Source organism: Podarcis melisellensis (genome assembly GCF_964234715.1).
Source record: "Podarcis melisellensis genome assembly, chromosome: 1".
Lineage (NCBI taxonomy): Eukaryota > Metazoa > Chordata > Lepidosauria > Squamata > Lacertidae > Podarcis > Podarcis melisellensis.
Genome location: NC_138528.1, coordinates 116,235,602 through 116,368,756, shown reverse-complemented (window position 1 = coordinate 116,368,756; position 133,155 = coordinate 116,235,602). Strand labels below are relative to the sequence as shown.

Genomic DNA, 133,155 nt, shown 5'->3' with positions numbered 1-133,155 from the left:
TTTGGCGGGGGAAGAGAGAGAGAGAAGGCAGTCTGAAATGAAAGCCCAGTACAATGGTACCTCGGGTTAAGTACTAAATTCATTCTGGAGGTCCTGAAACTGTTCTTAACCTGAAGCACCACGTTAGCTAATGGGGCCTCCTGCTGCTGCCGCGCCAGCGGAGCACGATTTCTGTTCTCATCCTGAAGCAAAGTTCTTAACCCGAGGTACTATTTCTGGGTTAGCGGAGTCTGTAACCTGAAGCGACTGTAACCTGAAGTGTATGTAACCCGAGGTACCACTGTACATCACCAATTACTATTTATTTATTTTACTTTCTAGTGGTTCTTAGAGCACACAAGAGCTTCACTCTGTCTGCCACTACAGAGCTTGAGTCAAATTCTACAGGCCCCCACCTGCTTATAAGGCACCGAGGGCCTGATCTGCACTGATGACATGATCGGTGTGGACTTAACAACCCAAAGCTGCAATTAAGTCAAACTCCGTTTTTTTCCTTTTCTTTTGTTTTTTTAGGCGACTGGTGTCATCTGGAAAATGAATCTTAAATTAAAATTAATTACAGATCAAAACTGGCAGTTTTTGCTTATCTCTAGAGGTTGCTATAAAATGCCACGTTTGTTACAGGCGATTTATATCAATCCATAAAGCCATGTACACGGTGCTTCATAAAAATAAATAAATGAGAGGATGGGTCCTTGCCTCCTAGACATTACAAGAAATAGAAAGAGAAGGGGACACATCAGAGGCAGGAAAGGGGTAGATGGGGGAAGATCATATAAATATCTTAGTTACATGTTCAGTTAGAGGATACACAAAAAGAATTCTGGGAGCTATAATTTCCCATTCACGCAGCTATAATCCCCAGCACCCTTAACAAACCGCAGTTCCCAGGATTATTAATAAAAATTTTATTATTTATCTCCCACCCATCTGGCTAGGTTTCCCCAGCCACTCTCGGCGGCTTACAGCATATATAAAACATAGTAAAATACTAAACATTAAAAACTCCCTAAACAGGGCTGCCTTCAGATGTCTTCTAACAGTCAGTTGTTTATCTCCTTGACATCTGATGGGTGTTCTACAGGGCAGGTGCCACCACCAAGAAGGCCCTCTGCCTGGTTCCCTGTAACCTCACTTCTCGCAGGGAGGGAACCGCCAGAAGGCCCTCGGAGCTGGACCTCAGGCTGAACAATGGGGGTGAAGACGCTCCTTCAAGTATACTGGGCTGAAGCCGTTTAAGGCTCTAAAGCTCAGCACCAACACTTTTTGAATTGTGCTTGGAGACGTACTGGGAGCCAGTGAAGATCCTTTAGAAGCGGTGTTATATGGTCTTTTGTGAAGGAAGTGCTTTAAACAAATGGTGCATACGCAGCCTCAGTTAAGGAAAGCAGGGAGATGCTTCCGGCAGCACCATGACGAGAGCAAAGATGGAGGCAGTAACGGGAGTGAAAATAATTTGTAAATATTAACCCTAGCACTGGGAGTCGGTGGGGGTGGCATTAGGGCTTTTCTTCAAGTAGAATGATGTCTTGGGCCAGCACTAGTTATGGAAATTCAGAAGTGTTGTCAGCGGTATCACAAAAAGTTGGGTTTTGCAGAGGGTTTAGAAGGAAACAAATATTATAGTGTGCACATTAACCACTTGTTCCCCTTAAATGAAATCTGTAAGGAATCCTGCTACAAATGGAATATGATATGAGAGACCATTTTTAATTAGCAGTAAAATCAAGCTTCCATATAGTGTATCTGGCATGCTTACACATTTACATGGGAGTAAATCTCACTGATCTGAATGTTTGGACAACTCCAAAATATATGAACTCTTCTCTATTTGCATATATGTTTTAGTGTATGCTATACTATAATACCACATGTTTTACAACTTCCCTAATTCATTCACTGTTGTATACCTAATACATTAAGCCACCTACATTTAGGGAACTGAAAAATATACAATATAATATATAGTAAACATATATGCAGCCAAATATAGTTGGCGTGTTTTGGAATTGTTCAGATATTATAAACTTGTAGTACTTGCCTTTCAATTTTGAAACATCTTGAAGATTTTATAGGTTTACCAGGAGAATGTCATGTTTGGATACCTGCATGAACTACATGAAGATACCGAAATAATTACCTCCCCTTTTAATATAGCCAGAATGATTTACACTCAAGTACAAAATACGGATGTTTATTCAAAATATTGAACATTACCTCAGTGGTCAAATCAAGCAATTATGTATACATGCATAATGGAAGACAAATAGATGTTTGGAAAGAGTGCTATTTTTTATGTTTTGGGAGTTATAAAGCGCACCATCAAAGCAGCTTCATTTGCTATGTCCCAGTTGCTATAATGATGTGATTTTAGACTGTAGACTCATCAGGAATGCAGACCTCTTGCCCTTTCTAATGTGTCGTGTGCACTGATACCACCAATGACCGCTTCTTTGTCCTACACGATGAGCAGCTAAACATTCATGCATGCAGCTAAAGACGAAAGTTATCATATTACATAACTCCACTTGTCCCCACACAGTTCATTAATGACAATTCAGCTGTGCACAATGAATGCAGATCAGCTTCTAAGCAGAAAATATGAATTCAAGCTACACCACGCACCCAGGCGTATTCCATGCAACTATAAACAGGGAGGATTACAGCATAGATTGTAACCGAGTTGCTACTGCCGATTTAATTTTACCACCGTAGTAAGAAAATGCTGTGTTTTTGTTTTGAAGCAAGCAGGACAGAGAATTTCCCTCTGGGAGCGTCAGTCCTAACTGAATAAACTGCCTCATTCTTATATAACCACCATTCATTAACTGCACTGCTTAACTGGCTGATGAAGTGCATCATCAAAGAAGAGTAATTTGTGATGTATCGCCAAGGAAGACGGAAAATTTGAGATTTATTGCCCACTTTGCAGGCTGTTTACACGCTTCTGTTTACTCTGCAACCCACTGCTGGTTTGTGAAGCAGCGTACACACAACTTGGCCACGATCCATGCCATTCCTTAATCCATCCTGTTCTTTGATGCATTTTATATGGGGGTACATTTTTACCCAGTGATTTTTAACATACAGGGATCTCCATACCAGATTCTTTTGTGAAGCACTGTACTGCAACCGGGGGGGGGGGGGCGAGTGTGCGACTGTGGCTGCAAACCTGTACCTGCTTCCATGGGAGTAAGGCTCATTGAACTCAAGGGGACTTACTTCTGAGTAGGCATGCACAGGATTTGTCCCCTGACTGCCTATAGGAACAGAGAACTCTTTCGTCTGACACCGGCATACAGCAGCTGTATACAACAACCATACTTTGCAAAGGCAGATGTGGAACATTACAAAGAAAAGTTCATCTTTTGCAAGTACTGCTCCTTAAAGTTGTTACATTTGACACTTGTATTCGCTAAGACATACGTGGAACACAAAAGCTTCTATTTCGACATTAAGTGCCGTATTTTTCGCTCTATAAGACGCACCAGACCATAAGGCGCACCTAGTTTTTGGAGGAGGAAAACAAGAAAAAAAAAATTCTGAATCTCAGAAGCCAGAACAGCAAGAGGGATCGCTGCGCAGTGAAAGCAGCAATCCCTCTTGCTGTTCTGGCTTCTGGGATAGCTGTGCAGCCTGCATTCGCTCCATAAGACGCACACACATTTCCCCTTACTTTTTAGGAGCGAAAACGTGAGTCTTATAGAGCAAAAAATACGGCATATAAGAACTGATCTATTTGTATTTCTTGTTCTAAAGGTTGGTCCTTAATTGCTTCTACTCAATTAGATAATGTGAAAAGAGTTGTGTTTATATGATGTATAAAGAATTTATATACAGTGGTACCTTGGGTTACAGATGCTTCAGGTTACAGACACTTCAGGTTACAGACTCCGCTAACCCAGAAATAGTACCTCAGGTTAAGAACTTTACCTCAGGATGAGAACAGGAATCGTGCGGCAGCAGCAGGAGGCCCCATTAGCTAAAGTGGTACCTCAGGTTAAGAACAGTTTCAGGTTAAGAACGGACCCTCAGAACAAATTAAGTTCTTAACCTGAGGTATCACTGTAGTTAAACATTTGCCATCATTACTCTAGCAACTTAGTCTCTGCAATGACACGTAATGTTAGGAAACAAGAAGCGAATAGCTGTCCACCCCAGGCCCTGGGTTCATGTGATAGGAAAGGCAGTAAAGGTAAAGGTAAAGGTAAAGGGACCCCTGACCATTAGGTCCAGTCGTGACCGACTCTGGGGTTGCGGTGCTCATCTCAATTTATTGGCCGAAAGAGCCAGCGTACAGCTTCCGGGTCATGTAGCCAGCATGACTAAGCCGCTTCTGGCGAACCAGAGCAGCACACGGAAATGCCGTTTACCTTTCCGCCACCTATTTATCTACTTGCACTTTGACGTGCTTTCGAACTGCTAGGTGGGAAGGAGCAGGGAATGGACAACGGGAGCTCACCCCGTCACGGGGATTCGAACCGCCAACCTTCTGATCGGCAAGTCCTAGGCTCTGTAGTTTAACCCACAGTGCCACCCGCGTCCCTAGGAAAGGCAGTAAATATAAATAAATAAAGGCAGGAAGGAAGTGTGTAGCTCCTCATGTGAAAAAATCTGTTTTCTTTCCAGGAATCTGTCAATCTTGATGCAGTATGGTTTGCACTATTGCAACATTGAAAGAAAAGGAAATAGAAAGACTTTGTGAATAGCTTCTTCCCTTTAGATATCACCCACCCAATGCACACACAAAAAGCAGCAACAGACATACTTCAGGCTTGTGAGATCTATTATATTGTTGTTGTTGTTATTACATGCACACATAATTTTATTTGTGTGCCACCTTTTCATAGTTCAAAGCATGCTCAAGGCAGCTTGCAACATGAAAAAACATTAACTACAACATAACAAAAGTTGTCATAAACAGTAAGTCATAAACATTAAAAATTACACAACCAAGTTGGACAATCTCCACAAAAACCACAAGAAGATCTAAACTAAAGATACAGAAAACCAACAGCAACAACGTCGCTGCCAACAGCACTCTGGCCCAAGAGTCTGTTCAGCAACCTCAGTTTTTATAGGCCAGATGAGATTCACAAATTGGTTTCAGGGGCAGCCCCATGTATGTGTTGCTGCACTAATCTAACCCAGAAGTTACAGGTAACAGAAATTAAGCTATCCCCTGTCCAGATAGGGGTGCAGCAGATGGGCCACCAGCCAAGGCTGATGGAAGGCCTCAAGTGACAAAAGTGGATTTAGAAGCACTGTGGTACTCGGTTTAAGAACAGTCCGGTTTAAGAATGGTTTGGTTTACAAACTCCGCAAGAACGAAATCCGAACGGTAGAAGGGCACCGCCTCATTAGGGAAAGCGCGCCTTGGTTTAAGAATGGTTTTGGTTTAAGAACGGACTTCTGGAATGGATTAAGTTCATAAACCAAGGTACCACTATACTCCCAAGCTACGTGTTATGTACTGAAGTTCTCACCCTGGGCCAGCAGGGAGATACTGTAGATAGTTTTTACTCAGGTCTACATATGCAAATAAGGGATTGAAAGTGACGTTCAGTGATTGGATAGTTACAGAAAGTTGTTACAGTTACATTGTACTGGAGCTCTATATAAGCAGGCTGGCTGAACCCTTCAGTTCAGTTCTGTTCTGGCCTGTGAATAAACAAGAGCTGTTTGAAGAATCGCTGTGTCATCTGATATGTTCAACCACAACTTAACACTACGTAACCACTGCTTCAGAGGGTGTGGAACCCCCTCAAAGATACATGTTAGTCCACCTTGGACTGATCAGCCACTATAAATCCCTACATCTGTTTGATGCCCCACAAGTACTTAAGTTGCTGGCAAGCTTCCTTCCCTGGTTTAGCTGCATGGAGAGCGATTGTGCAAGTGTCTCTGGCGCCAACTGGCTGGTGTCCATTACTTCATTAACTAGGTCCATGGCTCCACATCTTAATTACATGCTTCCTGAAAACATAAGTGTTATCTTCAGAACCCTGTGGAAATCAGGAAATCTTTCCAGAAATATTTTAAGAAACTATATACTCAAGGGCCGCAAAATGAGGTTGAGATTGAACAATTTTTGAAGAAAAACAGTCTTAAAAAACTCACACAAGAAAATAGATCACTCCTGAACAGTCAAATAACACGACAGGAAATTGAACTTGCCATTCAGAACATGAAGCTGGGCAAATCTCCAGGACCAGATGGTCTGACCTCCAAATATTATAAGACAATGAGTGACTATTTGATTCAACCTTTGATGGAGGTCAGCAATGAAATTCTGGAGGGAAAGAAGGCGCCGGAATCGTGGAAGGAAGCTTTTATCACGTTGATACCAAAATCAGAAACTGAAAAAACACAACTTAAGAACTACCGCCCCATCTCCCTTCTAAATGTGGATTACAAAATATTTGCTGATGTTTTAGCAGGCAGACTTAAAAGAGTTTTAAATGAAGTAATCCATAAAGACCAGGCCGGCTTTCTCCCAGGTAGACACATGTTTGCAAACACAAGGAACATTATTGATATTTTGGAACTTTTGCAAACAGATATAAACACTAAAGCAGTACTGATATTTATAGACGCGGAGAAGGCCTTTGACAACATCTCTTGGAAATTTATGAAGGGAAATCTAAAAGAAATGGGAGTGGGGCGGGGTTTTGAAAATGGGATTGATGCAATATATTCAGAACAAAAAGCTAAATTGATAGTTAACAACGTGGTAACAGAAGAATTTAAAATTGAAAAAGGAACACGACAAGGCTGCCCGATTTCCCCTCTGTTATTCATCTCAGTTCTGGAGGTGCTCCTGAATTTGATTAGAGGGGACCGGCTGGTGCAGGGGATCCAGGTCGGAGCGAAACAATATAAACTAAAAGCTTTTGCAGATGACCTAGTATTGACATTGCAGGAGCCAGAATCTAGTACGAAAAGAGTATTACAACTGATACATGATTTTGGTCAGGTGGCAGGATTTAAGTTAAATAAACAAAAAACGAAGGTGCTAGGGAAAAACATGACAGATACAGAGTCAGAACGGTTTCAGAGAGAAACAGAATTATCGCTAGTGAAAAGGGTAAAATACCTAGGGGTTAATATAACAGCCAAAAATCTGAGTCTATTTAAAGATAATTATGAAAAATGTTGGTCGGAAATTAAGAGAGACTTGGAAAGTTGGGCAAAGCTGAAGCTTTCTTTGTTAGGCCGAATTGCTGCAATTAAGATGAATGTGCTGCCAAAGATGTTGTTTTTGTTTCAAACATTGCAAATTGTGGACAAAACAGAGTGTTTCCGGAGGTGGCAGAGAGATATTTCCAAATTTGTCTGGCAGGGCAAAAAGCCCAGAATCAAGTTTAAGATATTAACAGATGCTAAGGAAAGAGGGGGCTTTGCCCTGCCAGACTTAAGGTTGTATTATGAAGCCGCAGCTTTCTGCTGGCTAAAGGATTGGCTACTTCTTGAGGACACTGATGTGCTAGATCTCGAAGGTTACAACAATGCTTTTGGTTGGCATGCATATTTGTGGTATGATAAAGTTAAGATCAATAAGGCCTTTAAGAACCATATTGTCAGAAAAGCAGTGTTTAATGTCTGGACTAAATATAAAGACTTACTGGAAAATAAAACACCAAGGTGGCTTTCACCTTTGGAAGCTAAGGCCCGAAAAGGAACCAATATGGAAGCCTACTGGCCAAAATATTGGGAACTGTTAGAAAAAGACGGAGATAATTGGAAATTGCAGAGTATGGAGAAAATGAAGGACAAAGTGCGAGACTGGTTACACTACGCTCAGATTAAGGAAACTTTTAAAAGTGACAAAAAGTTAGGATTCCAGGTGGAGAAATCGAAGTTGGAAACAGAACTGTTAGAACCTAAGACCAAGGTACTTTCAAGAATGTATAACTTGCTGTTGAAATGGAATACACAAGACGAAATGGTTAAGTCGGCTATGATAAAATGGGCACAGGATATTGGGCATAATATTATGTTTGAGGACTGGGAAAGGTTGTGGACCACTGGGCTGAACTTTACTGCATGTAATGCCTTGAAAGAAAATGTAATGAAAATGATATACAGATGGTACATGACCCCAGTTAAACTTGCTAAAATATACCATTCGTCAGATAACAAATGCTGGAAATGTAAGGAAAATGAAGGAACATTCTACCACCTCTGGTGGACTTGCCCTAAGGTGAAGGCCTTCTGGGAAATGATATATAATGAGTTGAAAAAGGTATTTAAGTATACCTTCACCAAGAAACCAGAGGCCTTTCTTCTGGGCATTGTCGACCAGAAGGTGCAAAAGAAAGATAGAACATTCTTTATGTATGCGACAACAGCAGCAAGGATACTACTCGCTAAGAATTGGAAAACTCAAGATCTACCCACACTGGAAGAATGGCAGATGCAACTGATGGACTATATGCAACTGGCGGAGATGACTGGCAGAATCCGAGACCTGGGAGAAGAAAGGATGGAAGAAGATTGGAAGAAATTTAAGATTTACTTACAAAAATATTATGAATTATTGGAATGTTAAAAAAGATGCTTAGTTATAAATAATTGGCCATCACTAAAATAGATTAGGAACTGATGACAAGAGAGATTAAGAAAAACAAATTTGCAGGAGAACAATTTTATTGTAATTAAACAAGCGGTTTTAAAATTTGGAAATAAGATGATAATTTGCTGGACAAAATTTATTAATGATGCAAATGGGAGTGGGAGGCGTGAGGAAGTTCAAAGAGTATATGAAATTTTGTTAAACAAAGTAATACTGTTTATTGTTATTGGATGTTTTTTCTTTTCTGTAAAAACCTTAATAAATATTTATAAAAAAAAAAAAATATCTGTGCTCTGGTAACTTCTGGGTTAGATTAGTGCAACACATACATGGGGCTGCCTCTGAAACCTCATTTCCCTCAATGGTTAACAAGAACCATTTTCATCTCACTTCATCCTGTCAAATTTATAAACAAGGCCGCCAGCACCTCTTTCCCAGGCTCGATTAAGATGTGGCAAATTTGCACAGGAAGGGTATTGATTTAAAAATGCAACTTTCCATCAGTGACAGAACTCCACTTTCCTCCTTTAGCAACATATTAAGATAGAGGGGTGTTTTAAAATAAAAGACACAGTGCTTGCCATTTCAATCTAAGGAATACTAGCGTTTTGCCCCTGCTTTTCACTGCACTGTAGGTTTCAAATGGCCCAAATTAGACCAGAATCTGTTCTAAAGCCTTTGGACCAATTCCTTTTCACAAGAGGCTGCCTTACATTTCATTGTTTCAAAGCAAAACAAATATTCACAGCATCCAATAGTCTTTCTCTAGGTAAGTCAACTAGCTGTTTGTTTTTTAGTCTTTAAAACATGCTGCAATGCTGTTCATCATGGCTGCCTTTTTTGTTTTGGAACTGCTCCTATTTCCCCTTAAAGCTAGCAGAGGTAGAATAAAAACCAAAGTTTTAAGAAGGGGCTCCTGCCAAAAACACCTATTGATTTCTGTCAAACTCTTATAAATTCAATGTTGCTTGTGCAACTTGCTTTCCTTCCTCTATGTGTGTGTGAGAGAAAGAGAGCACTCTAGTTTAAAAATAAACACAATTTCACACTTTGAAAGTGGTAGCATGGTGTCCTTTTCAATCTACTAATTTGTGTTCACACATTATTAACAAGTATGGCTTGTTTATCTGGATACAAAACTACCACTGGTTTATTTCTATATAAAGTCAAGCCTGGATTATACCCAGCCATGGCTTCAGTTCTTCAGTTTTGACTGACCCAAAGTCCCTTTGCTGATTAAAAGTTAAGCTACAGAAAGGAAAGGAAATAAATTACAAGGGAAACCTGTTTTTTTTCCAGTTGTTCTTCACTTTAGACCATCAACAAACCTGGCTGTAACCCCAGGAATCTTGCAGTGCTGCAAACTAGACCTCTGTACGATTACATAAGACAATGGTAGTTTTGTATAATAACTTGTATAGAATTGCAGAACAGAATCTTCAGTAGTCCAAGTCCTCTTGTGCACCCCCTACAACAACACTCCCTTTTATTTGAGCATCTGAATTTCCCCCCAAGATACAGCTGGAAAAAATGGGATGCTGACTGTATCCAAAATTCTCTGTTATCTTAGTTTTATCATTAAGACACAAGGAACTCAATGTTCAGATAGGATCCCCTCCCATCTTTAAAAATCCAGTGTTAATATTGATATTAATAGAAACATTTTACACAAAACATTCCGTTTCAAGGGTTAAAAGCATATGTTCATGCCAATCATTCTTTCTTGGCAAGAATGACAGCACTGAAAGATTTTGTGGATACGCAGAGTACAAATCGGTGTTTTAAGAAATATCTGTAGGTCCCTCCTAAAAGTCAAGAAGCGATATCTCACGTTTAAGTATTTTGAATTCACTGAGCACACTGAACTGGTGGAAGTCCATGTGTGTCCAGATATTAGCTTCAAGATCTATGAAGGAAGCCGTTTCCTTCAATCATGGCTGGAGTTAAACCCCATTTCCTCCAAAAAAAATGCCTGCTTCAGTGTGTTACACTAACCACATATTTACTTGGTACGCAGTCTACAATTCCCATCACGCCCGATCCTCTGGTGAGGAGCTGGATGTCCAAACAGCATCTTCAGGTTCCACATTCCTTCTTTAAACTATTAATACGACTGTAAACTTGCTTTCTCTGAATGTGTATAGAACATACAACATTGCCGTGTTCCTCAGTTCACGCTGTCAGTTTTCATGAAACGAGACAATACATAGCCGATCAAATGCGAGAAAACCACACAGGATGTATGTCTTCACTTATGATTCAGCGGTTAAGACGACAGCTACATAATACAACTAGCATTTTGGGTCTACTCCTCAAAAACACTCAAGACAATTTCTATTAGCTATGGACATTAAGCGGAACAGTACAGCAGAAAACTCCTGGCAGTAATAAAAACAGTTGAATATGAAGGAATATGAGTGTAATCCAGCACTCCAAGGCTGCACGCCTAACGTCACTTACCTGAGAGTAAACCCCACTGAATTCAACAGGATTTAACTTCTGAGTAGACGAGGATAGTGCTGCAAGATTTCAAACATGGGTGTCTAACGTTAAAAAATTAGCCTGAACCATGGACTCATTCAACTGGATCCAATCTTGCTCTTAGGGAAAGGAGCAGAGAGGTGATCTTTGCCAATTCCTCCTGCAGATCATTGTGCTCTTTCCACCCCCCTCCCCGCAAAAAAAAAGCTGTTATGGAGGACCAGGGTACCATCTGGGACAACACAAGAGGTAGTGCTGGGATCTGGAGATAGGATGAACTGGCAAAAATCCACCCTCTTCCTCAAGTGAGGAACTTCTCCAGGATCCTGCCATGAACTGAAGAAACCCTTCAGTTTGAGACGTGTGACATTTTCTAGGTCTCATATCTTTCATTCTCCGTTCGCCACTGTGGAATGGCTAGGGGCGAGTAAAAAGCTCAACATTATACAGCAGTCGGCAACTTTTCTGCAGGGCTATAAAATGCTGAATGCTTAGTACAGGCTGATGACTAATTTTCCAAGTGCAGCCAAATAATGAAAGCTCACCAAGACACAGTTACATAACCACGTAACACTTCCATGGCGTTTTTAAAAGCAGAGATAGAGGATATAGATGAGATCTCTCATAGCTCTGTCCAAGGGCACGTATGGGAATCGAGTAAATGATTCCCCACTTCCGCCTTTTCTTCTCCCCTTAGAGCAGAGACCTATTTTTTTGTTACTGTCAAAGTACCATGCGAATGGCGCTGCACAAACAGTAATTAACACACTACAACATTTTCTGTTTTTTATTAATTCCAAAGGATTGCATACCAGATACATTGTTCCATATGCATGTACAGTTCATACTATTATATCAATTCACCTTATGCTTCATATAGCTCACCAAACAAGTGTAAAAAAAATAAATGCTTTGATTAAAACAGGTGTTCCAAAAGCTCACAAACCAATTCCAGTTTGCTAAAAAAAAAAAACCCAACAACCTCAAACGTCCTTTCCTTTCTTTCAGGATGTTTAACCACATGTGTCAACCTTGCAAACGGCCCAGCTGCACTGGCTGCCAATTAGTTTCTGGGCTCAATTCAAAGGGCTGGTTTTCCCCATAGGAACCTATCCAGACCCTGAGTTCATCTTCTGAAGCTCCTCTTTGTGTGCCTTTGTGTCCAGAGGGTGGCAACATGAGAACGGGGCCTTCTCTGCAGTGGCTTCCCATTTGTCGAATGCTCTCCCTGGGAAGGATTGCCAGACGCCTTCATTATACACCTTTAAGGCACCAGGCAAAACGTTCGTCTTCAACCTGGCCTTCGGCTGATTAACTTCCTTTATCTGTTTAAATGTATTTGTGGGAAGGGGTGGGGTTAGGGTTTTGCTTTCTTCTTCTCCCCACAATAATGCTCTTACTTACCTCCTACCAACCTGTTGGCCAATCCAAAGGGCAGGAGAGCTGAGCTCAACTTTCTCTTTCCCGTAATTGTTTTGGTCTCCTCCACTTCCTCCTTCCCTTCTTTTAGTTTCATTTTCCCTTTGGTCTCTTTTTTCTCCACTTTTAGTCTTCAGCTTTCCCCACCCCACCTTCACTGTCAAAATCCTGACCCAAACCTTTGGCCCTCCAGCGTTCTTTTGAATCTCCTGGTCGGGACAGTAATTAAAAAGCAATTGCTTTCCACCAATGAACGGAACACAAAAGTAGCCGAAACAGTTTCATTCACAGAATCACAGAATTGTAGAGTTGGAAGGGACTACAAGGCTTAACTAGCCCCTGCAATGCAGAAATTCCTTCCCAATGTGTGTGCAAAAGGCAAGTCACAAACACACACACACTTCTGGGTTGTGTCCAATTCACATCAACATATGCGGAAATGGTAAATAAAGTATTTCTGCTCAAATGCGTTCCTGGTTTATCAGGACGTTTGAGGGGAAATGTCTTCTCAGGCTAAGAGTTGTGTTTACCTGCAGCATTTTCTTGCCTACTCTTGAGTCAGCTCCCCTTGTTTTTGGAACTTGCCTTGAATCCAGACCCTATGGATCTTCACCTTCTTCTTCCTGTTTACTTGCAGACGTCGATCGAGGAGGTTCTGCACTTCGGTTAAGCCCGACGAAGAGAAAATGCTGTGTATCTCATCTGTGTTTTGTAAAATAAATAGCCAAGTTACACTCATTCAAAACAGTGCAATAATCATAACAACAACAACAACAACAACAACAACAACAACAACAACAACAACAATAATAATAATAATAATAATAATAATAATAATAATAATAATAATAATAAAGATCTATGAGGACGCTGCTAACAAAGTCACAGATTACAGCAGGAGTAAAATTGCACCCTCAGGATCTCCTGGCACTGCAGGATTTTCTTACGTTCCATGTCTTGTGCTACAGTGGATCAACTTTTCGTTAATAATAATAACAATTTATTACTTATACCCCACCCATCTGGCTGAGTTTTCCCAGCCAATCTGGGCGGCTCCCAACAGAATAATAATAATAATAATAATAAAGTGATAAAACATCAAGCATTAAACGCTTCCCTAAACAGGGCTGCTTTCAGATGTCTTCTAAAAGTCAGATAGTTGTTTATTTCCTTGACATCCAGTGGGAGGGTGTTCCACAGGGCGGGCGCCACTACCGAGAAGGCCCTCGGCCTGGTTCCTTGTTTCGTTGTCATTTCACACACCCAGCAGCCAAAGGAAGAGCAGGGGACACTCTTCAGTCCTTGACAATTCTGGCATGGAAAACGCCAGGTCCACGCCAAATGTGCGTCTACAGGCCCAGAGTCATGTTGCAGCATTTGAGCGAGCACCTGCCAAAGTTCCTTTACTTTCAGAAGCTTGGGGTCTAGGTTTCCAGAGTATACAGAGGTCACAGGGAAGCAGGCAGAGGACCTTCTCGATAGTGGCGCCCACCCAGTGGAACGCCCTCCCATTAGATGTCAAGGAAATAAGCAACTATCTGATTTTTAGACGACATCTGAAGGCAAACCTGTTTAGGGAAGTTTTTAATGTTTGATGTTTTATCATGTTTTTAATATTCTGTTGGGAGCCAGAGTGGCTGGGGAAGCCCAGCCAGATGGGTGGGGTATAAGTAAAAAGTAATAATAAACACCATCATCCTTTATCCATTATCATCATCCTTCTTGAGCTTTCCAAGTTGCTGGAAACAACTAGGGCTGGGTGTGGCGATCACACAGGCTCCCTGGATGTTTCACTGTCTATTGATCCCTGTGTCACCATTTTATTTCTCGCTGCCACCACCCAGGCCCTACCTGGAACAATACTGAGTCCAGTCAGGGTTAAATTGGAACATAAACTTCTATTTATTTATTGCAGTTTAACAAGCGTGTGGTTTCATAAACGGTCTCAGTCAATAACAGTCATGGGGTGCCTATCCAGTTCTATAACTTCCGCTCCCTGCTCTCACTCACTAAACCACCTCTCAGATTTTTACTTGTCTTCCTAGCTCCTAACTTAGCTTATTTCACTACACTGACTCAACCCTCCCACAGACTCTATCCCAATTCACTCCCACTCCAACCAACCACCCAACTCCCAACAAACTCCCTCTTCGACCCTCCCAGAGCTAGTTTTATAGTCTCTCTGACTCCACCCCCAGGTTCTGATTGGGTAACCTGTTTAACTATTTCACCTCCAGCACTCTCATATGTTAACGTCACACTAGGTGATACCAACTTTTCAACATCGGGATGTATCACCAGCTAAACATCACAATATAGCGATACATCGTGATGTTGAAAAGGAGCATCATTCGGCACTGGGGGGGGCAAACCGCCTCAGAGGCAGCTTCCTCCTCCAGCAGTGGCTGGCAAAGGGAGGAATTAGGCAGCCAGAGAAGGTAAGGCAAGCTCCACCTGTGATATATCTCTGGGGGAAGGCGCCATCTTGCTCTGGCCCTCAAACTGGTCTAGGACGATGTATTGATCTATGGCCCAGGCGTAGAAATTACACTGTTCCCCTGGCTCTTTGTCCAGCATGCCTGCTGCTGATTCGAGTACTCCCTTGTTGCTGTGTTGTACCTTGCCTGAACCCTCTGTCGCCTGACCTCGTCTCTGGATCATGTTTCGGACCTGGACTGGTTATCTGTGCTTGACCTTGCACTGCACTGCACTGCACCTCCAAGCCTGCTCCCCTTAAGTAAGCGTTTCGCTAAGAGGCTTATATCTCCTGGGACTGCGACCCAAGCATCTGAGGGCACCCCCTGGAGGGCATCAGTGCCGTCACCTGCCTTATCTGCGGCAGCCACAGCTTCAACTGCGCACAAATGCCAGTGAAAGGGTTTGCAGGCAAATGTTTGCATTAGAGCATGGCCTTGTCAGGTATGCAAGCAACAAGGTAGTCAAAGATGTCTAGTTCCGCCTAGAAGAGCATGCCACTTCCTGGATTTGATCTCTCACAAAGCAGGAAGTGGTACCTACTCAGGCTACCTGGCAAGCTCCGAAATTCCTAATTCAAGAGGAGTAGGTTGAAGCAACCATTTCTATCCTCCCAGCTATATGATAGTTATTCAGTTTAAGTGAAGAGTAGACCTGGTTGGGCACAAAAATGGAAGCAAGAAGAATTACCGACGAAAGAAGAATGGCGGACAAAATTAATGGACTATGCAGAATTAGATAAATTAACAGGAAGGATTCAAAACCTGCAGGACCAGAGATTCTTAGAAGACTGGAGTAAATATATGAACTATTTGAAAAGCAACCGTAATGAACAGATTACGCTAGTAGGACTGCAAGAGGGTCTGTAAGGAGGATTATATGAAATATTGCAAGAAAGACTATGAGGAGAATTATTAGTTAATGATAATTAAGAGTAATAGAGAAATTAAGAAATGCAGAATAAGTGATAAAGAATGGGAAATCATCAGAGGTTGTTGATGGAAGTCTAAAATGTTGTATAAGATAAGAAGTTATGTTAAATGACTGTTGGAAATGATATGTTAAAAAATCAATAAAAATGTATACATATAAAAAAAGAGTAGACCTGGTTGATATTACAATTAACTGTCTGGAACCGGTATGAGATTCAAACCGTGATACCCGTTTCAGACATTTTGAGCTGGCGATATATATTTCTTTTTTTAATTTTTATTTATGATTTTCAGTTAGACATTTCAATAATTTTACAGTCATTTTAACATTTCAAAACTCTACTTCCCCTTTTCCTGTGGTTCCTTAAATTTATTTTTTATATTTTCCGTATACAGTCGTACCATGGAAGTCAAACGGAATCCATTCTGGAAGTCCATTTGACTTCCGAAACGTTTGGAAACCAAAGCATGGCTTCTGATTTGCTGCAGGTAGCTCCTGCAGCCAATCTGAAGCTGCGGAAGCCCGTCAGAAGCAAAAATAGTTTGTAAATCAGAACAGTCACTCCGGCATTTGGGAACCAAAACGTTTGAGAACTGAGCTGTTCCAAAACCAAGGTACGACTGTATACCAAATTAACTTAATCATTAATTCATCTACTTTAAATGTATACTCATATAAAACTGCAGGTTATTACAACAATCCTGCCAATGTTCTTTACTGTTTACAGATTGTCTGTAAATATTCAGTAGATCATTTCCATTTTTTAAATAAAAAGTTTGTTAATTTGATTTCTTTTTTTTTCTGGGGAGTTTCACCATTTCTGGTGAATTTCACCCAAAAGGAAGCTGGGATATATCATGGCTCAGTGGCTTTCACCAGCATAATAAAATAATAATAATAATAATAATAATAATAATAATAATAATAATAATAATGAATTTATACCCCACCCATCTGGCTAGGTTTCCCCAACCACTCTGGGTGGCTCCCAACAGAATATTTAAAGCACGAAAAAACATCAAACCTTAAAAACCTCCCTAAACAGTGCTGCCTTTAGATGTCTTCTAAAAGTCAGATAGTTGTTTATTTTCTTGACATCTGATGGGAAAGCATTTCACAGGGCAGGCGCCACTCCCGAGAAGGCCCTCTGCCTGGTTCCCTGTAACCTCACTTCTCGCAGTGAGGGGACCGCCAGAAGGCTCTCAGCGCTGGACCTCAGTGTCTGTGCTTAACATTGGGGGTGGAGATGCTCCTTCAGGGATACTGGGCCTTCAGGTGTACGCAAGTATACACAGCACACCTCACTCGTGTCTGCCTGCCTGCCCTGCCACTGGCAATTGGGAAGCCGTGACGTATCGCCAGCTCCTCAGCTGATATATCACGATCTTGAAAGCCAGATATCGCCCAGCCCTAGTTAAGAGTATGTCAGGGATGGAACATCCTCCCTCTTTCTTGCTGTTCTGAAAGCCAAGCAGCGGATGCTAACCCTACAAGGCGGGGGGAAGGAGACGCATTTCATGGCGCCACATGAATTTCATTACAGAATCTCATGCCCGGTGGTGTACGAAAACTCATCAGTCACACCAAAGTTGAAAGCCCTCTTTGCAGGCGCCCGTTCTCCTCTCCCCTCCCAAAGCTTTCACAGTTAATAGAAAATATTATGGGAAGCAAATGTGACTTTGGTCACATCTCATAATCCAGAAGAGAAAGACCTCTGTGGGACTGATTTAAAAGCACACACACGCCGAAACGCCAGCTAATTCAGAGTTAATTAAGCATGACAGACAGAGGCCTAGGACAGGACTCCACAGAAAGAAAAGGGATCTCGTGCCAAGTTGAAGCCTCTTCCCCTGTCTATGCAGACATCCGTGTGTGCCCCACAGTGTGCGCCCCACACTGTTGTAAGACACCCCCCAGCACAACCGGACAAACCACCACATGGAATTAAAATTCTGCTCTCAACAATGTGCTGCGCTGCAACTTCTACTCTCCTCCCAAACCATTATTTTGAATGCAATAGTTGTATCCTACTGGAAGAATCCCATTATTATATATAGTGTTTCTCTCAAAATGGTTCATGCAATAATACAACATTTTAAGTGCAAATTATCAACTGGCTTTCAGGATCACACCTGAGCTGTTGTGAGGAAAGCGTTTCCACAAACAGCCCACATTTGGCTGAGCTTTCTCCTCATGTTCAACCGAAATCCACCCACCTGTAATTGATTATTTTATTTTATTGAGCCTAATTTAACTGAGTCTGCATACACGCCATACATTTAAGCACATGGCTTCCACTAAAAAAAATTCTGGGACTTGTGATTGACACCCTCACAGAGCTAGGATTCCCAAAGGAGAGTTCCCAGGATTCTTTGGAATGATGTGTGTGCTTTAAATGTATGGCATGAACACAGCCCTGATCTCATTGGAGAATAAGGTTTTGCCCTTTGTCCTGAAGCAGCAAGCGTTCCTAAAGCAAAGTGGGGCTTGGAAGCAATCCATGAGGAGAGGTTATCCCTTTGAGGTAAACTGACACTGCTCAACCATGGTGCTGGCCCAAATACCTTTTGTGAAGAAATAAGCTCTGGTGCCGTCGCCTCTTACGTAGAAGTTCTCCGACAAGCAGCGGCCTAATAGGAGAAAAGGAAGGCTAGATTACTGTATCCCTACTGAGGACTCACAACAAGTAGACAAACAAAGCAACTGTCTCTTTGAGAAGCACCTTTTTTGAAACGAAGCTGAGAAGCGTCGTATCTTCCGTAGTCCCGAAAGAGAATCATTCCTCCAGGTTTCAATAATCTGGCCAGCCTGTTTACAACACCTTGGATCCTGTGAAAATAGAATAGCCAGCCACACACACACAAACACACATCAGGGTGTAATTCAAAAACACAAAACACTAGCTTGCCCCTAGTGCAAAAACACAAAACACTAGCTTGCCCCTTAATATATAGCTTTTCCTTCCAAAAGGTGCCTTTATATAATTTTATTTTGATATATCTACAAAACCTACTTCTGCTTATTTTATTCTAATTCCAATAACGTGACCCGCAAAGTTTTTGCTCTTTTTTGTTTGTTTGTCTTGTTTGCATGTTGTATACCCTCAACATTTCTTTGATGAAAATAAGGACATCTTATCCCATTGTAGTAGTAGTAATAATATTAATATTAATAATAATAATCTGCTAATAATAATAATAATAATACTCCGCCCATCTGACTGAGTTGCCCCAGCCACTCTGGGCAGCTTCCAACATATATAAAAACATAATAAGTCATTAAACATTTAAAAACTTCCCTATACAGGGCTGCCTTCAAATGTCTTCTAAAGATTGTATAGTTACTTATCTCCTGGGCTCGGCAGTTGCATAACCCCATACCCTCTTAACATTCCTCCAATGAAACCTAGGGACATCCTAAGGAAAAATGGGGCATTGCAGGATCAAATCAGTAACTTGTACGGCTTCTCTAAATCCAGGGCTGTCCCTGGAAAATAGGGACACTGAGGGTCTAATGATTTGGTTTTTGAAAACTCAATAAAAAAAAGCATTCATCTTGATTCGTTTGCACAAAGTTTGTGGGGAGATTACAGGACATTGTGTCCAGCAATTGTCACCCCATACTTCAGAATGCAATTTCCTGACACTTTCCTTATCACAGAAAGTTCAATGTGGGGTGAACTCAAAGAAAACCAAAGCATTTTGAATTCCACAACCTGAATTTGCCAGGGCGTGACTGAACCCCACCCATAAAATAATGACAGGCTGTAAGTGCCCTAAAAACTAATCAGGTGATAATTTAAATGCTGAGTGAAGGTTCGTACATGATAAGAACCCTCGTGGCCTTTTGTACGTTGCCCGCTAAAAAAAAATATTTGTCTCTTCCTCAACCCCACCCCAAACCAAGATCAGTATTTTTTATTAACAGGCGCTTGTTCAGGGAATTTCTTTAAATATTTAGGAAGATTAGAACAAACACTATCTTTTAGTGCTTTAACCTTTGGAATTAGGATAATACTATGATAAGGTGAGTGGCGAGAGAAAGAACAACAGTGATTTTAGGATACAAACTGCAGCTCGGACCTAATTTGGCATACTTATTCGGCAACCAGTTTCACTGATTTCAGTGGAACATCCATGTTTATTTAAAACACTTAAATACAGCCTTTTGCAGTATTAGAATTGAGGGATATTAATCACAGCAACCTTCGTCAGATTACCTGATGGTGGGGAAACAAAACAGGAAGATCTACACAGGCTAATGGTGGAAATATGCACAGAAAACCTGAAGCTTTGTGGCTTAAGAGTTAGCAAAAGGTACAGGGAAGAGATATTTCTTCCCTTTCCCCACCCGGGCTTGGCAAAGTATTCTTTTGCCTATGACTCATCACCCGCTTGCCTCCCGAACAAACAGGAAGAAATGAGGGAAATGCGATTTTCTCTGAAAGCAAATCAGAAAGCTCAGCTGTCTGGAGAACAAAGCTGGGAATATCTTTGGTGCATGAAGGTGGCCATTTGGATTTCGCCGGTTTCATTTCAATTTTTTTTTTCCAAAGGGAAAAGACGAAGTCATCTGTAATATTTTGGAAAGAGCCGCCATCTTTAATAGGCATTCATTTTGCCAAAGAAGCCTCTTCTGAGGGAGACAAGGAGCCTCATTAGCGAAGCGCTCTTTCGACCGGCTCTCGCTGTGAACGGGAGAGGATTGGGATTTTAAATGCCCAGTGTGCAAGTGAACCGGAGGACTCTTCAGTAATAAATTCACCCTCTCTCTAAAGATAGCCCTGAAAGCCACTCCAGATGAAGAGAGACATTTACTGCGTTTGGCTCTGTCCCCCACCTTTTCCAGCCCTCATTTACCTGTCAGGGTGAACGGAAGATAGCACAAAGATGAGGAGAATGACATCCAGGCTGTCATCTGGGAAAGGGTAGGGCAAGGCATCATCACACACGTCGTGAACAAAGGCAAAACACCGGGAGGAATCGATGAGTGGATGCGACTGTTAACAAGTCCCCCCCAATCCGAGAGAACAAACAGAGAGACTCTCAAACTACTTAGAATCTGTTTCTTGTAACACAGAAACGCTCCCCTCAAAATCCCCCCTCCTCAGCAATTCAGATTTCGGAAAAGGAAAAAAAAACAACCCACCCCATTTCTAAGGACCAGTTTATACAAAAACCAGATATAAAGCTCTCACCTAATTACCACACTGTTCCGTGTACTGTCATACCTAGGGTTACAGATGCTGCAGGTTGTGTTTTTTCGGGTTACGGACGTGCGGAAAACCGGAAGTACTGGAATGGGTTACTTCTGGGTTCCGGCGGTCGCGTATGTGCAGAAGCGCTAAATCGCAACCTGCGTGTGCGCATATGCGCTGCTGCGGGTTCGAACGTGCATCCCGTACGGATCACGTTTGCAACCCGAGCATCCACTATATAACACTCCCCCATGTATAAGACGTCCCCTATTTGGGGGGACTAAAAATTTAGAAAATGGGGGAAGATTGCCCTGAGCTTTTTTAATATCAGTCTCCTGCATGGCCGATGCTAACACTCGTGTTATAATCTCGTGGTATAATCTTAATATTTACAACCAGATGAAGGATTCATTTTAATTTTCAGAGCAGTTTTTACAGTTATATCAAAAATTACTGATTTGGTTATACTATTAGAAATACATAGACCATTAATTATGAAATTATTGTGCGGTTTAATAAGTTAACTGTTTATATTTGGACAACTTTTCCGCTGTACTTTATCGGAAAGAGTAAAATAATCCTTTCCTTAACAACAATTTAAACAATTTGTTCAACTAAAACAATTACATTATAGCATGCTTGTTAACTGATGTGGTTAAACATTTTTATTTTTATAAAAAACTTAGACTGAGTTTTAGCACACATGAAAAACTTAAAACAAACCCTTATTTCCTGACGAAGAGCCTTTGCATTATAATGTAACTTAAACAGAAAACTATCTTTAGAAAGATTTTTCCTCTAAAAGCAGTTTATTTTAAAAATCCAGTTTAAATTTTAAAAAAATCTGTTTTTTTAAATTTTCGTTATGTGAATGGCGCTGCCATACGCTCCAACGGGTACCAGCCCAAAACCCGGACGTGCATCTTCCGGGCCGCACTAGTCACAAAAATGGGATATCCCAGACAGTTGGCAAGTATGTGCCATGGACCCCCTTGGTGTGCGAACTACACATGGGGAACCACCTCTAGAGCAGGGGTCAGCAACCTTTTTCAGCCGTGGGCCGGTCCACCGTCCCTCAGACCATGTGGTGGGCCGGACTATTTTTTTTGGGGGGGGGAGTGAACGAATTCCTATGCCCCACAAATAACCCAGAGATGCATTTTAAATAGAAGCACACATTCTACTCATGTAAAAACACCAGGCAGGCCCCACAAATAACCCAGAGATGCATTTTAAATAAAAGGGCACATTTTACTCAAGATAAAAACATGCTGATTCCTGGACCACCCGCAAGCCGGATTGAGAAGGCGATTGGGCCGCATCCGGCCCCCGGGCCTTAGGTTGCCTGCCCCTGATCTAGAGGTTAGCACTGTTAGGATATTTCCGTTCCACCTTAAAAGGGAGCAGGCTATGTGAGTCAGAGTCTGCGTATTTCCTGTTCACAGGATGTTTGTTTGCTATTGCTTTCGTTTCTCTCTCTCGGTGCCTGAACACGCAAGCAGGCGGTCATGTTTTTTCTTTGTTCTGACCAACGCTGAATAAACTTTCTAAATAATGCTCTCCTGAGTGCAACTTTCACTGTGTGAATTCTGCTGATAGAGCGTGCATCAGCCCAGGAATGTGGCAATCTATTTCTGGAGCTCGTGTCGCTAATTGCTGATACTGTATCTACGGGAGGTTGATGGACGTCCGGAGTCCGGAGTCGGCATGGAGGTAGTGATGGCCTATGTCTCCCTGGCAGTATCCCAACAAGCACCACACCTGAGAAGACCCTGCTCCACACTACCACACCAGTCAGCAGAAGCAGATGGGGAAAGCCCTCTGATTTTGAATGATGCAAGTATGGAATAATATCTGGGAGGAAGCACACCTCTAGGTACCAAGCTCTCAAATCCTCTCTAGGGCATCATCTGGAAGCACCCACTAGCCAGGAAAGCGTATGAACCAGTTCCACATGCACTACTTCATTGGAAAAGGAACTATAATTCCAAGCTGTTGCAGTCTTTGAGCTCTATATCGGTACTGATGCCTATTTCACTGGCTGGCGAACCCAAGGATTGAAGGATGCTCTCGCAAACGAATTGCCACGTTTTAAATACCTTGATGAGCTCCACCGCTTCTGAAGCAAAATCGCAGCAATACAGAAAGACTCTGGGATGGTGGCTGGAGAAAGAAACAAGGGAAATATCAGCCCCCCTAATTGCTTTTGTGAAGCGATTTTCGCCGGGGATCCATCTGCAGGCATAATCAGATCACCTAAACCCAGTTCTTGGGAGATGTGGAAAGGGCAAAGGCAGAGGGAAGCGAACGGGAAAGTTGAGGGTGGAGGGGGTTAAACGTCTTGTTGGGCAATGAGCGAAACACTTACTTCTCCAGGACTCCATCCCTACTAGGCCATTGCTTTGTCTGTGGCGAAGCTGCATTTGGTAGCCGTTGCACAATATTATAAAAGGTAAAGGGACCCCTGACCATTAGGTCCAGTTGTGACCGACTCAAGGGTTGCGGCGCTCATCTCGCTTTATTGGCCGAGGGAGCCGGCGTACAGCTTCCGGGTCATGTGGCCAGCATGACTAAGCCGCTTCTGGTGAACCACAGCAGCGCACGGAAACGCTGTTTACCTTCCCGCCGGAGTGGTACCTATTTATCTACTTGCACTTTGAGGTGCTTTCGAACTGCTAGGTTGGCAGGAGCAGAGACCGAGGAATGGGAGCTCACCCCGTCGCGGGGATTCGAACCGCCGACCTTCTGATCGGCAAGTCCTAGGCTCTGTGGTTTAATCCACAGCGCCACCTGCGTCCCTGCGCAATATTATAGAACTGAGCAAAAAGGAAAGGGGTGTAGCTACAAGAGACCTTTCGATCCCACTTGCTAGTATCACAAGGGAATGTGGTCCTCCAACAGCAGTTCCAGCGCAAACTGTCTCTATTCAATTTCTGAATGAAAAACGCAGGCTGGCTCCGATACAGGGGTAGCTTCTTCCCCCGCCTCCATCCGCTACAGAGCCAGCTCCAAACTCCCTTGTGTATTTATGATTATCAGACACCAAGGACATAAGGCAGCATTCCCCAGTACAGTTGTACCTTGGATCTCAAACGCCTTGGCTCCTGAACAATCAAAACCCAGAAGTGAGTGGTCCAGTTTTCTAACGTTCTTTTGGAAGCCGAATGTCCAATGGGGCTTCCGCAGCTTCCGATTGGTTGCAGGAGCTTCCTGCAGCCAATCAGAAGCCGCGCTTTGGTTTCCAAACGTTCTGTAAGTCAAACATACAAGGTATGACTGTACCAAGAACAATTGCCAGTACAGTGCAGTGTTTCACTTTAGGAAGAGCTGAAATAAAGGGGGGAAAATTTGGATCTGCTTTGCTCTTAAGAACCAGCAGCAATGTCAATCACAACTTTTTAATTTTCACTGATTACTCTGAAGCGTAACTACAATGGAACAACCACAAATAGCTGGAAATACTGCTGACCAAGAGATTTTCCGCGCATGCAGATTTTACAAATTATGAACACATTACACTGGTTGTTTCTTGCCTGTGCCGGCATCTGATTCATTTGGAGTCTAATTCATGATACAGTGGTACCTCGGGTTAAGAACCTAATTCGTTCTGGAGGTCCGTTCTTAACCTGAAACTGTTCTTAACCTGAAGCACAACTTTAGCTAATGGGGCCTCCCGCTGCCGCTGTGCGATTTCTGTTCTCATCCTGAAGCAAAGTTCTTAACCAGAGGTACTGTTTCTGGGTTAGAGGAGTCTGTAACCTGAAGCGTCTGTAACCCGAGGTACCAATGTACAGCTTTGGACCTATGAAGGCCAACGAAACTTCGTACCCAATGGAACATCTCATGCTACCATCACCTACAGCAGGGACAAGTAACCTGTGGCCCTCCAGATGTTGTGGGAAGCCACGAGAGGTCCGGAGGGTGGCAACACGAGGACGGGCCTTTTCTGCAGTGGCTTCCCATTTGTGGAATGCTCTCCTCGAGGAGGCCCGCCTGATGCCTTCATTGCATATCTTTAAGTGCCAGGTGTAAACGTTTCTCTATAACCAGGCCTTGGAATGATTAAATATTATATGGCCTTTAAAACGTGGTTTGTTTGTTTTTTGGAGGGGGGTTTGTGACGTTAACATATGAGAGTGCTGGAGGTGAGATAGTTAAACAGGTTACCCAATCAGAACCCAGGGGGGTGGAGTCAGAGGGACTATAAAACCAGCTCTGGGAGGGGCGAAGGAGGAGTTTGTTGGGAGTTGGTTGGTTGGTTGGTTGGTTGGTTGGAGTGGGAATGAATTGGGATAGAGTCTGTGGGTAGGTCAAGTTAGTGTAGTGAAATAAGCTGAGTCAGGAACAGTTAGGAACTAGGAAGACAAGTAAATATCTGAGAGGTGGTTTAGTGAGCGAGACCAGGTAGCGGAAGTTATAGGTCTGGATAGGCACCCCTTGATTGTAATTGTAATTGAAACCACACACTTGTTAAACTGCAATAAATAAACAGAAGTTCATGTTCCAATTTAACCCTGACGGGACTCAGTATTTTACCAGGTAGGGCCTGGGTGGTGGCAGTGAGAAATAAAGTGGTGGCACAGGGATCAATAGACGGTGAAACGTCCGGGGACCCTGTGTGATCGCCACAGGGTTATTGGTTTTTTTTTTGTTTCTTACTATGTACTTTGTGCTCTCATATTGTATTTTTATGTTGTGAAGTGCGTTGTGATCCTCGGATGAAGGGCAGTATACAAATTTAATAAATTATAATAAATACTTTTGACCAAACTGTGGGAGGTAGTAGAGGACAGAGGTGCCTGGCATTCTCTGGTCCATGGGGTCACGAAGAGTCGGACACAACTAAACGACTGAACAACAACAATAAATACAACACCCATCAGAGCTGGCCAGCATGATCAAAGGTCAAGGATGATAGATAGGAGTTCTGGGGCAAAAAACTTCGGGAGGGCCAGAGGCTCCTCATTCTTGAACAATAGTGAAAATTCTTAGTGGGAGTTACGGCAAAGCAGCTGTTCCCTCCTCATTACTGTAGCATGTAACTTTTTATCTTTTTAGCTTACCGAATCACTTCCAAAATAGGGAAAACACTGTTACCAGCACCACAGCCAACCTGGTAGTAAAGACAAAAGCAAAATATTAAGCTGATCACATTTATAAAAAAAAATATTTTCCAACATTTAGGGAGGGCAGGGCGAGAACAGACTAAGAATTAAACTTTAAAATATCTTCAGGGAATAGTTCTGTGTGTGTCCTCCTTTTTTCACAAGGAAGGGCTTCATCTTGTTTGATGCACCAAGAAATTACTTTACTCTGGTAGCCACACACAAAATATCGATTTGTTCCAAAATGCAGCTGGCATTTTCTCTCTCTCTTAAAATGCATTAGAGTGGCTATGCGTGCAAAAGGATATAGAAAAGCTGCAACCAGCTCCTAACGTCAACAGAGTATCATGAAATAAGTTAGAAGAGAAGCCATATTTAAAGAAACTCGAGCAATTGCCTTTAAATGCTTCTTAAAAACTTTAAGCTGACCCAAGTTTTCTCAGACTTTGTTTTGTAGGTTGCTCAGTTCTGTCTGTCGTATATGGTTGTTGGGGGGGGCAGTGAGAAGGGGGTTCATTCTTCTGGCAAGTCCAAATGCTTGCCCCGGCGGAATGACTGCAATATTGAACTCCCCCCCGCCCCCAAGTTTCCATATTGTTTTCATTCAGTTTTTAAGGCACAATTTGGTTGAATGTTGCTTGCCTTTTTGCAGTTACTCCATTCTTATGGTTAAACCATTCATTGATTTTTTTACTATTTTAAACCGCCTAAACATTTTATAAATGAGTAAGACTGTGCTACCTATCAGATCCCAAGGACTTATTCAAAACAATACTGTATGGGAAACCCGAGAGGTTTAAAAAACCAATGAAATTTTAATATCATCATCATAATTTATTAACAACAACAACAACAATTTATTACTTAAATCCCGCCCATCTGGCCGGGCCACTCCAGCCACTCTGGGCGGCTCCCAACAGAATATTAAAAGCACGATAAAACATCAAACCTTAAAAATTTCCCTAAACAGGGCTGGCTTCAGATGTCTTCTAAAAGTCAGATAGTTGTTTATTTCCTTGAAATCTGGTGGGAGGGCGTTCCACAGGCCGGGTGCCACCACTGAGAAGGCCCTCTGCTTATCTCACAGCAGGTGAGTTAAGAAAGAGGTAACTATTCACAAGGCTGCATATGGGTCGGATCCACAGAAACACATGTGGAAGAGGGTAGAAGGAAAAGCATAGGTTGACCCCACCGCCCCCAAAATAAGCCTCTCCCAATGATCAGGAGGCCTTGCTCTATGGGTTGGACTGAAGGGGAAAGGAGGATTGCCAAAACAAGGCAGAATACAAGTCTCAGGATCAATCCAATTTTTGCACTTCTGCATAAACATCAAAAACCCCAGGGGAATATGGTGCTGGACACAGAATAGAAAGGTCTACCGTACCTCTAATATTCGGTAAGAAGAATCACCACCAGGAAATTGTTTTCCAGTGCTCTTGACAATTTGCTCATCAGCTGCAGAGTTATCATAACATGCGCTCAAAACGGGAGAAACTTTTGCAGCAGAATTATCCTCACAAAGATGGTTGTCTTCAAGGAAATCAGTGCATCTCAAGTTTTCTGTAGCCACTTTTCTACAAAGGTCAGATTTTCCTTCTGGGAGAATTTCTGGAAATTCCACGAACAACCACTTGCGATCTTTGAAAAAATGGTTCTTGTGGATCTTGTAAAATTCATTCCAATATCTACTGGCTTCTCTCTCATACTTTGCTAGATTTAAAACCAAAACCAAAAAGAAACCAAGAAACCATAAGTATAAAGAATCGCTGGCATAAACGAATGGTGGTGGGGATAATTAAAACTAAACATTACTGATAATGAAAGGTAAGGATGGAGATTTCAAATTATGGTAGGCAACTTGAATATTACTAAGACCTGCACTGGTATAACTAATACCAGCAACTAATTTGAGTTTCCTGCAATAAATGATTTGCATCAAGGTTACAGATCAATAGGATTTTGAAAAATCAACATAGCCTTAGTCAACTTTGTTTAGTCAACAAAATTTACACACTGTTCAATTGCAATAAAACTTCTAAATGGTTTACAAAAACCAAAACATCAAAATTATCGAAGACAGTTAAAAACAGCATATAAAAGATAATTAAAATCAACAATAAGCTAAACTAAGATTAAAACACGTGTAAACGTTCTACATGTAAATAGGTGAATTTTGACCCAAAGCCGTATTTTCACTAAATCCACGAATAAGCATTGCTAGAAGACAAAACAGAAGAGATGCAAAAGTATTCTGGATCCCATAACTTGAGTTCTCACCAACATGATTCCCACACCTCTCCCTTTTCTTTATAGTGGACAGAACACAAGGGAAGCATCCAGTATATCTGAACGAGCGTCTCCACCCCCATCGTTCTACCCGGACACTGAGGTCCAGCGCCAAGGGCCTTCTGGCGGTTCCCTCACTGTGAGAAGCCAAGTTACAGGGAACCAGGCAGAAGGCCTTCCTGGTAGTGGCACCTGCCCTGTGGAACACCCTCCCACCAGACGTCAAAGAGAACAACAACCACCAGACTTTTAGAAGGCATCTGAAGGCAGCCCTGTTTAGGGAAGCTTTTAATGTTTAATGTATGTACAGTGGTACCTCGGGTTAAGTACTTAATTCGTTCCGGAGGTCAGTTCTTAACCTGAAACTGTTCTTAACCTGAAGCACTACTTTAGCTAATGGGGCCTACTGCTGCTGCGCCACCGGAGCCCGATTTCTGTTCTTATCCTGAAGCAAAGTTCTTAACCTGAAGCACTATTTCTGGGTTAGCGGAGTGTGTAACCTGAAGCGTATGTAACCTGAAGCGTATGTAACGTGAGGTACCACTGTATTTTAATATTTTGTTGGAAGCCGCCCAGAGTGGCTGGGGAAGCCCAGCCAGATGGGCGGGAGATTATATATATATATATATATATATATATATATATATATATATATATATATATGCAGGTTTTGGTGTCCTCGGGTGTCTTCCCGTGTAAAAGTTGGGGTGTCTAGGCGACGTTTCGACGAGGTCTCACTCGTCATCTTCAGGCTGGTGCTTTCGGCTTCTTGTTACTGTTACTCTTGTTCTTGTTACTCTGTTCCAGTAACAAGAAGCCGAAAGCACCAGCCTGAAGATGACGAGTGAGACCTCGTCGAAACGTCGCCTAGACACCCCAACTTTTACACGGGAAGACACCCGAGGACACCAAAACCTGCATTCCTGTACCCGTGAAAATCTACGAAAGCATATATATATATATATATATATATATATATATATATATATATATGCTTTATACACGCATGCATAAATTATACACGCATGCATAAATCCTAATTTACACTGCTCTACCAACCCAAAGCACACGCCACCGGCTTGCTATTTATAGAACACACATAACTGGGCTGTGGGAAATTGGGTTCTTTTCCATGAAAAGTGGAGGAAATAGCACCGCCGCTATCCCTTTCAGAATAGATGTGCATCTTTGGAACAGGACTGAAATTGGTTACAATGGAAAACCAGTGCTGTTTCAAACAGATTTAATAATCAAGTTATCAAGACTGGTCCTATGAACCATGAACTCAAGTTTATATATTTTATGTATTTATATATTTTATGAGTTTATATATTTTATGCACATGTTTTACAGCCATCAAGGGAGATACAAATGCTGGCAGTTTATTAATTAATAATCCCAGTTCCCCAAGAAAGAGAATTCAAAAGGAGTGCTTGATGAACTTAAATGGAAGCACAGTCGTACCTTGGAATCCAAACACCTTGCAAGTGGAACCTTTTGGCTCCCGAACACTGCAAGCCCAGAAGTGAGTGTTCCGGTTTGCGGACGTTCTTTGGAACCCAAACGTCCGATGCGGCCTACGCGGCATCCTGCAGCCAATCAGAGGACGGCTTTTGTTTCCAAACGTTTTGGAGGTCGAATGGACTTCCGGAACGGATTCGACTTCCAAGGTACAATTGCTGGTTTGGTTATACTATTACAAATGCATAGAGAGAGAATTACGAAGTTATTGTGATGTTTAATAAGCTAACTGTTTATATTTGGGCAATTCTTCTGCTATGCTTTATTGGAAGGAGAAAAATAATCCTTTCCTTAATAACAATTTAAACAATTTATTTAGCTAAAACAATAACATTATAGCATATGTAGCCATGTTTGTTAACTGATGTGATTAAACTTTTTTTTTTAAAAAACAACCTTAGACTGAATTTTAGCACACAAGATAAACTTAAGTCCTTATTTCCTGATGAATAGTCTTTGGATTAAAATGTAATTTAAATAGAAAACTATCTTTAGAAAGAGTTTTCCTCCAAAAGCATTTTATTTTATAAATCCAATTTAAATTTTAAAAATCTGATTCAAATAAAAAAATCCATTTAAATGTTAAAAATCTGATTTAAATTTTTAAAAAATCTAATTAAAAATTTAAAAATCCAATTAAAAAAATTTTTTTTAAAGCATTGATTTCAATTCACCCTGAGGGCAGCCCCACCTATGAGGCAAGGTGAGGCAACCACCTCAGATGGCAGGGTCCACTGGGGCAGCCAATCTTGATGTCAATCTTTCTTCCTTCCTTGCTCCTGATGCAAGTCTTCCCCAGGGGGTTTTTCAGCTGGAACTCAGTTCCGGCCCCTCTCAGGTGGGCGTCATTGCCATTGTAAAAGAACAAGGGGCATATTCATGGTGAGTTCCGGCACCTCTTTTTCTAGAAAAATAGCACTGGTGTCTTCCCTCACCGCTCCTACCTATTAGGATTTTATGTAGCCGATGTTGGCTGGTATGGTTGGTGTAAATCACACTAGATGTCTGAGAAGAGTGTGGGAACGGAAGACTGTCTTATCTTTTCTGTCTGAGAATGTTATTAGACTGTACTTTCGCTTTTGCTGTATGCTCCAGAGTCTGGAGAACACAGACGTGCTTATGGATTCTCTGTCTATATTGTGAATAAAACGTAGTTTAGATCTACGGATGTCTCTATCTTCTTGCTGGGTGATGCCAGAAGACTTGTGTCCACTTTTCAAATGAGAAGTGTCGCAGAGGGCACTCAGGAGTGAAGGGACATGCTGTTCCAGAGATGTGCCTACTGGGAGACGCTCAGAGGTACTGGGGGTCTGCTGCCCCCCAGGAGCGTTTGCCAACACTATCCTGGTGGGGTTGAGAGTTGCCATTTTTGGGTCCTCCTTAGGTGTCCAAAAGTGTGTTTTTTTCCAAGCGTTATTTATTTATTTTTATTAAAGATTTTGTTGATTTACAAAAGTGTGCAATGTCTCTCGAGGTTTTTCCCTCATGTAACATTTTTACAAATCAATTTGTTGAGACATTAGGAAGAAAAGGGGGGGGAAGAGGTGGTGGGGGGAAAGATGGGTGGGGGTGGGGTCTGGTGGCGATGTTTCTATTTTACTTACTATATGTAGGGTTTGGTGTCAGCGTTGCTTGTGCTGTTCACTTGTGTTCCTTTGGTGGTGAGAGAGGTTGGGGTTGGCCTAGGGTGTGGTTGTTTGTTTGTGACTGGCCATGGTGGTCTTTGTTTTCATGTGTGAGTGGGGTGGGTGGGTGTTTTGAATCAGATCAGCCATATTGATTCGTATGCTGTTGGTGGATTCTTGTCGTTGACTTGTTGGGCTGTGTATGTGATAAAGGGGAGCCATACCGGGGTGAAGGTGTCTTCTTCTATTTGTCCCTGTGTCAGTTTCAGTTTATTGGTTAATTTTTCTAGTAGGGTTCTTTCCCATACTATTTGGTACCATTGGTCCGTGCTTACTCCTGACAGGTCTTTCCAATGTCTGGTTATGGTGTTTCTAGCTGCTGAAAGTAGGTGGGTTATGAGTTCTTTGTGGTGTAAAGGTGTCCAAAAGTATTGAGCCAGCCCGCTCTCCAACTTTCACTCTAAAATTTAACTTTTCACGTGAACAATTTCCCCACATAAGAGCACTTTTGGACACCGACTTGACATGACAAACAGGTTGTTGGCCACACATCCTTGAACGAAAATTATTGGAATTCTTGCAGAAAGGATAAATCTGGATTTAAATTTGTGAGTATGGGGGAAGTACGGTGGAACCTTGGTTTTCGAACATCTCAGTTGACGAACATTTCGGTTTCGAACGCTGTAAACCCGGAAGTAAATGCTTCGGTTTTCAAACACACCTCAGAAGTCGAACGTGCCACACGGCTTCCGCTGAGCGCAAGAGCCTAAGGCCTAGCTGTTGCCTATTGAGTTTTCGGTTTTTGAACGTTTCAGAACTCGAACGGTCTTCCAGAATGGATTACGTTTGAAAACCGAGGTACCACTGGATGGGTTGGCCTTTCCAATGACAACATATAACAAAAGACAAATTATATGTATGACTTTGGGATGGGGAAGAAATCCGATGCAGTTCATGTTTAAAGGTGAACATACCTAATCAAACTTCCTGGAACAGTACACAAGCCAAAAACACTGCCTTCCTTCAATATTTGCACTTCTCCGGATCTCGCAACGTAGCCTCCAGTCAAGCAATATGTACAAAAATGCCTACACTATGACAAAGTGTGCATATAAATGCATATACAGTGGTACCTCTGGTTGTGAATGGGATCTGTTCCGGAGGCCCGTTCGCAACATGAAAAGAGCACAACCTGGAGCATCGTATCTGCGCAGGTGTGCAGCGCGATTTGGTGCTTCTGCGCATGCATGAGTGGCGAACCTCGGAAGTAACCCTTTCCGGTACTTCCGGGTCGCCGCGGGACGTAACCTGAAAGAACGTAACGTGAAGCAAGCATAACATGAGGTATGACTGTACTGAAGAATCTAACAGACAACAATGCATTACATTAGGCGAAATTGCTTTGCAAAAAAAAATTAAAAATGTATGAGGTAAAATTGCATATAAACGTGTGTGTATTGGTAGCAACTCACACAAAAATGCAATTGTTAATTTTTTTATGAGAACTTTTTTTTAATGGCAAACTGATGTGGAAATGTGGCAAACTGAAGAGTGGAAAAATGAAAAACTGGAAGAAACAAGAGCCGGACGGATTGGCCGTCTCTAGCGAGGAATAACAATCCCACAATTAACACCCATCTGGAAGCACTGCTGATCAGACATGGCTGCCGGCTTTCGGTTGCTATTTGCTTGGCATTGTTTCAGGATGTTGCCTTTTTGCAGCATCCTTCAAAAGAGAGGAAATCAGAACAGAGCAGCGTGTAAAGTCGCTAAACAAACACCACATTCTTCTTCTTCCTTTTAGACGCAATAGCCTCCTCTTTGCCTAATAAGCATGCTTGAAAAGCAGCTGACCATGTTAATAAGCAGAGAAAGTGCTCGAAAGTCTATCAGTTTATTCATTCTCGCTCTTCCTTTTTGTACCAAGGTCCTTCACAACGATCCTTTTTGGCAATGCTGCAGTATGTTGGAGGAACACTGCCTTTTATTTATTGCTTCTTCTTCTTCTTCTTCTTAACAGTGATTTCCAATGACCTAAAATAACCTACTCATTAGTTTCAGCTCGGCTCATTGTTACCAATAAATAGGTCAAAATGTGCTGCCACATGCAGAAAGAAAATGAAGCTTTGAGAGGAAGCATTATTGGCAATGCTCACCTAGTCCCATTTTAAGCATGCAGGCATTCATAAGAGAAAGAATGGCTTCCTGAGTCCAATATATCTCAGCCATAAGCCACTGCCTGCACTCTACTTATTTAATTTCCAGCGAATGCTAACCATGCTTCAATTAATCTTTAAAAGAGTAGGAAGAATGTCAAACGAGGCAAATTTGCAAGTCTGCACTTATTTCAGAATTGAAGCCGAAAAGATTATATGAAGAGTAAACTCTGAAGACCTAGAGGAACTTCCTTGGCCAGGTGGAAATGGAGAGAAAGGATGGATGCATATGTATGTATGTATGTATGTATGTATGTATGTATGTATACACACAGAGAGAGAGAAAGAAACACAAAACAGGGTTTTCCACAATGAAGAGAAGCAGCAAGATTCACCGCGGCTCTGGCAGTTTTGCAATGCAAAGCAACGCATCACAGCCCTTATTCATCCTTGCAAGAACCTTTCGTTCCAGGTCTCCAGGTAAATGCAAACATCAGCCAAAGTAATACCGGTTGGCTCTCAAGGAGTGGCTACAGCATGGTGTCAAGGATCCATGAGGGGAAATGCACAAGTACGCCACACAATGCAGTCAGGGAATGCACTGAAATGTGTGGCTTCCCGGGGTCATCCTGGTACTGCATTTGCCCTGCACCAACCTCACCACTAAAACCGAAAACTAAGATCATGGCCACCGGGGAAGAAATGGAAGCAGTGAGAGATTTTACTTTCTTGGGCTCCATGATCACTGCAGATGGTGACAGCAGTCGCAAAATTAAAAGAAGCCTGCTTCTTGGGAGAAAAGCAATGACAAACCTAGACAGCATCTTAAAAAGCAGAGACATCACCTTGCCAACAAAGGTCCGTATAGTTAAAGCTATGGTTTCCCAATAGTGATGTATGGAGGTCCTCCTAACAGCTCATCTGCCTAACATGCACAGAGACACCAAAGAGGACTGTACCACATGGTATTTCTGCCTGTTCCCCATTAACCTAGATTCCACTACTGTGGTTACCCCCAAACAACAGCATGACTAGGCGAACTGTCCTGCAAAAATTGCCTGAAGAGAGGATCAAGGTTTTTTTGTTGGAAAAATAATTAAACGGGTTCATTTCAGATCTACAGATTCCCATATCAAGCTGAGGTTTATTAATTCTGGGAAAAGATACATTGACAGATCTTTTAGAATACCGAACACTGACATTAAATTCATGTAGCGACCATGTACATGCTGTTATCACCCTGATGGCCAACCAGCTGTAGAAAGCGGGAGAGTAACACCAGATGTGCTTGGGAGGTCAGAGCGGAGTTAGATGTCAATATTTCGTGAGGCAGGAGGGAGCAACGTTAATATATGTCAGTCAACACAGTTGTGCCTTGGATCTCGAACGTCTTGGCTCCCGAACAAATCGGCTCCCGAACGATCGAAACCCAGAAGTGAGTGTTTCGGTTTCCGAACGATTTTCAGAAGCCGAATGTTCGCCGCAGCTTCTGATTGGCTGCAGGAGCTTCCTGCAGCCAATCGGAAGCCGCGCTTGGGTTTCCGAACGTTTTGGAAGCTGAACGGACTTCTGGAACGGATTCCATTCGACCTCCAAGGTATGACTGTACAGCGCACAGGAAAAGAAGGAGACGTTGATGCTAAGGATTAGTGCATAAACAAAAGGGTGGGTGTATTGCAGCTTTAATTGTTCTTAGGGTATTTTACCTTGCAGCTCAGGTTGGACTCTGATGAGTGAATTCTTCGCGGCTTTTTCCTTGGCTGTTTCTTCTTCTTCCTGTGACCACTGCATGTGGTCCCTGCAAAGGGGAGGGGGATTGCAAGGGAAGGGGAAAAAAGGATGCCTTTTATTTTTAAAAGCTTCCAGTCTTTTCTTTTCTTTTCTCCCCTTAAGCACCACATGTAATCAAATGCATTGTATATTCTAGATTCCATTAGCTGCTCTCCACCTCACCCCTCACTTCACTCTCCCGGGTCTTTAAAGTAGGCCTTGATGCTCTCTGGAGCTCCTGCCATTCTTATGCTCCATTCTTTTGCTTTGTGGAGCGTTCCAGAAGGCTCTGCGCTGACAAACTCCTTGTACTGCCCTCTCCTCACGGTCCACGGCAGCATTCGAATGCCTCTGTGGTGTGTGTCGCCTTTTCGTTATAGGACATTCCGCAGCCTTCTGGAGCGAGCGCCAGCGGAAAGTTTGTCCTTTCGCAAACATGCCATCTCTCCAAAACGCAAGCCTGTGCGCTCATGATAGGGTCTGTGCCGTTTGATTCCCGTGTAATAAGGGCTCATTATCTCCTAAAATGACACACGTTGCATGTCATGTGCCAGCTGCGCTATGCGGCCGCCATTCTGCCACAGATTTGTAGTTATCAAAACATGGTCGCCCGGCGAGTCAAAGCATGACATACAGATAAGTACAGAAATATACTTAGTAAAGGTGTGGGTAATCCGATAGAGGAATGTTGCAGCTGGTTTTGTTTCTGAAGAAATACTTGTAATTGCTCCCATGTGTTGCCAGACCACTAAACACAACCCAAAACAGCAACCAGAGGTGAGCTGCAGGGAGCTTTTAATTATAGAGCGCAACAGATGGATTTGAGTGGGATAAAGATTTAAATCTCCCTATGTCAAATAATGGTGTTCTAATGTTAGCCAGGCCTCAGTAAAGGATTGGAGCCACGGCCATGCCACAGTATTGCGCCAAAGCAAGAGTGGAAAAACGTTGAGCAACGCGAACTATTCCCTAGGAATTTCAGTGCCAAAAAACCAAAAGGGGCCGATGACTTAATGGCTAGGTCCTAAGGCATGCCACAGAAGCAAGTAAGAAATATAAACAACCTCAGATATGCAGATGACACAACCTTGATGGCAGAAAGTGAGGAGGAATTAAAGAACCTTTTAATGAGGGTGAAAGAGGAGAGTGCAAAATATGGTCTGAAGCTCAACATCAAAAAAATGGAGATCATGGCCACTGGTCCTATCACCTCCTGGCAAATAGAAAGGGAAGAAATGGAGGCAGTGAGAGATTTCACTTTCTTGGGCTCCATGATCACTGCAGATGGTGACAGCAGCCACAAAATTAAGAGACGCCTGCTTCTTGGGAGAAAAGCCATGACAAACCTAGACAGCATCTTAAAAAGCAGAGACATCACCTTGCCATCAAAGGTCCGTATAGCTAAAGCTATGGTTTTCCCAGCAGTGATGTATGGAAGTGAGAGCAGGGGCTGATGGGAGTTGAAGTCCGACGGAATCTGGAGGTCTGCAACCTGCCCACCCCTGACTTAGAAGGAGCACAGAGCCAAACTGCTTGCCTGGAAGTAGGGAAATGAGTCCCATACAACTTGCTTCACTCATCCCAACCTAACAAGAGCATCAAGGTCTTCCACAAGGTAGAAAGAAGGAAGTAAGGGCTCATCTCCTATTATGGTATGGATACGCCCCTATCTGGACAGGGATAGCCTAACTACTGTTGTCTATGCTCTGGTAACCTCAAGGTTAGATTACTGCAATGGGTTATACGCAGGGCCGGATTTAGGTTTGATGAGGCCCTAAGCTACTGAAGGTAATGGGGCCCTTTATATGTCCAGATGTCCTTTATATGTTCAATTGTCACTGTTTTTTGTATTGAATATATGCTATACGGTAATTTATGGACCTAATAGGTATCTAAAGCCATTAGCACATAACAATATATGTTATTTTATCAAAGTAATTGTTGAAGTGAAATACAATTAAGAAGTATATAAATAGTGAAATACAATTAAGAAATATATTATTAAGCTCTAACTTAAAATGATTTTTTTATTCATAACAAACTTAATAATGCAAACACAGTGGCATTTGGCAATAACAAAAAATCCTTTAGAAACACAATTTACAAAGATTCATAATTTTTTTTGGGGGGGGGCAAAGGTTGGTATATAAATTCAATTAATAATAACAATCTCAACCTCCTGCTACTAGTACATCCATCATTTATTTCATAACATGGCTCTACTTCATGTTCTATTTTTAAAAGTTAATGGAACATGGATGGTAGCCATTCTTGTGATGGTGAAACAAGTGCCCACTCAAATTTCCTGGAATTGGTAAACAGATATATATCACATATGAGGGCAGGGCAGATATCCAAGGTATCCAATTAATCTCTGAAAACATTGAGATAATTATTTTGACCGACCACTGGATATCAGTTGGTCTGTCTCTCTAAATTAACAGACAACCTCCATTTGCATGTAAGGTTTCTCTCTTCTGCTGGCTATGGATTCTGGCCTCTGAATGGCAGGAAAGCATTCAGCCTCTGTGTTTAGATTCTCAAATAAATAAATAAATAAATAAATAAATAAATAAATAAATAAATAAATAAATCCCTACCTATATTTAAAAGACAAATTGATAACACAGTAGCAAATTGCATTAATCATACCACATGTTGTGATCAAAAACTTTATCTGGATCCAACAAAACTCGTGACCCAAGGGGAGCAACTGGTCGTTTGTTACTCTGGAACCGATGGGGGATCTTGCTGGTCTTCAGATGTGAAGCAAAGAATCTTTTAACAAATAGCATTTCAGCGCAACAGCAGCAGCAGCGAAACACCCTGAAAGCAAAATTAAACAAGAGTATAGATTTCTTGCAAACTTAATTATTTCAGTTAACCTTAAGAATTCCTGTTTCTTCCGTAGCAACACAAATGTAGGTTGGTTTTCTCTATCTTTTCCTTTTTCAGTTGTTGTTTAGAAGGAGCTAACCGCTGAAATGCTAATGCATGTTTTGAGTTTGTTCTCTTTCCATCATGCAGCTAGATACTGGTGGAAAACCCAAGTAAAAAAACAGAAAGTTTAAAAAATGGTTAAGTTCCATTAGTTCCATTAAAGGGTGATTTCTCACAATTTAACCATGTCCTGAGAATGGCAGCTGAGCTGAGCACCTCAACATGTCTAACGGGGGGGGGGGGGGCAGGATCCAAAAAGAGAACTCTCCAGAGCGTCTGGTAATCAACTGTATGGTGTTTCAGAGAAATCACCTTGTTCGGGAGCTATGTACAAAACCCAATTAAAGGTAAAGGTAAAGGGACCCCTGATCGTTAGTTCCAAGTCGTGGCTGACTCTGGGGTTGCGGCGCTCATCTTGCTTTATTGGCTGAGGGAGCCGGCGTACAGCTTCCGGGTCATGTGGCCAGCATGACTAAGCCGCTTCTAGCGAACCACAGCAGCGCACGGAAACGCCGTTTACCTTCCCACCAGAGAGGTACCTATTTATCTACTTGCACTTTGACGTGCTTTCAAACTGCTAGGTTGGCAGGAGCAGGGACCGAGCAACAGGAGCAGACAATATCATGATCAAGATGGAAATAATATAGATAATTTTCTCACCTTAACTTGCACTAGGTAAAGGTAAAAAAAGGTAAAGGACCCCTGGACAGTTTAATCCAGTCAAAGGCGACTATGGGGTGCGGCACTCATCTCGCTTTCAGGCCCAGAGAAACGGCATTTGTCCAGAGACAGCTTTCTGGGTCATGTGGCCAGCATGACTAAATCGCTTCTGGCGCAACGGGACACCGTGACGGAAACCAGGGTGCACAAAAACGTCCTTTAGCTTCCCGCTGCAGTGGTACCTATTTATCTACTTGTACTTTGACGTGCTTTCAAACTGCTAGGTTGGCAGGAGCTGGGACGGAGCAATGGGAGCTCAGCCTGTCGCGGGGATTTGAACCGCCGCCCTTCCAGTTGGCAAGCCCAAGAGGCTCAGTGGTTTAGGCCACTGCGCCACCCGCAATCCTTTAACTTGCACTACTCCATGGGTAAAATCCAATGCTACTCTTCTTTTCTAGAAATGCTTTTGATCCAGTGAAGGCATCTGTTAAGTTAAGGAGACAGGAGGGAATGGGGAATATACTCCCCATTTCTTTTTCCTACTCCTGCCTCCAAAGCAACCTTCCATGCTGTTCTGGAGGGCTCTCAAATCCTATGGAAGAAATTGGGAGGTGTGCGGGGGGCGGGCGGGGGGGAAGGACTGCAAGAGGAAAGGGGAATTGCAGAAAAATAGCCTCCCTTTATGTCAGTAGAGGGTGGCTCAAAAGCCGTTCTGCAAGTGTGACGGTGGCATTGGACTTCAGCCTGTGTGATGATAATAAATAATAATAATAATAATAATAATAATTTATTATTTATACCCCACCCACCTGGCTGGGTTTCCCCAGCCATTCTGGGCGGCTTCCAACAAAACACTAAAATACAATAACCTATTAAACATTCCCTGAACAGGGCTGCCTTCAGATGTCTTCTAAAAGTTTGGTAGTTATTTTTCTCTTTGACATCTGGTGGGAGGGTGTTCCACAGGGCGGGCGCCACTACCAAGAAGTCCCTCTGCCTGGTTCCCTGTAGCTTGGCTTCTCGCAGCGAGGGAACCACCAGATGGCCCTCGGCACTGGACCTCATTGTCCAGGCTGAACGATGGAGGTGGAGACGCTCCTTCAGTGTTTTCCTAGGATTGTGGTCAATTGTTCTGTGATGTTTCAACAAACTTCCCCTAACCATTGGTGGGGTGGAGTCCGTCTGGTCTTGAGACACAATGGAGTGCTTCTGCAGGGTAGGGGGGGGGGGGAAGCAAACTCCTACATTAGCAGCACTGAAGTGACCCCCTCAGGGTGCAAGCCTGGGCAGTGTGTATGGAAATTTGGTCTGCCCAATGTTATATCCATGAATGATGCATCAGAGAAGGATTTGAGCCATGCAACTCAAACTGGGTCTACTAACCCTCCCCCCCAAAAAAAAAATTAAGCAAAGGGGCCCCCCAGGATTAGAAACCCTGAATCATAAGCTCCATTAGTTTCATCGTACATTTGCTCCTGTTTCTGGCACAATTTACCTACTGCTTTATTGTATAATTATACAGGCTTCCTCAACTTCGGCCCTCCAGATGCTTTTGGCCTACAACTCCCATGATCCCCAGCTAGCAGGAGCAGTGGTCAGGGATGATGGGAACTGTAGTCTCAAAACATCTGGAGGGCCGAGGTTGAGGAAGCCTGGTACAATATGATTACTCAATACGATACCTGTGTTTCTGGAATATGAATTCAGATAGATCCTACCTTTGGTGCCCAATGGTTTTTAAAATACAAACACTGTAGGTAGCCAATAACCATCTCTGCACTCCTATCAACAATTTTTAATAAAACGACGTATAATAGTTAGTGCTTAGGAGAGCAGAAACCTGCTACAAAACTGAGTGGCACTGAGTTACTGAGTCACATTCTCTCAGCCTAACCAACTAACCACAGGATTCTTGTGAGAATAATGTGGTTTTTTTGGGGGGGGGCATGTATGCTACTTTGAGCTCCATGGAAGAAAGCTGGAGTATACACACAGATTTCTGCATTACACCGAAGCTATTTGCCAAATGTAACTCAATGTTTACAGTGGTACCTCAGGTTAAGAACTTAATTTGTTCCAGAGGTCTGTTCTTAACCTGAAACCGTTCATAACCTGAGGTACCACTTTAGCTAATGGGGCCTCCCGCTGCCACCGCAGTGCAATTTCTGTTCTCATCCTGAAGCAAAGTTCTTAACCCGAGGTACTATTTCTGGGTTAGTGGAGTCTGTAACCTGAAGCGTCTGTAACCCGGGGTACCACTGTATTTTTAAAAACCAGACTGGATATAGATCTGTGTGACCCTAAGATTGGTAAAATACTTCCGCTTCCCACCTCCCTCTACCCCACCAGCACGACGCAGGAGTATTAAGTGACCTTATGGAGATCCAGTCATGCCTCTGCAATTAATTGCCTTTCTATAACAAATGTCTCAGTTACAATAGTGACTAATGATAAATTTGCCTGGGAAGAAACAAAATGTGCATTACTAAGCATTTGCCAGAGACAAAGAGACATACTGTGCATTCGGATTATTGTGCTTGTTTACTTTAATAAGAAGGTTTCGGGGGGGAGTGGGAGGGGGTTATGTTTCAATTGTTGCACCTTTTAAAAAATAATAATATCAAAACACTCATCGCTGGAGAAACATTCTGTTCCTGTGGCAATGCGTTGTTCCTCTGCTTGACTTTTCTTCTCCCACTCCAAAGGTTAAGTTTCTTCAAAGAATTTCTTTCACTGCTCTTTTTATGGTTCCAAACACTCAAGCAAATTGGGCACAGCGGAAATGGCGTCCGTGCACACACAGAGCCTGCAAAGTTATATCGTGGATTTTTTAAAACGAAACAAAAGAAGGCTCAGTGCTTGGAAAGCACATGCCTGAAATAATGTACAGCATTACCATAAAACTTCCACAACTTACATTCCTTAATGCTGTCCGACCAAAGTTGCCTCTTATGAGATCGGCAGAGCTTTCGCATGTCATGGAACTGGAAATCTAGAGACTTCTCTTCCCACCAAAAATCTCTGTGCTGTGACCATGATAATCTCCTCCCCTCTCAGTACCTGATGAACAAGTTTCATTTCTAACAACTGCCTACAGCCACAGTGTTCGAAATTAGGCAGGCGCCAGGCGCTTTTTGTGACTACTCCGGGTCCAATTGCGACCGCATGGAGATCGCTGGATGCTAGGTTGGCAACTGGGGAAAGCAAAATATCACTCAGAGAAGGATCTGAAATATTTTCCTTACAGCTTGAATTATTTTTATTCTGCATTATTTGATGTTTTTATGTGTTGCAAACTGCTATGAGATGTGTTCTTTAAAATATAAAGCAGCATAGAAATGGAATTAATAATAATAGCAATGATGAAGATGGTGATGGTGATGATGATGATATTCCACCAGAGGGGGGACGGAGCCTAGACATTCCATTGTGGTGACCTGAGCCCAGGTTTAAGGTGCCATTTGGTGATTAGAAGATAGATAGATAGATAGATAGATGATAGATAGATGACAGATCGATAGATACACACACCACACACACACACATATATATATATAATTACACACACACACACACACACACATATATATATATATGCACCCCCACCCCCACCCGACATTTAGAAAACATCTGAAGGCAGCCCTGTTCAGGGAAGTTTGTAATGTGTGAGATTTAGATGTATTTTTAATCTTTGTTGGAAGCCGCCCGGAGTGACTGGGGAAACTCAGCCAGATCGGCGGGGTACAAATAATACATTATTATTATTGAATTTCTAACACTGCAATTTCAGGGAAGTGTCAGTGCATCATAACCATAGCCTGTTTAGAAATACTTGACTGGTCTACAAATATGCCAATTCTTCATGCGGCCTATCAACAAGCAACCAAGCAAAAGGGACAGAACTCTATGAACAAGTACCATTTTTGTATGCAGAAGATCTCGGGCGCAATCTCTGTTAGGATTTCATGTAGCCGATGCTGGCTGGTGCGGTTGGTGTAAATCACATGAGATGTCTGAGAAGAGTGTGGGAACAGAAGACTGTCTTATCTCTTCCGTCTGAGAATGTTATTGCACTGTACTTTCGCTTTTGCTGTATGCTTTCTGTTTCTGCCAAAGTTTGGAGAACACAGACGTGCTTATGGATTCTCTGTCTATATTGTGAATAAAACGTAGTTTAGATCTACGGATGTCTCTATCTTCTTGCTGTGTGGTGCCAGAAGACTTGTGTGCAGTTTTCAAATGAGAAGTGTCGCAGAGGGCACTCTGGAGTGAAGGGACATGTCATTCCAGAGACATGCTTACTGGGAGATGCTCGGAGGTACTGGGGGTCTGCCGTCCCCCCAGGAGCTTTTGCAAACAACCTCTGGCATCTCAGCTGAAGGGGAAGACTTCAAGCCTAGACCCTGGGGAGCCACTAGCACCCAACAGTAGAGCAGACCATACCCCTGATGCGCTGAGCAACCAGCTTTTGAGAGCCTCCGTTCTACTGTACCGCCACCAATGGCTTCCAAACAGGAGCCAGATTTTTGTCTCTCCCTACCCCCCTCTGCTACAGGCACGCGGGTGGCGCTGTGGGTTAAACCACAGAGCCTAGGACTTGCTGATCAGAAGGCTGGCGGTTTGAATCCCCGCGACGGGGTGAGCTCCCATTGCTCGGTCCCTGCTCCTGCCACCTAGCAGTTCGAAAGCACGTCCAAGTGCAAGTAGATAAATAGGTACCACTCTGGCGGGAAGGTAAACGGCGTTTCCGTGCACTGCTCTGGTTCGCCAGAAGCGGCTTAGTCATGCTGGCCACATGACCCAGAAGCTGTACGCTGGCTCCCTCGGCCAATAAAGCCAGATGAGCGCTGCAACCCCAGAGTCGGTCACGACTGGACCTAATGGTCAGGGGTCCCATTACCTTTACTTTACCCCCCTCTGCCACTTTCCACCCTCCCCACCCCCCACCCATTCCAGAATAAGGAAGTGCCACCATGTTAGGTGGCAACTCTGACAGTGGGGGAATTAGTAGCAAAGCTGCCTGATGTGTATGTGAAGCCTTCAAATATGTGGAGGAGACTCAAGTCCAACAAAAGTTGCATTCCTGCTAAGAGCAATACTTGGAATAGCCCGGAAATATACTAACATGGAAACAATCCCAGAGGAGATAATTAAACAGATGGTCAAAATATCTGGCAGAAATAAGAAGAGGAAAATAGAGATTTTTCTGCTGGCTTGTAGCTTTACATGAGACATGCTTATCTAGTAATTGTTAAAGCACAGCCATTTCGGAAGACTTCAAAAGACGGAGGAGTAACCAGTCTCACTGACATTTGAAGGAAGGCTGTGGATTGGTTTTTTAAAAAACAAAAACAAAAAACCCTGATCTCGCACATCAATGGAAAGTTGAATTATGCCAGAGTTGTACAATTAATGCAATCAAGATTATCTGTACTGCTTTGAACCTTGTTGACTCAAGCCAGACTCATTGGAACAAAATGTTTGTTGCTACCTGCCTCTCATAGAATCCTTTTAATGTGTCAGCCCAGCCTACTATGGGACAGCTTAATTGCTAAAGAAATGACAGATCACTTGACTTTCAACAACATATTGCACAACATGCTCATGTAGCCCTTTAACAGCACCATCCTGAATAATCTACTGCTGAAGAAACTCCCAGGACAGATTTGCCCGACACCTACTTTATTGACATTTTGATGCCATTTTGACACCTTTATTTTCCCCAAGCAATTGAGGTCTTTTTTGCAGCCTTTTAAATTTATTACAGATTTTCAATACCTATTTTAGGTGTGTCATAGATTCATCGAGTTTGAACAGCCTTCATCATGTTGGAAGGTGTTTCAGAGGCTCAACGCAAGATCTGCAACTGCAGCATCGCCTGGCCTCTGCTCAAATACTTAACACAAGAACCTAGGAAGAGCTCTGCTGAATTAGGCCAATGGCCCATTTAGTACTCCATCCCTTTCTCACGGTGGAGAACCGGATGCCTGTGTGAAACCCATAAGTAGAACCTGAGCATAACAGAACTCTGCCCACTAGCAATCCCCAGAAACTGGCGTTCAGAAGTGCCTTTGACAGTGGAGGTAGAATACAGTCACTGTGACTAGTAGCCATTATAAGTAGCTTCCAGTGATGGAGAGCTTAGCACATCCTGAGGGCATCTGCTCCATAGTCAAAGCTCTTACCAAAATGAATGTTAACCTAATGCTTAGCCAAGATGTGCTTTCCTTCAATTTCCACCTACTGGCCGTCGTCTTGCCACCTGGAGCAACAGGGAACAAGTCTTCTCCATCTTTTACATGAGAGCAGTTTAGATATTTGACTGCAATGCAATACGTGCCCTTCCTTAATCTTCTCTTTTCCAAACTAAACATTCCCCATCACTTTCAGTTGCTCCTCAAAGGATTCCAAAACCTTCACTATTCTGGGGAGAGGTGTAGCATATGGTTACCAGACGTCCCCAGATTTACAATTTTGTCCCTGGACAAAAATCTGTCCCGGGAATGTCCCCGGATTTCATTTAATGTCCCTGGATTTATATTTTAAGTGTTGTAGATTTATTAGTAGGGAATGAATGTTGCATAATTGGTTCAACGGCACAAGACACATCATATGGGGACTTCCGGCAAGGCAAAATGGCGGGCATCACAACAGCGAGCAGCTCCTGAAGCCAGCCAGAGCCAACTGCGCTACCAGGCTGGCTCCGGGCTGCTGAGACTGCTGCTGGGGAACCGGGGACATCTGGTGGAACCGTTGACACACACACCTTGTGACCCAAATTGAACCGGGAGCGAGAGCACCAGGCCACCTGCCCAGTGGCGCTCCAGGGCAGGGAAAACCCCAGAGCTGATGCAGGGAGAAGGAGGAGAGGAGAAGGAGAAGGAAGAGAAAGAAGAAGGAGGGGGAAAAGGGGAGCACCGACCTTGCCGCACTACTGCTGCTGCCGCTGAGAAGGAGAGGTAGGAGAGCACCAGGAGTGCAAGGACATATGGCTGAGCCCAGGCCCAGCCCGAGCCAACTCCATGGCGGCTAGTGCCCCAAGAGAGCAGGCCAGGGCCCAGAGGAAGGCCATGCGACAGAGGAGACCACAGAAGAGAAGGTATTGCTTCTTAATTTCTTTAAAAAATAAAAAAACAACTTTTTTACACTTTTTTTTTTTAAAAAAAGGGTGCCCCCGGATTCTTTGAAAAAAATCTGGTAACCTTAGTGTAGCATGTCAACCCTATATAGCTAATAGCACTCAAATATTTCATGGCACCAAAAACACCACTGTTTTGGTGACAGTTTCCTTCTTTGAATTTCATTACGGCATCATTTTTAAAGCAAAGGCAGGAGGAAGGGCTGTTTGCAACCTAGCCAGAAATCACCGCCCCACTCCTCTCATCTAACACTTTCCTGAGGGAAAAGCCATGTGTGCTGCCACCTGATGTGCTCTGTGCACCTTTGGGAAGCAGCCCTAAACAGCATGCTTTTCTGGCTAATAAGGCAGAGTTGCTTGATGTCTCTAGAATATACAGTAGTAACAGAGCCTTTCAGATATCCAGGTTCCAAGAGTTTAGGACTTTATAATCGGAACCTTGCACTGAACCAGGAAAGAAACTAGAAGGAAGAATAGACTCAGAAAAATCGGAGAGAGATGCAAATCCAGCTTTAAAATTTAATTGTTGCATTCTGACCCAGCTGAAGTTTCTAAACATTTTCAAGATCCAGCACCACACAAATCAAAATGTTAGCCACAGCGAAAGGCATTCACTCATTAGACCGTGTGAGAGCAACTTTTGTCCCACCCGATATTTTTGCTGAACTACAACTCCCATCATCTCTTGCCACTGACTACACCTGCTGGGGGGGTATGGGAGTTGTAGTTCAGCAACCACCTGGAGCAGCCTTCCTCAACCTGTGGGTCTCCAGATGTTGTTGAACTACAACTCCCATCATCCCTAGCTAGCAAGGCCAGAGCTCAGGGATGATGGGAGTTGTAGTCCAACATCATCTGGGGACCCACAGACAAAGGTTCCCACAACTGACTTAGACATATCAAACTTGGCAGAAGTTCCTCACATCAGGCACAGGGCCTCCACCACCATTTTTCAATTAGCGTTTCCACTGAACCACAGAGACTCCCATATCCCTCTTGGCGAGTTAAGAAAGTTCAAGATGTAGCCCAGAAGGAGGCTCCACCCACTGAGTCTCTTACTCCTAAGGAAGCGAGCACACGTGGGAGCCTTTCAATCTCAAGCTTTCCTTGGATCTGCAGAAGTAAACCCAGACGCTTCTATTTAACGTATCTTTCACGCACTGCAAATGCCGACGCCAGTATTGTCAATTTTCCTTTCCTTTTTGAAATTCATTTTTATTTGATTTTACTAATATAGAATTATAACAATACAACCATACACATCCACAATGAAATATTCCTCCGAATCTCGGACTTCCCACCTTCCCCTCCGTAGGTCCTATATTAAACCTTTTCTACTGCATCTTTTTCAATAGTCCATGTCATCTTTTTCAATAGTCCACCAGACGCGGGGTTAGGACTGCTCTCTTAGCTCGACTAACCTAAGACATTCGGGCATTTAATTTTAGGGTTTTAATGGGGGTTTTTTCTCTGCCGGGTCAGCAGTTTTAACCAAAACGGTTTTTTGAAAGCAGGTAGTATCTAATGCAACCTTGATTCCTAAGAGGAGAAAAGAACTCACCTTCAGGGCGCTATATGCCATGCAGTGCCAAGAAAACAAAACACTTTTCGAACATCCTTATCCACGTGCTTCCTCGCGTCCAGTCGTTAACAGTTATCAAATGTAATGGTATTCCAAAAAATAAGCAGAAATGTGCAGTGCGTGGGTATTAATAATGATAATGATGCAAGGTGCTGCCCTAAACACTTGCACGGCTCCTTCGTCCAACCTTCTCAAGCCTCCGCTCCCGCGCTGCAAACCAGCAGCCGGTTAAGCCGGGGAAACCCGAACCAGCGCGCGGCCTCCCGCACTTGCGCGCGCAGAGGGTTTCGGGAGCCGTAGTCCCCGAGACTCTCGCGCTCCGCTCCCCTCGGAGGCAGTTGATGGCGGGGGGAACTACGTTTCCCGCCGTGCATTGCGAAGAGGCGGAGACGAGGAAGCGAAAGTGTCCCGGCAGAAGAAACAGGCCCGGTTTTGGAGGCGCGCGCGGTTTTAACTCCTTCGCCGGTCCTGAGAGGTTTGTTATTGTTCTGCGCGCGCGCGCTGGGTAGTCTGAGGCGCGCGAGGGCATAAAAAAGAGGCTATATATCTATATATTGTTTTAAAGTTGCTTTGTGCGAAACGGCAGCCTTTCGCAATGGAGTCCTGGGCTTGTTGAGTCGATCACTAAGCCCCGCCTCGTGTGCCGTCGGGCTTACTCCCGAGTAAGTTCCTGCTGGGCGGATCTTGATCTGGACGGTTGTCGGGCGGCATATTCCACACCGCTAATGTTGTAGAGATCCAGCGCCTGCGGTTACATCCCTGACCCCCTTTGCTTGCATTCGCAGGGAAGACCCAATGCGTTCCAGTGAGTCTTGACTCCCAAGTAAGTTTACACGCGAGGATTGCACCTTCAGAACCGTAAACCGGGTCCCTCAAAGATTGCCTCGAGTCGGGGATTTAAAAGATGTCCCCCTCCCCTTCTCTATCCCGGGAATGTACGGAGAGAGAAGTGTTGGGGGCGAAATGCCACGTGAGCTCGCATTGCAATCGCTGGTGATGGGCAGACAAGTGTAAACTATGGTTACCAGGTTTTTTTCAATGAACCCTTCTTTTTTCTTTTTCTTTTTTTTGGAAGATGAGTAGTAACAGGGAGGGTCGCGGGTGGCACAGAGCCTAGGACTTGCCAATCAGAAGGTCGGCGGTTTGAATCCCTGCGACGGGGTGGGTTCCTGTTGCTCGGTCCCAGCTCCTGCCAACCTAGCAGTTCGAAAGCACATAAAAGTGCAAGTAGATAAATAGGTACCACTCTGGCGGGAAGGTAAACGGCATTTCCATGCACTGCTCTGGTTCGCCAGAAGCGGCTTAGTCATGCTAGCCACATGACCTGGAAGCTGTACGCCAGCTCCCTCGGCCAGTAAAGCAAGATGAGCGCCACAATCCCAGAGTCGTCTGTGACTGGACCTAATAGTCAGGGGTCCCTTTACCTTTACCTAGCAACAGGGAGTCAGTAGTGGGGATGGTGAGGCTGCCACTGCCACGTTTCCTGGGGATAGCTTTGCAAATCTGGGGGCATTCCGGGGATGGAATTTGTCTGGGGACAGATTTGCAAATCTGGGGACTGGAACTGGGAATCGGAGACGTCTGGTAACCCTAGTGTAAACTGTCTTGAACAGGAAATAGATTCCTGTGCATTTCCTCTTAATGCCAGAGTTTTGGTAGGAGCTGTTGACTCCTGTGTGTCTCCCTGACTGTGGGGAACTGGGACCCTATGCACGCTGCCAGTTTGCATACGGTTAGCAGATATTTTTCAAAGAATCCGGGACACTTTTTTTTAAGAGAAAAAAAGTTAATTTTTATTTTTTAAAAAAATTAAGAAGTAATATCTTCTCTTCTGTGGTCTCCTCTGTCGCATGGCCTTCCTCTGGGCCATGGCCTGCTCTCTTCGGATGCTAGCCACCATGGAGTAGGCTCAGGCTGGGCCTGGGCTCAGCCATGTGTCCTTGCACTACTGGTGCTCTCCGACCTCTCCTTCTCAGTAGCAGTGGTGCAGCAAGGTCAGGGCTCCCCTTTTTTTCTCCTTCCACCTTCTCCTTCTCCCTGCATCGGCTCCAGGGTTTTCCTGGCCCTGGAGCGCCGCTGGGCAGGTGTCTGGGTGCTCTCGGTCCCGGCTCGATTTGGGTTGCAGGGTGTGTGTGTCAGCAGTGCCCCCAGTTGATGCGCGGACGTCCCCAGTTCCCCAGCGGCAGCCTCAGCAGCCCGGAGCCAGCTTGGTAGCGCAGTTGGCTCTGGCTGGCTTCAGGAGCTGCTCGCTGCCGTGGCGCCCGCCATTTTGCCTCGCCGGAAGTCCCCATATGATGTGTCTTGTGCCGTTGAACCAATCATGCAACATTCATTCCCTACTAATAAATCTACAACACTTAAAATATAAATCTGGGTACATTAAATGAAATCCGGGGACATTCCTGGGATGAATTTTGTCCAGGGACAAATTTGTAAATCCGGGGACTCTCCCCGGGAAACGGGGGTGTCTGGTAACCATAAGTTTGCAATGCTGAGCATGTTTGACTGAGAAGGAAGCCTCTTTTAAGTTCCTTGGGGTTTATCCCAAGGTAAAGAAAGAAAGCCCCATTGAACACAGTGGGACTTCCCTGTGAGTAAACTTGCACAGGCTTAACACCCTAAAGCTGTAATCCTATGCACACTTGAAAATCTGGTGGGACTTTGGGTAGAGATGTATATAGGATTGCATGGCTATTTATGCATGTATGTCCATAGTAGGGTGATCAGGGGAAATAGGATGGGGCTCTCATGGGCGTAGCCAGGATTTATGTTTGGGAGGGGGGAGAACCGAGCTATATGCGATTCGATTGGTCAGCTAATTAAGTATTTTTATTTATTTGCTTGATGGGGGGGCTGCTCCTCCCAGTTATGGTCATGAGTGTTTTTAATCTTATGTTGGGAGCTGCCCAGAGTGACTGGGAAAACCCAGCCAGATGGGCGGGGTATAAATAATAAATGATAATAATAAATATTTTAATTGTTGTATTTTAATATTGTTTAATATTGTTTTTAAGTTGTATTCAGTCAACTTGTTTTTATTATTGCTTGTTAGTCGCCCTGAGCCCGGCCTTGGCTGGGGAGGGTGGGGTATAAATAATAATAATAATAATAATAATAATAATAATAATAATAATAATAATAATAATATATTATTATTATTATTATTATTATTTATTCCAGGCAACTCGTAAAGGTGCAGGGGCCTTGCCCCCCTTTTCCAAACTGCAAATCTAGCACATAGGATTGTACAGACGAGTTTTAGTTTTTGCTGTGGTTTATTTCCATATTTGGCTGACTGAACAACTTTTTTCTCCCTCCCCCATTTTGTTTAGACTACTGGAGTGGAAGCAAGTGGAAGTTTGATGTTCCACCAACATGCTTTCCAGTTTGTCTGCCTTATCTGCCACAAGCAGACTACCCTCCGCTGATGCATTCGAAAATCGAAATATTTGCTTCGCACTCACCAGACGGTCACAGGGATTTCACACAAAAGATGCTGGTGTGGTCTATAGAAAAAACATGGGGATTCTGCGGAAGCTGGTATGCCAGGTAAATAGGTACTGAAAACCCATTAGCCCTGTGTTGCAGCTGAATTCGTTACATCTTGTGAAGAAAGTACTTCTGTGTAGAAACGAAACCCATATGTCATTCATAAATTGTGATAATCCCTGATAGGTTTCTCATGTAGAAAATTTGTAGTGTGTGAAGCAGTACTAACGGGGTGAATTTTCAGGGATTGTTAATGCAGGCAAGATTAAGAGGACTTTAATTTGATACACGGGACGTGGGTGGCGCTGTGGGTTAACCACAGATCCTAGGACTTGCCGATCAGAAGGTCGGCGGTTCAAATCCCCGCAACGCGGTGAGCTCCCGTTTCTCGGTCCCTGCTCCTGCCAATCTAGCAGTTCGAAAGCATGTCAAAGTGCAAGTAGATAAATAGGTACCACTCTGGTGGGAAGGTAAGCGGCGTTTCCGTGCGCTGCTCTGGTTCGCCAGAAGCAGCTTAGTCATGCTGGCCACATGAACTGTACGCCGGCTCCCTCGGCCAGTAAAGCGAGATGAGCGCCGCAACCCCAGAGTCAGTCATGACTGGACCTAATGGTCAGGGGTCCCTTTACCTTTAATTTGATACACAGAAGATCAATGAATTTCACGCACAGTATTCCTGACTCTTTTGGTTCTATCGTTGGTGCAATCCAATAAGTATCTACTCAGAAGTACGTCTCATATTTGTTCATTGGGCTTACTCCTGAATGTTTACATTGTTTATTTAAAAAAATAAAGATTCTGACCCACTGATGCCTATGCTCCAAATAGGGTGACCAAGAAAGAAAATCAATTTTTTAAAAACGAAACAAAAACCATGCTGTATAATCCAGTATGATTTCTCCTCCTTGGTTATGAAATCAAAGCCCCCTATCTTGCTAGAAGTTGTTGACTAAGGTCAGTTCAGGGGTTAATCACTCAGGGTAACTGATAGAGTATGAGAAATTGTAGAAACTTTTTGGATTCTATAGTTAAGACTTTGTAATTGAAGATGGAAAAGGGCTGCCACTCTTTATCACTTCAGCCCAAAATATTTGTAATGTAGACATGCTACTTCTACTTCTTAATTTATGTTTTCTTTTCACCTTAATTAAGACATTACTGAAACCTATGCATGCCCACACATGGGCACACAATTGCAGCCATAGACGTCAGATTCCTGTTGTACAGGCTTTGTATCTGTAATGGAAGCCAGTGAAAATGTATTTAATTGATACAAAAAATGTAATAATGCCATGCACAGTTCACATTTTATTAAACCAAGGAAGTATAATGTTCTTTCTTACATGCAAAAATGTGTTTTTATTCACAAAAGCCCTGTTTTTCTGATCTTTTACAATAGTATATAATCATTAAAAAACAAACCAGTTTGCTAGAGTCCCTTTCGTGGGACCCTTTTGCCTAATACGGAAAACAGGCTTTGCATTCACTACAAAATGAATACAAATGATTAATGTAGGGCCATTTCAGGTACATTGCCTAAACCACATTTTTTATAACAGATCACTGTGATTTATTTCAGGAAAGTACAACATTCAGGAACGTTTGGACAACACATTCCACATCTCCAATTGCTTATCAAAGTGGGAGGATTTATTTCGACAATTATCGGTGCTGTGTGAGCAGGTATTTTATTTCAAAAACAGACAGTTAGAAGTGATTTTTCTCCTACATCTTGCGACGCTATTTCCTGCATAAATATTTGTAAAACGGAGGATTGCAATGTGGCACGGAATATCTCGTTTTAAGAACCACAGTATTTTTGGGAGACAATGTGGCGCAGTGGTTAGAGTGTTGAACCTTGAACTAGAAGTGGGGAGAACAAAGTTCAAATCCCTAGTGTGCCATGGTTTTATATATATACAGTGGTACCTCGGGTTAAGTACTTAATTCGTTCTGGAGGTCCGTTCTTAACCTGAAACTGTTCTTAACCTGAAGCACCACTTTAGCCAATGGGGGCGCCACGCCACCGGAGCCCAATTTCTGTTCTTATCCTGAAGCAAAGTTCTTAACCTGAAGCACTATTTCTGGGTTAGCGGAGTCTGTAACCTGAAGCGTATGCAACCTGAAGCGTATGTAACCTGAGGTACCACTGTGTGTCTGTGTGTGTGGTACCTCACGTTCACAACCCGAGCGTCCACTGTATATACACACGCGCGGGCGGGCGCGGGCACACACACACACACATATCTTATATACGTGTGTGTGTAAGTTACTTTAAGACAAAATATTTTTTGTTTGTAAGTGTCAAATAAATACAATAAATAAGACCTCTTTATTTTTGCATTCACATCCAAGGTCAAAATTGTTTTTCAAACAGGAGAGGATTTATGTTAAGAAAATAAATGCATGTGGTTGTTTAGAAATCCTAAGCATATGGATTTTTAAATAACTGCATGAATACACGTCCCTGCACACAGCTGTATGCACACAGGCGGCGACCATTTTGAGCGGGGGTTCCGTTCCTGCCCCCCGCCATCAGTGGAGCGTGTCACTTGGCCACACCTAAAAGGGTTGCTGCCTGTAGTTCAGTGAATGTATTAGTCGTGCTGCCACGCAAGCTGAGAGAAAAGAACAAACGGAGTTGTCGCCGTTTCCATTTGTAGTGGAAAGTTCGTTTTATTACTGTGCAATTTATGCATCCCAAATCACTTTGATACTGCTTCGTCCGTCGTTTTACAACTGAACAAGAATTTGAGTAATTGTTGGTGTAATTGTGGTCGTGCGTTTTATGTCGTTTTTTTAATCTTGCTCTATGGCTGTTTGCTGAAGTGCTTTGGTTAAATCTGTAAATAAAGACTTTGGTAAAATGTAACCGGGAAGAATAGCCTGTCTAGTAAAGTGGGATATTTGTCCCCTGAGCTCCCAGTTCAGCTCTAGGGTAGCCATTTATGTTTTGATTTTAAAAAGAGGACAACCGAGGAGATAGATTTTCATAATATTTGCATATGTGCACAAATATCCATAGTTACAAATTTGGAATACAAATGCAGTGCAACTCTTCATAGTGGGAAAGATCATGAGCGGTGACCTGTATACCTGCTCAGTCTGTTGCTCAAGTTTTTATTGTCGAAGGCCAGCTTAAAGGCTCCTTCACTGCTGTTTCTGGTTCTTTAACTTTTCATCGGACTTAGGCCGGTGAGACCTTCAAACTGAAGACTCCTTCAGGCAGAGGATTGTCCTCAGCAAAGTAGGACACATGGCCATTGTGCTACTGTTGTTGCTGCTCTCAGTCATATCAGTTCAGGAGTCACAACCCTTTTTTAAGCTGGCACCACCCCAAGAGACAAAAATAAAAAAAAATGGGTGTAAAAGTGAAATCCAGTTGAATTAATCTGAACATTGAAGGGCTCATGGAGCTGAAAGAGGAACCCGGAAAGAGCGTCGCTCTTGGAACTTCCTCCTCCAGCGCAGGTGGCGCTGTGATCTAAACCGCTGAGCTTCTTGAGCTCGCTGATCAGAAGGTGGGCGGTTCAAATCCCCACGACGGAGTGAGTTCCCGTTGCTCTGCCCCAGCTCCTGCCAACCTAGCAGTTCGAAAGCACGCCAGTGCAAGCAGATAAATAGGTACCGCTGCAGCGGGAAGGTAAACGGCATTTCTGTGCACTCTGGTTTCCTTCACAGTGGCCTGTTGCACCAGAAGCAGTTTAGTCATGCTGGCCACATGGCCCAGGAAGCTGTCTGTGCATGAACGCCGGCTCCCTCGGCCTGAAAGCCAGATGAGCGCCGCAACCCCATAGTCGCCTTTGACTGGACTTAACCATCCAGGGGTCCTTTACCTTTTACCTTACTTTTAAGGGGAGAAAAGAAGGGCTCAGACATTTTGTGCATGCCACGACCAGACCTCAAGTGGAATAAGGCGCCAGTGGTTGCCTGTCTTAGTTGTTGTTTTTAAGTTGAAGACTGCCCTACCACTGCATTTGTAGCACCTATGGGCAGTTAAGTAGGTTAAAAAAATAGCATCCAACAGAAATCAAATAATCTTGGTTATGGTATTCGGGGAAGATAGAAGTGGTCAGATAGAAGTTCACAGCAGCCAAGTGTTGCAACATACATGCACCACTCCTTGACATTGGTCCAACTTGTTCATTTTAGGCTTCCTGCAGAGTGTTAGGAGTTCAGCCTTCTCTCCCTCCTGTTCAATCGTTCAGGAGCTTCAAAAGCTTTCTTCAGCCCGAACATCACAGCAACCGATGCCAACCGACACCAGCACACTTAGGGATCCGCAGAGTCTTTGCAACTCGCGTGACAGACCTCAGCAACTCAGCATTTTGGCTAATATACTTCATTTACATGCAAACACACATGGAGCACTGCAACATGGCTCCCTCTCTCTCTAGCATCAGACAGCAAAGAGAGAAAAAACAAAGGACAATAGTCCCACTTCACGGAACACAGTAACACAAACATCCCGTGTTCATCACTTCCCACTCTGTGGAGTCAAAACATATACCGTCATGTGATAGACAACAATCCCATGACTGCAACCATGGAGCAGGAATTCTAACACAGAGGAGCTCCTTAGATGGTAACGTGCATTACTTCAAAGTGCAGTAAGCCAGCCCAACTGGGTTTTTGAGGACCATCCTGGCTCATGTTGCTGAGTGAGCCATGGACATCTTCCCAGAAGTCTTGCCCTGATGGTGCCTTTGCACCTCAGAGATGACAGGCAAGAACAGGAGAGCTTTTGCCAGAGGCAGTCCCAGGCCCCTGCCTTCTCTGACAGTAGGAGGGACAAGGGAATGAAGAAGAGAGGAGAGGAAGGATATGGTCTTTGCTAAGGGTGCTGAGAATTGTAGCTCTGTAAGGGGTGAACTATAGTTCCCAGGATTCTGGGGGCTGGAGCGTCATGCACTTATATGTACGATGTGTATAAAGTCTTGATCGTTATTTATAATAATAGCTAAAAAGACTTTTTGAATCATGGGGAATAATATACTCTAATTTCTCCCCCGCTTTCTCAGCACCACACCGGAGCCGAGGATAATTTATCAAATGCCAAGGCAGCCTAGATCAGAAAAAATAGAAGATGCTTTGTTATTGGAATGCCCAGTGGTAAGATTTCTTTTTTCTTTTTTTCAACGAAACAACTTTGCTGAGAAAAACAAGAACCAGACTCCCTTGTGTCATCTTTAGCATATTATTATTTTCCTTCCTTCTTTCCAGTCCAACACATGAAATAATCTTTGGGGAGCCGCCTTTTGGGACTAAAGTAATCAGCATCTTTTAAAGTGTGGGCAGCTCCTGTCTGTTCAGGCATTTACATGTGTACAGTCATCTTCCGGTAATCAGGTTCAAATACACTATAAGGTAAAGGGACCCCTGACCATTAGGTCCAGCCGTGACCGACTCTGGGGCTGCGGCGCTCATCTCGCTTTATTGGCCGAGGGAGCCAGCGTACAGCTTCCGGGTCATGTGGCCAGCATGACTAAGCCACTTCTGGCAAACCAGAGCAGCGCACAGAAACGCTGTTTACCTACCCGCCGGAGTGGTACCTATTTATCTACTTGCACTTTGACGTGCTTTCGAACTGCTAGGTTGGCAGGAGCAGGGACCGAGCAACGGGAGCTCACCCCGTCGCGGGGATTCGAACTGCCGACCTTCTGATCGGCAAGTCCTAGGCTCTGTGGTTTAACCCATCATTTTGTAAGCTTCCTTACAAGATTGTGAAGCCTCAATACACTATAAGAAATCCTTTAAAGCAAGCAGCTGGTGGGTTTGCAAGTCATAATAGGGTGCACGTTCTGAAATTCCACACCCCAGGTTGCTGTAACTAGCAAGTGGTGGTGTTATGCTATGTTGCTGTTGCATTATTCCATATTGGAAACAGTGTTAGAAACAGAGATATGAAAGCTAGGAGCTAAATGGCACCTTAAACCCAGGTTATGGGCGCAACAATGGAATGTCTAGGCCCATTTTTAATAACAAGAATTCAAAGCTGAAAATGAATGAACTGCAGCTAAAATATTAGGTTCTTTTTTCACAAGGTCTAGTCCTTCCCCTCCCAACCCCCCTAATATCCTTAAGAGGGTCTCTTCTCCAGTCTTCAGAGAGTTGCTGGAAGTGGGGAGGCAGAAAAAGCTCTTCCTTTCCTCCCACTCTGCAGTTTTAATCTGAAATCTTAGGCGCTGTACTGTGCTAAGAGCTCAGAAACAGCTCGCGCTACTGAAATTCTCTGTTGCAAAATGCGAGTTTCGAACACTGATTGAAAGGATGGCAAAATATCCGTTCACATAACAGCTGGAGTGCTACGTAGGGTGAAGGGGCTCATATGTTACAAGTCCAGAAGTGGAGTGTCATGTATCGCTTGTGTGTTCTGTCCACAGGGACACATTGCACAGCCCATTGGGATCCCTATCAGAGGTGAACCAAGTCTCCAAATTGTGTAGAGCAAATGTTCAGAGGTGCCTTAAGTTCAGCGCTTCGCATTTTCTCCATAGGAGAGCCAGTGTGGTGTAGTGGTTAAGAGCGGTGGACTCGTAATCTGGTGAACCAGGTTCGCTTCCCCGCTCCTTCACATGCAGCTGCTGGGTGACCTTGGGCCAGTCACACTTCTCTGAAGTCTCTCAGCCCCACTCACCTCACAGAGTGTTTGTTGTGGGGGAAGAAGGGAAAGGAGATTGTTAGCCACTTTGAGACTCCTTAAGGGGAGTGAAAGGCGGGATATCAAGTCCAAGCTCCTCCTCCTCCTCCTCTTCTTCTTCTTCTTCTTCTTCTTCTTCTTCTTCTTCTTCTTCTGTTATTCACACAGGTTCACTATTTGGGGTTGGGACATGAACCCATTGTCGCGGTTGAGAATCACTTCACAGATAAGGAGCTGAGACTCCAACAAAGAGATGGGGGGAGAGCTGCCCATGGTTGTAGTTACAGTGGTACCTCAGGTTAAGTACTTAATTCGTTTTGGAGGTCCGTTCTTAACCTGAAGCTGTTCTTAACCTAAAGCACCACTTTAGCTAATGGGGCCTCCTGCTGCCGCCGTGCTGCAGGAGCACGATTTCTGTTCTTATCCTGAAGCAAAGTTCTTAACCTGAAGCACTATTTCTGGGTTAGCGGAGTCTGTAACCTGAAGCGTATGTAACCTGAAGCGTATGTAACCCGAGGTACCACTGTATTATCATTACTATTCTTAATAATGATTTAATTTCTATACCACCCATCCTCCGAGGATCACAGGTCGGTTACAAAATAAAAACACAAAAATACACAACATAGGAACATTCTCTATTTCTTAACACAGGGTGAAGTGCTGCCGACTCCATCGGACTACAAACCTTCCTTGTTGGTTCTGACAGCAAACAACTGGCTCTTTCGCCTTTCTGCAAGTACGGGGGAAATACTTGAAAAAGTGTACCTTACTTCCCTCTGCAAATTCAGGTAAAGAAGGTAGGCTTTAGTATAAAATTGCTTGAGGGTTACTTCTCAGCACAGAGTGAAATCCTATGAATGCTTACTTGAAAGCAAGTCCCTCCTAGTGGGGCATACTACACTAGGCCACTATCCTGTGTCCACTTACTAGCGAGTAAGAGCCATTGAACTCAGCAGGACTTCACTTCAGCACAATCCAAAGTACATTGCCTCACAAGTAGGGATAGATGAATATACCTCTTGGTATATCATTTTTCCAGCTTTAAATTTAGTTCTCCACATTTCTGCAGCAATTTGCATTTTAAAAAAAATCCCATGAAAATTTGCCAGCGTTTTAATATGAATTTCTCATTAAAAAGACAATTTGTTTGCTGTAGATTTGACTAATATACAGAACTGCATACAAAATCATGCTTGTTATGATGCGTTTCTGTAAGCGGTCTTCCCTTGCGTGCTTTTTTTGTCTGTTATTTTTGCTAATATATGCATTTTAACACATATTTGCCCTTAATATAATGCAAATCTTTACGTATTGTTTGGTTGGAGAACTGCATTTGTACATTCTGGAGAGGTGTGAATTTCAGAAGTTGGCTGCCTTTCGATTTGCAGGTTAGTGCAGATTAGCTAGTTTATTATTGAAATGCAAACAAAGCCAAATTTCCCTCACAACTCAAAAGTGCCTCTCCCTGGAATTGATAATTGTCTGTATTTCTGAGTCATGCACTCAGGACGGAAGCGCCAACCTTTATCAGATTATGACCGGCCTTTGCCTTAATCCCAGCCTTTTCGTGGAAGCTGGAAGTGATAGCTGCTTGGGTCCCAGGAAGATTGATTCCAAAATTATTTTAATATCACTTTCTTACTGGGGAGAGAATGCTTCCGCTTCTTCACGGTTTGCTTATTACCAACAGAGCCTCTTAAATAATAGGTGTTGTTTAACAGTGACTGCCATTGCTTACTTCCCTTTGTCCAAGTAGGTCAATCCTTTTTCTTGGCAGCTCCAGAATGGGAAAAGGGCAGCAGGGAATGGGTTGATGGGGTGGTAGCTCTCACCCTACCTCTTGTCAGCTGCTGCCTTCCAGGAGGGGTGAGGAGGTGGCGAAGTCAGTGTGGTGGAAATGCATGAACCTCAGGTTGGCTCCTCTGCTGTGTTTGCACTGCAGCAACACTGTTAGAATTCCTGCTCAGTGATTGCACTCATGGGATTTTTGTCTATCACATGACAGTATGTGTTTTGACTCCACAGAGTGGGAAGTGACAGAGACAGGATGTTTGTGTTACTGTGTTCCGTGAAGTGGGACTATTGTCCTTTGTTCTTTTTCTCTTTGCTGTCTGATGCTAGAGAGAGAGGGAGCCATGTTGCAGTGCTCTGTGTGTGCTTATATGTAAATAAGGTAAAGGGTAAAGGGACCCCTGACCATTAGGTCCATTCGTGACCGACTCTGGGGCTGCGGCGCTCATCTTGCTTTATTGGCCGAGGGAGCCAGCGTACAGCTTCTGGGTCATGTGGCCAGCATGACTAAGCCGCTTCTGGTGAACCAGAGCAGCCCACGGAAACACTGTTTACCTTCCCACCAGAGCGGTACCTATATATCTACTTGCACTTTGACATGCTTTCAAACTGCTAGGTTGGCAGGAGCAGGGACCGAGCAACAGGAGCTCACCCTGTCGCAGGGATTCAAACCACCGACCTTCTGATCGGCAAGCCCTAGGCTCTGTGGTTTAACCCACAGCGCCACCCGCGTCCCTGTAAATAAAGTAGATTAGCCAAAATGCTGAGTTGCTGAGGTCTGTCATGCGAACTACGCAGAATCTGCGGATCCCTAAGTGTGCCGGTGTCGGTTGGCATCGGTCACTGTGATGTTCGGGCAGAAGAAATCTTTTAAAGCTCCTGAACGATCGACCAGGAGGGAGGGAACATGCCAGTTGGGCATGTGTCTCTGCCAGGGTCCTACTCGAGTGTAGGCTGAGCTCCTGACAAACACAACCCATCAGAGATCAGCAGAGAGCCACTGTCCTCTGTTGGTAGAAGGAAGGGCCTGAGAGAGTAAAGTATTCAAAGCATTTCAGTGAGGGATTTGCCACAGGCCCCATATTCTAAAGGACGTTGAAAACAAAGCAGTTCACTTTCCCAGAAATAAATGGCATTTCATTTTGGTGTGTTTTGGTCCATTTACCTTTTATTTGGTCTGTTTACCTTTTACCGCTAGATATCTAAGTTGGGATGTTCCTCAAGAGGTCGTGGTTGTCAAGTCAGCTCAGCTGAAGCTCCCTGCGGCCGCACGGCAGGTACGTTGGCTGGAAAGAATTTGCTTTCAAAAGGAGACATTTTGGGGTGCTTCTCATGTCACGCTATATAGGAAACTTCAGGAACTGTTCCCTGATTTTGCTTATGGGATTACTGTGTCTTTAAAGGACAAGGATACTTGGGGCATCCGAGTCTATAATTTATCTCAGAACTTTGGGAGTCCCTGATCTGACTCAAGATGCCTTCTGAACAGCATTCGAAGCTCCTATTGTTCCAGGCACATTTTGCGACAAGGAATTTCTTTAGCGCAAGCCGTTTCTGAGCTCTGGGCGCAGTACTGCGCCTAAGATTTCAGATTAAAGCTGCAGAGTGGAAGGAAAGGAAGAGCTTTTTCTGCCTCCGCACCTCCAGCCACTCTCTGAAGACCGGAGAAGAGACCCTCTTAATAATATTAAGGGGGTTGGCAGGGAAAGGACTAGACCATGTGAAAAATGAACCTAATATTTTAGCTGCAGTTCTTTCATTTTCAGCTTTGTATCCTTGTTATAAAAAAGTGCACCTAGCCATTCTGTTGTTGAGCCCATAACCTAGGTTTATGGTGCCCTTTAGCTCCTAGCTTTCATATCTCAGTTTCTAACACTGCTTGTTAATGGCTCGATCCAACTTGGGCAATCTTATCCAGATCACCCCACTCACCTCTTAATTCGGGAAGTACAGAAAGCCAATCCACACCGCTAGTGCATCTGTTTTCAGAGTGGTAGCCATGTTGCTCTCTCCCGAGAGATTCATTCGTATCTACCTCTGTCCTATCATGCCCAATCTGAAGTGTGATAACTGTATCCGGCATGTTCCTTCCTAGCCTGGCATCCAGCAGTCTGTGCTTTTCTTCCTTGCCGTGTTCAGAGTTCTTCCGCTTTCGTTCATAGGAATGCTACAACTTGACAAAAAAGTAAGTCTGCTATCCTAGGGGTTAGCTGGCCTCTTTTCTCTTTTCAGAAAGTAAAGCCATCGATCGGTACAAATTGCTTGTTTTAGAAACCCTGAGAAGCCATTATTATTATTAAATTTACTGTATTTTCCCATGTATAACACGCCCCCGTGTATAAGACACTCCCTATTTTGAGGGACTCAAAATTAAGAAGATGGGGGCAATTGCCCCCGGCGCTGTGGGTTAAACCACAGAGCCTAGGACTTGCCGATCAGAAGGACGGCGGTTCGAATCCCCGCGATGGGGTGAGCTCCCGTTGCTCGGTCCCTGCTCCTGCCAACCTAGCAGTTCGAAAGCACGTCAAAGTGCAAGTAGATAAATAGGTACCGCTCCAGCGGGAAGGTAAACGGCGTTTCCATGCACTGCTCTGGTTCGCCACAAGTGGCTTAGTCGTGCTGGCCACATGACCCGGAAGCTGTACGCCGGCTCCCTCAGCCAATAAAGTGAGATAAACGCCGCAACCCCAGAGTCTGCCATGACTGGACCTAATGGTCAGGGGTCCCTTTACCCTTTACCTTTATAAGACTACCCCCCATTTTTATCATTATTTTTTGGTAAAAAAACTAGTCTTATACACAGAAAGGTACGGTATATACCACCCTGTATGGCTCCAGGTCCTAGTTTCTAACCAATGCTAGTGATTTTTGTCAAGTGTAGGAGGCCTCTACTGATCTCTTCATTTATTTTCTTTCCACTCAATCCAGATCTTTGGAAACAGCATGACAGACGCCACGTTGTCTCATAACATGCTGGTTGTGACACACAGCTCTGGCCTTGTCAGGCTGTACAGCTTCCAGGCTATCACTGAGCAGGTAAAGGACCAGAATCAGTACAGCGCCGTCAATGCAGAAGTTGTTTTAGAGTAACGTAGCCTACGTGCTTAAGGTTGGGGAGAAGCAGCAGACGGAGGGGAGAAGCAAAGGTTAAAAAGGCATGGATATGAGTCAGTAACAAATAACCCCTGCTGCACATCAGCATAAACTTGGTTCCTGAATCATACAGAGAGGGGGAATTTGCTCTCCACGGAACTCCAAAAGAAGCGTATGGGAAAAGAACAACAACGGAAACAAAATGAGCTCAACTTATTTTTTGTGGGTGGCAGAGATGTGCCTCCCCAGAGCGGACTTTCCCACCCCAATGCCCTTCAGAGATTGCTGGGGTGCAGCTTCTGCCATCCCTGACAACTGGTCATGTGGCTAATGGCATTTGGTGTTCAACGGGGCGTTTGCAGGGCACCTGGCTGGAGAAGGCCATTGTTCCAAAAAGCAAGCGAGCAAAAATAAAATAAAAATATGGAACGCTTCACGAATTTGCATTGCCAAATTATAGGAGTACTACAATATATCCAAAACAATGGGAGAAATTGGAAGGATCTCAAAAGAGAAGATAGACAGGGACTGGAAGGTGTTCAAAGGATACTTGCAAAACTATATTGAAAAATCAGAACTCCTATTAGAATAAACAAGTTCTGTTTTAAATACTGGAATACTAAATAAGATGGATAACAATGTGTAATAGAAAAAGAAGCGTGAAATTAGGTTAAAGGTGTGTGAAAGAAAGCAATAGACGTGGAAAGAAATTTCAATTGAGTAGATTGGAAGTCTCACACAAAGGTGGGGTGAGGGGTGGTGGATAGTGATGGGAAAAGGAATTATCTGTGGGATTGAGTGTAGGTATGTTTGAACATTTTTAAGGATTGTATGAAATGTATGTTTGTATATTTCAAAAAACAAAAAGCGAGCGAGCAGTATCATCCTAGCCATAACATTTTGCAGTGTCTCAGAACCTTTGTCAGCCACATTCCCTTCTGTGAGCAACCTTCCTCATGCTGGTAGGTGGACAGGACCCTGAGGCAAAACCAGCCAGACTAGAATGGTCCTTCATCCAGACTAGGGTGGTCCAACGCACAGCCCAAGGACTGCATGTGGCCCTCGAGGCAACATTTGACTCTCTCCACCCCCCAGCCTTCCCCAAGCCAGGTAAGTGAGGCACTGGGCTTGGGAAAGGAGGTGTGAGGGCCCTGACAGTGTCCTAGAGTTCTTCTGCCTACTTCCCAAAGCCTAGTTAGTGCTTTCCCTGCATTGGGAAGGAGGTGGAAGGGCTCTAGGACCCTACCAGAACCTTGCAACTCCTTTCCAAAGGCCAGGGCCTCCCTTACACAGCTTTGGGAAGGCAGCACAAAGGGTGGGGAGGTGGGGTGTCAAATTTTGGCCTTCCTCGCCTCTGCCCCTGTCCAACAAGGCAGTGTGCATCTTGTGGGCTCCCTGCCAAAGTACAGTGGTACCTCGGGTTACATACGCTTCAGGTTACATACGCTTCAGGTTACAGACTCCGCTAACCCAGAAATAGTGCTTCAGGTTAAGAACTTTGCTTCAGGATGAGAACAGAAATCGTGCTCCGGTGGCGCGGCAGCAGCAGGAGGCCCCATTAACTAAAGTGGTGCTTCAGGTTAAGAATAGTTTCAGGTTAAGTACGGACCTCTGGAACGAATTAAGTACTTAACCCGAGGTACCACTGTATGGCCCACATGGTCTGAAAAGTTGGACTGCCCTGATTCAGGCAAGCGAGAGGCATCAAGAGTTCAAGATCACATTCCAGCCAGGCAAGAACGCTGTGGGTGCAAAGGAAGGGCCAGTGAGGGGCAAGGCCTGGGAGAGCTCTGAGGACCAAACAGAGAGGCCCTTCTAGGCTTCAGGCTCTTGCTCCTTTTTCCTTTGTGTATGCTTCCAGAGATAAATGTTGAAGCTCAGATTTAGAAACAAGGAATAACTTAAAAACAAGCAGACTTAAAACTTCCTTAGATGAGAAAACAGTGCAGCAACTTTCTTTAGAATAGAACAATCATTTGTTGTTGTTGTTTAGTGGTTTAGTCATGTCCGACTCTTCGTGACCCCATGGACCAGAGCACACTAGGCACTCCTGTCTTCCACTGCCTCCCACAGTTTGGTCAAACTCATGCTGGTAGTTTCGGGAACACTGTCCAACCATCTCGTCCTCTGTCATCCCCTTCTCCTTGTGCCCTCCATCTTTCCCAACATCAGGGTCTTTTCCAGGGAGTCTTCTCATGAGGTGGCCAAAGTATTGGAGCTTCAGCGTCACGATCTGTCCTTCCAGTGAGCACTCAGGGCTGATTTCCTTAAGAATGGATAGGTTTGATCTTCTTGCAGTCCATGGGACTCTCAAGAGTCTCCTCCAGCACCATAATTCAAAAGCATCAATTCTTTGGTGATCAGCCTTCTTTATGGTACATAACAATCATGTGTCAAAAGAATTAAGCAGGTTTCTTTTGTTTTCTTTTAGTTCACAGTGTGCCAGGTGGATCTGGGACAAAAGTACTTGAACGGCAGAGGTGGGATTGTGGGAAAATACCCCTTTGGCCTTCCCTGCAATATTAAAATAACAGGTATTTCTACGGGGTTATAGTTTCATTACCACAAGTGGTCAGTTTCATGTTTTAGAAAAAGCCCTAGTGCTGCCAGTAACTGCTGCTTTTATGTGCATTGGTATAGTAATTGTTTTAGAATTTGTATTAATACTGTTAATGCAGTCCTTTGCGTATCTCCTCAGAAGTAAGCACCACTGCATTAGTTTGGGCTTACTCATAGGGCACACTGGACCATAGGGCGCACCTAGTTTTTAGGGGGGGGAATCAAGGGGGGGAAATCTTATTTTTCCCCCCCCCAGCCCCAAAGAGCAGCGTATGGCACAAGCCAAGGCAGCCAGCGGGATGGATCCCGCTCGCTGTTTTGGCTTCCTCTCTCCTGCCGGGAAAGGCTGCGCGGGGCTAAAGAGGAAGCCCTAGCCCCGTGTAGCCTCTCCCTACCGGAGGGGCTGCGTACGGCTATCCCTGAAGCCTGGAGAGCGAGAGGGGTCGGTGCTCCCTCTGCGCTCCAAAGGCTTCGCGTTGCTTTCGCTGAAGCCAAGGAGGCTGCATTCGCTCCAAAGGACGCAAGCACATTTCCCCTCAATTTTTGGAGGGGGAAAAGTGTGTCCTATAGAACGAAAAATACGGTATATTGTCCAGGTGTCTGTTTTGTGTACTGCTAATTGAATGCAAGGTTGCATGGTTCTGCATAATCATTGTTGCACTATAAACTTTCGGTGTTTAGTGGCCGTAAACTCTTGTGTGTGCGATCTTTAAAGCTTTACCAAAGAACAGATGGAATTATGAAGCTGTTCATGTTAACATTCGCAGGTGCCCCAGATCTGCTTTTTGAAGTGTCTTCCCTGGAGAACACATTTGAAATTGGAGGATACCCTTGGCATTACATCATCACTCCTAACAAGAAAAAACAGAGAGGAATCTTCCACATTTGTTCATTGAAAGACCACACTTTGGTAAATCTGTTCAAGTGTCACATATCAATCAGAAAATCTTGGGTGTGTAAAATAGGAAGATAACCATTCAGCATTATTTCCTGATAGCTCAGTCGGTAGAGCATGAGACTTTTAATCTCAAGGTCGCAGATTCCTGGATTGCAAGGGGCTGGACTAGATAATTCCGTTCCAGCTCTACAATTCTATGTTTCCATGATTCATTTCTCATTTTTCACTTGTGTTTGCCTGATTGCCCCATTTCAAGATAGAGTCACGTATGTAGAATCACGTTCAACATTAGGTTGCCCTGTTTTGTGTTTGTATACAGTGGTACCTCGGGTTAAGTACTTAATTCGTTCCGGAGATCTGTTCTTAACCTGAAACTGTTCTTAACCTGAGGTACCACTTTAGCTAATGGGGCCTCCTGCTGCCGCCGTGCTGCTGCCATGCGATTTCTGTTCTCATCCTGAAGCAAAATTCTTAACCCAGGTACTATTTCTGGGTTAGCGGAGTCTGTAACCTGAAGCGTATGTAACCCGAGGTACTACTATATAAGGAAACATCCTTGTATTGTTGGATTAAGCACAGACATGAATACAAATTCTAGGGATAAGATCCCACAATGTGAGCAAGACGCATTCCACATACTTTTGAGTGGCTGTTTTCCTGTTGCAAAGATGTGCGTCTTCTGCCCATCTTGCTTGCAACCTTCCACTAATATTAGGAGGCAGCAGGGTGAAAATAGTGGGTTCAGTATTTAAAGCAGCTTTTCCCAACGTGGTGCCCACTTTGTACTGCAACTTACATTGCAGCTCTGTGCTTGTTGGGGCTGATGCATAGCTGTCAACTTTTCCCTTTCTTTGCGAGGAATCCTATTCGGAATAAGGGAATTTCCCTTTAAAGAAGGGAAACGTTGACAGCTATGGGCTGATGCGATATGGAGCATGACAATATCTGGAGGGCCACAGGTTCCCCACCTCTGATTTTTTAAATAAATAAATAAATAAATAAATAAATATTCAGGGAATGTGTCATATCCAGTTAGTAGGCAATTTATACAGGCAAGCATTGTGTTTCAGTCTAATTGCTTTGGCATCAAAATCTGAAGGGCTCATACCTGTCGCAGCTCATCCATTTTTTAAATTACTTTGGTAAAGTACCCTTGTAATAAATTAGATGGAAAATTGCATGTTTTATTTCAAATTTTACACTCTTTTGCCCCCACCCCCAGGAATAGATTTCTTAGTGGTCAATATGGGTTGAAAACAGAACTGCAAGGTTGGCCAAATGGATTGTATTCTGGGATGAGATATTGAACAACATTCTGTGAGAAGTGGGGCAAATTTGGACTGTGGAAACCAATCTTAAGATGCCTAAAATTGAACAACACCCCATACTTCCTTCTAGGAAGATCAGAATACAAATGCGTGCTAAAACTTCTCAGTGTACATTAGATAGAGGAGTCTCTTCTGTGTTTGTTCGAGATAACTTACATGTTTTGTTTCACCATTCCAGACAAAGAACGGTATCCAGGATATGGAATGTTCCTCGTTGGAACCTGACTGGATTTCTTTCCACCCAGACACGTCTGGAAGAGTGCTGCATGTGGGACCAAGTTTGATTAAGTAAGTCTTGCTGTGAAAGTAGCCTGTGCCTACCTGTGACTCCGTCGTTCTTTAGTATTCATTGAGGGATTCACTGTCCAAGCTCGCAGGTGGCGCTGTGGTCTAAACCACTGAGCCTCCTGGGCTTGCCAATCGGAAGGTCGGCGGTTTGAATCCCCATGACGGGGTGAGCTCCCGTGGCTCTGTCTCAGCTCCTGCCAACCTAGAAGTTCGAAAGCACACCAGTGCAAGTATATAAATACGTACCACTCTGGCAGGAAGGTAAACAGTGTTTCCATGTGCTCTGGTTTCCATAATGGTGTCCCGTTGTGCCAGAAGTGGTTTATTTATGCTGGCCACATGACCCAGAAAGCTGTCTGCAGACAAACACAGACTCCCTCGGCCTGAAAGCGAGATGAGCTCCACAACCCCATGGTCGCCTTTGACTGGACTTAACCGTCCAGGGGTCCTTTACCTTTTATCTTTAGCTGTCCAAGCTGAACTTCTGATTGGCCAAGGTTTCCGTGTCCTTATAGATGTGTTTGGGAAAGGGTTAGGCAAATTCATAGCCGTGATAGCTAAATGGAACCTATATGTTGAGAGGCAGAGGCATGTATCAATGGTGGGTTGTTTCCTTCAAGCTTATTGGAGGCATCCTGTTTATCATCTTTATTTCTTTATTGGAGGTTCATTGTTTATCATGATCTTGAATCACCCAACATGAATTTATAGCAATATCATGTAGCTAGATCTTCCAGTTTATATTTTCAAAGGTGATTAATTTCTGGATTCTCAGAATGAAAGAATTAAAGTAGAAATGTTTTATCTGTGCACTCGCATGTATGCAACAGAGTCCTGGATCATGCCCTTTGATACCACCATTACACACAGGAGCACAAGAAGCAGCATTGTACGGTCTGACATATGGCAGGTTCTGATGCCGCCACCCAAAAGATGCCAAATATGTGCTTATTAAAAATGTGCTGGTTCCTGACTTCATCGCTCCATCTCAGAATGCGTAGTGGCTGTGAAATCAGTGTTTTATTTCCCCATCGCACCTTCCTGTGAATGTGACTCTCTTGGTTTCATTTTTCTCAACCAGAGTTTTGAAGCTGAAGGAATCGGAACAGAACGCAGAACAGCAGGAAGTTACGGAAGACTTTGTCATACAGGCCAACAGGAGAAATAATGTGAGAATGTAACAACAAACCTGGATTGTTGTTGTTATTATTATTATTATTATTATTATTATTATTAAACTTTTTTATTTGTGCAATTTGTATATTGTAGAGACCATTCTTCTCATTTCAGCTCTAGCTCAGATGGGGAAAAATTAAGTCTCATTTAGGGCTGGTTCACACATGCAGCTTCCTCACTCATTCACAGTCAAAACTTCTCTGTTCACCTGCGTCAGTACCTTTCACTGGAGACAACTTTGAGCTCGATGCATGAATGGTTATCAGGTGATGAAGATTCATGAGTGTGAATCAATCCTTTGTGGCCATTGTGTAGCAAGAGGCAGGCTTGGTTCTATGCTGAAGCTGTTAACTGTTTAGGGAAGTGTGGCTTTAAAATGCTTCCATTGCATCTGAAAGTTGTTGCATGGAAGCAGATCACAAAAACGTACCATTGAAAAGACCTAGAAACTCATCATGAGTTATTCATTCATGACTTGCATCTGAAGACCTGAAGTTTAGGTGCGGCTCACAAACCGACATATAGGGCAGTTTTTTCAGATAAGGGGTCAGGCAGCTTTGAAATTATAGCGGTGCTACATTCGAAAATCCTCCTTGAGGAGAAAATGCGTGCTGTCAAAGCCTATCAAGGAAACGTTGCTAACATCAGAGAAAGATGGGATTTGCCCCTTGTGTGTAAGTTGCTAAATGGTTTAGTCTCTGAGCTAAAAATAACTATTGTTATTACAGTCGTACCTTGGATCCCAAACGCCTTGCGAGTCGAACGTTTTGGCTCCAGAATGTCGCAAACCCGGAAGTGAGTGTTCTGGTTTGCGAACGTTCTTTGGAACCCGAACATCTTCTGTGGCTTCCGATTGGCTGCAGGAGCTTCCTGCAGCCAATCGGAAGCCGCGCCTTGGTTTCCAAACGTTTTGGAAGTCGAACGGATTCCATTCGTTTTCAGAGGTACTACTGTATTGTTTATTTTCTAAGAACTAGATTTTGTTTTGGAAACAAACAGGTTTCCAATCCTCGTGGTTGTAGAGCAAAGCTTGGAAACGTGAAGGCAGGGTATTCAAACAGGGTTTTTAAGCTATTTAAAAAGAAGAAATGTTTTCTAGTTTGGGCACTCTCATCAGCCCTAGCCTCCATGTTCAGTGGTCAAAGAAGATTGGAGCAGGAGCCCAGCAACATATGACAGGGCACAGGTTCCCCACTCATGCTTAGAACCTGGATTTCCATGGCTCTTACTTCCTGTACGCTATTTACCTCCTGATTTATAGCAGGAATGGGGGAAGAGCTGTGAGATGTTGGAGAAACATTAATTACCAAACCACAGTTCCCACGTGAGAGGTGCTTGGATCTAAACACTGAGCAGTCAGCGACATAGAATCATAGAGTTGGAAGAGACCAGAAGGGCCATCGAGTCCAACCCCCTGCCAAGCAGGAAACACCATCAGAGCACTCCTGACATATGGTTGTCAAGCCTCTGCTTAAAGACCTCCAAAGAAGGAGACTCCACCACACTCCTTGGCAGCAAATTCCACTGTCAAACAGCTCTTACTGTCAGGAAGTTCTTCCTAATGTTTAGGTGGAATCTTCTTTCTTGTAGTTTGGATCCGTTGCTCCGTGTCCGCTTCTCTGAACGTCTGTGTTGCGTGTTGCAGTAAGCCATAAGCAATTTGCATCATCTTAGCTCTTGTGCGTTGGTGGGAGGGGGATGGGACACAATAACTGGCTTACCATTCTGTCCGAAAACAGGGATTATGGTTTGTTTCACTCCTAGCAAATCACAGCCTGTAGCCAAGGTTTGTTCTTGGTTTCCTGAACATGGTTTGTTTGGAGCAAAATGGGCAGACTACCTCAGAAAGTCGTGGATTCATTTGAGGTTTTTATAGAGAGCTTTGATAGCCCTCTGTCAGGGATTCTCGAGCTGTGATTCCTGTATGCAGGGGGTTGGACTCGATGTCCCTTAGGATCCCTTCTAACTTGTATGATTCTGTGGAACAAATCTTAATCCCTGGTTCAGACATAACGCTAAGCAGGGAGGAAACAAACAGCTTAGATCGGCACATTCACAACAAATCATTAAATGTTGTTTACTGTGACATTGAATTGTATTGTTTTTAATGAGCTAGGACGTAGTTATGAGAGAGAAATAACATAGCTAATAAAGGGAGGATGAGAAACAGCTCAAACAGTATTTTGAATGTGGTTTTGAATAAACAACAGTAAAGAATCTTTATCTAGCTTTTCTGTGCTATAAATAAATACCCACCAAGCTTAAAAGCTGCTTCTCTGGAGTGCAGTGACTATTAGTCTGTATTTCTGCTGCAGCGGTTGAGAATGTACTGCTGACTTCATTATTCTCCTGAATGCTTTGTAATTATCCTTTAAATCTTTTCAGCAAAGACGCCCAAGAAGACGGTGCCTGTGTTTTTTCTAGATGCAGTGCGCATTTTTCAAATCGTTTTGAAACTATAACCAACCTGTCCTTAAGTAGAAACCTGCTGAAAATCCATATTTAACAAACAAAAAAGGAAATGAAAACTTCAGTTAGCGTTGTCCTTAATTTTACTATTTGTCTCATTTCTCTCTCTCTCCTGTCTCCATATTTTAACCTCAAAGGTTAAGAACTCTGTAACGGTAACAGCGTCTGGCCGAGTCGTGAAGAAACGTATGACACTATTGGATGATGACCCTGGGCAAGAGGTAACAAAAAATTCTGTGATCTTGAATAAAGCAGCTCATGAAATGAGCCTCGTTGGCTTTGTAGAACTTGTGTTGTATCTGATGCTAGGTCTGCTCAGAGTAGAACCATTGAGGTCAATGGGCATAACTGATTTAGGTGCATTGATTTCAGTGGGTCTTCTCTGAGTACAACATAGTTTTATGCAAACGTTTGTGTGTGCATATAAAATATAACTTACTCGTGTGTACAACCACACACACACACACCCTGCTAATTTAAATGTTGTCAAATGTATCTGAGTTCAAGCCGGGAATGACAGGAACTCGGCTATACAGTGGTACCTCGGGTTAAGTACTTAATTCGTTCTGAAGGTCCGTTCTTAACCTGAAACTGTTCTTAACCTGAAGCACCACTTTAGCTAATGGGGCCTCCTGCTGCCGCCGTGCCGCCAGAGCCCAATTTCTGTTCTCATCCTGAAGCAAAGTTCTTAACCTGAAGCAATATTTCTGGGTTAGCAGAGTATGTAACCTGAAGCGTCTGTAACCCGAGGTACCACTGTATACCAATTCCTTTTGCTTTCCCTCCATTTTGATCTCTTTGTTTTCTAGTCCACCACTGGTCAGCTAGGAATCTGCCAGCACACACCTGGGAAACTAACTTTCCGCTAAAAATACAGCTTTTTGTGTTCCCTGTTCGCAGGGGAGGGATGACACATGGGGCGTACCAGTCGAGCGAAATGTTAGGCTATGCTTTAGAAATGTCAGGCTAGCACTGTCCTAGATGTTGAGAAATGTACAGGGAATCTAATTGGCTGGTGAGCATTTTGGTTATCTGACTGTCCGGTTTGACTGCACACTGCAATGCCTGCGACCGATTTTCTGCTATTTGCAAGCCTAAGGTTCATGGAAAAGGACGGTAAACAACCTAGGCAAAACACTACAGATCTGAACAGTGCGCCCCCAGCATCATTAGAAACTATTTTTGGAACCCATTTTTCAGCCTCCCATCAGGAACTGGAGCTGAGATGACACAGCCACAAGAATTCTAATTCCTCTGCTTCTGGAAACTATCTGCAGCCTTGTTTCCATGGAAATGAATACCGTCTGGGTGAAAAACATGGCAAGGGTTCCTCCATGGCCTTTAAAACCTGTAGTTCATTTATATTCAGTTACCAAATTTAGAAAGAGAGAGAAAACACGCAAGCAGGCGGAATTTTACCCATTGTATGCCTGCTGTTGGGTTTTATGGTTTAAATTATTACTATTAGTATTGTTTATAGGATTTATCTACCACCCTAGACCCAGAGGTCTCAGGGCGGTTCACAGAACAAAATCAAAATATAAAACCACAAAATATATAATCGGAATAAAAACAACCACCCAATAACCCCTCCCCAAAAAACCACATTTTAAAAGGGCATAGGATGTCAATCAAATCAACCAAAGGCCTGGTTAAAAAGGAGACGTTTCTGCCTGGCACCTAAAGGTGTGTAATGAAAGCGCCAGGCAAACTTCCCTGGGGAGAGCATTCCACAGACAGGGAGCCACTGCAGAGAAGGCCCCGTTCTCGTGTTGCCACCCTCCGAACCTCTGGAGAAGGAGGCACACAAAGGAGGGCCTCAGAAGATGATCTCAGGGTCCTGGTAGCTTCATATGGGAAGAGGCGGTCCTTGAGATATCGCGGACCTGAGCCGTTTAAGGCTTTATAGGTCAAAACCAGCACTTTGAATTGGGCCCGTTTCACTGTGAAACACTTTAAAATATTTTCCTGGATTTGGGGACTGCACTGCAACTAAAACACACAGAGAGATCATGCTTCTAGAGGCTCCAAGTGAAAAGTATCAAAAACTCAAATGGCTGGAAAGCAAGAGGCTGCAATTGTTGACAGGACCATTTATAGATTACAGCCATTTCTCTAATAATGATGATGATGATAATAATAATGATAATGATAATAATATTTATGTATGTATGTATGTATGTATACATACCCCGCCCATCTGGCTGGGTTTCCCCAGCCACTCTGGGCGGCTTCCAACAAAACATTAAAATACAGTAGTCTATTAATCATTAAAAGCTTCCCGAAACTTCTTTTAGACTTAATAATAATAATTATTTATTATTTTTACCTGCGCAATAGCTAGGAGATTGTTTTTAAAAAACTGTGGCTAAACAACTTAACTTTCTGAGTAACCCGAGCTCCTGTTTTTAATAAGACTTTCAAAATTGTGGACTATGAAGATGAACTGAATTTACTGTCCGTTGTGGCAGTTACTCAGATAGGAGCAGATGGGGCCGCCCACCTTGACTTCCACTGCAACGAGTACGGGACTCGACTTAAGAGCATTCCGTTTGCGGAATCTTGGGATGTGGTGAGTATAATCCCACTTAACGTACCGTACTTTTCCTATGTTATTTTCTTTTCTATGTTATTATTATTATTATTATTATTATTATTATTTATTTATACCCCGCCCATCTGGCTAGGTTTCCCCAGCCACTCTGGGGAACACAATATTAAAATAAAGTAATACATCAAACATTAAAAGCTTCCCTAAACAGGGCTGCCTTCAGATGTCATCTAAAAGTCTGGTAGTTGTTGTTCTCTTTGACATCTGGTGGGAGGGCGTTCCACAGAGCGGGCGCCACTACCAAGAAGGCCCTCTGCCTGGTTCCCTGTAACTTGGCTTCCTGCAGCTAGGGAACCGCCAGAAGGCCCTCGGAGCTGGACCTCAGTGTCTGGGTAGAACGATGGGAGTGGAGACGCTCCTTCAGATATACTGGACTGAGGCCATTTAGGGCTTTAAAGGTCAGCTCTATAAAACACTGAACAGTGCAACATAAAACACTGAACCTTCTCTAATATCGGGGTTGAGTAACTTGTTCATCACAGTTACGAAGGCTCCATCAGCAAAACTTGGTGTTTTAGTTTTCAGGTTTACCTAGAGATGACAATATTTTGAGAACAGGAAAAAAAATCTCCCCCTCTCTGCGCAGCGCCCCTTCAGCGAAGCCGCAGGAGAAACCGAGCCCCTTCCATTTCTCCTCTCGCTTCGCTGAAGGGGCGCTGCACAGAGAGCGAAAGCTGCGCAGGCACCTCTCCAGCGAAGCAAAGCCAGGAGAGCAAGAGGGATCAGTACACACCGACCCCTCTCTTGCTCTCCAGGCTTCAGAGAAAGCAACGCGAAGCCTCCTGAGCACGGAGGGAGCGCTCCCACTGCGCTTTGGAGGCTTCGCGTTGCTATTGCTGAAGCCAAGGAGCCTGCATTCACTCCATAGGACGCACACACATTTCCCCTTAATTTTTGGAGGGGGAAAAGTATGTCTTATAGTGCGAAAAATACGGTACTTTTTTTATTTAAGAAGGAAGTGAAGGCTGGGATTCTCTGAGATCTGGGTAGAGTAGTGTTTCCCCCCCCCCCCCACGTGGGTCTCCAGCTGTTTTTGGACTACAACTCCCATCATCTATCTTTTAGGACCAGTGGTCAGGGATGATAGGAACTGTAGTCCAAAAACAGCTGGAGATCCAAAGTTTGGGAAACCCAAGAGGGCATATAAAAGTCACCTGGAAAAATGTGTGCACTCTTACTAGCTGGCATTATTGCTTGCCTGCCACTTAAGATTTATAGAATTTGCATTGGTAAAAAGAAAAAGAAAAAATACGATTTATCAAGTATGCATCAGCGATGTTCCAAAAAAATAGTTGATATACGTGCTCAATATTATACGCTTCTGAGTGCAGTAGATTTATTGAAAGAAAAATCCAACCGCAGCCCTACTCTGCTGGCCAACTTCTGGCCAATTTCTGCCAGAATTCCCCCTTCCAAGCAGGCCAGCAGGTGGAAGTGCCACTCACAGCATCCCTGCTGGAGTGATGGCACTGCGCCCGATGTGGACCCGATTGCTGGATCTGGTGCAGTAATTTGCCGCCCCTCCCACCACCTGCCCCATCTCCTGTTGGGCATGGCTGCAAATGTGACAGTTGCCCCACTGTTCCATAAAGACCCAGAGGGCTGATTGGGGGCAGAAAGGTTGATTTCCTCCTCTAGCTATTCCTGGGACGTTGGTGGCGCTGTGGCCTAAACCACTGAGCCTCTTAAGCATGGGTAGGCAAACTACAGCCCTGGGGACTGGATCTGGCCCAATCGCCTTCTAAATCCAGCCCACAGACTGGGTGTTTTTACATGAGTAGAATGTGCCCTTTTATTTAAAATGCATCTCTGGGTTATTTGTGGGGCATAGGAATTTGTTCATTTCCCCCACACCAAAAAAAAAAAATAGTCTGGCCCCCCACAAGGTCTGAGGGACAGTGGACCGGCCCCCTGCTGAAAAGGTTTGCTGACCCCTGCTCTTGGGCTCGCTGATCGGAAGGTCGCAGTTCGAATCCCCACGATGGGGTGAGCTCCCATTGCTCTGTCCCAGCTCCTGCCAACCTAGCAGTTTGAAAGCATGCCAGTGCAAGTAGATAAACAGGTACCTCTGCAGCGGGAATGTAAATGGTGTTTCCGTGCGCTCTGGTTTCCCTCACGGTGTCAGTTGCACCAGAAGCAGTTTAGTCATGCTGGCCACATGACTCAGAAAGCTGCCTGTGGACAAATGCCGGCTCCCTCGGCCTGAAAGCGAGATGAGTGCCGCAACCCCAGTCGCCTTTGACTGGACTTAACCGCCCAGGGGTCCTTTACCTGTTGACAATGAGCGCTTTGCTGGTGGATTGAACAAAACGCCCCCAACGGGCTGCAGCCCCCTTCGAGCCGCTTTTTGCCTTCAGCAGCTGCCAGTTCTGTTGCGTCACAGGAGGAGCAGACTCCTCCCTCTGTCTCTGCTTTCCTGCCTCTCATTCTCTCCTCCCTGCCCTGCCAGCTGAGCATAGCTGTCAGCCGTCCCTTATTTGACGGGAAAGTCCCTTATCCCAGTGCCTTGCCCCGCTGCTGTCCCTTATTGATGATGTCCCTTAAATTTCCCAGGTTTCAAAGGAAGCAGCTCCTCTCCCTCCCTCCCTGCCGGCCAGGGAGGAAGGAGGCTCCAACTGTGTTGCTTGGCTGCGTTGCTCACCCGATAAGGAGTCTAAGAACGACTGGGGGGTGGAGCTTCCATGCCTTGTGCCAGTCAAATCTACCGCATTGCCTGGGGACTCACCTTTGCTCGGCGCTTCCCAGCGGAGAGGTGACGGTGGTTTTCCTTGCTGCATCCCCTTTGCTGGGTTGCTGCGCTGTGGGAACCACCGCTTGAGGCTTCGTTTGGCTGCTGGTTGACTAAAATCCCTTATTTTGGCTGCTGATCCCTTATTTTCGAGGCTGCTGGTCCCTTACTTTCAAATCTGTAAGTTGACAGCTATGCAGCTGAGGCTCCACCTAATCCCCAAGTCCCAGTCAGCCCCTGCCATGGCCAATGGTCTGGGATGATGGAAAGAGTTGTCCGACAACATCTGGGGAGCCATGGGTTCCCCATCACTCTGGAGTTGAGCTTATATTCACTGGTTAGCCCAAGCTTCATGTAATAACTTGCTTGATGCAGAGGGATGTCATATCTGAGGTGTTGTTCACCGCAAAGCCCTGTGTGTCATAGGAGTACCTTCCCCACCCTGCCTACCTGAAATGAAAATTACTGTTTTCTTTGTTCTCTCCATGCAGACATACAACCATGAAGTTTACTTTGACAGAAATATAGTTGTGCACATAGAACAGAAGCCCAGCAGGATCTACAGCTGTTACGTTTACCAAATGACCTGCAGTAGTTCTAAGGAAGATGAAGACATAAAGAAGGGGAAAGGAGAACGACTGTTTTGTGAAAAAATGGGGAAAACTTTTGAGGTTTTTTTGTAGTTCTAGCCATTTTAGAGACTTTGCACCGAGGATTTGTAAACCTCTTTGAGCTGGTTAATAGTTGTTGCTCAGCTTCCTCTGTGTAAATATACATCCTTTTGTAATGAAAATTTTCCACTACATATTTATTTTGAAGTTGTCTTACACGTAATAAAATGTGAATTGCGTTTATTTGCAATGTTTTCAGGAGGCAGAAGGGGTCTCTACCCATTTGGCTGAAGAGCAGGATACCTTTTGATGGACTGGTTTCTATGACACACAGACTTTCAATAGCTCAAAACTACCTTTGTAATACTTATTTTATTATTTATATGCCGCCCATCTGACTGGGTTCCCCCAGCCACTCTGGGCGACTCCCGACAAAATATGAAAAACACAATAAAACATCAACCATTAAAAACTTCCCTGAACAAGGCTGCCTCCAGATGTCTTCTAAAAATCTGATGGGAGGGTGTTCCACAGGGTGGGTGCCACTACCGAGAAGGCCCTCTGCCTGGTTCGCTGTAGCTTCATGTCTCGTGGTGAGGGAACCACCAGAAGGCCCTCGGAGCTGGACCTCAGTATCCGGGCTGGACGATGGAGGTAGAGACGCTCCTTCATTTATCTCTGTTTTCTTTAAAATGTTTATCTCTCTAAGTGAGACCACAAATAGAATTGCAGAACAGCCATCTTCAGATTCCATAAAACAGTAGAGACTGTAGAGAGCAAGTTCATGCTCAGTTTACCTAACGCTAGAGCATTCATGAGCAAATGCTGGATGACATAGTCCTATCAGTATAGTGGTACCTCGGGATGCGAACGGGATCCGTTCTGGAGCCCCGTTCACATCCTGAAGTGAACATAACAAGCGCGTGCACGGTTTGCGTTTTGCCGCTTCAGCGCATGCGCTTGACTTCATTTTGAGCATCTGCGCATGCATGAGCGGCAAAACCCGGAAGTAACGCACTCCGTTACTTCCGGGTTGCCGCGGAACACAACTCGAACGTGCTCAACCCGAAGCACATTCAACCCAAGGTATGACTGTAATGAGAAGGGAGAGCAGGGGCTGGACTGAGCTCTTCCCTCAAACAGATGATTGACATATCGCCAATTACCTTATTGGCCTGAATATAAGCCTCACTTCCCCCCAAATTCCGACCGTGAAAAGTTTAGTGTGGCTTATATTCGCGATCTTAGGTTTGGACAAACAGCGTCAGGAGCACGGCAAAGCGGCGCCCACCCCGCATGTAGTCCCCCCTCCCCTCCCCCAAGGCCGGGAAGGGAGAGAGCGAGGAAGGAAAAAGTCTTTCGGTGTCAGGAGTGCGGGCAGGAGCCAGGCCCTGTGACCAGTAGGGCTTTGCAGGACTGGGGCCTTCCTAAGTTTGTTCTGGAAAGGCAAGGCACGGTCGCACAGGTGAGGCCACTTGGTAACTTGCTGCACCTGGTGGCAAGAGCCGGGAACAGATATAAGGTCAGCATTTCCCTTCGGCTTTTTGCCACAGCAACATGTTTCCTGCCTTGCTGCGTTTGGCTTCTTGCTTCCTGATCCTCGGACCTGGGCTTCTTGACTCCTTGCTTCTCTACCCGTGAACCCTTGACTTCGTGACTCCCTGCATTCTGACCCTCGGACCCTTGGCTTCTGGACTCTCGTCCTGCTCCCACCCCGCCATCTTGCCCCTGGTCCCGACGTCCTCAGCCAGGACTTCGATCGCCTGTAGACTGGACCACGACAGTCAGCAACACAGCACAGCTCCCCCTCCCAGTATGCAGCTAGGAACAGCGAGGATGGAAACGGCTTATATTCAGGTATTCTTTCTTTCCAATTTTCTTATCCAATTTTAAAGGCGTGGCTTATATTTGGGTGTGGCTTATATTCAGGCCAATACGGTATCTCAGTAAAGTTACCAAGCGGGACTTGTAAGTGGTGTTAACAGAGTCTACTTCTAGACGGACATATAATTGGGCCTGGGCCCCTGTAATTAAAACTTCATAACAGTTTTACAGCAATAGGGATAGGAGAAGAGATTCAGTTCAGTTCGGGTTCAAAGCCGAACCGATCCAGTTCTGAAACAGTATGAGAGCCAAAACACAACCATCGTTCGAAATTCATGCTTGCCAAGGTTTTTAAACAACCACATATACGTGAGGAACCTGTGCGTTAACATATTCTTGAAAACATACAAAAATGCTATATTGAAATTACATTGCTTGAAAAAGTGTGTACATGTCAGAACTGCATAGAAAAATAATTTTATCAGGAGAATTTGCACTAAACTGCTGAAGAACCTTCATGAGGATTTTTTGTTTTTTAATCACAAACTGCTGCAGAAATATGGAGAGCCGAGTTTAATATTGGGGAAATGAGGAGCTGTGAAAACTGAAATTGACAGATCTTTCCGTCCCTATCTAGCGGTGGACTGGATATCAGAGGCTAATGACCCCAAAGAGTCAACTTGGCTGTTCCATACTATTGTTTGTCCTGAATTTGGCAAGATTGTATGTTTTTATTCTCAGATATGTTTGTACTGGCTTGGTGCAAGCTTCCTTTTAGAGCTTTCCTTTTTAGCCAAAACATTTCCCAAATTCCACTCGGGGCAAGGTCTGAAGGGGACTGTCTTTAAAATGAAACTGGAAATTCATATGTTGAGTCGTCGTTTCTTTTATTCTTACGGCATGTTATCAAAAGTCATGCATTTGCTTTAGATTTACAAAACGTTCTCCATTCTTCCTACCTCCGCATTTTCATCAGATATCCTGGCCACTCGATGGTGAAAATATATCATTACTAATCTGCACGCATACACCTGAAATTGAATGAAGTGCAAGTAGATAAATAGGTACCACTCCGATGGGAAGGTAAACGGCGTTTCCGTGCGCTGCTGTGGTTCACCAGAAGCGGCTTCATCCTGCTGGCCACATGACAGATGAGCACTGCAACCCCAGAGTCGTCCGCAACTGGACCAAATGGTCAGGGGTCCCTTTTTATCATCATCATCAACAACAACAACATACAGTCAAACCTTGATTCCCGAATGGCTCAGTTTTGGAATGTTTTGGCTCCTGAAAGCCAAAAACCTGGAAGTAAATGCTCCGGTTTTCAAACGTTTTTCGGAAGCCAAACTGCTTCTGGGGAGTTTTTTCCTTTTTTCTTCATTGACTTTGCAGACCACCCTTTGATCCTTGGTTGTTGAACGTTTTGGAAGTCGAACAGTCTTCCAGAATGGATTACATTTGACAACCGAGGTTTAACTGCCATGATAATAATAATGATTTATTATTTATACCCCGCCCATCTGGCTGGGTTTCCCCAGCCACTCTGGGTGGCTCCCAACAGAATATTAAAAACACTTTAAAACATCAAACATTAAAAACTTCCCTAAACAGGTTTGCCTTCAGATGTCTTCTAAAAGTCAGATAGTTGTTTATCAAGCCACAGGCGGCCTCTGAGACTATAGGTTTGAGTATTTCTGTGGTGGCTGTCACAAATGGGATACATTTACCTTCCCACCTAGCCACTGCTAATGAGATATGACTTGGGAAATCATACTCTCTGAATTAATTCGGTCGGCTCAACAGTTAAGTAATACGAGAGGAATGGAGAAATACTAAAAGCTTCCATATGATCCCTGTGGGAAGACAGCTTTCTCAACGTTAAAGTGAACTCCTGGCTTAGGGAAGAATTGAGGAAATCATGCTTTTGAAAATGTGCATAAGCGCAGAATGACATCTGCAGTAAGTAAAGGAGGTTCACTGCCCTGCCACCGATTTAATCTCTGTTCAGGAATGGACCGTAGGGACATTTTTGAAGCAGGAAGTCTCAGGACTTGAAAGCAGGAAGTTAAGAGTTTGTTTGTTTGATTAGATTTATATACCGCCCTTCATCCTAAGATCTCAAGACGGTTCACAGAATAAAATATGGGATAAAAACACGCAAATAATTAAAACAAAACCGCCCCCCTCCTTTCCCCCTCTACATTAAATTCCCATGATCCCTGACCACTGTGGTCCTGCTAGCTAGGGATTATGGGAGATGTAGTCCAAAAACATCTGGCGAGACCCAAGTTTAGGAAATACCGGTGGGCTGTGGCAGGTGCCCACTTATGCCAGCTCTTGACAGCTTCTGTGGGTCAGATGGAGAGAAGGCAGAAAATGTGGGTCAGAAAAAATGTTTTCCTGAAAGGTGTTGGGGTTTTTTAGGAGGTATTTTAACATAAATATAGTGGAAAGGTTGATTCACAGGCGAATGAGCATATTCTGAGCATAAGAGTAGAAAAGCTTTACAGTGGTACCTCGGTTTACATACACTTCAGGTTACAGACTCCGCTAACCCAGAAATAGTACCCTGGGTTAAGAACTTTGCTTCAGGATGAGAACAGAAATTGTGCTCCGGCGGTGCGGCAGCAGCAGGAGGCCCCATTAGCTAAAGTGGTGCTTCAGAGTAAGAACAGTTTCAGGTTAAGAACAGACCTCCGGAACGATTTAAGTACTTAACACAAGGTACCACTGTACTACTTCGGTTTCATATTTTCCTGAACTCACTGTGACAGGGTAAACAAGGAGGATAATTCATGCTTTCCATGAATAGAAGAACCTCTTCTTAGAAATACTTTATACTTTATTCTTTATATAAAGAACAGCTTCTATGTGTGGGCTGTTAGGCTGCTGAATGAAAAGATAACAACAGGGCAACTGACTTTCTGGTTTGGTGGGTTTGTGTCAGTAAATGAGGGGAATTAAGACTAAGAGAGCTGAGTGGGGGGTCTCGTGTAATCTCACTGTATACAAGTTGTACAAGTGACAATAAAGTATTTCAATTTCAATTTTTGAAGATGCCTCTCATTGAAATCCAGATATAATTCAATCACCAGCAGCAACAAAAGTCTCGCTCCTGTGTGTGTTTACAATATTATTCATCGGTTTTAGGAGGAGCAATATTTATGCTAAGAGAATTCCACATTGCTAAGCTTTCTCCCATGAATAATGGTTTTTCCTTGCCTCATTTCAACCTGGACATGTTTGTCTGACAGTTCATGGGATGGTGAATCTTAAAATTGACACTGGACCCAGACCCAACAAGCATAATGGGTGCTTGTTTCAGCGCTCTTATTTATATCAAATCGATACTTGGATAGAGCATTGTTTTCTGTTCAACAGTATTTAAACGGCATTTGTCTGAAGCTATTAGTTAAAAGTGATGTATTATGATTCTTTCAATAACGGGCAGAGAAAAGACAAGATTGTTAAACGTGCAAATTAATGTGCTACATGCATTGATGGTGATCCTGGAAGCACAAGTGATAAATTATTAATGGTGGTGCACAGTCTAATGCACTGTAGCGCCTTTTTTTTTTAATGTCATCATTTTGCATGGTCTCAGGGTTGTAAAAGTATCACCGCTGTCTTCACGAACAGAGTGGAATCAAGCTTTTTACGGACTCACTCTCTCTGCATTTGACACATTAAAACACACACAGAGAGACACACAGCCTAGGGTTGCCATATTTCAAGAGGTAAAAATCCAGACACAGTTGCTGAGCTGTTTTGGGGCGAGGCCAGCAAAACACCTCAGATAAACAAGTGGCGCATGGTGCCGGCGGGGCCATTCTGCCACCCAAGATACGTGGGGCAGGTGGAATAGGAGCAGGGCTGGTCCAAGATATTTTGCCACCTGAGGCAGACCCCAAAATGGGATCTCCCTCCCTGCTAGGGAAGAAAGGGTGGGGTAGGTCTACATCAGGAACAAGGGACAAAGATTGACAGGGGGATCTGCTTCCCTGTGGATTCTGCTGCCTGAGGCAGTTGCCTTGCCTTATGGGTGGGCCGGCACTTGAGGAGGTAGTCACAGGTGGACTGTGAGCAACAGAAGAGAAGAGCACACTTGCATCATGTTCCAGCCGGTAAATCCATGACCACATCCTCTTCAAAGATCCCACATTGTATCAGCCTCAAACCTGGCACAAATAATTTCCTTCCTATTTAGTCCCCCCCCCCATCAATAAAAAATACTTAACTGAGATTCTGCCCCTCTCAACAAAAGCCTGTTGCCCCTAACAGAAATCCATGCTTCATCATGGTTTCTGTGTATAACTCATTTTATTTGGCTGCAACTTTTGACAGAATGAACATAACAGAGTTTGTTGCATTATATTCTGAGTTAAAGGATCTTTCCGATGGTTTCATGGTATGACCTGATTCTGATGTTATGAGCCACCAAACCTCAGAAACACAACTTTTCGGTTGGTGGTTTCTGAAAGAGAGAGGATGGCGGCTAAGGAAGCCAATTCCATTTTATTCGTTTGCCTGGGGAACATTTGCCGCTCTCCCATAGCCTAAGGCATTTTGAGGAAACTTGTGGCTGAGGAAAACATTGAAAACAAGTGGGTGATAGGCAGCGGTGCTGTTTCTGACTGGAATGTGGGACGCTGCCCAGATGCAAGGGCTTTAAGTTTTCTAAGAAATCATGTCATTCAGATGGGCTATAAAGCACCACAGGTTATACAACAAGATGATTTCCTAACATTTGATTATATGCTTTGTATGGATGAAAGGAATTTACGAGATCTGAAAAGAAAAAAGCAAGAGTTTTCAATCTCAGATTGAGCTGTTTGGGATTGAGCTATGATCCACAAAACCAGTTTATTATGGAAGATCTATACTACGGGACTGATGAAGATTTGGAAACTGTTTTATCAACAGTGTCTTAGGCGCTGTAAAGCAGTGGTCCCCAAACTTTTTTGGCCATGTCCCACTTAAACATCTCTAAAATCCTGGTGCCCGCCCCCCCGTGACATATAATTCTTATTATTCAAAGAGTGAACTCCTATTCAGTGGAGGAAGTAAACAAAAACAAAAAATCACTCTTAATAACTCATTCTCGAATCGCCCCCCCCAAATCAAATTGCCTCCCCTTGTGGGGCGTGTGCGTGCCCCAGGTTGGTAACCACGGCTTTGAAGCATTTTTTGAGGGGGGGGGAATGGGGGCAAGCGTTTCTGAAAGCAAGTAATATTGAGCTGTTCTGAAAAATTATTCTCAATTGATATTCAATTGTAAAGATTCTTTTAAAAAAAGAAAATAAAAGGAACACAACTTCTCCTAAATTGTTTCCACAAGTTTGACCACTGGGGTATAGCGGATTGCCCGAGGGGGGCGCAGAAAAAGCCCCGGGGGGAACAGACTTCCCCCTCCGCCATCCTCCCGGGAAGAATTCCGCTTCTCTCGCTTCCCCTCCAGGGGGAGGAAATCAGGAGGTCCCGCCTGCCTTTCCTGCCTGCTTGCCTGGAGCTGCCTCGGCGCAGCTCCGCCCCGTCTGTGGCGTTTGTTTGGGTCTATAAGAAGCCCGTGGTGCTGCGTAACGGCGTCGGGGGAGGGTGAAAGATGGAGGGCTACTGGTGTTTTCTGGCGCTGCTGGCGTCGGCGCTGCTGCTAGGCTTCTGCTCCGTCGTCTTCGCCCTCGTCTGGGTTCTGCACTACCGCGAGGGGCTCGCCTGGGACGGGGGGGACGCCGAGTTCAACTGGCACCCGGTGCTCCTCATCACGGGCTTCGTCTTCGTGCAAGGGATCGGTGCGTAAAAGCGCGCAAGCGGCGCGGTGCCCGGAGGCAGAGCTTTGCGCGCCTCTTGGAGAGGCATCGAGGCAGTGGCGTAGCGTGGGGGGTGCAGGGGGGGCGGCTGCACCGGGCGCAACATCTGGGGGTTAGGGTTAGGGGGCGCAGATCCATGGGTTAGGGGGCGCAAATCCACGGGTTAGGGGGCGCAAATTACTTGCCTTGCCCCGGGTGCTGACAACCCACGCTACGCCACTGCATCGAGGGGGTGGGGAAGCGCGGGGAGAGAGGGGGCTCGAATCTGCGTTGGGGGGGGGTCGAGAAAGCGGGAGGGGGTGCTTCTCTAAACTTATTTGGAAAGTGTTTATTTGAATATTGTGTGTGGGGGGAATTGTGTACCCTTGTAAACGTTGGCAGCGTTGAGATAAAGTCAACAGTGTAAAAGAAGTTTGGACGGATGTAAGAATGGAATACTGAATGGTTTAGGAAAATACGCAGGGATTTATGATACGGAAAAGGAACCACGGAAAGAGAAGAAGGGAAGTCACGGATATTTCAAGGATGTCTAAATGAGCACTCTAAGTTGTAAAACAGAAAAATTAAGAAAAATTATACATGGAGAGAAACGGGGCTGCTTGCATCTCAGCTGCCCCAAACTTCTGCGGCTGGTTAGAAAGCATTGAAAGTTGTTTAGGTGTGTAGCGACAGCAGCTAGGGTTCTCTTTTGGGCAAGGAAGAACTTCCCAGGAAAGAAGAATGGATAAGTCAGACGGCTGTGGCTATGCAGAACTGGTGAAATTAACAGCAAAATCAAGAGCGATGACAAATAACAACAACAGCAATAATGTTGTTTTTTGGAACTTCTGGCTTTGGAACTCTGGGCGGCTTCCAACAGAGATCACCTCTAACGATGAGTGTTTTATGGACTATTAGGTGTACGATGAACTCGTGAGCAGGATTTGAGCTATGAACAACAGAAGGGATTCGATTATAGGGGTTATAATTTAATAAACAGAAGAAGGTAAAGTTCAGCAGAAGGGGTGAATCGAAAACTCCATGGAGGACGGGGCGGGAAATTGAAAAAAATAAGAGAAAAGACGAACTTGCATTTTCAGTGAATGTGTTAAAAAAAATGGGGGGGGGGGGAGAAAAAGAAAGCGAGTGTGTACTCGCTAAGACTGCGTGGCGACTTGAGAGTAAACCAAAGAAGAAGTTCCATTGAACTGAATGCGGATTGCTGAGTTTCCTTGCGGCTGCAGAAGGCTATGTTTTATAACTTTTCAGTTTTGCTGCGTTCGGTTGGCCAGGATTGCAGCCTCAATTTCTTAAGCAAAACTAAGATCGCAGCTGCCACTACTTCTGCTTTTTCTGCAGCAAGTTGAAGCTCTTGAAAGCCGGCTCTGTTGCACGCAGCCAGAATTGTTAGCACACAGATCAGTCCCAGAGCGCAGGGCTCTTTTAAGTATTCCATGTTGCTGAATTCTTGACTCCCCCCCCCCCGGGGGAGTGGATAAGGGAGAATGCAGAACGCATTCATTGTCCAGAGAACTGTGCAGTGCAAAACTTACTTGACTTATTTCTGAGTAAATGTGATCCAGCAGTGTGCTACAAAAATGCATTCTTCTGAGGCGTAGTCCACTTATTTAATTACACAATCAGTTTCTTATACAACATGCAGCAAAGAAGAAGAAGAAGAAGCCTTCTAGCCCCCACTCCCTCCCATGGCTGCATTTTTTGTGGCAGGGTCACAACCACATCTGGATTCCATCAAGCCAGGAAGGCTTAACATTATCTGTGCTTCCTGTTTACCGATGTTTGACTCACTTGATGTGAACTGAAAACTGGAATGTTTGAGCCTCTTTTTTTTCCTTTTCATTTGGGGATTGATTTGATTTTGCTTAAGTTGTTTCATCGTGTTGTAATTTTTTTTGGGGGGGGGATTTTATCCACCATGACTGAGCTGGATCGTGCATGAGCAAGAAAAATCATGTCATGAACCTTTAAGGTGGGAAACTGGTACATGTATACCCAGAGACTTAATCTGAGTAGATTTGTCTTAAGATTTTTAGCCCAAGGCTGTAGATGATAATAGCTGCCTTAGGAGCATTGTGCAGTTGGTAGAAAATTAACACACTCGAGCCTTGACTAACACATTCCGCAATCCAGCACACTCGCAAGGATTGCAGTAGAAGGCCATCTGTGGCTACTAGCCATGATTACAGTGGTACCTCGGGTTAAGTACTTAATTCGTTCCAGAGGTCCGTTCTTAACCTGAAACTGTTCTTAACCTGAAGCACCACTTTAGCTAATGGGGCCTCCTGCCGCCGCCCACACCGCCGGAGCATGATTTCTGTTCTCATCCTGAAGCAAAGTGCTTAACCTAAAGCACTATTTCTGGGTTAGCGGAGTCTGTAACCTAAAGTGTATGTAACCTGAGGTACCACTGTATTATGCTCTCAATAACAGTTGGAGGCAGTAATACTTAACAATGGCCGTTGCTGAAGACCACAGGAGGGGAGATTACTCTTGGGGTTGTATCCTGCTTGCAGTTGTATCCTGGTTGGCCACTGTGAGAGCAGAATACTGGTCTGGATGGGCAGCCATTGGCCTGATCCAGCAGACTCTTCTTAAGTTCTTAAGTTATTTTCTCTCCCCTGCCCAGCTAAAATTTGTGGCCAAAAACAGGCTCTCCTCATGCAGCACGCTATCAGTAACACTGCATGTCTACTCGAGAAGACGTATCAGGCTCAACAGGGCTTACTCCCAAATAACTGGATAAGATTACAACCTTGAACGTATGTTTTGCATCCATACTGTCTTATTTCTTCATGCTTCTGTTTTGACTAAGGCTGCAGTCCTACAAAGTTTTATACAGTTACAGTACCTTGGAATATGCTCCATTGAAAACACTGAGACTTTTGAATAGACGTGAACAGTGGTACCTCGGTTTTCGAGCATCTCTGAAGCCAAACGCAGAGCCGTCTTTCCCATGGGGCTTAGTGGTGCGTCGTGCCAAGGCACCGGCCTCTCAGGGGCGCCCCGGCAAGTGGGGGAGCTGCGCGGCTTTGCCGGTGGCCTCCCCTTTCCCTGCATGCTCGCCGTAAGGCTGGCAGGCACACAGCTTCCCTCCCAAGCCTCTGCGGGGGTCACTCTCCTCCCGAGGAGGCTTGGGAGGGGCACAACCTCACTCGCATGCCTCTGCGGGGATCACTCTCCCGCAGCGGCATGCGGAAGAGTTGTGGGGGCCACCGGATGGCTGGCAGTGTGCAGCTACCAACACTATCTGTGGTAATTTGGGGGCACTGGGCGGATATTTGCACCCCGGCGCCGCATCTGCTAAAGATGCCCCTAGCCAAACGTTTTGGTTTTCGAATGCCAAAAGCCAGGAAGTAAATGCTTCCGTTTTCAAATGCGCCTTGGAAGTTGAACGGCTTCAGCTGCATCCCCCCCCCCCAATTTTCTCCATTTACTTTGCAGACCGCCCTTTGTGCCTGGGTTGTCAAACGTTTTGGAAGTCGAACGGTCTTCCGGAATGGATTATGTTCGACAACCGAGGTACCACTGTATATGGTATTGCACTGTAAGTGCAGTTATAGTGCTGGGTTGGTTCATACCCAGCTCTACCTCTCTTTTAAATCAGAACCAGTGAGGGCAGTGAAGGTCCTGTGTGAGTGTCTGGAGGCGGTTAGAGGATGGATGGCGGCTAACAGATTGAGGTTGAATCCTGACAAGACAGAAGTACTGTTTCTGGGGGACAGGAGGCGGGCAGGTGTGGAGGATTCCCCGGTCCTGAATGGGGTAACTGTGCCCCTGAAGGACCAGGTGCGCAGCCTGGGAGTCATTTTGGACTCACAGCTGTCCATGGAGGCACAGGTCAAATCTGTGTCCAGGGCAGCTGCCTACCAGCTCCATCTGGTACATAGGCTGAGACCCTATCTGCCTGCGGACTGTCTTGCCAGAGTGGTGCATGCTCTGGTTATCTCCCGCTTGGACTACTGCAATGCACTCTACGTGGGGCTACCTTTGAAGGTGACTCGGAAACTACAACTAATCCAGAATGCGGCAGCTAGACTGGTGACTGGGAGCGGCCGCCGAGACCATATAACACCGGTCTTGAAAGACATACATTGGCTCCCAGTATGTTTCCGAGCACAATTCAAAGTGTTGGTGCTGACCTTTAAAGCCCTAAACGGCCTCGGTCCAGTATACCTGAAGGAGCGTCTCCACCCCCATCATTCTGCCCGGACGCTGAGGTCCAGCGCCGAGGGCCTTCTGGCGGTTCCCTCATTGCGAGAAGCAAAGCTACAGGGAACCAGGCAGAGGGCCTTCTCGGTAGTGGCGCCCACCCTGTGGAACGCCCTTCCAGCAGATGTCAAAGCGATAAACAACCACCTGACATTCAGAAGACATCTTAAGGCAGCCCTGTTCAGGGAAGTTTTAAACGTGTGATATTTTACTGTATTTTTTGTTTTTATGGAAGCCGCCCAGAGTGGCTGGGGAGGCCCAGCCAGATGGGCGGGGTATAAATAATAAATTATTATTATTATTATTATTATTATTATTATTATTATTATTTATTATTAGTTTTAATAGCATCCGGTAATAAGAGGCACTAAAGCTGGAGAATAAAGACAATATTACAATTCAACTTTAAAAACAACGGTATTTGTTATGATAGAAAATTGGAAAAGGAAGACATCTACAGTTCAGTCCTGTACAGAAGTCCCACTTGAGTTCAGTGAGTTTGGTTGATTGTTTATTTAATTTCTATACCACGTAATATATTAAAAATATTTAATTTCTATACCATGTAATATATTAAAAATATTTTAAGCGATGTACAGAGAACTGAAGCAACATCAAACAACTTAAACAAAATATTACAAAAATACACAGTTACATATAAAAATGTTGCATATATCTACATGTATATCAATTCATTTTCCTTCTGACATTTTCCAGTATAGAATTACAACCTTAAGCTTAAAACTGTGCAGCATGTCAATATACTAAGGTAAAGGACCCCTGGACGGTTAAGTCCAGTCAAAGGTGACTGTGGTTGTGGTGCTCATCTCGCTTTCAGGCCAAGGGAGCCGGCATTTGTCCACAAACAGCTTTCTGAGTCATGTGGCCAGCAGGACCAAACCACTTCTGGCGCGACGGAACACCGTGACAGAAACCAGAGCGCACGGAAATGCTGTTTATCTTCCCGCCGCAGCGGTACCTATTTATCTACTTGCACTGGTGTGCTTTCGAGCTGCTAGGTTGGCAGGAGCTGGGACAGAGCAATGGGAGCTCACTCCATCACAGGGATTCAAACCGCTGACCTTCTGATCGGCAAGCCCAAGAGGCTCAGTGGTTTAGACCATAGCACCACCCGCATCCCTATGTCAGTATACTATTTAGAACAGGGGTGGGGGAGCTTGTGGTTCTCTAGAGCTTGTTAGACTAGAGTTCCCATCAGCTGTAGCCAACATGGTCATTGGTGAGAGATGATGCAATTTGTAATCCAGCAACTTTTGGAAAGCCAAGATTTCCCCACCCCCCTATTGATGCTGAGAGGGAAGTGGCAAGTAAGACGAGGAGCAGAGATGATATTAAGAAGTACAATAATCTTATTCATGGTTTGTTCTTTTTTCTCAACTGCGTTTTATTTTGTTCCCCCACTTTTTGAGGGAGCAACACTTGGCTTCCTAATGTTGATTTAAAATTTCTTATTTGGGTACCCATTGCTGCATGGTAAAGGTAAAGGGACCCCTGACCATTAGGCCCAGTCACGGACGACTCTGGGGTTGCGGTGCTCATCTCGCTTTACTGGCCGAGGGAGCCGGCGTACAGCTTCTGGGTCATGTGGCCAGCATGACTAAGCCACTTCTGGCGAACCAGAGCAGCGCACAGAAATGCCGTTTACCTTCCTGCCGGAGTGGTACCTATTTATCTACTTGCACTTTGACGTGCTTTCGAACTGCTAGGTTGGCAGGAGCTGGGACCGAGCAACGGGAGCTCACCCCGTCGCGGGGATTCGAACCGCCAACCTTCTGATTGGCAAGGCTCTATGGTTTAACCCATAGTGCCACCCGTGTCCCTATAAAACAATGTTGAGGTGCAGAGGGGAGTTTGGTAAGCAAACTGACAAGATGTGACATAAAGAAGGTATAACTTGGGTATGAGAGGACAGGGTGACAGAAGCGGAGTAAATACTTAACGTAAAGGGAGAGAACTCTTTGCACAGCCTGACAAGACTAAGAATGCCTATCAAGAATGCAGGAAGACAAAGGGAGTATTGAGTTATAGAAAAGCAGAAGAGTATGTGGAAAATGAAAGAACTTAACTATGTGCATTCTTTGGCAACAGTCTGTTTTCAGTTCAGCCAGCTTGCTGCAGTTAGGTCACATTATTCTTCAGCTTTAGCAATTGCATTCACCTGAATTACCTGTCGCGTTAGACGCACAGTAATGCGGAACAGCTCACACAATGTAGCTTCTTACGAACGCATATAAAATATTATACGTGTGCTCGTAAAATTGCAATGTGCAAATCCATTTGTGTGGTTTGTAAGTGGATGTGCCAGGAACAAAAGAATGTGATCTGTCACAGGACTAGGTTTTTATTAGCATTTGACGCTCTTATTAGAGGAAGCCAAAACGCTACTAAGAAGGGGGGGGGTGGGGAGCTACGTGGACAGAATTGTGTGCAGCCTTCTTCCTGCCCCCAAATAAAATTATGATATGCTTTTTAAGCATCTCTGTGCCTGCTTGCCAAAGGCTTATTAAGCCCCTTTGGACTCAACAGGACTTGTTGGCATACAAACATTCCTACGAGAAGCTGCATGTAAGCACTTAATAGCTGAACTTTCTTTGTTCTTCTGTGTTTAAACTGGTGCTCTTCCCCTCAACCTGTTGAAAACAAGGCTACCATATTTCCAGTCTGAATGTGCTTTTCTTCAACTCCTTGGAGGGGGGGAAGAAAAAGCTGTGAAATTGCAGAAAGGTTGTGTACAGTTAACTTGAAAAGACGACGTCTTCAAATGTCAATATTGTGCTTCCAATAGCATAGGGAAATATACATTGGTTCCAGTTCCAGGACATTCCATTTAGGAACAGAGTTTTCTTTATGACTTATATAGTGGATGTGTAGACCTTGGCATGCGCTGTACATAAATTAGAATGTTTTATAAGGCTTATAGAGCCTTAAAAGTGATGTTGTTCATAGCAAGCAACTGCTGTGTTCACCCCTTCTTCCTGAACTGGCTTTTTCCTGGCCAGGTGACTGGAGAAGAGTGGGGAAAATGGATTGGGTTTAAGTCTTTCTACACTGACATGCCACTTCAGGAAATCTCGGTTTCCTCTGCCTCCAAGGAACTATAGATAATAAAGTTGTAGGAAGGTTAGGTTTTTTGTGTGTCTTTACCACACTGCTAGCCAGTTGCTAGTTTGACGATCCACACTACACATTTAAATCATATTCTATGCACATTTGAAGCATGTTTTCTCCCCCAAAATTCCAGGAATTGTAGTTCCCCCCTCACAGAGCTATTTCCAACACCTTTAACAAACGAAAGTATCCAGAATTATTTGGGGGAACTCATGTGCTTTCAATATGCATTGAGTAGTCAGTTGGTAGAGCATGAAAAACTGAATCTCAGAGTTGAGGGTTTGAGCCCTTACATTGGGCAAAAGATTCCTGCATTGCAGGGAGTTGGACTAGAGGATCCTTGTGATCCCTTCCAACTCAATTCTTTGATTCTATGACTATGCTTTAATAGGCTTGGGGATTATGGATCTGTCCCCAAAGGACCTGTGAACTGAATCAAACAACTGACTGGCCTGAATGACTGGGACCTGGGATCAGCCCTAAACCTGTAAGGCAGAGCTTTCCCAACTTTTCATCCTGAGCACACACTTTTTAGACATGCATCATTTCGTGACACAGTACAGTGGTGCCCCGCAAGACGGAAAGCCCGCTAGACGAAAGGGTTTTCCGTTTTGGAGGTGCTTCACAAAACGAATTTCCTATGGGCTTGCTTCACAAGACGAAAATGTCTTGCGAGTTTCTGCGGGGTTTCCCCCCCCCCTTTTTCCCAAGCCGTTAAGCCGCTTATCAGCTGATCCGCTAAGCCGCTTATCAGCTGATCCGCTAAGCCGCTTAACAGCTGATCCGCTAAGCTGCTTATCAGCTGATCCGCTAAGCCGCTAATAGCGCTAAGCTGCTAATGGGCTTGCTTCGCAAGACGAAAAAAACGCAAGATGAAGAGACTCGCGGAACGGATTCTTTTCGTCTTGCGAGGCACCACTGTAATTCAGTTTTACTAGCAAACCGGAGGTTAAACTAACCCCTTTCCAGCCCTGGGAGGAGCTGGAAGAAATCTGAAGGCAGCCCTGTTTAGGGAAGATTTTAATGTTTTATCGTGTTTTTAATATTTTGTTGGGAGCTGCCCAGAGTGGCTGGGGAAACCCAGCCAGATGGGCAGGGTATAAATATATTATTATTATTAGTGCTACACACTGCAGCCGACACACCAACGCGTCGTGACACACAGTTTGGAAAGTGCTTCTGTAAGGCATTGACCTGTCCAGCACTTCTGACCATAGGATGTGGGGTTGAAGAGCAACACTGCTGAAACAATTGAATGAAAACCATACCCCACCCCACCCTGCATGATGCAGACACAACAATCTGCATCGGTTTGATTCAGATGCAACATTCCTGATCTCCAAACCATGGTTAGGAGAACAGGAGTGTTTGGTTTATGTACTGTTTCCTTTTCTTGTGCTTTGGTCTACATTGTCAACAAGCAAGATTGCCTTTGAAATCAGCCTTTGGCATGCAAATCCTGGCTCTGGGGGAATCTGGTCAGCATTAGCCATGCTGATACTTGATGTAAGCCATCATGTATATAAATCGACTCACCTTGGCAACGTTCAGAATCATGTGGGGGGAATTATTAGTAACTGCTCTGGTAAACTAGGTGCAAATGCATGTTTGGGAGAAATGTCCTGAGGGAAGATGGTAGGGAAAAACAGCTGAGGTATAAAGCAGGGATGGGGAGCTTCTCGGATATTGCTGGACGCCCAGCTTCTTTCAGCCTCGGCCAGTGTGGCCCAATGATCAGGGAATTCCTCATTTTGGGAGTTAAAAGAGTTAGTGGCATCATGGAAGGAATGGGCCAAAGTTAAGGAGAAGTGACGTCTCAGCTTGGCATGTTCCATTGCTGCATAACATGGCTTATTTAGCAGGAAGCATCACAGGAATCTCATACTGTGCCACGTGAAAATCTGGTACTCCTCTTGAGCAAGTTTTTGGCTTTCTTTCTTTTTTTTAATGCTTTTTTATTAAATTTTCCACAAACAACAAATAAAACAATCTTTTGCAATCAACATTTTGCGTCATCTTATTTACATTGCGTATCTTCACGCCGCGACTTCCTTCCTTCCCTGCCTGGGTTTTCTTAAAACATATCTTCTCTTGTAGATTCTTACTGACCTTCTATACACATCACAGGATTTATGCTAACCCTGCCGTAGTTTTTAAACTTCTACAGTTATTTCTTATATATACCACAAATTAACCCCACTCTTCTTCGAACTTTGTACCTTTTTGGTCTCGAATTCTATATGTCATTTTAGCTGATTCTGTGTACTCAAAAAATTTGGCCTGCCATTCTATTATCGTTGGGGTCTCCTGTAATTTCCATTTTTGGGCCACAAGTATTCTGGCTGCTGCAGTAGCAAGCAAGTTTTTGGCTTTCGAAGAGGGAGTGACGTCTTGAGCCAGGCGTCCCTAGCTAAATCCTCAAAAGCTGATAGGTATAATTTGAATAACACATGAACGGCCTTTAACATTCTGGGGAGAGAAAATAGTTTTGTAAAAAATTCTGAACTCTTCCTTTTCTTTCTCCTCCTCTAGCAATCATTGTGTACCGGTTACCGTGGACCTGGAAATGCAGTAAATTCCTGATGAAATTAATCCATGCTGGGTTAAATACCATCGCTCTGGTGCTTGCAGTTATTGCTCTGGTGGCTGTTTGGGATTTCCACAATGCCAAGAGTATTCCCAACATGTACAGTCTGCACAGCTGGATCGGGTTGACTGCTGTCATTTGTTATGCTCTGCAGGTTAGACACCTTCTATAAACAGCACTTAAAGAGGTGGAATAAGTTGTTCTGTCTTGTCTTTATTAACAGTATGTTTGCATACCCGAATGGCCTGTGTTTGAATCGCTTCAATTGGGCACTTTGTATTTACCACAGAAATGCAACAGTTTGTAGGCAGGTAAGCCAAACTCCGTGTGTTCATTGTGAGCAGAATAGATTATGTAAAAATGTGCAAGTTTTCTTTAGGCAGGCTAGATTCTCAGGATACAAATTCGTTCATTTCAAGCACTTTTTAAAAAGATGCTTTCCCCCTGGTAATCAAGCAACACCTGGGCTGGGGGGGGGGGCGGGAGAGAAAGAAAGAAATAGTTTGCCAGCATCTTGGAATTGACACCGCAGGATGCCATTGAATAGGAAAAACAAGATTAAAAAATCTATCCAATTCAGTCTTATCAGGGGAGGGGGGCATCGAAATGATTTCCAAGTACTAAGCCACCATGCTAAAGAGGAAACAGCATTCTGTATGCAGGGTAGAAATAGATTCTATGCAAAGTCATTGTGTGGGTTTCTGTTCAAATGTTTCAATTCCTTTGCCTTTCAAAAGTAAAAATCTGCCCTGGGTTCAAAAAGTTCCCCCTTCCTCCACCTCATAATGGATGGCACTAGGTGTATTTCATATAAGACCGTACCTGAGGTGGTTTAGAATGTGAAATGTACTCTGAGTTGAGAGTGGATTTCATGCTCTTTGTTCAGCTCATAGTGGGGAGTAGGAATGGAAGTTCCCCCAGAATGTCTGCTTTATATACACTATTTACACAATCGGCCCCACGTGATTGGCTAATTCTGGGATTCTCCTGTAGGCCAATCAGGTCGCGGATTCACTTCCACCTGGAGCTGGATTGGGTGGCTCCTGTGGACCAATCAAACTGCTGCATTCTGGATCCTATTGTTCTAGGACCAATCAGACTGCTGCATTCTGGATCCTATTGTTCTAGGACCAATCAGACTGCTGCATTCTGGATCCTATTCAACTCAGTACATAACAGAATGGTTCTTTAAAATGGTAGACGAAGGAAGAGAAATGTTTGATTCAGTGTGAAGCTCTGCAGCAGGAACAGGGAGCCTGTGGCTCTCTAGTCGGTGTTCGGCTACAGATTCCTTCAGCCTCGGCCAGCATTTTCAGTGATAATAGGAGATGCCCTTCGGATGCCCTGCTGATCTACCAGAGGACCCACACCCCTATTCTAAAGCTCCCATATAATGGAAATTCTTCAGGAACACTTAAAAGGTGAGAAGGGAAACCCAACGGTAGGAGCTTAAAAAGCAGTGGGGGCCTGGACACAAGATAGCCACTGAGATTCGGAAGTAAGCCTCAAATATCGATGGGGCCTGAATCAATTCCGGCTATTGGGATTTCTGGTAAATTTGCCTGACGCCGCTATTCACAAAAGATAAGAGCTCACCAGTGCTGCGTTTCCTCATCCTTTGGAACTCTCTTCTTAGAGAATCAAGACTGGCTCCTTTTCCTTCCACCTGCAGGTGAAGACTGTTTTATTTCTGCAGATTATTGGGAACTGGCTGCTTTTAAGGAAAGGGTTTTTAAGAGTGCTGTGCTGTTTTTATCCGTATTTTAATGGGTTTGTTTTTATATCCGTTTAACTTTGCTATATTTTAAATCCTTTTTAAGCATCAGCTTTTATATATGTTGTTAGCTTTCTGCGTTTTATTCATGTTTGCTTTAATTTTTGTAAGCAGCCTTGAGTCCTCGTTCTGGGACAAAGGCGGGATAATAATAATAATAATAATAATAATAATAATAATAATAATAATAATATATTATTTATACCCCGCCCATCTGGCTGGGTTTCCCCAGCCACTCTGGGCGGCTTCCAACAAAACACTAAAATACAATAACCTATTAAACATTAAAAGCTTCCCTAAACAGGGCTGCTTTCATATGTCTTCTAAAAGTTTGGTAGTTATTTTTCTCTTTGACATCTGGTGGGAGGGCGTTCCACAGGGCGGGTGCCACTACCAAGAAGGCCCTCTGCCTGGTTCCCTGTAACTTGGCTTTTCGCAGTGAGGGAACTGCCAGAAGGCCCTCAGCGCTGGACCTCAGTGTCCAGGCAGAATGATGGGGGTGGAGACGCTCCTTCAGTTATACAGGACCAAGGCCGTTTAGGGCTTTGCAGGTCAGAACCAACACTTTGAATTGTGCTCGGAAACGTACTGGGAGCCAGTGTAGGTCTTTCAAGACCGGTGTTATATGGTCCTGGCGGCCGCCCCCAGTCTAGCTGCTGCATTCTGGATTAGTTGTAGTTTCCAGGTCACCTTCAAAGGTAGCCCCACATAGAGCGCATTGCAGTAGTCCAAGCGAGAGATAACTGGAGCATGCACCACTCTGGCGAGACAGTCCAAGGGCAGGTAGGATCTCAGCCTAATCCACAGAGTGAATGCAACACAGCGAGTAGCACCGTTTTGTGTGTTTTCCCCCCCACGTTGTTCGCCAGAGCACCTGCGTAGTGGGACCTACTTTGAGGATGAAAGCGCTCGCTCTTCGTGCCCACTCAAAACTGGTCTGTCAGCTCCATGGATGAGTGCCCAGCTTGCATGTGTTGCGGCCGGCTCTTTGGTTTGGAGGTGCACACAAGGAATGCGCCGGCTTGGATTTTAGCTCACGAGGGCTTCGTTTATTTGCTTAGGGTGACGTTTCAAGACGGTTGGGATGAGCTAAGTAACCCATCGACAAATAACATGCCCTCATTTCATGCTTGCTAAACAACATATCAGAATAATAAGCAACAGAGCAGTTGGTTCTTAGGCAGACAATCCTTATTTTAAACCCTTTAATAAATAAATAAATATGTTTTTGTTTTCTTTAATATCTTGAAATGACCTCATCTTCTCTGTTGTGTAAGATGATGAGCATTTAAAGTGAACATGTAGCATTTTCAGAAATATGCAACCTTAGCTCCATACATGATGGCGATATTTTGCCAACAAGTTAAGAGCTCTGGTTTTAAACGATATAGTTTTAATGAGCTTAAGCATCACTGTCACCTTTCTTTAATCACTATTTAGATAAGTTAAATCTGTTTCTGTGTATGGTCACTGTTTGGTCTAGAGGTTTTCAGCGCCTTCCACATAAAAGTACAGCTAAGAAAACTACATTAAATATTTCTTCCCTTTAAACATTAAATATTTCTGTCCTTTACATCAGATGTCAAGGAAATAAACAACTACATGACTTTTAGAAGACATCTAAAGGCAGCCCTGTTTAGGGAAGCTTTTAATGTTTGATGTTTTAGCGTGTTTTAAATATTCTGCTGGGAGCCGTCCAGAGTGGCTGGGGAAACCCAGCCAGGTGGGTGGAGTATAAATAATAAATAATAATTATAGTTAATACCCCTATTTTTGCCTGCCCATTTGTGGAGCAGCAGCCTTGTTGAGATACAGCAGGTCTCCGCTACTAGCAATTTCCAGAAACAACTTAAATGTTTGGTTTTTTTAAAGAAACAAACATGCTTTTTTAGCCGGGTTGGGAATTGGGTCTGTTTCTTGCTTGGATGATGGTTTGTATTGTGTTTAAATCTACTCTTAGGTTCTATTGCATGATTGTAAATATTGTCAAAATATATATGAAAGGCGATTCATAAACCATAATAGTAATAATAAATCCCTTTAATATAATTACGGGGAACATTATATTTCCATTACAGCTTCCAAAACATATTCGAGTAGTTGTTGAGCTTAGAACATTTTCATCACATGTGATGAAACAGCCTGGAGGAGAGGTTTTAAAAAATCAAGTTATAGGAAATATAGACCTTCGCTTGCTGCTTCTGTCCTTCTTCCTTGTAGTGTTTATAGGCAGACTAGGAAGCAGGTGAATTCCATCAGATGTAGGACCGGGAGCGGCCAGCTCACTACCGAAAATTATTGTCCCTCTTTTGCGCTGTTCATCTTGCTTTGCCTGTTCATTAAAAAGAAAGACTTGGAAATGAGTCACAGTCACACCCACTCCTAATGTGATATTTTACCCTCCTGTCTGGTTCTCGTTTGTTTTTCTGCTCTACAAGGCAAGAGGGCATAACTCTGTTTTGCATCACTTGGACTTCTGGCTCCAGGTTTTAACAGCATCCTCCTCTTGGCTTCTGTCTGTATTGCATGTGTGTTTGGCAGTTTATGCATCTCAGTAGGCTCTGGCCCACGGAAATTTATGCCGCAATTAATTGGATATTCTTTAAAGCGCCGCAGGATGCCTTGGCTCAGTTAGCATGGAAGGCTAAGCCACACCGGGACTTATCTTGAACATGTGACTGGGTGCGCTCCGAGAGAATACATCATGGCTGCTTCAATACTTTTCCTTTAAAAAAATTTTTTTTTAGTTTTCAGTTTTACAATTACTGTATTGATCCAAATATAAGCCGCACCCAAATATAAGCCGCACCTTTAAAATTAAAAGGGGGGGGGAGAGAGAAAGACAATGCCCTAATACAGGGGTCAGCAAACTTTTTCAGCAGGGGTCTGGTCCACTGTCCCTCAGACCTTGGGGGGTGGACTATTGGGGGGGGGAATGAACGAATTCCTATGCCCAACAAATAACCAAGAGATGCATTTTAAATAAAAGGACACATTCTACTCATGGAAAAACATGCTGATTCCTGGACCGTCCGCAGGCCGGATTGAGAAGGCTATCGGGCCAGATCCGGCACCCGGGCCTCAGTTTGCCTACCCATGCCCTAATATAAGCCATATGATTTAATACTGCAGGCACTCACACCCGTTCCGTTTTACCGTATGTCTGTTTCAGCAGCGATATCGTAAAAGCCCATTTTTGTAAGGTTGCAAATTTAAGCCACACTTTCAACTTTTCACAGTCAGAATTTGGAAAGAAAAAAAAAGTGAGGCATAAGTGAGGTACATCATTTCCCATTCTTGTACTGTAGTTATTTTAGTCCTTGTGTTATCTGTTTAAACAACATATCCCAGTAAAATAACTTGCTATTTCTGTGTAGCTTGTTCTAGGTGTTGCTGTCTTCCTGCTTCCCTTTGCTCCCGGTTCTCTTCGGGCAACCCTGATGCCAATTCATGCTTATTTTGGCCTTCTAATCTTCGGAACGGTGATTGCGACAGCCCTCATGGGATTCACAGAAAAACTTATTTTTGCTTTGTAAGTATTTTTTATTTACGTCGCCATAAATTAAAAAAAGTTCTTGGTGTTTTTCTTGTTTGGTCTCGAGCGCTGCTCTTATAACAGCTTTCTTTTTCCAGATCGAGCCCTGGATATAAATATAAAGATTCTCCCCCAGAGGCCATCTTTGTCAACGTTCTTGGTGTTCTGATCTTGGTCTTTGGTGCTGTTATTTTGTGGATGGCAACAAGGCCCCACTGGAAGCGCCCGCAGGAGCCGGATTTGAAAATCTCCCACCGAAACGGAGGAACGCTTGACAAAGAGGGATCGACTATGACGGACTGCAGCAACGTGGAGAAGTCTGACGTGGAGTTCAACAGCGAGGCAGCCAGGAAACGCAACCTGAAACTGGACGAAGCTGGTCAGAGGTCAACCATGTGAAGGTGTTGGATGCTACAGCCGTACATCTCTCAATACCAAAAGGGCTATTTTTCTCCCTCGCCCCTTTAGCTGTGCAACAACACAATATATATTGCTTGCTTAGTGCTACTGGGATATTCATTGATGATGAGGCGGCAAGGATTTTGATTCTAGAAGAGCTCGTGTTTATTGGTCAGTTCTGAATGTAACTTTTCATCGACATGGGGCTGGAATGGAGCAGGTCAGTTTTCCGCTGGAACAAGGCCTGTGGTCTTGAGCTGCTGGCAAATCTCTTTGAGGAGCAGCTTGCCAGTGTGGTGCTCCATTCCTTCCCATATTTTGGGGGTGAGCAGATCCTAAAACCATCGCCATGACAATGTTATCACTAAAACAAATAAAAGGTTAGGGTGTTTGTAACGGAAGGGTCTCCAGAAAAATGGCTATAAACCAATTAGGAGAAAAATAGCACAGGTATTGAAAGAGAGGAAAGGTTTCGGTGGGCAGACATTGCATAAAGATTTGCCAAAATGATTACAATCTTCCTATGAGTGTTGCTCATATCAGCCCTTATAGTCTCAGAGGTGCAATCAGAGATCTGTTTGTGCCATTCTAGGTTATCTTACACAACTGGCATCGCAACATCTAACTCCTCCATCCCTTGATTTCACACAAGCTTTGGTGTTTAGGTTTTTGTTTTTTTTACATTGCACACTTCATCTCACGTGAAACCACATAATTGGCACCCTAACAGTATTGGAGGGCATAGTCCATCAAGCACGGCTACCAAGAGTGTTTCTACACAACAGCGTGAAATTGATATAGGCTGCTCAGCCACTGTGTTTGGATTAAAATGGTCCCCTTGTTTCTGTGACTCCAGTGGGACAAAAATCCAATATAAGTGGAAGGATGTTTCCTTCAGAGGTTGGTGGATTGCATCCTAAAGCAGTCCTCTTCAAAACACTTTGGAATATTGACCTCTTAAAGGCACTGGTAGAAATGTTCAGTAAGAAGAATGATGGCATTCTTTGCACACTTTTCGCTATAGGAAAACTTTATGCAAAGGCATTTTACCTTTAGTTTACAGCCTGCACTTTGTAACTTTACAAAAAAAAACAAAGCCCTCGCCACGGTCACGTTATTACAGTCGATATTCTAATTCTCCAGAATAAATTCATTTAGCACAGCGCACAGACGAGTAACTACTTTCCGTTTATATGCCAAATAGCAATCTGACAATACGGTACCCTCATTCATCTAAACAAACCATAATGCTATTTATTTAAGGAGCTGGCTGCTATTTATAGTTGCATCGTTTGTTAAAGGGTCTTCTTTATAAGAGCTGCAGTTTCAAAGAGATCCGGGAGGGACGGAGGTTACAAAGAAAAGGCATTGGAATTGAGATCGGAACCTTTATCGTGGACACATTAGGAAATGTTACATAATTTTGTAAAATGTAAGGAAGCCAGCTTGACTCTAGATAATGCTAAGCAGTATATTCAGCAGTTAATTTTAAGATCTCGGGCTAGCTTTAATTCTGAAAACACTATGCTGAGATTTTCCCAAAAGGAGTAGTGATTCTGGAATGATTTCTTAGGGCATTGGGATATAACCGGAAATCTATGGAAGTTTGTTGACTGTTGTACATATATGTTGTAAATTGTACAGTCATACCTCGGGTTAAAAACGCTTCGGGTTAAATCTTTTCAGGTTGTATCCCGCGGCGACCCGGAAGTAATGGAACGGGTTACTTCCGCGTTTTGCCACTCGTGCATGCGCAGACGCTCAAAATGACGTCACGTGCATGCGCAGAAGCGGTGAATCGCGACCCGAAGACGCAGGTTGCCTCCTGCTCGGGTTGCGAACGGGACTCCGGAACGGATCCTGTTCACAACCAGAGGTACCACTGTATCTGCTGATGTGATTTTACAGAAACCTGCAACCGGACCTTCAGGGCCAAATCTGCTGTTTGTGTCTCTTCGTTATAAAAATTCTCTGGTATTGTTTGACACCCCCCCCTTTCTGGCTCAAAACTGAAACATGCTGGTTTTCATTGTGTAAAAAAAAAGGCTTTTATACTTTGTACTACCCTGTTCTACTGAATTCTAATGAAAATCAGCACTTGTCTGTGAATGAAGAGAGCTGATCGGAAGCTAAGCTGGATACGTCCATGCCAGTCTTCTGACCAGGCCTACTGGGGGAAAGAGTGGACATCCTCTGTAAATGGCCTGTTCTAGAAGCCCTTCTGCAGGCCTTGGCAGCAATGCAGTGGGAAGCGAGCCTGAGAGAAGTCTTAGCATACATAAACAACCCCTTTGCCCCCATGGCATGTGACAGTGGTTGGGTGTCATGTGATAGAGGGTGTGGCCATATTCTTTCTCACACTCTCATTTCCTTTGGTTCTCCTGCCTTATATGTAAGCCCAGGTCATCTATCATGATGAGCTTCCGTATAATCAACTTTTGAAAAGTGAACTTCCTGAACAGATCAGTCTGTTAATGTTCGGTGTGGTGTTCATGGTCAACCTAATACCATCTCATGGCTGTTCAGTGAGCTGTGCAATAGTTTGGTAAGCTCTGGCAGTGTCAAAAAATGTTGAAAGTTGTATTGTGCTTGCCCTCGTTATTTTGAAAAACGTATATGGCTGCAATATTGTATCAATGGCTGCCTTATTTCATAAAATCAGTAGCTGAAGGTATGCTTCTCGTGAAGTATATTTAAGAAGATACATAGAGTATTGTAAATAAGAATAAGCAGTGTATATTGGTAATGATAACCCAGCTCTTTATAGAAGGAAATGGAAATATTTTGTAATTTCCTAATTACCAAAGATGTTGCGGTTTTTTAAAAAATCCATTTGAATATATTCCATTTGCAGAGCAAAAGGGGGGCAAATGTTTTGTTACGTTCCTTTTTTTATATTGCAATAAAAGTTATGAAGTCTTACGTTCGGGGTATTATGTAGTCCCATTATGTTGGGGGTATGAATCGTCAAGCTGCATTTGAGGCAGCTTTTAAATATAGCATGCAAATAACATGGCATGGTGTGATGTGTATGAACTACAGCAGGTCTCCGGCACACACACTCCGCTCCTTCCACACAATGGGAAAAGTAACTAGTGTTTTTACTTTATTTTTTGCTAGCTACAGTTGCTCCTGGCACCTACTGTGACCAGTTGCTGTTAACACTGTGGTCAGTTAACAGCAGTTCAAGCAGTGGTTTGAAGCTGGTTTGTTCAAAACAATTAGCGGTAACCACAGGCAAACTGTGGTAGACTAAAACTGAAATGAAAAGCTTTCTAAATCATTCTCCATGCTGCTTGGGGGGTGGTGGCGTGAGGTTCATCTTTCCTACATGTTTATTTCCAAAGATTTCTCTTGAAAATCTTCTGCAACAGGCTTCCTTGTTCCGCTAGTGGAATATGGCAACAGGCACCTATTTCAAAACCAGCCCACATCTAGCAATAGATTTCAATAGGTGGATCAACACTCCAACCAGCACAGTGATTGGTGGGCTGTGAAAAAGCAAACATGTGGTCCCACGGAGGACCTTACGGTCTTCAGACAAAAACATTATAGAGGCCCCGGGCCACAGGGAGGTTAGGCTGGCCTCAACCAGAGCCAGGGCTGTAAAGGGAATTGGGGTTGCTTGTGCGTAAGTGGCTGCTGCTTTTGGCAACGTTCCCTGGCTAAACTTTTCCCTGGCTGAACAGCACTTTCTCCGTGGCTGTGTCAGTCACTGGCAGAATCCGTCAGTGGGCGTTTCCTGAACTTCTTCCAGCATAAAAGCTCTTTGACACCAAGTCGTCACCTAGTTTCCCTGCGCGGAAGTTTTCTGCGCAGAGTGGTTGTGGCCAGCGGTGGTCCTGGGCTCTCCCCGCTGGTCTCTGTGGAAGAGTCTTGGAGCCATCTCTCCGACGTCCCTTCCGGCTCTCTATTCTTCCTGGCGTCACGCTGATCTCCTTCCTCCGAGGAAGTGTTCCCTCTGTCCCGGCTGGGCCCTTCTCCTGCATCGCTAGGGAGCCTCATCTCCACTCTTGGGTCCGATGGCAGTTCCCTGACAAGGGCTTTTTCGGCTGTGGCTCCGATCTGGTGGAATGCTCTGTCACAAGAGACTAGGGCCTTGCGGGACTTGACATCTTTCCGCAGGGCCTGCAAGACAGAGCTGTTCCACCAGGCCTTTGGCCAAGGCATAGCCTGACCCCCTCCTTTGGTAATCCTCACAGAACTCTAGCCCAATGGTTGCCATTAATTTGATTTGAACTGCTTTTACAATGAATTGATTTTAGAATGCTGTATTATTTTACTGTTGTTAGTCACTCTGAGCCCGGCTTCGGCTGGGGAGGGCAGGATATAAATAAATAAATAATAATTATTACTACTATTATCTAGGCTTGGGAGCCCTAAGTGCATATTGCCAATTGGTGACTGCTCTTGGCTCTTAACGCCACAGGGAAGCAGGGCAAGAGAGAAAGAGTGCTGGATTCAGTCAGACACGCAGCCCAAAGCGATGCCCATACTGCTGTATTTGAAATTTGAAATACTTTATTGTCCCTTGTACAACTTGCATACAGTGAGATTACACAAGCACCCCCCACTCAGCTCTCTTAGTCTTAATTCCCCTCATTTACTGGCACAAACCCACCAAACCCGAAAGTCAGTTGCCCTGTTGTTATCTTTTCATTCAGCAGCCTAACAGCCCACGGATAGAAGCTGTTTTTTACCCTGTTGGTACGACTAATCATGCTTCTATATCTTCTGCCCGAGCGCAGGAGATCAAGAAAGTGCCAGCCAGGGTGTGAATCTTCCCTGAGAATTTTCCTCACTCTCCTGAGGCAACGTTCTTCCGCTATGTCATCCAGCGGATTCACGGGACAGCCCATAATATCTTGTGCTGTATTCACCACCCTCTGTAGGCACTTCCTATCAGTTGATGTCAAACCAGCTTGCCACACCGTGATGCAGTTTGAAAGGACACTTTCTATTGTGAAGGAGATCATCAAATGTTGATTGACATCGTTCTTTCGCAATACTCTGAGGAGATGGAGGTTTTTTTTGTTTTTTTGCAGGTTCTTGGGTGATGACGAGGGGAAGCTTGCTTTGATACCCCTCAGAGCTACCTCTGCACAAAGTACATAAGCACTCAAGCAAATGGATGTAAGGACTGCAAACGTTAAATCCCGATTGAATAGCTCAGCTGGCGTATTCCTTCTGGACACAATGTCCGAAGGCAGAGTTTGAAGTAGGACAACTTTCTGTACCTGCCTCCCTCCCTGAGATTGCGTGGCTTAGAGAGGCATGGGGATGCCCACACTCTTGACCCATAGAGAGCCCCAGTAAATAGCAGCAGGTAAACTATGGCTCAATTACCGTATTTCTCACACTATAAGACGCACCAGACCATAAGACGCACCTAGTTTTTGGAGGAGGAAAACAAGAAACAAAAATATTCTGAATCCCAGAAGCCAGAACAGCGAGAGGGAGTGCTGCGCAGTGATCCCTCTTGCTGTTCTGGCTTCTGGGATAGCTGCGCAGCCTGCATTGGCTCCATAAGACACACAGACATTTCCCCTTACTTTTTAGGAGGGAAAAAGTGAGTCTTAAAAAATACGGTATGTAAGATGTTCATTGCATGCCTTTAGGGTCCGCCAGCAGCTAAGACAGGGTAGATAGAGGTTTTGGATATCTAGAGGCACGCAGGTGCTTCAAAATTCCCATAGGTATTTATTTACAGTACATATGACACATCTGTACAAATATAAGGATAATTGATTTGTTGCTGGTGGTTGGATAATTTGTTCTTTCGTTGTTTTTGTAATATGGAAAATAAGTCAAAACATTTAAAAAAATAAATCCCTGAGGTAGTGTAGAACTTGAGCAAATACAGTCAAACCTCGGTTCCCGAACGGCTCCATTTTGGAACGTTTCAGCACCCGAACGGCAAAAACCCAGAAGTAAATGCTCTGGTTTTCGAACGCTTTTCAGAAGCCAAACGTCTGACACGGGTTCCGCTTGAGTGCAGGAAGCTCTTGCAACCAATCAGAAGCTGCACTTCGGTTGTCGAACATTTCGGAAGCCGAACGGATTACGTTCAACAACCGAGGTTTGACAGTAGCGGAGAGCCCTGACCTTAAGCCAGATAGGTCAATTCATCTTGCATAGCTCCTCCAAGACTTCTTCCTTTATATCAGGGTCAGCAAACTTTTTAAGGAGGGGGCCGGTTCACCACCCTTCAGACCTTGTGGCGAGCCAGCCGGCATGCAAACACGTGCATGGTGGAGGGGGGTGTCTTCTCACCCCAGCCCCTCCCCTCCCCCTGATTTCCTACCTCCTCCATTGCTCTGCCAGTGTTGGGAGCCAGCGGGGTGGTGGCGCCTCTCCTTTCCAGGCCAGCTTTCCTGGGCGCCAGGTGCAGGGCCAGCAGGCGCGCCAAACTCCAGCAGAAGCCCCGCAACACAATGCCCATAGCGCAGCCATGGATGGAGAGGCTGGTGGGCGGGTGGCGAGGTTTCAGATTGGCTAGCACCAATCAAAGCCCAGCTCCCTTCCTCCACAGGACAGGGAGAAGCCAAGAGGGAGGAGGTGCTGCCATGGTGTGTGGGGGGAGCCCCCCCCCAAATAGGGGGGGGAATGGTGCAGCCCGAACGATCACACCAATCCAAGCAGTGATTCCAGGACTATCTGTGGGCCGGATCCAGAGGGCAATTGGGCCTGATCCGGCCCGCGGACCTTAGTTTGCCGACCCATGCTTTATATGTAAAGGTAAAGGGACCCCTGACCATTAGGTCCAGTCGTGGCTGACTGCAGTTGCAGCGCTCATCTCACTTTATTGGCCGAGGGAGCTGGCGTACAGCTTCCGGGTCATGTGGCCAGCATAATTAAGCCGCTTCTGGCAAACCAGAACAGCGCACGGAAACACCATTTACCTCCCTGCCAGAGTGGTACCTATTTATCTACTTGCACTGGTGTGCTTTTGAACTGCTAGCTTGGCAGGAGCAGGGACCGAACAATGGGAGCTCACCCCGTCGCGGGGATTCAAACCGCCGACCTTCTGATTGGCAAGTCCTAGGCTCTGTAGTTTAACCCACAGCGCCACCCGCGTCCCATGCTTTATATGTATATAACTTATATAACTGCATTCTGATTTGGCAACTTCCTAATGATCCCCAACGTGGAATTAGACTCCCCTCACTGTAATTGAACACTGGGTCAAAGTTTTCATTGGGCTATGCACCCAGGCCCAAGATCCGTGTGCCAAAGCTTAACATTAACTTCGAACATCTTTGAGTGTTGTTTTGTAATTAATGAGAATGAACTATGAAAGGCAATGCACCAATGTTATGATCCTCTTATCAGCTGAAGAACTCATTAGCTTGCTTTTCAGCATAAGAGAGCAAAGTGAGGCTTTGGGGATACTGTACTGTGTAATAGTTTTCTTATTGATTGCTTTTCCTGCAACGCTCTACCTTGTCTGCGATCCGCATTCTGGATTATTTCCATACACTGAAACGAATGTTCGCCATCACACAGCAAGAAATAAAAAGAAAAGGAAATACAACAATTCAACTCGGCGGTGAGCAAGCAGTACAGATTTTCATTCCAGCAGCAGTATTTGGCATCTGTACACCACGCAAACATAATTAAACTGTCAGTAGAAAAGTTATTAAACATGCTGTTTTCCACCAGTTCCCTGTATTTATCTTCTCAGTCGCAATTCGAACAGGTTAAAATGCTACTCTAAGTCTTTGTAATATAGCAGAAATTAACCGGGGATTATATATTACCAGAGAAATTGGGTTTATTTTGCACTGAGTATATTTATTCTTCCAGATGGTCAAAAGATGGATTTGTGCTTCCTACCAACCAAAATGAAGTAAGATTAGGGTAATAACCATTACGGATCACACTATACACTACAAAAAGCAGAATGTTAACCTGGTGTAATAGCCAAATTTCAATATGGAGAACATCAGTTCAATTTTTTGAATTCCCACTGCAACACCGGTGCTTGCTAAATACTTAATGAAAGTGTTTTGTTTCTGTTTTTTGCGTTGGCCACTGCTGTTAGCAATTTCTGGTAGGTTAGCAGCAGGTAATGTTCTTCTATTTATGGTCCATTTTAAAGAATAAGTATGACACAAAGGAAATAAATCTATGTTGTCCAATACAATGGCTTGAATCACTAGCGGTATGTGTATGGTTGGACAAAATGGGCTGTATCCAGCAGTCTCTTTGCTTCAGTGGAAAGCACCTGAGTTTTGCTCATCTTTCCCACCTACTACCTTGGCCATTCTGTTCTGTAGGATGCCCCAGGTGGGGCTCGTCCACCTGGGAAGGTAGCCCATGTAGGAGAAGGAAAACTCTGGTCCTAAACCTCTGCTACCTTGCAGGATATCTTCAGGAGAAGAAAAAGCCAAGGAATCCTGCACAAATCCAGAGTGGAGTCCCTAAGATGGTTGGATGGCGCTTTGTATGCCTCCTTCTGGCGGCAACTCCTGCAGCCAAGCTGGTGCCGAATGTATTGCTCTGCTTTCCTTTGGGCCACATCAGTGAGGCTGAGAGGGGGGTCTTTTTGTATGGGCAGCCCAGGACCTCCATGCTGCCAGGCTGCAAGGAATTGGCTTCCTCCCCTGTGGCAGTAAACGTCTGACCAGTTAGAATCTTTAATAACCACAGAGAGAGAACAAATAACAAGTCTCCTAGAAATGGCGGTGCTCCCAATTAAGGCTTACACCCCCTCCGTCCCTATTAATCTACGTCACTTCTACGTCTTCTAATCTGAGCTTGTACCCTCTATGCTTTCTGTTCTGAGACTTTCTGAGCTCTCCTCGACCTTGGGGAGGGTGGAGGAATGCTGTCCAATGACTGAATCTGTTAACCCTCTCTCTCCCAGTGTTTCTTCTCCTAGCTGTTCCCCATCCAGTATTTCCCAGCTTCTGCCTTCTTTTTTTCTTTTCTTTCTTTCTTTCTTTTTTTTTTTAGAAGAAGAGTTTGGATTTGATATCCTGCTTTATCACTACCCTAAGGAATCTCAAAGCGGCTAACAATCTCTTTTCCCTTCCTCCCCCACAACAAACACTCTGTGAGGTGAGTGGGGCTGAGAAACTTCAGAGAAGTGTGACTAGCCCAAGGTCACCCAGCAGCTGCATGTGGAGGAGCGGAGACGCGAACCTGGTTCACCAGATTACAAGACTACCGCTCTTAACCACTACACCACACTGGCTCTCTCCAGCTTCTTCCTTCTGAACTATGCCCCTCGGCAAACCACTGTTCCAAATCTATTCTGTCTCACTGCTCCTGGGGAGATTCAGGATCAGGAGGAGGGGGTGGCTCCCACCATTCCTCCTCAGTTCAGCCCTCCTCAGCACGATCCCTGACACACCTGGCTTGAGAGCAGTACATGTGAAAAGGATCTAGGAGTCTTGGTTGACCACAAACTTAACATGAGCCAACTGTGTGATGTGGCAGCTAAAAAAGCCAATGCAATTCTGGGCTGCATCAATAGGAGTATAGCATCTAGATCAAGGGAAGTAATAGTGCCACTGTATTCTGCTCTGGTCAGACCTCACCTGGAGTACTGTGTCCAGTTCTGGGCACCACAGTTCAAGAAGGACACTGACAAACTGGAACGTGTCCAGAGGAGGGCAACCAAAATGGTCAAAGGCCTGGAAACGATGCCTTATGAGGAACGGCTAAGGGAGCTGGGCATGTTTAGCCTGGAGAAGAGGAGGTTAAGGGGTGATATGATAGCCATGTTCAAATATATAAAAGGATGTCACATAGAGGAGGGAGAAAGGTTGTTTTCTGCTGCTCCAGAGAAGCGGACACGGAGCAATGGATCCAAACTACAAGAAAGAAGATTCCACCTAAACATTAGGAAGAACTTCCTGACAGTAAGAGCTGTTTGACAGTGGAATTTGCTGCCAAGGAGTGTGGTGGAGTCTCCTTCTTTGGAGGTCTTTAAGCAGAGGCTTGACAACCATATGTCAGGAGTGCTCTGATGGTGTTTCCTGCTTGGCAGGGGGTTGGACTCGATGGCCCTTGTGGTCTCTTCCAACTCTATGATTCTATGATTCTATTCTATGACATACGCACTGCCCAGGCTTCACTGCTGTGGTTTGACTTCACCCCTGGAAGTCTCTTGAGACAAACAGCTACCAACAACAAGCTTGACCAAATCCCTTCCCTTCAAGCCCCTTAAAGGTCTTTTTTTCTTTAATTCCCGGAGGCAGGAATAAAGCACATTAAATGTAGCTGAACAAATATCTATCCATGTTGGCAGATACTGATTAGAAAACACTGAGCTAAGAGGAAACGGCAGGTTGAAGGGAGGACAGGTTGAAAAAGGCAAAGATGAAAGGTTAACCATATCCAACTGAATTGTGAGAGTGAATATAAATTGTTTTCCCATCCTCTCTCTTAATATTTCTACAAGATAATAGACAACAATCCAATCATTAAACAAAGGTGCCCAAGCAGGTTATTCAAGCAGCAAGAATGTACAAAGTTCATTTCAACTAAATGAAATAATACATTGGGCACTAGTGTAGAGACTTCTGGGATCGCATTATCTCTAATACCTGTCGCAACTGGACTTAAGCTCTGTGCTTAAGTCTTATTACCCAGACTCACTTTTTTCTGCTTGTTTAGGCAGCAGTCCATTGTCATTTAATATTAACTGTAATTTATATATAAAATACTATTTTCATTACGTGTGCATATGAGCAGCATCCACTAGATGGCAAGCATCACCAAAGTTGCTTGTCAGCAATTTCCAGTTCTCTGAATCTGTGATTGCCAGACGGACAGTGATGCATCTTACAGTTCAAAGATTTTTCTTGTGCTTATGTTGAACAGCTAAAAATGTGTAGATTTAGTCAACACATCCCATTAGAAGTAGCTTCCTGGATACTGCTTTTGTGCAATTCCTTTACCTGTCATTTCTGACGCTACCTGATTTACCAATCTTTTATCTCTGAATTGAGCTATGGGAATACAAATTTGGTTGCAAAACTACATACAAACCCAGAGCTTCCTGATAGCAAATGACACTGAGAAAATAAAGCGATTCCCATATGTAGCGCCATACAGTCCTACGTTGACAACAGACAATCATTATGGGGTCTTCTATTCCACTGAGCCTAGGGCTTGCTAATCAGAAGGTTGGCGGTTCGAATCCCCACAACGGGGTGAGCTCCCGTTGCTTGGTCCCAGCTCCTGCCCACCTAGCAGTTCAAAAGCACGTCAAAGTGTAAGTAAATAAATAGGTACCACTCCAGCGGGAAGGTAAACAGTGTTTCCATATGCTGCTCTGGTTTCGCCAGAAGTGGCTTAGTCATGCTGGCCACATGACCCGGAAGCTGTACACCGGCTCCCTCGGCCAATAAAGCGAGATGAGCGCCGCAACCCCAGAGTCGTCCGCAACTGGACCTAATGGTCAGGGGTACCTTTACCTTTATTTAGCTTCATAGAGCTTTTATGCTAAATACAAATTGAAATACTACCAGCCAGTGCTTTTTTCTTAAAAAATGTTTAGGGGTCCTCTCTTTTTCTTACTCATATTGAAATACTGCTCCTCAATGAGGCCAAACTTAGATTCACAAAATGTTTAGGCGGTATGTGTACCCCTACGTACCTCCAGAAAAAAAACCCTCTGCTACCAACTATCTACAATGCAAAAAAAAATTTGGACATTTTTTTTAAAAAATAATTTTTATTAACTGGCCGATCACATCAAATTAAATCAAATTTTGGGCATATTTTTAAAGGGTTTAAACAGTTGCAAGCACCATGTACAAAAATACTAGCATTTAAGCGCACCGTTTTAATGACGGAAACGTACCAGTATGTTCTAGAAAAAATTGGGGTTTGCTTATGCAGCCCAACTCCTCAAGGGCCTCGGTGTGCCCTAAGTTCATGTTTGGCCAGAGAAGAATGGATGGAGGCAAGATTCGGCATAAGCAAGGAAGATCTTTATTTTTCTGTTGCAGCAATCGTCCCCCCACCCCCACTTGCAAGGAGGTGAGAGACCAAGAACAAAGCTGTGCGAGAACTTTTTAAGACTTGAAATTGCTTTACTGCTTAACCAAAGACCACTCAAAAGGCATCATGCATTGGGGAATATTTCCTAAATTTTGAAGGGTGGAGGTTTGCTTTTCTGCGGAGTATGTGTCTGCTATGTGTGTGCACCCTAAAATGTTATAACACATTAAAAAAACCAGAGAAGTGGTAGCCATGATGTTGACACAGATCTTCCTTTACATTTTTCATATTTGTCCCCTCTGCCACTACCCCCCCAAACACAAAACTTATTGTGCTAACCTGTAATGGCCCCTACGCATTACAACCTGGTCAACTTTTAAGTCAAAAGCAACATGCTTGCAGAACAGAACAGCCGCTTTTACAAATGGGTTTCTGCTGAAATTGAAATTGTTCCCTTGTTAATCTCAGCCTTCCATTCCAGGCCAACAGGCTATTCTGGCTTTTATTAGATGCAGTAGAATCCAAAATAGAGGCTGAATAAAGTAATTGAATAGGAAGATAGTATAGTTTAGCCACCTCTCTCCCCCCCCTCTTTGCTTTTATTCTCTCCCTGGGGGAAAAGCTCTTATTATTCTTTATTCTCAATCCAGTTGTTGCTTTTGGCAATCATGTAAATCCTGGCAACCGTCTCACAGCAGAAGGAGAAGTCAAATCAGCAGGAAGTTTCTTATGAGAGCAACAGGCAGCCGCGGAAGACGAAAACCCCCAAACAATCGCTCTCAAAAGTGTTGCATTTATTTATTTTTTTAACTCCTTAAGAGATAAAAGGGGCCCTTATTCACTGAAAACACTTAGATACTCTTGAGAATAGAGTGCCCTTGATAATTGGTTTCAGCAAAGCCAGTGCCTCTGGGGGGGGGGGGGAAGCCATCTCTTCATTTGAAGTTGCTCCATTTCAGATCTGCAAATAGAAGGAAATGGTTCTCTCTAGCATCCTTTGTATTCTTCACACAAACGTTGACACCAGATTATGGGCAGGGATGACAATTAGGGTCCCTGGGTCAGCAGCATCCGAAAGCAGGACGAGACACCTGCTGATGCCACAGGGTTGCCAACACCTGGCAGACAAAAGAAGTCTGGGACCTGGAGAAAACCTTGCAGGAAGAGGGCAGAACCAAATGAGCGAAATGCTCCAGAAAGGGGCAAGGTGGGGGAGATGGGGGGCAGGGGGAGAGAGACTGGGAAGAGAAAGTGTGTAGACCATCAAGTAACGGGGAGACCATATCCCAAACCTAAAGCACCTGGGCACATCCTAAACGTAAAGGGACCCCTGACCATTAGGTCCAGTCGTGGCCGACTCTGGGGTTGCGGCGCTCATCTCGCTTTACTGGCAGAGGGAGCCGGCATTCAGCTTCCGGGTCATGTGGCCAGCATGACTGAGCTGCTTCTGGCGAACCAGAGCAGTGCACGGAAACGCTGTTTACCTTCCCACCGGAGCGGTACCTATTTATCTACTTGCACTTTGACGTGCTTTCGAACTGCTAGGTTGGCAGTAGCCAGGGACCGACAACAGGAGCTCACCCTGTCACGGGGATTCGAACCGCCAACCTTCTGATCACCAAGTCCTAGGCTCTGTGGTTTAACCCACAGTGCCTAGAGTGGCAAAATTCTGTGTCCAGGGCAGCTGTCCAGGTGGAACAACTCTGTCTTACAGGCCCTGCGGAAAGAAATCAGATCCCGCAGAGCCCTGGTCTCATGAGACAGAGCGTTCCACCAGGCCGGAGCCAGTGTTGAAAAGGCCCTGGCTCTGGTTGAGGCTAATCTAACCTCCTTAGGGCCCGGGACCTTTGGGTGTTGCTATTTATGGACCTTAAGGTCCTCTGGGGGGCATACCAGGAGAGGTGGTCCCATAGGTACGAGGGTCCTAGGCCGTGAAGGGCTTTAAAGGCAGTGCTGCAACAGGAGCAAAACCCCCCCTGTACCCTTGACACTGGATAACCAAGGCCTCATTAATAGGGGCACCCAGGACCATGCTGGGTTTGGGCAGCCAGGTATACTGGCCTCAGAGGGCTAGGTTGGCTGGGGGGCACATCAAGGACCTGCCAGACTTATGCAGTTTTGACTTTAGAACTTTATTCGAACAAGACTTCTGCCCCAGGCCTCAGACAAGCTCTGTACGGGTCTGGGGCGCATCCAAAGGGGTGTCATTGTATTCCAAGGGCACAGAGATGGAGTGCATATCTTTGTAGTACACAGAAATTTAGGGCGCATGCATTTTGACAGTTAATCGAGAATAATAAGGATTTTGCACATTTTCCATTTGGGCAGGCTGCAGCTGTTTTTCTGTGGGCAGTGCCAATTGTAACAGCAGCACTGCAACCACTGAGCAAGACTGTTGCTTGGATCCAGCCCCCCCCCCCCATTCTGCTCTTGTAATAGGGGTGTAAATGTGTGCACAAAATTCCAAATCCAGAGAAAGATCTGCCTGGTGGAACCTGCTTCAAGCTATGGATTCCTCTTGCTAGTAAAGGTAAAGGTACCCCTGCCCGTATGGGCCAGTCTTGCCAGACTCTAGGGTTGTGTGCTCATCTCACTCTATAGGCCGGGAGCCAGTGCTGTCCGCAGACACTTCCGGGTCACGTGGCCAGCGTGACAAGCTGCATCTGGCGAGCCAGCGCAGCACACGGAACGCCGTTTACCTTCCCGCTGGTAAGTGGTCCCTATTTATCTACTTGCACCCGAAGGTGCTTTCGAACTGCTAGGTTGGCAGGCGCTGGGACCGAACGACGGGAGCGCACCCCACCGCGGGGATTCGAACCGCCAACCTTTCGATCGGCAAGTCCTAGGCGCTGAGGCTTTAACCCACAGCGCCACCCGTGTCCCTATTCCTCTTGCTACATCAGGGCTATAAGAGATGCATTTGTTTGGCCCCCAAATTATCTGCTTCCAAACCTGCCCAAAATAGGTCAAGGTAAGATACGAGACTCTTAAACTTCACCTTTATGTTGAAGCATGTCGTGAAGCCATTAATTACAGATGGCGTAAGGTCTGCATTTGATACCTATTTTGCAGCAATCATTATCATACAAATTAAACTAAGCCACTCTGGAGAAGTACTTATATTCTCTTAAATAAGACAAGGGAAAACTTACAGGTCAGTGTCGAAGTGGGGTAATTATTAGTTTAAAGATTTTATTTTAAAATGTAGAACTGAAGCATCTGACTTCAGTGATGAAATCGCAGGGCATGCAGTAGAACTTGAGTTTCAGCACATGATCTTATATTTAATTATGTCTTTGTAGTCAAGTAATAGACTCATGCAGTTGGTATAACACTATACAGTGGTACCTCGGGTTAAGAACTTAATTCCTTCTGGAGGTCCGTTCTTAACCTGAAACTGAGCCTAACCTGAGGTACCACTTTAGCTAATGGGGCTTCCCGCTGCTGCTGCACGATTTCTGTTCTCATCCCGAAGCAAAGTTCTTAACCCGAGGTACTATTTCTGGGTTAGCGGAGTCTGTAACCTGAAGTGTCTGTAACCCAAGGTACCACTGCAGTTGCGTTTGACTGGACTTAACTGTTCAGGGGTCCTTTACCTTTTACCTACAAATGTTATCTAGTCCACCTCTCTGCTGGAAATCCACTGCATTGCTAAGAGATGGTCATGATGATGAGCCTATGCTTAAGAAACTTCAAATGAATGAGAGTACCGTCTCCCAAGGGAGACTGTTTCAATGCCCAAATGGTCTTTACTCTCAGGATGTTTGTCCTTATGTTTAGTGGAAGGTCTGCATGTCAGTGGTGGAGCATGTAGAAGATTCTATCCCTGGAACCTCCAGGTAGGACTGAGAGGAACTCCCTGTCTTAAACCCCCTACGAGGACCTCTGCCACTGGCGGAGGAAGCCCATGCTGGGCGCCACGCCCCCGTATGTGGCGTGCCATGCCCCCAGGACCCGCATCACATCCCTGAAGTTGGCGCATCATGCCCCCAGGATGCACACCAGCCCCGCCTGCTCTCCGCCCCCCCCCAGTGCTGGAGCATGAAGCTCCACCACTGACCACTGCCAGCCAGTGTAGGCTGCATTGAGCTAGCTAGACCAATGCTCTGACTCTATATAAGGCAGTTTTGTAGCAATGATTCTTCAGCATCAACTTCACTGTACTGTTCATGTGCTTCAGATGCCTGATGATCGTCTTCCAAAGCAACTACTCTATTCCTAACTTAAAAATGGAAAGTGAAATGCCGGTGGACGACAAAAGAGGTTTAAAGGCGCTCTCAAGGCAAATCTTTAAAAATGCAGTGTAAGCACAGATAATTGGGAAACACTGGTCTGTGAGCGCTCCAATTGGAGAACAGCCTTTATTGAAGATGCATGAACTCAGGATGAAAGGGAGAAATGAGCTAAGAAGAAGGCGCGTTGGCAAACCCTCACCATGATCAACTCCCGCCCAGAAACCTATGTCCCCAGTGTGGAAGGACGTGTGGATCCAGAATTGGCCTCCACAGTCACTTACGGACTCACTGTTAAAACTGTGTTTATGGAAGACAATCTTACTCGGCTACGAGTGATCGCCAAAGAAGAAGATGATATAAGGCAGCTTCTGGTATTCCTATGTGTAGTCAGTCGGTCAATCAATCAATCAATCTCCTTTATTGGCATAAAAATGTCCATCTTATACATGGATCAGAACACAACACAGTTAACAAAACATAGTAGGAGATACTTTAAGATAAAACTGTCCAGACATCAGGAGGTACGAAAATGGCTCTTAGGACCGATGGTGATGTAATTTCATGGTGCCACTCAAAAATCTTGCCACATTCTCCACAACGTCATTACCTTACTACAATTGTTCAGCAGATAAGACACCCTGGAAGAGTCAGTGCGATAAATCCCCTCCTTCAGTAAGGGAACCAATATTTATAATATATATTTTTTTGCATAAAATGGGCAATAAAATAAGACATGTGTAATGGATTTGACCTGTTTTGTATGGGATTTTCGAGAACCTACCTTGCAAAACTGCAAATGGTAGTGTTGTCAAAATCCCCTTTCGTATCATTTCAACCGATTGGTTTGGATCCTCCCCGCCCCGTCCCCGCCAGGAGCGACAGAATACAGATCTGCTCCTTCATCTAGGTGACTTCAAATATCTAATATGGCTAATCATTTCCTCTTTCCACTTAAGTCCACTAAGGTTTCAGAACTTTTATTCTTCTTCCTGAAGGTCTTTATTCCCCAGGTTTTAAAGCATTTTATTCACTTGTTTTGCAAATGTAGCAGATAAGCCAATGAGATGTAAAATATCTCCCCTGTACTTATTTTCACACGTCTTCCTAATGTTCAAAAACAATATTTTGCATGTAGGTGTTCTGTGTCAATACAATTAGTTTGAACAATGAACAATGAACGATGAATAATAATAATAATTTATACCCCACCCATATGGCTGGGTTTCTGCAGCCTCTCTGGGTGGCTCCCAGCAGAATATTAATAAAAAAGCAATAAACCATCGAACATTAAGAACTTCCCTAAATAGGGCTGCCTTCAGATGTCTTCTAAAAGTCAGATAGTTGTTTGTTTCCTTGACATCTGATGGGAGGGCGTTCCACAGGGCGGGTGCCACTACCGAGAAGGCCCTCTGCCTGGTTCCCTGTAACCTCACTTCTCGCAGTGAGGGAACCGCCAGAAGGCCCTAGGAGCAGGACCTCAGTGTCTGGGCTAAATGATGGTGGTGGAGATGCTCCTTCAGGTATACTGGGCCAAAGCCATTTAGGGCTTTAAAGGTCAGCAAAAAACACTTTGAATTGTGCTCAGGAAAACTCCACTAGTTCAAGAGGCAACTTCTTTTCCACAGTGGTCAACTGGCTTTCTCTGGGAAGCCCAGAAGCAGGATAGAACCAGATTAGCCCTCTTCTGCTCATGATCCACATCAGCTAGCGTTCAGAGCCTCTGATCTTGGGAGCTGTGAAACTGCCAGCCTGCTTGCAATTTCTCCAGGCTGGCAGAAACGGGAGTGTTTTTGTTTTCTATTTAACAAATGCTGGAGATTTTCATTCACATTTCAATACTTAACTGGTCTCTTGGTATCCATTACAATATTGTCACCGACTGCTGGAACGCTACCAATGATTTGTTGTCAAAAACAGAAATTTCAAAAGCCTGCGGGATTAGTTGGGTCAGAAATTATGCACTGTGCTTCATTACCATATTACTGAAATTACATGCAGTCTAAACATTGTGTTTTTCCTCTTGATATATAATCACATCATGTTAAGATTTGATTCCAGAAGACTTAGCTAATTAGTTTTCATCATCTTCAGCTTATGTTTACGTTTCCTTGTAGCTGCTTGCAAGTCTCATGCCAGTATTTTTCAGCGGAGTTTGTCAAAAGTAGTTAACCCTGTCTTTGCTAGTTGTCTCGGGAGAATGTCATGCTCTGGGTACATTCCACATACTGAAGCCTTTTTCATTTGGGAGGTGTCGCTGTACTGTCAAGTATGCAATACACTCCTGAATCTCTCTTGTTTATAATACCATTATGGGATACATGACTCTGCTAAGTGTAATAAAAAGAGTGTCTTAGGCCCCATATACTGCTTCACCTTTCTTTATCACACAAAGTAAGGGATGCGGAACCCAGAACCTCCTGATAGCAGATGACACTGAGAAGATAGAGTGATTCACATATGTAGCGCCATACAGTCCTATGTTGCCAGCACAGGACACGGGTGGCACTGTGGTCTAAACCACTGAGCCACTTGGGCCTGCCGATTGGAAGGTCAGCAGTTCGTATCCCCATGACGGAGAGAGCTCCCATTCATAGTTGTCAACGTTTCCCTTTTTTTGAGGGAAATTCCTTTATTCCAAATAGGATTCCTCGCAAGAAAAGGGAAAGGTTGACAGCTAGGCTCCTATTGCTTTGTCCCAGCTCCTGTCAATCTAGCAGTTCGAATGCACACCGGTGCAAGTAGATAAATAGGTACCGCTGTGGCAGGAAGGTAAACAGCGTTTCCGTGAGGTCTGGTTTTCGCCACGCTGTTCCGTTGCACCAGAATCATAGGTACATAGGAATTGCCTTATATTTAATCAGGCCAGTGTGTGTGTGTGTGTGTGTGTGTGTGTGTGTGTGTGTAAAGGGACCCCTGACTATTAGGTCCAGTCGTGGCTGACTCTGGGGTTGTGGTGCTCATCTCGCTTTATTGGCCAAGGGAGCTTCCGGGTCATGTGGCCAGCATGACTAAGCCGCTTCGGGCAAACCAGAGCAGCGCACGGAAATGCTGTTTACCTTCCCGCCGGAGTGGTACCTATTTATCTACTTGCACTTTGACGTGCTTTCAAACTGCTAGGTTGACAGCAGCAGGGACCGAGCAACGGGAGCTCACTCCGTCGCGGGGATTCGAACTGCCGACCTTCTGATTGGCAGGTCCTAGGCTCTGTGGTTTAACCCACAGTGCCACCTGCATCCCATATATATATAATTTTTATTAAATTTTATCATTTCCATTTCAAAATACACATTTAAACAACGTTAAACCAATGACTTCCCTTCTTCTCTTTTCCTTGGTTCATTTTGCATACCATACATCCCTGCCTATTTTACACCGTTCACTGTTCCATTATTACATCCATCAAAACTTATTTACATTGTTGAATTTATCTTAATGCTACCAGCATTTTTAAATGAACACTATTTTCACCTATATATTCAGGAAACATTTTCCAGTCTTCTTTAAACACACTTTCTTCTTGTTCTCTTGTTCTATATGTTAAATCTTCAAGCTGCGCGTATTCCATCTGTTAAAGTTGCCATTCTTCTTTGGTTGGGACCTCGCTCGTTTTAAGTTGTGGATGAACATATCAGATGACACAGCGATTCTTCAAACAGCTCTTGTTTATTCACAGGCCAGAACAGAACTGAATTGAAGGGTTCAGCCAGCCTGCTTATAAAGAGCTCCACTAGAACACAACAGTAACCATTTTCTGTAACTATCCAATCACTGAACGTCACTTTTGATCCCTTATTTGCATATGTGAACCTGAACTATCTACAGTATCCCCCTGCTGGCCCAGGGTGAGAACTTCAGTACATAACAGCGCGTTTTCAATTTTTGGGCTAACAAAACATGGGCCGCCATAGTAGCATACATAAATAATATTTTTTGACACCTGGGAATTTCCCTCTGAATTATCCCCAACAAAAAAGACTTTGATTTATTTGAAAGATACTTTTAAAATATTTTTACCCAATTCATTATATATCATTTCCCAATACTCTTTTACCTTTTTGATCCATCTAGCTCAAGAGACATTTCCCCCTGGTCAAGTTCTGTAGGACTGCAGGGGAAACAGACAGTGTCCAGAGCGCAAGCAAAAAGTCCAGGTCTAGGGTTCAGATGCCATGCTAAACTGAGATTAATCAAAAGTGGAGGAAGCAAAAACATGTAAACGCCTCATCATGTCTGTGCCAGAGGAGAGGGTGGGGGCGCACAACCCCAGGCTCATTTTTGTCATGATAAACTATGGCTTGTGACATGGGCTTAGCCAGGGGGATGCAGAGGGACAGCTGCCCCCCCATCAAGTAAAAATAATATAAATAAAATAAAATAATAATAATAACAAGGAAGTCACGCATGGGTGGAGGGAAGACACAGGGCAAGAAATAAGAAATGGATAAATGTTGCTACATAATGAAATGTGAAAATGTGAATTTATGAATATAATGTATTCTGTGGGTAGGTTGAGTTAGTGTAGCGAAATAAGCTGAGTCAGGAACAGTTAGGAGCTAGGAAGACAAGTAAAAATCTGAGAGGTGGTTTAGTCAGCGAGAGCAGGTAGCGGAAGTTATAGGTCTGGATAGGCACCCCGTGAATGTAATGTTTATGAAACCACACACTTGTTAAACTGCAATAAATAAACAGAAATTTATGTTCCAATTTAACCCTGACTGGACTCAGTATTGTACCAAGTAGGGCCTGAGTGGTGGCAGCGAGAAATAAAGTGGTGGCACAGGGATCAATAGACGGTGAAACGTCCAGGGACCCTGTGTGATCGCCACAGAAAAGTAATGTATGTAAAGATTCCATATACAGTGGTACCTCAGGTTAAGTACTTAATTCGTTCCGGAGGTCCGTTCTTAACCTGAAACTGTTCTTAACCTGAAGCACCACTTTAGCTAATGGGGCCTCCTGCTGCCGCCATGCCGCCGGAGCATGATTTCTGTTCTTATCCTGAAGCAAAGTTCTTAACCTGAAGCACTATTTCTGGGTTAGCGGAGTCTGTAACCTGAAGCGAATGTAACCTGAAGCGTATGTAACCCAAGGTACCACTGTATGTATTGCAACATTATAAATAAATAAATAAATAAATAAATAAATAAATGGGGGGATTCTTAACTAACTGACCAATTGCATTGCAGATAACTTGGTTCTGCCCCCCCCCCAACATAAAGCCTGCCCCCCTAAAATAAATCTTGGCTATGCCCATGATTTGTGATGTCTGAATGCAGTTGATGGCTGTAATTCTCTGCAACCTCTTCATTCACCCCACTAAGGTCATTGCAATGCCCCTCTCCTTAAAAGCTATTATATGGCGTGCCATTTTATCATCAAATTCTCTAGTCCATATGTTCTTTCCTTGCATTCTCATATGCCTTAGGGCAGGCATGTCCAACCAGTCGATCGCAATTGAAATATACTCGGAGTTGAGAGTGGATTTCATGCTCTTTATTCAGCTCATAGTGGTGAGGAGGAATGAAAGTTTCCCCAAAGTATCTGCTATATATACATTATTTACACAATGGGCTGCACGTGATTGGCTAATTCCGGAATTCTCCTGTAGGCCAATCAGGTTGTGGATTCTCTTCCATCTGGAGCTGGATTGGGTGGCTCCTGCAGACCAATCATACTGCTGCATTGTTCTATGACCAACCAGACTGCTGCATTCTGAATCCTATTGTTCTAGGACCAATCAGACTGCTGCATTCTGAATCCTCTTGTTCTAGGACCAATCAGACTGCTGCATTTTGGATCCTATTCAACTCAGTACATAACAGCAATCTACTCTGGTCAATCACAGGGCTAACCACTGATCAACAACTTTGGTCAATCCAGTGGGTAGATCCCTGCCAGTTTGTTAATAGTGGGAGTAGATTGCAGTCTGCCTTAGGAGATTTCCCCTTGCTTTCCCCCTTATTTTTGCCTACTATTCTAAGTACTTGACACAATTATATATTTAGAAATAAATGCACTTGACACACATATAAGTAGATGCTAGGCTTGAGCCCATGATATATAATTACAGTTTGCATCACTATCACGGAACGTATTATTAAAAGGGAAGTTATGACACTTTCAAATCCACATTAGCATATCAAAGAATGTGCTCTTAAATTGGAATGCGTGAAATAAGTTAAATTTAACACATGCATATAAGGGACCTGCAGATTCTATCTATTCATGTAGTTTAGAAAGAGATTTGCCTGACCAATTTAAGATGTTCCCCTTGCCCTTTTCCAACCAAGCTGCATAATCCACTCGCAAGGCCCGTTGTCCCTTGACTTGTAGGGGAAATGTCTCATACACATGATGGCATACAATGAAATAAGCTCTGGCTATTCCTGTCCACATAGGGACGCGGGTGGTGCTGTGGGTTAAACCACAGAGCCTAGGGCTTGCCGATCAAAAGGTCGGCGGTTCGAATTCCCGCGACGGGGTGAGCTCCCGTTGCTCGGTCCCAGCTCCTGCCAACCTAGCAGTTCGAAAGCATGTCAAAGTGCAAGTAGATAAATAGGTACCACTCTGGCGGGAAGGTAAACGGCGTTTCTGTGAGCTGCTCTGTTCGCCAGAAGTGGCTTAGTCATGCTGGCCACATGACTGTACGCCGGCTGTACACCGGCTCCCTCGGCCAATAAAGCAAGACGAGCGCTGCAACCCCAGGGTCAGTCACGACTGGGCCTAATGGTCAGGGGTCCCTTTACCTTTACCTATTCCTGTCCACACTGCAGGGTGACAGAATTCACCCACCAGCACAGTATGATGCAAATGAGTCATGCCATAGCACGCTTTGCAGATTCTCTTCATAAACCTCATAAACACACACAAACCTCACTTCATTTTCATCCTGCATAGTGAGAAAGGGGCTCTCTCATGTTAGGCAAGAAGACTGCCAAAGCAAAATGCTTTGTCACTACTTTGCCAGCCTGACTGACTTTTGCTATGGCCGTTGAAAAAGCATCTTCACTTCTTCTATAGCCACCACAGAAGGAAAGTAGATTGATGAAGTAGGAACGGTGAATTCGGGTTATGACAAACCAACCATGACTGCTGGAAGAATAGTGGAGGGAGCAGAATTAAGCCAGTTAGGGTGGGCAATGAGCTGGTGTGGGGCAGGGAATATGGTCTAGCGTGGGGAAAAGCCTCAGGTCCATGGGTGTAATGTGGCCATTTAAAAAAAATCAACAAGTGAGTGAGGAGCTAGCTAACCAGTAACTACAGCTAACCACTGGAGCTATCCATGTGCAGAATGGAATGCGTTTCAGGAGTTTGTTGTTGTTGTTTAGTCCTTTAGTCGTGTCCGACTCTTCGTGACCCCATGGACCAGAGCACGCCAGGCACTCCTGTCTTCCACTGCCTCCCGCAGTTTGGTCAAACTCATGCTGGTAGCTTCGAGAACACTGTCCAACCATCTCGTCCTCTGTCGTCCCCTTCTTCTTGTGCCCTCCATCTTTCCCAACATCAGGGTCTTTTCCAGGGAGTCTTCTCTTCTCATGAGGTGGCCAAAGTATTGGAGTCTCAGCTTCAGGATCTGTCCTTCCATTGAGCACTCAGGGCTAATTTCCTTCCGAATGGATAGGTTTGATCTTCTTGCAGTCCATGGAACTCTCAAGAGTCTCCTCCAGCACCATAATTCAAAAGCATCAATTCTTGGGCGATCAGCCTTCTTTATGGTCCAGCTCTCACTTCCATACATCACTACTGGGAAAACCATGGCTTTTACTATATGGACCTTTGTTGGCAAGGTGATGTCTCTGCTTTTTAAGATGCTGTCTAGATTTGCCATCGCCTTTCTCCCAAGAAGCAGGCGTCTTTTAATTTCGTGACTGCTGTCACCATCTGCAGTGATCATGGAGCCCAATAAAGTAAAATCTCTCACTGCCTCCATTTCTTCCCCTTCTATTTGCTAGGAGCTGATGGGACCAGTGGCCATTGTCTTCGTTTCAGGTGTTACAGTACATCATTACAGCTCAATCTAGTAGCTCGTTTAGCAAGGCGTCACAGATAAGTCTTTGCTCTTGCAAATTATAAGCATAGGAAAGTTTGCTTGAACCAGGAAAAAAGACAGTGGTCACCATGCTGGAGCAGGCTAGAAATTTAGTCTTAAGATTAGCTACTGCCTTGACCACCACATTTGTGAAGGCAAAGCATCAGTGCATCTATTTTAGTAAACTGTTAAGAAAGAAGTCTGAGGGCTAAAGAAATAATAAAGAAGAGTGTTAGGAGCTATGTGTTTGTGATCCAGATTGTCCCGTGGCATCGCTTCCATGCTGGCCCAGGTCCAGAGACCTGTCTGCCCTGCTCCAACCATCATCTGCCACTCTCTGAGTGGTTATTTGAGGAGGCCTGATCTGTGGGAGAGGTCCATCTCTAGCTGCACTGCTGGACTTCTTCTTATTCCACCTCCTCTCTATTATATACAGGTACAAGAGAGGCCCTTTTTGAGCAGACTGAGTAGGGTCACACTTGTAGAGCATAATGACCGCTCCCCACATTAAATGGGAGGGCGCCCTTTGCGTGGTTGCGCACAGCTCCTGGACCCTATGCGGCCCCATTAGCACAGGCTTGGCTTTGCCTTCCCCCAGGTGGGATACCTGAAAGTCTCCGCCTACCTCAGTCACTTGCCCAATCCCACCTGGGGAAGTGTTGACAAGGTGACCAGGCCAGGTAGGGGGAGGGACTATCTGCCCACACAATAGAGGGAGGATCTTACCTGGGAATCCTCAGTTGGCTCCAGAGCTTTTGAGCAGACTGAGAAGAGTCATGCTTGTAGAACATAAAAACAGAAGAACATGCAGGATATTGGGGCAATAGCACCCTTCCCTTTGTGATTCCCTGCAACTGGTATTCAGACCTTGCCCTGCATATTTTTCTCCCACGAACCACTTGATGTACGCCGCTGCATGAAAAGAAAACAAAACTAGGGTTGCTGTACATTTGGAATTTCCCAGACATACACGGAATCAGTGTCCAGGTGGAAATCCGCACAAAAAAAATGTCAACCCATGTTGGCCATATTGGTTTTGCCGATTTTCCTGAAAAATAGCTCAAAAACGTTTTCTTTTTCTTGGAAAATTTGCCATTAAATAAAAGCTCAACAACGTTTTATAAACAACAACAACAACACAAGACCTCAACACAACTTTTCAAAATATGGCAACCCCAATAAAGTGTGTATGACTGCGGTATCTGATTAAGCTGGAAGGTACCTTCCTTCTCATGCAACCAAGTGCAATATGCAAATGGTGAGAGAAAAATACATGACATTGGGGACTGAACCAAAAGCACCAGCCCCACTCCTCACCCTACATATTTACTCCCTACATGCAAGTAATGCATAGAAAGGTCTAATATGTAACCCTAAACCTAAATAATTGTGCAGGGATATTTGTATATTGGCATTATTTGGAGAGTCCATTTTTTGTAAAACTAGTGAAATAGTGACTACTTTTTCAATTTGCAATGGCCAACACAATCTGTCCTGGCACATACATGCTAGCGGAACAGGTCCTTGCCATCAGGCTGTTACTATTACCACGTCGAAACCACTCATTTTCAAATATTATTTGTTAAGATGCGGTTTATGTAGTATGAATTACTGATCTGATATCAAACATCCTGGATGCATTCCATATGTGTGTTATTTACAGTGTATTTTCATTGTTGGTTAAATTGCTTGTCAGTTTTCTGACACAGTAATTAGATTACAACAGATCAGCCTCACTTGATGAGAAGCAAATGTTTGGGCCGTGATTGCTTATTTAAGCAAATCAGTTTGGACTGAAAATGAAATATTGGTGATGGCTTACATTTAAATTATCAGCAAGCTACATTCAACCAAGCCTGGTGTACTTGCTATGAAATAAGCCCCACTGAATTTAAGAAGATGAGAGGAGAAGAAGAAGAAGAAGAAGAAGAAGAAGAAGAAGAAGAAGAAGAGGAGGAGGAGGAGGAGGAGGAAGACGACAACGACCTGGGGAAATCTTGGCAGGATATGCCAGGAGAGGAAGATGGAAAAGGTGCCGGACACAAGTTAAGAGGCTGTCCTGTATAAAGAAAGCTCCACAAGTAGATTTCTAAAAGCAGCCACACAATAAAAGCAGCCAAAATTACAACAGGAGGAGCTTTCATCGCAGAGAATGATGGTACCATGCAGCTGTACTGTGTTGTGAGGGAAGTTGGCTGGGGCGGAAACAATGCAAACATCCAAAACCCAGTGGTAATCTGAACATTCTGGGATTCAACTTGGAACTATTAGTATATAAAGCCCCAAAGAATCTCAGGCCAATGTGATTAAAAGACTTCCTTAAAAATTAACATTTTGGAGCTACTTTTAAGGACAATCACCCAAAGCGACACTGAATACGTCCGGATTTCCCCAGACATTTTTAGCGATTTCCGCCTGGACATTGCTTCCAACTGCAGTATTCTGGCTATGTCTGGGAAATTCTGGACGTATGGCAACCCTTCTTCCCAGCTACTTCTAGATGTCCCAGCTAAGGTGGGAACATCAAATGAGGCCTCCATAGCCCCACTTCAGGATAGCATGTTTGCCCCTCCAACCGAAGAGGCATGTGAGCCTGAGTTGGACAGCAAGCTGGTCAAACAGACGCAGGTCCAGTGACGTAGCGTGGGTTGTCAGCACCCGGGGCAAGGCAAGTAATTTGCTCCCCCTAACCCATGGATTTGCGCCCCCTAACCCTAACCCCCAGATGTTGCGGCCGGTGCGGCCGGCCCCCCCTGCACCCCCACACTATGCCACTGCTCAGGTCCCATCAAGGCAGTTTCATTTCAGTACAAGAGAACAGGGAGTGTTGTTGTGACTGCCTTGAAACAGGAATGTATTCCCTCCATTTCCCTAAAAGCAATGTGGTTTCATTTCCCTCCCGTGACAGCAGAACCAATTGTGATTGGTTATGCAGTATTGTGACATCCTTGTGTTCCGCGTGCAATGGTGGATTTGCTAGGAATACGCAAATCAGAAAGGCCAGGCGAGAAAAATGGCAGCAAAGGTGCTATGTACAGAGTTGAATAGAATCCAAAAGGCAGCAGTCTGATTGGTCCTAGAACAATAGGATTCAGAATGCAGCAGTTTGATTGGTCCACAAGAGCCACCCAATCCAGCTCCAGGTGGAAGTGAATCCGCAACCTGATTGGCCTACAGGAGAACCTTGGAATTAGCCAATCACATGGGGCCCATTGTGTAAATAATGTATATAAGGCAGACATTCTGGGGGAACTTCCATTCCTCCTCACCACTATGAGCTGAATAAAGAGCATGAAATCCAATAATAGATGGAGAAGCAAGAGTTGGGAACTACTTCAAACTGCAGGGATGTGAGGGAAGTCCTCCTTAGAGGTTATTCGTTAAAAGCTTCATACCCCCAAAACTCTCCACTCAGAAAGTTTTGAGAATGAAAATTTGGCGCCAGCTTAATAAAAAACAAACTCAGTAGCAGGAGCTCACAGGATCCGGCATGTGAGCTGAAAAACCCAGTGAACAGTGGATTGAAGCGAGGCCTTTGATGAAAGAACTATATCAGAGATTATAAACATGCTTGCCAAAGTGTCAAGTATTCCTGCTACTGCCAGAGCCACCAATTTTCTTTTAGCTCAACAGGGAGCCCTACTGATTTGAGATGCCAAGGGCTCTGGTTCAATTTTTTGCTGGAACGGATTCCTCACAAAGAAGAATAATCTCTTGTTTGATGTTTACTCACTTGGATACCTTTCCATACGCTGTTTGCGGTTTTTATTTAATCTTGCTGAATGCTCTTGTGCATTAGCTGATTTGACTGCAGCTATATAGTCAAAATATCACTTCCCTACATATATTTACTATATGAAGATTGCAGTCCTATCCGCACATACTTCAAATAAAACCTCACTCTTCTATCAGGATGAAGACTGGGGTTGAAAGACCAAAGGAAAGTTTGGGTTCATGGAAGCCAAATTGCAAGACAGCACAGTATCCTCTCCTACAATATGCAAAACAAGGACATATTTGCTGCTCAAATTATGTCTTGGACTTTGTTTTATTTTTAACGTATTCGCATTGTGGTTTTACTGGGAGGAATCCAGTGAAGCAGTATGGCAATTGTTCCATCAGTGCAAGCTTTTCAGCTTGCCAAATGGAACCCTCCTCTCCCTGTGGGTTGTTCTGGGGATTCTTCTGACACACACACCAGAGCCAATTGGGGGGGGCATAGGGGTACATGGGTGAGGGAGAAAGAGGGGGGAAGCCCTGTTGCACTAGCAGAATTCCTTGCGTGGTCTTCCACTAGCGGGACTAGTTAGCTGAATCCCACCCACTGTATTTAAATATACAGTGGTACCTCAGGTTACATACGCTTCAGGTTACAGACTCCGCCAACCCAGAAATTGTGCTTCAGGTTAAGAACTTTGCTTCAGGATGAGAACAGAAATCGTGCTCCGGCGGCGCGGCAGCAGCAGGAGGCCCCATTAGCTAAAGTGGTGCTTCAGGTTAAGAACAGTTTCAGGTTAAGCACGGACCTCCGGAACAAATTAAGTACTTAACCTGAGGTACCAGTTTAATTGTATTTTACAACACCGTAATTTTTAAATTGCTGTAAACCACCCTGAGTAGTGTATAGGCAGCAGAAAGTGGGATTTCTTTCCCTCCCTCTTTTAACTATAGCCATAAAACAGTTGCTGAGGTGCCATGCAGGAAGAAACCGTGAATTACAGCAGTGTTTTTTAAAAAACCATGGTAGGTGATAGGTGTGTGCTGTGGGGGTTAGAGAAAGATTCTCATCTCTTCCACAGAATTTCCTTTTCCTTTGAATGGAAACTAAATACATGCACAATCACTGCTGAATAGAGTTAGCACTATTATAGTGTTAGCAGAAAAAAATGGCTTTTAATTGTTGTTTGGAAGTACCCACTGGCAAAAACTCTTGATTTTATTTCAGATACAAAGGATTACACCATTGTAACTGTATATTCAACAATGTGGATTTAATATTAAGCGATAACAGGACCATTTCTGAAAGCATTATTATACTGAAACTATCTGGGTTTTATACCTAAACCAACCTAGAGACGCTGGGCATCTTACTGTTACTCTGCATTCACCAAGACTTAAAAGGAACCTAATTATGTCCAAATATTTACTGCCATGCATTCTGTTCAACCCAACAACGGATCAATTTCATCTAAAGGCAAGCAGAGTATATTCCACATCAATTTATGCAAAGCAGTGACCTTATTTGATTCAAATGCAAAACTGCCCATTCCTATTGCAGACGAAATTCACCAGGGTAAAATGTTCAATAGAAAAATTACGTTTCCAGTGGGGCAGAAAGGTATTTGCCAGTGTCTCGTAATGGCTTGGATATAAACATCCTGGATTTCAATCAGCACAAAGACAGAATAGCAATAATCTCTCAGAGAGATTCTAGCCGAGTTCTTTGTCGCCTGCAACATTATGCAGGCTCCCCGCCCCAATATATTACAATAAGATCTTGAACAATTTTCAGGAGGAAAGAAATAGAAGGAAATAGCCTTCTAGTCATTTTCACGTCAGAAATGTGATGTATCTAGTGATGTCTGCCTTGCCTGATAACTTTGCAACTGGGAGGTGAAGGTTACATCATTCACATTATTTCCAGCATAAATGAAAAGCACTGAATTCTTTGAACTGGAAGTGTTCCATCATTTTCCCCACCCTCCACAGCCCACCTCCCATTATTAAGACAGCATACCGGCTCTCTGATGCATTTGATCCTTGCCTGCGAGAAGTCATTTGTCTCCTTAATGGAAATATATGAAATTTGCTTTAACAGATTTTACGGGTTTGAATGAAAGGTCCCTTCGAACGTTTCATAAATGCCCATTTTGGGAAACGTGCACAATTTGAGCATTTTTAATAAAAGGAGGTTTTGTTTTGCAATGTCGCTTAGCAGTGACGAAAACGAGAGGGTCGCTTGAAAGACTGACAGATGCCTTCTGGCCAAAGATTCTGTGCTACAAGAACAGCCTGTATTTTCACAATCAAATAATTTATGATCACTTAGTATCTGGAAAAGATAGGATTTTCATCACACTGTATTGTCTTGACAGAAGGAAAATGAATGGTTGTCTAGTACACAGCCTTGTGTATGGCCCTGCCCTGCCATATTAGAGACTGGGGAGCAAATAGCAGTTGCATCCCTAACTTCATGCAAATCCAGTATTGCTGTGCTGGGCCCGGGGTAACCCGAACAACGTGGTCCAGATCCGGTCCCGAATCCAAGGGTTCTGCAAGGAGTCAGTCCAACAGGGCCAAGGCAGGACACCAGGCAAGGTCAGGCACCGGGTCTCAGGCAGGTTCTGGCAAACAGCAATGTTGCTCCCGCAACCTGGGGTGGGTCCGACAGCCTTTTATCTTTGTCGGGGTAACGGCCAGTCCTGATCCCCCGGTGACTCATCTCCCTGTCTCCCCGAAGGCGAGCACTCCTCCTGCGAGTACTCAGGTCTCTCCTTCTCTCAGACCTTAGTCTCTGCAGCTCGGGAGATGTCAGTGGGTTACTAGACCCAGAGGCCGTCTCAGCCTCTCCTGACCCAACAGGTAGTGGAGCAGCTGTAAGTGATAGCCCAGCTGAAGGCAACAAGGTAATCCCTGCATCTGGAGCCAGGGCAGGCTCAGGCCCCTGACTTGGCTCAGCTGGTGCTTGCTGCAGGGGAACCTGTGCAGACTGGGGCTCTTCAGAATCAGGCCCCAGACTAGGTTCAGATGCCGCCTGAGGCAAAGGATCCGGTGCGGACTGAGACTCCTCTGGTTTTGAGTCTGAGCCCGAGTCCCAGGCCATCACAATTGCGACATGGCACTACCAATTATCCAGTGGTGGTTGTGTGGTGACAGCCCTACATTTTTATGTATATAGGAAGAAATTCTTATGTAGAGGAAGGACTAGTCATCCCATGTGGCTGCTTTAAGCATCAGATTCCATAGTGGGGCAGATCTATGTAAACGGCATTAGACTAGTCCATTCTCAGCTCAGGAACAAACGTGTGTGTACCTGTGGCAGTTTACTTTGTTTGAATCTTTGAAAGCTAGAAGAAATAATGTATATTCACATGGCAGCGTCATGGAAGCAAATCCCATTGAACTCAACAGAGCCTGCTTCTGAGTAGACATATTTAGGATTGTACCGCACAGCATTTCTTGTATACGCAATTTAGATTGGCAGACTGCAAAGTGAGAGTCACAGCAATATAGGTGACAGGCTCTTGCAGATTGAGCGGACAAAACCAGTGGTGGGTCCAATGATCAAGAAGGCAGTTTCTACACATGCTGTAGAGGGAAGTGAGGGGCAGATGGGGCTTGTCAACTTGGGAAGGATATATTTGGGAGAAGAAAAAGCTAGACAAACCCAGAGTGGAGTCCCTAAGATGGTTGGATGGCACCTTGCACACCTCCTTCCGGCAACTCCTGCAGCCAAGCTGGTGCCAAACGTATTGCGGTCCTTTCCTTTGGACCACATCAGCGAGGCTGAGAGTGGGGTCTTTTTGTATGGGCAGCCCAGGACCTCCATACACACTGCCCAGTCTTGCACCCCAGGGAGTCACTTTGGTGCTGCTAACACATCAGTTTGACTTCACCCCTGAAGATGAACTCCATTGTCTCTCAAGACAGACAGGCGCCAACCAATTATTGGAGGAAATTTTTCCTGTGCTGTACTGAACCTAGATGAACCACATCCTTTGTGCATGTAGAGGTGCTGTTTCCTGTAACCAAAAGCCTTGTGCGAAACGGACCTTTGTCTCTGTTGCCACCTGTGCTTTTATGCCAGCACTTGAGCCAAAGTTATTTTCCTGCGAAAACCAATACAAACTGCTCTTCTTCTAAGCATAAAGGCTGCACGTATTAAGGCAGACTGACAGACAGGACCGATTGACTCCACAGGAAATTGAACACTAAGAGTTACTGTGACCTGTGGAGATGGCACCTATGGTTAGGAGCATTTACTGGATAAAAATTTGCCAGCAAGAAGAGAATGCTAACTGTTCTGAGCATACGTACCAGCGAAATGTATGTTGCATGCTGGAAAACACAGCAGCTTGAGGTTGGGAAGGAAAGACCAATATGACAATGGGGAAATATGATG

General features: G+C 44.3%; 3 protein-coding genes across 6 annotated transcripts; 2 read left to right on the top strand and 1 right to left on the bottom strand.

Moving 5' to 3' along the window:
- Positions 1-12,936: 12,936 nt before the first annotated feature.
- On the bottom strand, positions 12,937-38,509 carry METTL8 (methyltransferase 8, tRNA N3-cytidine). 2 transcript variants are annotated; one of them, XM_081898051.1, is made up of 9 exons: positions 38,196-38,496; positions 35,480-35,571; positions 27,570-27,895; positions 26,144-26,193; positions 23,180-23,243; positions 20,743-20,882; positions 18,606-18,712; positions 18,448-18,513; positions 12,937-13,177 (listed from the first exon to the last, which is right to left on the bottom strand). In XM_081898051.1, the coding sequence occupies exons 1-9, from the start codon at positions 38,336-38,338 to the stop codon at positions 13,023-13,025; spliced, it is 1,143 nt and encodes a 380-aa protein (XP_081754177.1). In that variant the 5' UTR covers positions 38,339-38,496; the 3' UTR covers positions 12,937-13,022. The 2 variants fall into 2 exon arrangements, with proteins under 2 accessions (XP_081754177.1, XP_081754178.1); XM_081898052.1 differs by lacking the exons at positions 12,937-13,177; positions 18,448-18,513; positions 18,606-18,712 and adding an exon at positions 20,035-20,570 and having other exon boundaries at positions 38,196-38,509.
- A 9,762-nt stretch (positions 38,510-48,271) lies between these two features.
- Positions 48,272-77,729, top strand: DCAF17 (DDB1 and CUL4 associated factor 17). 3 transcript variants are annotated; one of them, XM_081927972.1, is made up of 15 exons: positions 48,272-48,338; positions 51,196-51,412; positions 52,932-53,035; positions 56,374-56,464; positions 58,647-58,783; positions 60,985-61,063; positions 61,882-61,971; positions 62,715-62,822; positions 65,311-65,413; positions 66,206-66,348; positions 67,843-67,952; positions 69,034-69,121; positions 71,735-71,818; positions 74,014-74,169; positions 77,428-77,729. In XM_081927972.1, exons 2-15 carry the CDS (start codon positions 51,239-51,241, stop codon positions 77,617-77,619), a joined length of 1,659 nt encoding a protein of 552 aa, XP_081784098.1. In that variant the 5' UTR covers positions 48,272-48,338; positions 51,196-51,238; the 3' UTR covers positions 77,620-77,729. The 3 variants fall into 3 exon arrangements, with proteins under 3 accessions (XP_081784098.1, XP_081784097.1, XP_081784099.1); XM_081927971.1 differs by lacking the exon at positions 48,272-48,338 and adding an exon at positions 48,353-48,686; XM_081927973.1 differs by lacking the exons at positions 48,272-48,338; positions 51,196-51,412 and adding an exon at positions 48,353-48,686.
- Positions 77,730-84,903: 7,174 nt separating this feature from the next.
- CYBRD1 (cytochrome b reductase 1) lies at positions 84,904-103,733 on the top strand. Its single transcript, XM_081898942.1, has 4 exons — positions 84,904-85,160; positions 95,049-95,257; positions 100,255-100,409; positions 100,511-103,733. Exons 1-4 carry the CDS (start codon positions 84,974-84,976, stop codon positions 100,809-100,811), a joined length of 852 nt encoding a protein of 283 aa, XP_081755068.1. The 5' UTR covers positions 84,904-84,973; the 3' UTR covers positions 100,812-103,733.
- Positions 103,734-133,155: the final 29,422 nt, after the last annotated feature.

Excerpts from the sequence above, each read along its gene's own strand:
- DCAF17 (XM_081927972.1), top strand. The coding sequence starts at position 51,239 with ATGCTTTCCAGTTTGTCTGCCTTATCTGCCACAAGCAGACTACCCTCC. Across the intron at positions 65,414-66,205 it reads CTGCAATATTAAAATAACAG|GTGCCCCAGATCTGCTTTTT; the intron begins GTATTTCTACGG and ends TAACATTCGCAG. Across the intron at positions 74,170-77,427 it reads TTGCGGAATCTTGGGATGTG|ACATACAACCATGAAGTTTA; the intron begins GTGAGTATAATC and ends CTCTCCATGCAG.
- METTL8 (XM_081898051.1), bottom strand. The coding sequence starts at position 38,338 with ATGCTATTTGTTAAAAGATTCTTTGCTTCACATCTGAAGACCAGCAAG. Across the intron at positions 23,244-26,143 it reads CCTATTTTGGAAGTGATTCG|CCACCATCCCAGAGTCTTTC; the intron begins GTAAGCTAAAAA and ends TTCTTTCTCCAG. Across the intron at positions 18,713-20,742 it reads TCTTCCGTTCACCCTGACAG|GATCCAAGGTGTTGTAAACA; the intron begins GTAAATGAGGGC and ends CTATTTTCACAG.
- CYBRD1 (XM_081898942.1), top strand. The coding sequence starts at position 84,974 with ATGGAGGGCTACTGGTGTTTTCTGGCGCTGCTGGCGTCGGCGCTGCTG. Across the intron at positions 85,161-95,048 it reads CGTCTTCGTGCAAGGGATCG|CAATCATTGTGTACCGGTTA; the intron begins GTGCGTAAAAGC and ends CTCCTCCTCTAG. Across the intron at positions 100,410-100,510 it reads GAAAAACTTATTTTTGCTTT|ATCGAGCCCTGGATATAAAT; the intron begins GTAAGTATTTTT and ends TTCTTTTTCCAG.